We start from the raw sequence: 102894 nt of genomic DNA on the forward strand, positions 1-102894 counted from the left end.
CGTTCAAAAGGGCTGCCAGAGAAAAGGTGTCCATAGGGAAATGTAATTTCTCAAAATAAGGTCTTCGAAACTCTAAACTCAAACATCCCTGAGAGGCTTATTTAAAAGACTGATCCTGAAAAATAAACAGATTAATTTAATTTAAAAAGCCGATCCTGTGCACCTCCCCTGTCGAAAATAAACCAAACCAGACACTACTTAAAGTGGTCCAGACAGATTTCAGTCAGTAATATAGTATTGCAGTAGCAGAGGGAGTATGGTACTGCAGGAGCGGAGGGCGTATGGCACTGCGGGAGCAGAGGGAGTACGCGGTACTGCGGGAGCACAGGGAACATGGTACTGCAGTAGTACAGGGAAAAGGGCTCATCGTGACCGGAACTCAACTAGGGTTAGTACAGAAGTGATTGGGTATTTCACAGGGAGACTAAGGGAATAGGGGAGGGAATGACTGGGGGCTCTACAGTCAGAAGTGAAAAACTACAAAAAGAAGGAAGGTGGGTTGGCCCATGTGAAACCATCTGGGCTTGCTCACTGGCACGTATCAAAGTTCGGCTCCTACTGTCTCGCAGAAGCTGGGAGACAAGGGCCCTATCTTTGGGTGTTGGCAGGAATAAGCAGCAAATTCTTTAGACAGCCTAGAGCTTTTGCAGGCAGGCACTTGAAGGGAAGCTAGGGTTCTACTAGGGACGCAGCCATGAGCTGCTCGAAACTATGTTAGTGTTTGTTCAGGTCTTCACAAGCCAAGCAAGGTTGAATGAAGAAGAGGCCTCAGAGGGTTTAGAGAAAGAACCTGTCGCCCTCTAGACCCACATGCCCACCCCTCCTGAGCCGATCCCCGAAACAGAGGGACCGTTCCAGCCTTTTTATGCTCACCAAACTACTGAAGTAGGGTAAGAGAGCCGGAGAGGGCGGAAGCAGAGGTAGTCTGGCTTCTGCAGGACTGGGGGTCGGCAGGGATTTGAGGGTGGGAGAGGCAGGGCAGAGCAGCCTGAAGATGACCAGAAGGACCACTGGATTCTTACCCTTTGGAGTCCCGAAGGGTCACGCTGGCTGGCTGCCACCCCTGTGGAAGTCAGGGCCTCTCTGTCCTGCGGAGCACCAGGCACAACCGGCTCTGGCTCCTGAGGTCCTAGGAGGGATGAGATGTTGTTGAGACCTGGGGGATGGCGGTGGAGCGCCTCCTGGGGCTGTGGGAGGAGCACACTCACTCAAGAAGAGGACAAGTCCTGAGGCCTGAACCGGAAGTGGGAATGGCGCTTCCAGGTGGAGCTTTCTGTGCTCAAGGGTAGCGGTGGAGAGGGGTCTGGAGCCACACGGCGGAGGGTGCCAGCTTGCAGGGCCAAGGCAAATGAAGACTTCAACCTGAGAACAGCATAAAGGCTTCACGTGGATGACGGCGACACCCCAGAATGGTGGAGCTGTTAAATAGAAGGAACCTGGCTCCCTGACACGTGAGCCACCAAAGCAGCCCTGGACTGCAGTACTCAACCAGATGATTGTATGAGAGATCGATAAGCTTCTTGTTATCTACCGCACTGTTGTGTTGGGTCTCTACTGCAGCCGCTGAACCTATAGCCTAATGAAGGACTGAGTACGTGTACTGGTTACCCTTCACCACAACAATGCTAACTGATAAACCATCCCCAAGCTCAGCGGACTGGAACACCGATTCTCGCAGGATGGCTGGTACAGCTGTACTCAAACGCTCCACTGGCTGGGTCAGCGCCACTTCTCACTGCTGGTCTGCAGATCGGCGGGGCTCTTTTCCACCTGTGTTGGTTTTGGGCCCAGGCTGAAGAAGCTACTGGAAAGAAGCATAATAGGAGGCCAAGTAGAAACTTCATCGGGCCTCTTCAAGCCCAGGCACAGAATGGTCACTTTCCTTTCTGCCTGTTCCATGGGCCAACGCAAGTTGCATGGCCAAGCCCCAAGCCAGGGAACAGGAAAGTACACTCTGCCCACAGGGAGACCCAGCAAGACACATCCAGCCTGTGGATGCAGGGAGAGCCAATAATCCTATCTATCCCGGGATGGGACTGAGTTCTGGTTTAGAGGTTATATACAGAGGCCCTGCTCTTCTAGGTGTCCCCTGTAAATGGAGCAGATGGAAAGATAGTATCCATCAATGTGAAGGCCCCACTGCAGTTCTCTGTTAGGGCAGGAACCCTGACTAGGCAAGAATCACATCTCCTTCCTCACCCCAGTGCCTAGCACCAGACCCTGCCCGCAGTGATGACTCAGGGATCTTACTGGGTGAATTTTAGACCATTTCTTCATTCTCCATGTATGATTTCCTTATGAAATACAGACCGACCTCCTAAAGGTCAGCACATAGTGCTATGAGTTTGCCCGAGAAGCTGCAAAGGGACTGTGCTTTTGGGAGCTGAGATTTGTACCTAGATCTGTCTACACTGAATCCTCCAGAAGAAAGGGCTTCTACAGGTTTAAACAACAAAACAGGGTGGTGAGGGGCGCCAGGGTGGCTCAGTTGGTTGAGCGACCGACTCCTGGTTTCAGCTCAGATCACGATCTCAGGGTCCTGGGATCAGCCTGTGTGGGGCTCTACACTCAGCGGGTAGTCTCCTGAGGATTCTCTCTCTCCCTCTGCCCCTCCCCTGCCCAAATAAATCAATCTTTTAAAAAAAGGGGGGGTGTGAAATTTCTTTCTCTAGAGGCCTTTTGACACTAGCAATATTCTCATTGCCTGAATATCCTAAGAGGGAGGCTGTCTAAAGCCACGACCCTAGTCAGGGATCTGCATGGACGTCGGACAATTTGAAGAACAGTGAGATTCGTCATCAGAGCGCCCAAGGCTCCACGAGGCCTCCAGCCCCTCTCATCCTCACTTCTGCCAGCTCTCAGGACAAAAGCAGAACCGAACCTAGATGCTCTACCTTAATTCCTGCCTTTCCCCCACAGACTTTGCACTCCAAAGGTTAACCACTTGAAGAGAGCCAGGATTAACCCTAGAGAATGCCACCATCACCACTGAATTCCAGGCACAGGGCATGTGGGTGGAAAGTATATTTTAGGGCAGTGACTCATGGTAAGTTGCTTCCTCCAGTCCCTAAATGGGACTATTCAATGTCAAGCTATCTCAGGCTCAGGCTGATACAAGCAGAGGGACAGGAAACCTAGTGTTGTGAGCTGTTGGTCAGGATACATGTATATATGTACTGCTTGTATACCTTGCCCGAGTTCACAAGGACAATTATATCAGTTGCCGTTCTTTATGCTGCAAGTGAAAGAAATCCAACTAAAATATGCTTGAACCAAAAGGTCATACAGTAGATCAGCTCATACACCCGGGAAGCCTAAGTGCTTGAAGCTGGCTGCATCTAGGGCTCCGACAGCATCATCCTCTCCCCATCTGTCCCTCAACTGTGCTTTCCCCTGGCTTCAGGCTCGGAATGATGCACTCAAGGCTGCAAAGATGGTCATTAGTAATTCTAACGCTACACTAATGTAGAGGAACCCCCATCCTCAGAAGGCCTCCGGTTGGTCTGCTTGGATGCTGTAGCTGGGAAGAGGAGACTCTGACTGGCCAGCCATGGTCATGTGCACATGCAAGGTCAGGCCTTAAAGCAGTACTTAAGTCCGGTTACAGCACAGAGACTGAACTGAAAGTGGAGAGGGAGGTTGTCTTACTGCAAGATAAGGGGGTGAGGTGGCAAATGGAGGATCAGAGATTGAACAAACCCTTAAGCCTAAACTTTGAACAGGCTTTCACGTGTTCATAGATGCTACCGGGGTAAGTAAAACACAAATTCACTTAGGAGCAGAAGTGCCTTCATGATAATTTGGGGTCCTTATGTATTTTTCTCCCAATTTGTAGATACTAAAGGTATAACTACTCTCATGAACATGTCCAAAGAACATTCTGGTTTTAATATTCAGTAGGGATTCTTAACTGTGGATGTGCTCCAGTAGAGAGAAAGAGTGAAGAAAGCAAGAAGAGAAGGGAGCCAGGAAAAGGCCAACCTAGGAAGCAGCGAGGGAAGATTTCCAGGGTGGCAGCTGTGGGACAGGTCGAGGAGGTAGCTAGAGGGCACGGGAGGACAGAACCTGGAGAGAGGGCTAAGTGCCAGCCAGAGCACCGGAGGGGACCGGAGGAGTGATAATGCCAGGTAGAGCAACGGAAACGTTCTGGGGGTCAGAGATGGAAATGATCACAATCAGAGTACACGAGGAAGCTGGGCGGTGAACGATATTTATATAGCCACAATTCCGTAAACACTATCAGTTATCAGGAAAGAGTGACAGAACTAAAGCCCAAGAATGGACGGGCGTTACACTAACTCCTTGCCTGTGGTACTAGGAAGTCCGCAGACAGTGTCTGAATGGAAAAATCCAGAGCTAGAAGCACCAGATAGGTGGAGATAAGCACCAGAAGAGTCAGCCAGAAATAACCAGCCCCTGCGAGCTGCTTCAGGAGGGCGAGGGTGGGGATGGGGGCAAGAAACTGCTGTGGGTCATGACGTTTCCTTACCATTTCATTTTGTGCTATTTGAACTGTAAACTATGTGCGTAATAACATCTGGGTTTTTTTTAAAAAAGTCATTATTTTGTCAGAGCTTTATTTCTGTCCAGTTTTATTGAGGTATAATTGACAAATCAATACTTAAAAACCCTTTAAATCCATTTTTTAAAAGAGAGTGGGGAGAACCAGCTTCCTACAGCAGAACCCAGGAGAACATGAGCTATTCCATTTTCAAGAGAAATGGTTGCATTAGTACTAGTTTGATGATTTCAGTCAGCTGCCAAGTAAGGGTACATCTGGGGTTCAAGCAACAAAGGCTCTCAAAAAAAAGAAAACAGAAAGGCTCTCACTCCAGTGCTCAGAGAGCAGTTAAAAACAGAGATCTAGCTGGATTGGGAAGTGAAAATTAGCCCAAACTATAAATATAATATAGCCAGTCATCTTTTTTTTTTTTTTTTTTTTAAGATTTTATTCATCCAGGGGTGCCTGGGTGGCTCAGCCAGTTAAGTGTCTGCCTTCAGCTCAGGTAGTGATCCCAGGGTCCTGGGATCAAGCCCTGAATCTGGCTCCCTGCTCAGCACAGAGTCTGCTTCTCCCTCTCCCTCTGCCCCTTCTCCTGCTCGTGCTCTTTCTCTCTCTCAAATAAATAAATAAAATCTTTAAAATAAATAAATAAATAAATTGAATTGAATTTTTTTTAAAGAAGGAAAAAAAAAGACTTTATTCATCCATTTGAGAGCGAGCCAGCAAGTGAGCACGAGCTAGGGAGAGGGGCAGAGCGAGAGGGGCAAGACTCACTGCTGAGCAGGGAGCCCACTGTGGGCCCCATCTCAGGACCCTGGGATCATGACCTGAACCGAAGGCAGATGCTTAACCAACTGAGGCCCCCAGGTGCCCTATAGCTAGTCATCTTCAAGTGCTTACTGCGGGCCAGAAACTGTCCTAAGGATATCATCTAATTTAATCCTCACATCAACTGATATTTTCCCCAATTTACAGATGAGGAACTGAGGCTCAGATAGTTTTGGGAACTTACCTGAAATCACACACTCTGGCCCCTCTGCCTGAGGCTGAGGGGCCTTAGGGTGTTCTGACTGACTTCTCATTTCTAATCATCAATCAAACTTAGAAGTTTCTACCTTCAGTACCATCTCAAGGGGCCTGTGAAAACCACTGACTGTGGCAGTGGTCTTAGCCCCACACTTGCAGGCTTGTCTTGGGCCCCGCATACTATAGGGAAGTCCTAGTAAACAGTATGAGCTGGTGTTCGAACCCAGGCATTCCTGGCTCCAAAGCCCATTTGCTCTGCCTCTAAACTCTGCCAGTCCTCCAACTAGAGCTGGGTGAGAGTCCTCCCTCTACCATTTATTCGTTGTGTGGCCAAGTTACTCCACTTCTCTCTTAAGCCTATTTTCTTATCTGTGCTATGGAGATAACAATGCCAACCTACCTTCCCCGCGGTTGATAAGGACAAATCACAATTCCTACCTGGCAAACAACAGAAGCATTTGCACAAACGTTAATCCCTTATCCCTCAGCTCCTAGGTTAAGACTGAGATTCTTACATTTTCTTATGCTTTGGATCCACTGGTGGTGAGGGCAGGGCGCAGGAGAGGCAGTCAAGCCAAAATTCTTGGACCCCATCCCAGAGTGACTCTCCAGGGTAGGGGTGGGGTTCAGGAATCTACACGCTGGACCTGTCCCCAGGGAATTCAGACACCCGAAGTTCTCCTGACTTTTTGCGTAACTCTGCCTAGTGCTTGAAATCTAAGCTGACAGACCAGTGGCCTGTGAGCTGCCTTTGCAAATGTTTGAGCTCTTCCTGCACTGGCCTCCAACCGTCTATGCATCCTCCCTTTCCCCCTCACCCTGTCTGTATCTTCCCTCCCATCCTAACCCCTCCCCATCCTCTGTTCTTACTTCCTAGCTTCCTCTCCACCCCTCGCTGCACCCTCCCCTGAGCTCAGTCTGCATTCCTATCCACCAGCCATTTCTCTGACAGTCTCTTCACAGGCAATGCCCTTTCCTCTATCTACCTGGAAAGCTCAGATAAAAGTTGCCTCCTCCAGGATAACCTTCAAGCCCTCTCCTCTGGGACCATGGCATTTTGCATGTGCCTTTAATAGTGTTCAAATGACATGGTAGTGTCATGAAAAGTGAAGTGTGCACCAGAGCAAGATGAAGAGTGGAAGACGGGCCCAAAGACTTTGCAGAGGGGCCAAGAGGCCTGGGAAGTAAGAGAAGACCAGGAGATGAGGGCTCCTGAAAATGCAGACAAGAGATTACTATGTGGGGGTTCCCACAGCTTTTGTAGACAGCCACTGTGTAAAAATTCATTGAAAGAACTGAAGAATGTTCCTTGCTCCATTTGGGGGAGGGCATGCTTATGTCAAGACACTGATGCTCTTGCTGTGCTAATTATAACGAGAAACACTATCCTTTTGCCTAGGAAATGGGATTTCCCTAGTAAGTCCCTTACTTTCCACCTTGTTTAACACCCAGAGAATACTCTGCCTCTATGTCCTTATTTATAACTTCCTCCTCAATGATTAACCGTACTAAATGCACTCAGGCTCATCTAGTCTAAAACCAGGGAGAGGAGGTTCTCACTCCTGGAGAGAGAATTACTGAAGGGGCAGTCCCCACGCACTCAAGTGCCATACCTCCAACAGCTGGTTTTATAAATTGAAACAGGCACTGGGACCCGGACCTTCTCACAAAGGCCAATGAAGCCACTGACCCAGATCAGGGGAGCTTGCTTCCAAGAACTGTGCTGTTTCTAGACCAGCCCTGTGGATACTCCCTAAGTTCCCCCTGGACATGCAAGTAGGGGTACCTCTCCACCCCAGCACTCACCCCACACTCAGGCCCTAAGCTCCCATTTGACTACCCTGCAGGTGTGAAGTGTCGGAAGCACAAGACATCCCCCCTTTCACACACTTTTGACCTTTTGTTCCTCGTCCATCTGAAAGAGAAATGTCAACTCTACCAAGGAAAGCAAACAACTACCTGGCTAGATGAGAATAACCAGACCCTTGAGCTTCGCGCCTTGGGACTGATTCAGGTTACCGGAGAAGGCCCAGGGCACCTAAAAGCGTTCCCTTGGCATAAGGTATGGTCAAAACACATATGCTTTCCCCCAGAACCGCCAAGCGGGAAGCACCACCTGCACTGATGCCCTCAGAGAGGGAAAAATTAGTCCGATTTTACAAGTGGGCGCCTTCCCCGCGGAAGGCCAAGAGACAGTCTCAATGTGACACAGACAGTGCTGTGGCCAGGCGAGGTCATGAACCCAGAAGCCAGCATCTAGTCTGACACAGACACTGCTAGAGGCGGACAGTAGGACACGTTCCGCCCGACGCTGGTGGCCTCGCCTAGTGGCCTCACCTCTTCGCGCGCACACCTCGGGTCATAGAGTCGCGAGCCTCCCAGATCACTCACCTGCTCGGGGTTTGCCAATTTGGGCTTGCGGAAACGCTGGCCCCGCCCCACGGCCCCTCCCGCCCTTCGATTGGCTCCGTGGGCTGGGGGCGGGGCCGGGCGCCGAACCGACGTGATGGCGTCAGGCTCCGCGAGCGCCGTTTCCTGTTGTCAGTGGCGGAGAGGCCGCAGCGTCGGGTCGGAGGCTTAGAGGCTGCAGCGGCCAGGAGTGCCCCCCGCCCGGTCCCCGCTCCCTCTGGTGAGTTCGGGGTCGGGTACGAGGAGGGCGAGAAGGGGCGGCGGGGCCGAGACGCGAACGGGCGGTGGGCCACCAGCCCTGTCCGTGATCCCAAACTCCTGGTTGCCTTGAAACTGTCCTGCTTTAGAGCCCTTTCTCTTCCCCGTGTAAGCCCCTCACCCCACCCCACTCGGACCCGAGCCTTCAGCCCGCACAGCCACTGTCGACCCGTCCCCTCCATCTTCTCCCGCCCGGGACCCGAGCCCAGCCCTTACCCCCACCCCCTCACCACTGGTGTTGCGTAAATGCAGCCATACTCTTGACCCCACGGTAGCCCAGTTCCAACCCCCAGCGCAGCCACATCCCTCCGCCTCCCTCTAACGCATCTCATCCTCACCCCTTAACCCCTTTGGCAACACCAGTGTTCCACGCCAGCCTCCTCTGATCCCCACCATTCTGGTTTTCCTCTTTTCTGGCTCAGCTTTCTTATCCCGGTCCCCCTGCTCAGCCCCCCCAAGGTCTACTCAGCCGTAACACCCCACCTCCACCCACCCTCATTTACTACCTACCACCAAAGCAGACGCTCTGTTGAGCTCAGCCCCTCTTCTTAATAACTCTGATCTCAGCCCTATCCTAAGTCTTACATGCATCTTCTGTCCTCACAGACTCAACCCCTAACTTCCTAGCCCACCACATACTTTCTTATCACCTCCAGCCATCCTGAGGACACTTCATCCCTAAGTCTCTGCTAAACTGCCCCCAACTCTTGCTGCCCCAGTTCTTACCACCCCCACCCAATCTTATTAAAATGAGGTCTCCATGTTTTCACCCCAACTCTGTGCCGGTTCTTCCCTTGACGTGGTCCCCATTTGATCTGAGAACTTAGTGCAGTCCCCTACCAACCCCACCTGCTGCCCCTCAACAGCCAAATCAAGGTGCTTTCTCAGAGCCGGGCAGCTGCTGAGGAGCTCGATGGGTGCAGGGCCTCAGATGGTAAATAAGTGCAGAGGAGTAGAGAGCCACCCTCTGTGGTTCAGGGGTTTTTCCTGGATGTCTGGTCCCCTGTACCTGTTGTCCTCAAGGTTTGTGTTTCTAACATTCATATGACATGACATGTGTTACCTGCTGAATGGTAGGCATCATCCAAATACCTAGAAGGTGAGGGATGGCTACGCATTCAGCCTGGGACAGTGGAAACTTCTCACTTCCTTTTGGATGGTAATCTCTAGAAACTCAGAGGGTTCCCTATATGGGGTTGGCGGTGTTCACAGAACCATGTCCGTAATTTTTGTCCTGGCACTTTGAAAGGGCCCTCCCCCAGTGCTCCCCCCAGTCAGAGCTGATTGCAGATTAGTCCCAATACCGACCACAGGGAAACACAGTACCAGAGCTGATGTTACATGTTGTGAAGTGTATAGGGTCCTGGGGAGGCTGAGGCCTAGGTCGATTCAGTGGCTGTTGAATTGCTTCCCCTTTTTGTAGGTACTGGATCATTGAGTTTTGACCATTTTGAGGACCCATGAACTCAGAGAGCCAAGTTATCTCAAAGTAGCTACCCATTCTTGAGGCTCTCAGGCCCCATTGTTAACATTTATAATCTCCTGGGCTTTTTGGATGCACAGCCCGTCTTAGTTCTGGTGACCAGGCTCCAAAGGATTGGCCATTTCACAGCAATTATAAAGGGCCCCAAAGAGGACCCGTTGTCTTTGCTTGCCATTTATATTCTTCCTTCTTTGAAAGTTGAATGCCCTTCTACCTTCAGTATCCCCCTCCCCCCACTAAGGTGTGATATATCTGAAGGGTTTTCAGCCCATTGGCAGCTTGGTGTAATGGAAGGAGTTCCACAGTGGCCCTACCACTGAAAAGTTGATACCTCAACTTCTTACAGTCTGGAATGGAGATACCTGCCCTGAGCCTTTTTATTTTATTCATCTGTTCATTCAGCAAGTGTATTTTGAGCACCACTGTGTGTCATGCATTGTTCTAGGCACTAGAAATGCAATAGTGAATGAGTTGGACAAAGTTTCTGCTTTCATTCATGCAGAGTTTGGTCCTTGCTGGAATTCTAAGGGATGGGGGAGACACGGGGCACCTGGGTGGCTCAATTGGTTGAACGTCCGACTCTTGGTTTTGGCTTAGCTCATGATCTCATGGGTCTTAAGGTGGAGCCCCATGTCAGGCTCTACTCTGGCCACGGAACCTGCTTAAGATTCTCTCTCTCTCCCTCTGCCCCTCCTCCCACTCCTGCGTGTTCTCTCTCTCTTTCTCTCTCTCTCTCTCAAAAATAAATAAATCTTAAAAAAAAAAAAAAAGAATATGGGGGACTTGGGTGTTGTTGGATAGGAGGAGGGAGGGAGGAAAGAAAGATACCCCGGGTTCATAGACCACATTTCTGGCCTCACCCACTAGCCTTTAGACTGGGAATCACGAGCTAGAAGTTTCTTGCCCTCCAGCTGGTATTCAGTTGCTTCAGAGGCCCAGTTGCCTTCACCCCCATACACACACACACCCCTCCCACCCCTCACAGGACCCTTGTCCAGAACGCCAACTTTCTTCAGGTGGACGGAGGTGCTGTTTTACTCACTCAGCACTCACATGTCTGAAGGATCAGCTGCCTTTCTGAATCAGAAGATAACTTTGTCATTCGTTTCCAACTGAAAACCCTGACTCATCACCTGGTACAGCAGCTGGAGAGCTTAAACACCAGCCTGTTGTTCTGCACAGCCAGGTGCAGGATCGGATTCAGGCGGTAGAGACGAGGCTGTCACGGATGGCGGGGAAGTCTCCAAGAACAGGAGGTTGCTGTTTACTGATGAATGGAGTGTTTCGAAAGCGGTGAAGCCAGGTCATCCATTTCTTCTTTTAATGTAAGTCTCATCTGAGCCCTTCTCCTCTTTTCATTCTTCCTTAGGCTCTGGAGGAAGTGTAATTGGAAGTATATAGAAGGCCATATAACAAAGAAAATCAACCAGAATGTTTCCTTCCTGTGTGTTGGAACATTTAAGAAAGGACAGTTCTGAAACCTGGCTACCATGGAAAAGACCTGCACTCCAGGGGGACTTTGGAGTATCTACAGGGCTGGTCTAGGAACAGGACAGTTCTTGAAAGCAAGCTCCCCTGATCTGAGCCAGGGGCACCATTGGCCTTTCTGGGAAGGTCGGGGTCCCAGTGCCTGTTTCCATTTATAAAACCAGCTATTGGAGATGTGGCACCTGAGTGTGTGGGGACTTCCCCCTTCGGTATGCTACAGGTCTGATGAGCAAGATTGTTTCTTGTTGGTTTTATGCCTTCTTTGATAAAATGGAGCTTCTGAAGGCGCCTGAACAGTCTATAAGTAATAAGTTTGCCTGCAGCTCTTTGAACCAAGGACCTGAGACAGTTTGATCTGGTGAAAGGCACAGAACTTGGAATGAGGGAACCAGAGAATTCTCTTACCTGAGGCCCATTTCTACTGAGCCTCAGTTTTCTCCTCTGTGAAATACGGGATAATCAGCCTCCTCTCACAGGATTGCTTTAAAAATTAAATGAGATTAGAGAATGAGATCCTGTGCCAGGGTGAATCAATACTGAGGGCCAGAGGTAGACTTAGGATGGCTTGGAGTTTCCTAAAGGCAGACACCACTCACCTTTTCTGCTCAACTGCTCTTGTGATGTTTGAAGCTCTCTATTTGCTCTCCAGCCTGGGTCTCCTGAAGAGACACCCCTCTTTGGTTTGGTTCTTGGTGTCAGTGAAGACTATTCCGAGGATAGGAAGTGAAGCCAGTCCCTTAGGATGGTAGATTGGGGGTCTGGGCCGCCCAGGAGCCTGCTGGAGTGCTGACCTAGCAGTCAGGAGACCCAGAGCCCAGAGATCTCATAGATTGTCACGTTCCTGCCTCAGAGCTGGTTTCCTGCCTCCCTGAGGCATTAGGGAACAGATAGGCCTCGGTAGGGTGCTTCGGCTTCTTGTAAAGAAAGGTGCGCCCTTAACTTTGGCCTGACCCCAAAGTCTCATTCTATTTTGTGAATTGTCAAGTGGCTGTTCTCCTGGATTTCTCTGCACTGTTGTCATTTTGTGGCTTTTCTGATATTTTGTTTTAGGCCACAGTTTTCTCCTATCTGGCCCTGCTCTGACCTCTCAGCATCTGTTGACTTTGTTTTTTTTAGCAGACCCTGACTTCACCACAGCACCCACTTACTGATAAGCCTCCCTCCCTCCAATGAATACTCTGTTATTTTCGGTTTGTTAATTAATGAGGCCTTAAGGGACCTACTATTCAAATTGTTGTGGCCCAAGTCATAAGGCTGGCAGAGAGAAGGGCAGTTTTGGAGCTTGAGGCTTTGTCTGGAAGGACAGGCCTGAAGGGAGGCCTTAGGCCTCTGGAATTACTGAAAGGGATTGGATGCCAGGGTCTTGGAGCCAGAGAACCTGGACTTGACCTGCAGGGCTCCATAGGGTAGCCTTGAAGAAACTTTGCCTCCAGGATCAGGCACCATTTCAGGAGGGACTCTGACTGCAGCCCATCCCCTTTTCCCATATCCCTGGTGGCCGAGCATGGAGCTGGTCTGCAGGGGAGGGTCCTGAGAACTCCAGGAGGGTAGGAGCCGGGAATGTGGTAAAGGGAGAGGCAGTCAGACAGGGGCTGTGGCCAGGGGGCCAGCGTTCTTCCCGGCAATCTGTCATGCGCTGACCAGGGCTGGTGCTGTGGGGGCCATCCCCCATGCACAGCTACCTCCCTCTGTATGCCCTTCCTGAGGAAGGTTGGTTCTGGGTCCTGTTTACCCTCAGCCAGCTCCAGAGGCCAGGGCATAAATCAGAGCATCTAACGCCCTGCTGTTCTCCATGCTCCACTGTTCTCTGTTCGTCTTTCCCGCCAGGCTGACCTTGATGTTCTCTTGCGCCCCTCACCTGGGCCCCCAGCTGAAGAGCCCTCCTCCCAGACGCCCCTGCTCCCTCCCTACCCACCCCTTGGCCCTAGCTCACAATTGCCTCTTCCAGAAGGTTTGACATCATCCTAGTGGGAGGTGGTGGAGTCTGCCACTTACCAGCCCTGGAATCCTGGGAAGTTCCTTGACCTGGGTCAGCTTGTATTTCTCATCTGTTAGATCAGGATACTAAAACAGCCCTCCTAGGGTGGATAGGAGGAGTGCAAGAAGCAATATATGTAAAGAGTACAAAATCCATTCAGCATGCCTTGGTTTTATTAACTTCTTTGGGCCTTGAGTTTTTGAGAACAGAGACAGCGATGACCAGTTTTTTGGTTCCCCTCATGCTCGGCTGTGTAGTCACTAGAGATGTGTTTAGATGGGAAGGTGCTGGCGCCATCCTGGTCCATCCGAGTGGATGGGATAGGGCCAGGCCAGCCAGCAGCCCCCCTCGGGCTCAGGTTGAAGCCCTCCTACCTCACCCACCCCCCAGGAGGAAGCAAGTGCCCTGAGGGATTTAGCCTGAGGGAGTTACTGCAGCTTTCTGTGCATGCGCACTCAGGCCCTGGCAGCCTTGGCCTGTAGGTTTAGATGGCCACAAACACTAGGGTTGTAGACGCCGTTTCTCCTTAGTGCCTTCAGGCCCTGCGCTAGGCATTTTCCATATCCGTATGTCCATTAGAGAGGTCTGATACGGTGCCCCGGCATGCCTAGCTGGTTAGTGGCAAATCGGGAGTCAAACCCATTTCCCTTTAGACACATCCCTGTGCTGCTCCAGCTTAGACCCTGCGCCTGAAGGAGAAGCAGTTATGTAGTCAGAGAACCCTCCCTTTGGAAGCTGTTTCAGTTGTTCCTGTCCCTGTCAGCTGGCAGACACCGGACTGGGACAGGAGTCAGAGGGGGCAGTTGCAGGGCCTAGGCCCCGAATGTGAATCGTGAGCCCCTGCTTCCTGGTCCAGGTGGGCCCTTGGCACCTTCAGCTGCAGCATCCCCCTTGCACCCTTAGCTCCGTGTCTAAATCACCCTTGCGTGCCCTGCTTTTCAGGCCAGCATTTGGTGTGGAATTCCAAGCCCTTTCCCTGCACTGCTTGGGCTGGACCCACCCACAGCACACAGGACTCCTCACCTCCTGAGATATGAGCCCTCAGATTTGTGTTTTTTTCCCCTCGTTTCCTTCCTTAAAATCCACTCTTAGCTTTTACTTTTGTATTCAAACGCCCTTCCATTGCAGTTTGAGGAAGATGGGCTGACCTCCTGCGGCCTGCTGGGGCTGGGGGGAGAATTGGCTGGGGGTGGTGAGCTGGAACTTGGTCATCTGGCCGCGATCTGTCTCTGCAGGTGTCATGTGATTCTCCGAGGGAGCTGCTGTGTGCGTGGAAATGCTCTCAGTGGTGGAGAATGGACTGGACCCCCGGGCTGCCATCCCGGTAGGCAGCAAGGGAGGCTCAAGGGTGGGGAAGGGTGCACGGGACAGCCATTTCATTGATTTTTTTCACTTCGAAATGAACGAGGACTGTCCAGAAAGCGAGGCCTCAGGTTGAGAAACTTATAACAGAAGAAGGCTGTGAGGACATCCTGCCCCTTCTAGAACATCTGATTGGTGATAAAATGGGAATTTACAAAAGATGATGGTGATTTAATATAGGCTACCTGAAGACCAAGGATTTCTCCAAAGAAGGCATACGTATGACCCATAAGTACATGAAGAGATGCCTAACATCATTAGACACTAGGCGAATGCATTCAAAATCCCAAGAGCCTTCTTCACACCCTCTGGGATGACGTAATACTAAGTGTTGGCCTTATAGAGACATTAGAACATTGCTGGCAGGAATGTCACATGGTGCAGCCAACATGGAAAACAGTTTGGCAGTTCCTGAAAAAGTTCAACCCAGAGTTACACATGACCCAGCCGTTCCACCCCTAGGTCTGTACGCAAGAGAACTGAAGACTTACGTCCGCACAAACACTTGTGCATGAAGGTCCGTAGCAGCATTATAGCCCGAAAGTGGGAACAACCCCAACATCTATTAATCATTGAATGGGTAAATAAAATGTGGGGTGTCCACACAGTGGAATATTATTTGGCAATAGAAAGGAGTGAAGTCCCGATACATGTAACAGTGTAGACAGATCTTAGAAATATGACAAGTGAAAGAAGCCAGACACGGAAGGCTGCACCCTGTATGACCCCATGTATACAAAATGTCCAGAATTGGTCAGTCCGTCAAGACAGAAGGTAGATGAGTAGTTGCTAGGGGTTGGGGGAGAGGCGACTAGGGAGTGACATGGTGTTTCTTTCTGAGGCGGTGAACATGTCTAAAAATGAGGTAGTGGCTGTAGTTTCACAATTCTGTGAATATACCCAAACCACTGAACTGTAGACTTTGAGTGAATTTTATGCTATGTAAATTAGGTCTCATTAAAGCTGTTGTAAAAAAAAAAAAAAAAAAGAACATTTGACTTTGCAGAGAACATTAACATGAACTGTTTGGGCTAAAATAAAAATAAAACAGTAAAATATTTATCCATAATCCTGTCAGCGAACAATTCAAACCAGTTTCTCTTCATTCCCTTCTAGTCCTTTTCCAAACACTTAGGTAATTTTGACACGCTTATATTATGACTGAACAGTCCTTATATTTCCAAAGGATTCTATATGTATGTATTTTATAATTTATTTACTAAACAAACATTAACTGAGTACTTACAAGTGCCAGGCACCGTGCCAAGTGTCGAGGACACAAGGATGAATAAAAGACCTGTCCTGCCCTCCGGGTCGTCCCTGCAGTGCTGTGGTTCAGGAAGTATGCTTTCTGTTTAACGGATGAGGACACTAAGCTCAGCGAGGTTCACCGAAATGTCCGAGGGGACCCAGCTGGTGACCGGACAGCACTGACACTAACCTGGGCCTCTGAGTGCCCCGTGGAGGCTCTTTCTCAGTGTAGACCATGCTCCCGTCTTTTTGTTCGAAAGCAGCACTTGTTGCCTCTTGGTGGGACCGTAGTCACATGAATAAGGTAGCCCGCTTCCCCGCTGCCCGAGGTGGCTTCCCCGAGCTTCTGTAGCTGTAACTGTGATGGAGCCCATATTTCAAGACAAGATTTCTGGCTATCAATTCACTGAAGTTCAGTTTCTTTTGTTGTTGTTGTTGTTGTTGTTGTTTTCCTTTGAAGTTCGGTTTAAAAAATAGAACAGAACAAAAATACACAAATATCTTTGAAAAAAATATATATATATATATCAGTACCCCTGCCTGGGTGGTGTAAGTGTGTGATTTTCCTTTTCTTCTCTATGCTTTGTCTTTGTTTTCTATAATTAGCTTGTGTGAGTTTTGCTGTACAGACACACACATAGGCGCGTGCACACGTGTGGGTGCGTGTGTATGTGGCGCTAAGCCGTCACGTTGCAGGATCGTCTAATGGCTGTGTTACATCTGACGCTGTCTAGGTCATCAAGAAGAAGCTAGTGGGATCGGTGAAGGCGCTGCAGAAGCAGTACGTGTCCTCGGACACGGCGGTCACCAGCGAAGACGGAGATGCCAACGCCATGTGCAGTGCCCTGGAGGCCGTGTTTATCCACGGCCTGCACGCCAAGCACATCCGAGCCGAGGCTGGAGGGAAAAGGAAGAAAAGCGCCCACCAGAAGCCTCTTCCTCAGCCTGTCTTCTGGCCCCTTCTGAAAGCCATCACCCACAAGTGAGATTAGCTGGGCAGGTTTTGCTGTGGGGAGGAGCTTCCGAGTGGGGGCCGTGGGGCTCTCCCTCGCCAGCTGTACGGGAAAGCAACAGAGACACTGTGTTCTAGAACAGAGATGGGTGAGGTAGGGGTTGTTGTTAGACCAAGCCTCAGGAGCCCCCAGGCGGTGGCTGGGGCTGCTGCACGCCCCCGCCGGTCCCCCTTAGGAGCACCGTTACCGCACCGTGGCAAACTGAGGTGGTCGCAGCAGAGAATGTGTGGCCTGCAAAGCCTAAAATCTTCACTCTGTGGCCTTTTACAAAAGAAGTTTGCTGCCCCTGTCTTAGAATGTTTGAACATCTATGTTGCTAAATATTATACTCATTACAAGGTGTGGCTTTTTTTTAAAAAAGTGGAATCCAGATCATCTGACTGTTCACCCTGGGACGGTTGTCTCCGTGGCCCGGCCGCGGACCGCCCAGGCTGAGGCGCCAGTAGCTGGCACTGTGCCTCTAAGGGCTACTTAATGCCACCTTTGGCCCGAGGTGCCTTGTCAGTCTCTGTCTTCCCTTTCCTGCTGACTGCCGCTCCCCTATCTCAGGTTCCTACCCCACTCCTGGGTGACGGTGGCTTTCTAAGTGCCCTCCTTATCTCGTTCTGTCTTTAGCCCAGTCAGCTGAAGCTAACCAGGGCTCATTCACTGAGCCCCGCGGAGCACGGTCTGCACTGCCACAGGCGAGGCACGCGCAGGGCACCGTGGTAGTCAGAGGAGGGGAGTTTACGTCAGATCAAGGATTCAGGAACTCAGTTTGGTACATGTGGGATCTGGGCTTATCCAGAGCGGCCCACCAAGAAGGCTGCATAACTGTGGTCAAGTCACTTCCCTGTGCGAAAACCCTCAGGCTCTCCAGTGCTAGTCTGGAGTCTGATTCACTAGGTTGGGGCCCCAGAATCTGTATCCTGACCAAGTTCCCAGGTGATTCCGATGCGCAGCCAGGCGTGGGGACCACTGGCCCGCTTTGCCTCACCAGTCGGATACTCAAGACCCTGCATTACTTGACTTCACAACCCAATCCCCCACTCTTCCTCCCCGTGTTGTAACCGGAGTGCTCGCCACTTCTGGTACAGAGCTGTCGCCTTCCTACCCATGGTGCCTTTTTTCTGTCAGTCCTTTGTGCCTAGAAAGTTCTCCTTCCGTTTTCGCCTCTTGAAATCCCTCGCAGCCCAGCTCACATACTGCCTTTTCTATGGCATTTTTCTTACTGAGACCTGGAAATGATTGCCTACTCCCAGCCCAGCTCTACTGACAACAGGGTTCACCTCAGTGTGCCTGTGAAAGGTGGTTACCTGGATTGAGGGCAGGACCATGTCTTTACCCTGTATCTTCACAGCTCCAAAAACCTTGCAATTAGGGGCTCATCACATGTGTGCTGGATGAGCACATGATGTCAGGGGCCCCCAGGTAGTTGTAATGAAAATGGCAATTATCCTTCATGGCAGCAGCCTCAAAAAGTTGGGGGTTATAGCTTAATATTTCTAAATTCCCCGTAGAGCACTATTATCCACGATTTTTCAAGCCTGTATGTTTGGGCAGTCGTTATTATGGGCTCTTGCTAACCAGTGGGTGAAACAAGACCTCAGTGGTAACAAGCCTGTCCTCCCCATCCCCAGACACATCATCTCGGAATTGGAGCACCTGGTCTTTGTGAGCACGGACGTGGGCCGCTGCCGGGCCTGGCTGAGGCTGGCGCTCAACGACGGCCTGATGGAGTGCTACCTGAAGCTGCTCCTCCAGGAGCCGGCCCGCCTGTGCGAGTACTACCAGCCCACAGCCCTGCTCCGAGACGCCGAGGAGGGGGAGTTCCTCCTCAGCTTCCTGCAGGGACTGACATCCTTATCCTTCGAGCTCTCCTACAAGTCTGCCATCTTAAACGAGTGGACGCTTACCCCGCTGGCTCTCTCCGGCCTCTGCCCGCTCTCTGAGCTCGACCCCCTCACTACCTCTGGGACAGAACTACAGCGGAAAGAGTCTCTGGATTCGATTTCCCATTCCTCAGGCTCGGAGGACATCGAAGTCCAGCACTCAGGCCACAAGATCCGACGGAACAGGAAGCTCACGGCCTCCTCCCTCAGCCTGGACACGGCCAGTTCATCCCAGCTGTCTTGCAGCCTAAACTCTGATAGCTGCTTACTCCAAGAGAATGGCTCCAAGAGTCCAGACCATTCTGAGGAGCCCATGTCCTACGACTCAGACCCGGGGACAGCAAATGCTGAGGATTCAGACCCATCTCTGCAAGAGTGAGTGCTCCTCCCCCACTCTCTTCCTTCCTTCCTCCACCTCTTCCTCTTTTGAGTCTCCCTTCCTATAGCATGTGACTGCCTGTCACTGAGCACTGACCTCTGTAAGGGCATAAAGAAAAAGGGGACATCGTCTCTCTTCCTCAGGGACTGGAGTTGCTGAGACCTGCAACTGGAGGCCACATGGGGCAGTGAGGAGAATGGATTTAGGTAGGGCTCAGAGCTGGGTCAGGCTCCATCCAGTGCTGGCGCTGGGTGAACTTCAGCAGGTCACGTCATTTCTGAGGCACAGTGTAAAATACTATTGCCTCTAGAGGGAAGGAAGCTAACAGTTTGGGGTTATACTTACAACTTCCAAAAAATGCCGTGAAGCATAATGGATAAGGCTCCTCCTCTGCGACCTCCCAGAAGGCCTTGGAAGGGCACAGACCCTGAGCGATGCCTGGAGGAGATGGTAGACAAAGGGGCCAAGCAGGGTTGTGGAGGGAGAGTCTGTGGAACAGTGAGGGGAGCCTGGACAGAGCCTTCTCTTTAAAACATTTTTTTTAATTTGAGTATAGTTGATGCACAATGTTCTGTTAGTCTCAGGTGTGCAACGTAGTGATTCACCATTTCTGTGTGATGCCCTGCTCGCCACAACAGAGCCTTCTTCATCCAGGCTTTTTACCAGTAATTTTTGAATAGATAATCTGTTTTTATGGTTAGAAAAAGTCTAAAACGTATATGGTGAGAAATCTTTCACACTTCTGTCACCATAATTATTAATTCCTTACATTTTTTTCTGATGTTTCTAAATGCATTTCTAACAAATATGAATGTACAGATTTTTAAAATGCTTTTTATTTCTTATCCTTGCCCCCTTTCCCACAAAAGCTATTCTAAATACACTGTTTGACACCTTGTTTTGGAAGAGATCATATCAGAGTTTTTGTTACGGAGTGTCCTATCAGAGCTGCTTTATTTTTTTTTTATTGCATATTTTTCCATCGCTGGCTAGTTTATTTAATCAGCCCTGTATTTAATGGGCATTGGAGTTCACTATTTCTATAAATAACCTCGTGTATGTTAGTCTTTTAATTCTATGCAAGTAACTCTGTTCCGTAAATTCCCAGAAACAGAATTGCTGAGCCAAAGGATACCTTAATGTGTGATTTTCACAGATATGCCTAATTACCCTCCGTCAGGGATGTACCTTTGTCCTCTCAGCCTTGTCAGCAGAAAGTATTATCAAACTTTTGGATATTTGCTCATCTAATAGGTAGAAAATGGTAAATTTTATTAAGCACTTCAGCCAGACCCATGCTCCCCCAGCCTGTGTTTAGGACCTTCTTGTCTGCTTCTGGGTGCCCCCACCCTCTTGGTTCAGGCCTTTACAGGGTTCCCAGCCAGTGCAGGAATAACACCAGATCGGGTGCCAGTGTGGACTGGCTTGCAGTGGATCTGATTTCAAGCTCTATTCCACCACTTGCAAGTTCAGTAACGGCTGGCAAACTGCTGACTCTTTCAGGTTGTTTCTTCATCTTTAAAATGGAGACTTCCATGGGCCGCCTGGGTGGCTCAGTCATTAAGCTTCTGCCTTCGGCTCAGGTCATGATGCCAGGGTCCTGGGATCGAGTCCCGCATCGGGCTCCTTGCTCAGCGGGGAGCCTGCTTCTCCCTCTGCCTCTGCCTGCCCCTCCCCCTGTTTGTGCTCTCTCTCTCTGACAAATAAATAAATCTTAAAATGGAGACTCCTTCACAGGGCTATCTGAAATCAGATCAGATGCCTGGGAGTGAGTTGCACATGTAACAGCATCTGGTAGAGCCCTGAAGTGACTTCTGGGCACTGGGCATGTTAGATAGAACTTTCAAACATCAAACAGAGGAATTTAGATAGAACATGCTGGAAAGGAGCAATCCCCACCTTTCTGCTGGGCTGGTGGCGTGACTTAGGTTCGTTCACCTGTCTGAGCCCAGGTTCGTTCACCTGTCTGAGCCCTTCGTTCTCTCTCCCTCCCCCCACAGGCCAGCCATGTGTCTTCGTCATGTGTCTTGCTTTTATCTTTCATGAATCTTGTGATTGGAAAACTCCAGCTTCAGGTCACTGAGTCAGTGACTGTCCACCCTGTGTGGGAAGTGTTGTCCTGGCGTTACGGAAGAACTCGAGGCAAGAGGGTCAGGGCGTACAGACCAGCGCGGGGCAGTGGTGCGAGGAACCAACACACACTGGGAGCTCACAGATGCACAAACACACACCGAGCACCGTCGCGGTGAGAGCCAGGCTTGAAGGCCGTTGTTTGTGCAACCCCAGATGCCAGCCCCTCTTAGAGGGTATGTCTTAAGAGTAAAGACTTTCATTGACCTTTCAGAGTTCTCCTATTTTTATTATATTACTTCAATATTTGTAACTTAAAATTAGGCATAAATACCGTGGGCTTAAAACTCCTCCAACTGTAAAATCAAAACATTGACAAATTAAACATAAAGTACAAAACACGTAATATTCCAAATGAAATGATTAATAGCAAATTGCAGTTTGCTTTGTGAACGGAGGATTGATGCCCTGAATAGATTCTTTTGCGTTGGCTGGGTCTGAATCATAGTGATCACTGAGAAGCACGACTGCAGTCTAGTGGTTAGGAACGTGGAGTCAGGAGCCAGACCGCTGGAGTCTTCCATTAGCCGGCTTCGCGTTTATTCAGCCTATCTGACACTGATGTTCTCATCTGCAAAATGGGGATAAGAATGCGAGGGAGAATTAATAAGGTATGTAAAGTGCTCAGAGCAGTGCCAGACACAGGGTGAGTGTTCGATAGGTGGTGTCCTTGTCATTTTACTACTGGCGTCCCTGTGATGTCGGTTCTCCTACTACCTGTCTCAATACACACAGCTGCAAAACCGTGGTTGGCAGTATTTGTCAAATGTCGTTGTCATAAGGCCTTCTCTTGGGGGAAATGATTCTTCGCACATGCAGCCCTCCGCTGTGCCTTTATGAGCACCCCTGACCGCGAACGGTGCAGGTCCACATGCTCAGGAGAAGCGCGGGCTCGGAATCTCTTGGCAGGGCTGAGTTATGACGTGGTCATCCCGATCCTCCGGCCCATGCTTTTATTTATTTCACACCTACACCTCTACGTACACATATATACAGATGTATAGAATGCATCTTTTTTTCCCCAGTGTCTTCTAAATGAAAGCACAAAGTTCTAGAATTTTTGAATAGACAGTTTTTGAAAAACAGTGCCCAGTGGGGCGCCTGGGTAGCGCAGTCGTTAAGCGTCTGCCTTCACTCAGGGCGTGATCCTGGCGATCTGGGATCGAGCCCCACATCGGACTCTTCCACTGGGAGCCTGCTTCTCCCTCTCCCACTCCCCCGGCTTGTGCTCCCTCTCTCGCTGGCTGTCTCTCCGTCAAATAAATAAATAAAATCTTTAAAAAAAAAAAGAAAAGAAAAACAGTGCCCTGAGCTGGACAGAACAAAAGTGTATGGACTGCAGTGGTTTTAGTCCAATGTTGCATTTTCTTCAAAGGTTTTGAAAATTTTCTTTTGCCTTTCCTTCAAAATCTCAACTCTTAAAAAAAAAAACAAAAAAAAAAAGAACAAAAAAAAAACCCTCTAGGACTTTTTTGCACTTGACGTATATGTCTCTCTTACTCTCTTTGGGTCCTGGCGGCCAGCACTGATTCTGGTGAGGCTCTGTGAACTTGATTTCACCTTGGCCTTGGCGTTGATTTGGCAGAAGCTCTGCTTTATCACACAGGCTTCTTGCTGCTGGGTGGCATTTCTTTATTCCAATACGCAGTCTACTCTGTCATTAAAATTTGTCTAACAGATGAGGATTCATTGATCATTGATAACCATTTTGGTAATGCTAGTGAATATTTCCATAATTCTGCTCCTTTCCATACATTTTTATATTCGGGTCCATGGAGGCTAAGCAGTCTTACCAGTGATGATAAGAAGCCACAGTAACAGATTGAGGTTAATGTTTATTGAGTGCTTGCTTTGTGCTAGACACCCTACTAAGCAGTTTACCTGTGTTCTCTCACGTAGCCTTGAGCACGGTCCTAACAGGTGGGTGCTGCTACCATGCATGTTTTACAGGGAAGGGAATGAAGTCCATGAACTTTAGGAACCTACGGGGGGCCACAGCAGTGTGCCAGCCAAAGCCAGGACGCTGGAGCCCTGCTGTAAATCAGTCACCACCCCAGTTCTCAGGACTCCACGAGCAGCTGGGACCTCACAGGGACCATTTGTCAAAAATCTGCCTCCCTAGTTCATCTCAGAATGGCCCCATTCCATCACAATAGTTTGGACACACGCAGTTGGTTAGCAAATGTCCCTCCCTTGTCTGCCTGTGGAGACTACCCCTTTGTGTCCAGAACCCACGAGTGCCTCAGTGCCTGCTCGCTGCAAGCTGTACTCTTGGCTTCTCACTGGCCTGTTTTCAGAGTGAGCCTGAGAGCAAGAACCAGCATCCGCCTGCCTCCCCCCATAACTAGTCCACCAACACATTTACACCTTCTTCTGATAGGTCACCTCCTTGTTTGTTGAGCTATGATTCACCTACCATGAAAGTCACCATCTTAAAGTGTCCAATTCGGTGGGTTTTGGTATATTCACAAGGCTGTGCAACATCACTACGGTATCATTGAAGAACGCATTCATCACCCTGTAGGAAACCCCTTACCCTTTAGCTATGGATTTAGCTATTCTGGACATTGAATATAAATGGAATCGTATGTGGCTTTTTGTGACTGCTTTCCTTCACTTAGCATGTTTTCACGGCTCATGCATGTTATAGCATGGGTCATGGCTGAATAATATTCCGTTGTGCGGATATACAATTTGTTTATCTGTTCTTCAGTTAGGGGACATTTGTTTTATTCCTACTTTTTGGCTACTATGAATAATATGGCTGTGAACATTCATGTACAACTTTTCTGTGGGCATTCTTTTAATTCTCTTGGGTACCTACCCATGAGTTGAATTGCTGAGTCATATGGTAACTCTGTGTTTAACTTTTTGAGGAACTACCAAACTGTTCTCCACAGAAGCTACCATTTCACATTTCCACCAGCAGTGTGTCAGAGTTCCATTTCCTCTACATCTTTGCCAACACTTGTTATTCTCTGTCTTGTTTTATTATAGGCATCCTGGTAGGCATAAAGGTTTTTTTGGTTTTTTGGGGGTTTTTTTAATGTTTTTTTATTATGTTAGTCACCATACAGTACATCCCTGGTTTTTGATGTAAAGTTCGATGTTTCGTTCGTTGCATATAACACCCAGTGGGGCATAAAGTTTTGATTATGGTTTTGATTTTTATTCCGCTGCTGTTTAATGGTATTGAGCATCTTTTCATGTACTTGCTATCCATTTGTATACCTGTAGAGAAATGTCTCTGCAAATCTTTGCCCACTTTTCTTTTTTAAAAATTTTATTTATTTATTTGAGAGAGAGAGGGCAGAGAGCACAAGCAGGGAGATGGGAGGAGGCAGAGGGAGGGGCAGAAGCAGACTCCCCACTGAGCAGGGAGCCCCATGCGGGGATGGATCCCAGGACCTCAGGATTATGACCTGAGCTGAAGGCAGACGCCTAACTGACTGAGCCACCCCGGAGCCCCTCCTTTGCCCATTTTTCAGTGGATTATTTGTTCTAGTACTATTGAATTGTTAAGAGCTCTGTATATTCTGGATACTAGACCTTTATCAGATATATGATAATACTTGCATATAAGATATGCAGATTTTTCTGTATGTGGTCTTTTTACTTCCCTGATAGTATCCTTTTGAAGCACAAAAGCATTTAGTTTTGATGAAGTCCAACTTAACCTATTTTTTATTGGGTGTTTATCCATTGAATGTCATAAAAGAAACTATTGCCTGATCCAAAGATTTATACCTATTTCCTTCTAAGAGTTTTATAGTTTTAGCTCTTAACCTTTAGGTCTTTGATCCATTTTGAGTTCATTTTTTATATTGTGTGAGATAGGAGTGTGGCTTCATTCTCTCGCATGGGACTGTTCACTTATCCCAGCACCGTTTGTTGAAAAGACTGTTCTTCCCCCACTGCAGTGTCTTGGGTTGAAAATCAGTTGCCCATAAATGCATGGGTTGGTCACCAATGCTTGACTAGCTAGCATGTCCTGAAATGTTGTTTAGGGTTTTGACGTTGTACATAAGAGCAGCGCTCAGCCAGAAGACATCAAGTTCTGAATTCTAAAATTTCCATAAGCTGACATCAAGGGGAGTTTGACGTATCTTCTGACCCGGTCTAAGCCATTAGGGCAGATAGGGGCGATTTCTTGGGCCCAGCTGGCTTTGTTGCCACATGAACTTGCATTTGCCCATGACATCCTCTCCTGGGTTCCTAAGCAGAGGAGACAGCAGGTAGGTTTACTTCAGAAACAGAACTTGGATTCTCAGAAGCCTCAGGAGAAGGGGGTGCAGCCCCTAGCCAGTGCACATTTTAGAAGGCCCAGGAGTATGTTTTCATGTGTGTGTGCATGAATGTGTGCACAAAGGCAGTAACACTGGCTCCTTGCATTCCCTGTGCACCCCTGAGGGGCAGGAAGAGCCAGTCCCATTGGAGGAGTAAGGGGGTCCACACCCCGCGTATACCTGTGCACACACTCATGCCTGATCTCCGGGGTACACTGTTCTCTGGAGGCGGTTCCTGGGAACGGCAGGCTTCTCTGACCCCACATATAGCCTGGCTCCGAGGCGGCCCAGCCCTTGCACCTCACCCCGACCCTGCTGTCCAGTTACTGTTCTAGGAACAGAGTGGGTTCTCACTTCCCCTAAGTCCATGTCCCAGGGGGTGGGTTCGTGGTGCCTCAGCCGCTTGTGCTGTTGGGGAGCCCCGCTCTGAGGCACTGTTCCCCGGGGCTTTGCCCCCGCAGCTTGAGGAAACGGTTGCTCACCCAGCTGGCCACGTGGCTGAGCAAGCTCTCCAGGCCCGCAGTAGCCTGTTCAGAAAGCAAGAGCAAAGGGCAGCCCCTTTCCCTTCACATCAGTCCTTTCCTCCGCCTCGTGAGCTTTTGCACTGGAGATCCTGGGAGCCCGGCTCACTCGGCACCCGCTCTGCCTAGGTCCCCGCCGGGGAGAAGTTTCGTGAGGCGAGTCGGAGGAGGACTGTGCGGAGGCAGGGGAGCAGCGGATGATGCGGAGGGCGTTGTTGGTTTTGTTTCTGAAATCACAAAACAGCAGTTTTCCATTCTTACCACTGCCCCGGTAGCCTTGGGCATTCTCACGGGCAACCTGTCACACAGGTGTCTTTGTTTAAAACCTTCTAGGGTGTTGTCGGAATTCAGCAAAGCTCAGGTGAACTCTGTGCCAGCCAACGGACTGAGCGGAGAAGCGGAGATTGCCATGGGGCGGGCCTCACGCTCCCTCCCCGGCCCGGAGGCCAGCATGCCCAGCCTGTGTGATGTGCCCGCAGAGCCCCTCCCGGCCCAGGCATCCCCTGCGACTCAAGACGGGCACCGCCAGCAGGAGCCGCCCGCGCCGGCACCTGGCACCCTGGGCTTGCAGCAGTCAGGCACTGCCCACGCTGGCCCTTCGGGAAGCGCTTCGGCCCAACCGCCTGCCAGTCCTGTGCGAGAGGCGGCCAGAGCAGAGGGCCAGGGGAGCGGTCAGCAGAAGCCCCCGGAGGATGACGGAGCTGCGCGGAGCCTTGGGGTGTCCTCACCCACCAGTCCAGTGAGTGTGCACGCTTTTCAGGGGGCGGCCTTGGGGAAACGTCTCAGAGCTGGGGCAGGGTATCTCCGGCTCTTGACCCCAAGCGGTCTCTGCCTTCTCCTCATCAGCCCCTCATGTCTCTTGGCCAGTGTGAGCAAGGCACTGTGCCAGTCCCTTCCCATAGGTGTCTCTTGTCATCTCACGTCGACCCCGTGGAGATCATTCTCATCTGACTGTAGGCTCTGCTCTTAACCTCTGCTTCACCTCACTGAGCCTTGGTTTCCTCCTTAGCGCTTGTTATTTTTTTTTTTTTTAAGATTTTATTTATTTATTCGACAGAGAGAGAGACAGCCAGCGAGAGAGGGAACACAAGCAGGGGGAGTGGGAGAGGAAGAAGCAGGCTCATAGCAGAAGAGCCTGATGTGGGGCTCGATCCCAGATCGCCGGGATCACGCCCTGAGCCGAAGGCAGACGCCCAACCGCTGTGCCACCCAGGCGCCCCGCTTGTTATTTTTAAATTTGTATTTTCTAAAATATCAGGCTTTGAGAATACTCATCTTGCAACATGAACCAGACTTAGAACTAACTGTCCAATATGGCAGCCATGAGCCACATGTGGCTGCTGAATGAGCACTTAAAATGTGGCTAGTCCAAACTGAGATAAGCTGTGTAAAATAAACACTGGATTTTGAAGACTTAGTATGAAAAAAAGAATGTGAAATAGCTCAATAAATTTTTATTGATGACATGTTAAAATGAAAATATTTTTGATATATTGGGTTTAATATATTATCAAAATTAATTTCACCTGTTTCTTTTTACATTTTAAAAATGTGGCTAGTAGGACATTTAAAATGACACACGTGACTGGAATTCTATTTCCGTTAGGCAGTGCTGTTCTAATATAAGTCAGTCTACTTTGTTAATAACCCGAGGGAAGCCAGCCCTGGGAATCTTCTGGGCAGAGCCGTGGGTCAGAGGCTTGAGAACTATCGTCAAAGCTGTGGACCCAAGCTCTTTTGCCATTTCACATTTGTTCTTGTGTCATGAACAGCCCGGATCGGAAGTCGTATGCCCGTGTGCACATGGACACACAAAGCCCCAAGTTTATCCCAGCTGCTGTCTGGGGTTCATGTTGGGAGATAGTCTTGCTTTTTCAGCTCCATCCATGCGCATCTCTCATCTGGCCTATAGCTTCCAGATCCTATCCTCAGGATGGGGCCAAGGCCGTGAAATAGAATAGACACATACACACACACACACACACACACACACACACCCTTTTTTCTAACAGCTTTTTTGAGATATAACTCACATACAACATAATTCACCTAATCGAAGTGTGTAATTCCATTTTTTTCATATATTCGCAAAGTTGTGCAACTATCACTACAATCTAACTTGAAAACATTTTCATCCCCCATCAGAGAACCCCCTTGCCATTAGCTGTGACTCCCCATCCGACTCTCCTTCCCCTGGCCTCACTCCTCTCATCCCCTGGCAACGACTAATCTCCTTTGTCTATAGATTTGCTCTTCTGGATATTACATGAAAGTGGAATCATGTAATATGTAATCTTTTGTGACCGGCTTCTTCCAACTAACATATCATTTTCAGGATTCATCCCTGTTGTAGCCTGATCTGTACTTCAGCGAGTAATAATTCATTGTAGATTCCGTTGCATTAACACGTTACATTTTATTTTGTCCTTCATCAGTTGATAGACATTTGGTTTTTGCCCCATTTTTTGGCTATTACCAATAATACTGCAGAGAACATTCATGTACAAGTTTTTGGTGGATATATATTTTTAATTGTGTTGGGTGCATACCTAGCAGTAGAATTTCTGGGTCACATGGTAACTCTATATTTAACCTTTTGAGGAACTGCCAAACTGTTTTCCAAAGCAGCTACCCCATTTTATATTCCCACCAGCAGTGTTTTCCTCTACATCCTCACCAACAGATCTTATTGTCTCTGTAAAAATTGTTATTACAGCTATCCTAGGGGGTGAGGAGTAGTATCTCATTATGGTTTTGATTTGCTTTGCTTTAATGACTAATGATGTCAAGTATCATCTTTCTATGTGCCTTTTGGCCATTGTATATCTGCATTGGAGAAATGTCTACTCAAAACCTTGGCCCATTTTTAAATTGGATTTTTTTTATCTTTTTATTATTGAGTCATAATAGTTCTTTATATATTTTGGATTCTATACCCTTTTTAGATATGTAATCAGCAACTATTCTCTCCCATCCTGTGAGTTGTCTTTTCACTTTCTTGGTGGTATCATTTACAGCACAAATGTTTTCCATTTTGACATCGTCCAATTTATCTGGTTTTTTCTTTCGTCATTTGTGCTTTCGGTGTCGTATCTATGCCCATTTCCTAATTCAAGGTCACAAAGATTTGCTCTTATGTGTTCTTCTAAAACTTTTATAGTTTTAGCTCTTCTGTTTAGATCTATGATCCATTTTGAGTTGGTTTTTGTATATGGTGTAAGGATGGGGTCCAGCTTGATGCTTTTGCATATGGATAGCCAGTCGTACTAGCACCGTTTGTTAAAAAGACTATAATTTCTCCCTTTAGAAGGTTTTTGAGGAGTGATGTAAAGTGATCCTCAGTACACATCTCAGTGAATAATTATTACGTGATGTACAGTCTGTAACCACCACCCAGATTAAAATATAGACCCTTGGGTCCTGGGATCGAGCCCCTCATCAGGCTCCCTGCTCAGCGGGCACCCTGCTTCTCCCTCTCCCTCTGCCTGCCACTCACCCTGCCTGTGCTCTCTCTCTCTCTCAAATAAATAAAATCTTTTTAAAAATAACATTTTAAAAAACTAATAAATAAATAACATATAGACACTTTCCAGCCACCAGAACACTCTTTCCTGCCTTCTCCCATTGTTCCCCTGCAAAGGAAGCCTCCATCCTGACCTCTAGCCCCATAGATTCATTTTTCCTGTTGTTGAACTTCATTCATATCATTGGAATCATACAATATGTACTCTTGCTTCTTTCACTGAGCATTTGTCTGTGAGATTCACCTGTGCATTTAGCATGAGGCTGTGGTTTGTTCTTTTCCATTGTTCTGTAGTATTCCATTGTAAGACTGTATCCTAGTGCACCTATCCGTTCTCCTGCTAACAGACATTTGGGTTGTTTCCAGGTTTTGGCTATTACGACGAAAGCTGCTGTGAACAGTCTTGCACTGTCTTTCGGTGAACCTCTGTATTCATTTCTGTGGGTATATATCTAGGAATGGAATTGTCAGGTCATTGGGTAGGCATATGTTTACCTTTAGTAGATACTGCCAAGCATTTTCTAACAGGGCTTGTGCTGACTTGTACTCACACTAACAATACGCGAGCATTTTCATTGCTCTTTATCCTAGCCAGTGGTATCATCAGTCTTTTTACTTTTAGCCACTTTAAAAGGTTTGTAGTGGTATCTCACCATGGTTTTTTTTGTTTTTAAGATTTTATTTATTTGAGAGAGAGCACGTGAGCACGTGCTAGCCGGGTTGGGGGGGGCAGAGGGAGAGGGAGGGTCTTAAGCAGACTCCTCGGTGAGCGCAGAGCTGGATACCGGGCTCGATCCCAGGACCCTGAGATCGCAACCTCAGCTGAAACCTAGAGTCGGATGCTTAACCCCCTGCACCACCCAGTCGCCCCTCACTGTGGTTTTAATTTGCATTTCCCTGATGACCAAAGATTTTGATACCTTTTCGTTTCCTTATTGGCCAGTCCTCTTTTGGAAGTGTTTAAGTCATTGTTTCATTCTTAAATTGAGTTGTGTGTATTTTCCTGATTTATTTGTAGGGGCTCTTTATGTATTATGGATAGGTCTTTCATTGGAGAAAAAAATACATAGCATATATACATATAGCAAATGTCTTCTTTGAGTCTATGGCTTGCCTTTTAAATCTCTTAATGGTGTCTTTTATGGAATAGAAGTTCTTGGTTTTAATGATCTTCAATTTATCGATCTCTCTGTGGTTAATATGTTTTGTGTCTATTTTTAAAACTCTTCGTCTACCCAAAGCTGTGAGGCTCTGAAAACCCGTGTATTTTCATCTAGAGGCTTTACTGTTTTACCTTTTGCAATTAGGTTTATGATCCCTCTGGGATAAATTTTTGTGTATGGTGTGAGGTAGGAGTCAAAAGTCCTATTTTTCCATATGAATATATGATGGACCAACACCATTTATTGACTGACTTTATAAATCATGTCACTGTATAAGTGAGGGTCACATTCTTCATTTTTACTATCCTGAAGATTGCATCAGGGCCCAGAATATCACAGAATATCACAGGGTCAAGTTATGAGCAGATGACTGTCACCACACTCTGATCAGCGAAGAAGAAAGGCTCCGCAGCCCCTGGCTTGAGCTGGCAGCAGAGGGCTGTCCCTAGGGTGTATGGCTGTGTGCCCCAGCAGGGCTCCACAGAGTGGCATTTACCAAGTTGAGTTCACTCCTGTCCAGGATCTGACTTGTCTTGCATTGGCTCAGACATCCTGTCTTGCCGGGGTCTGAGAGCTAATGGGACAGGGCAGCTTGTCACCCAAACTCCTCCTCTGCTCACCAAGTGTTGACTCTGTGGCCTCCTTGCAGCTTCTGACAAAACAAGCTCCTTCCAGCCCCAGGCTTTTCCATTGGCTGTTCCATCTGCCAGGACCCTTGCCTGGCTTGCTCGTTTTCCTCGCCTTTGTCTCTGCCTTTCCTGAGCACCCTGCCTCACAAAGTACCGTCCCCAGAGACTCCCTTTCCCATTTGCCTGCTTTACTTTGTTTGTAACACTCATCACCGTGTGAAATAATATTGTCTCTCAGTTTGTCTACTTGTTTATTTTCTGACTCTGGACTTGAATATCAGCTCCATGATATGAAAGAACGTGTCTGCTCCCTTCTGTAATGTTAGCTCCGAGCACTGTACCTGGGAGAGTAGAGGCATAATTAATAGTTCTCGAACTCTCCAGAGATTCTCGAGATGCTAACTTGTAAGTTTACACTGAGAAGTTCGCCATCAAGTGCTTGGGGTGGGCAGGTTGGTCTGACCAGGGTAGGCTCTGCCTCCCTGCAGGCCTCACGGGAGTCGAGTTGCTCAGAGTCACAGGACCCACTCAGTAGATAGCCTCTGGGCCCTGCTGTGCAGCCCGCCTGCTCGCGCTGGCCCGGTGGACCGCCAGCCTTTGGACAGGGTGGTGCCCTGCCCTGTGTGTCACCTCTGTAGTTCTCTTCTTTCTGTGCTTCTGGCACTTAGTCACTGCTATTTATTTGACACTTGGGTGGCATGGGGTGGACAGTGCAGGGAGTAGAGGGTGATCACTGTCAAGTTGTATAACCATGAGAGCCACTCAGTCTTTCTTTAAAAAAAAAAAAAAAAAAACATTATTTTAAATTCACTCAACACAAAGGCTCTGCTCTGGGCCAAGCACCATGCTTGGTACAGTGATGGAACAGGATGGAAAAGGGCCCTGCTCCTTGGGGACAGACACTGGATTAGACAAGACGTTACTCATGTCATAATTACGCTGGTGACAAGTACTGGGAAGGAAAGGAGCAGGCCATGGGGGAGCTAAGGGGACTTTTATTTGTGGAGTCTGGGGGGTTGTGAATTGATTTCTCAGTTTCACTCCAGAGGAGAGTTTGAATTCTAAAACTTCATCCTAATCACTGCCCGCATGTGGTCCCCTCATCACCGCCTACGGCATGTGGTCCCCTCCCCCAGACAGGAGTACAGGCAAAATCTCTTTGCCTGATGTAATGAGGATAGACTGGACAAAAAGCGCTTTTTCTGAAAACAGTGCAGACACCTAGTGTCTCACTCCTCAGCTAGACTCCCCTCTGAGACTCAGCTGTTGTTTACAGCATCCTGTACCTTTAGTATCTCTGACTTGGGTTCCTAGCGGCAGGCGCTGCTCTGGCTTAGACCCTTGGTCGGTGGTGGTTTCCCCTATTGTTAAAGGGGCAGGGAACTGGCCAGATGTGGGGCCTTGGGTGAGCAGAAGGTAGGAAGGTAGTAGGAAAGGGGAGGGAGAAGGGCAACAGTGGTGCCCTCTGCCCTCCCCACTTCATGGAGGGGGGCTGGAGCTCCGTCCAGGCCTGTGCACAAAAGCTCCAAGGACCCAGTGTTCCCACTGTTTTGTCTCTATTGCCTAAGAGAACAAAAGATTTTCTCTGGAGTATCATTTCCTGGTGGCTGACCTGCGGCCACTGGACTGTGTCTGAACATTTCCTAGTAGTCTCCTTCGCCTCCTCGGAGAGAGAAGCCCTCACCAATGAACGTACATCACCTCACAATTCACGTTTGTCTCCTTCCTTCCAGTCCCCTTGCCCCACGCTACTTATTTCATACTAAAGACATTTGGATAGTCAAGATTTAGTCCCTCATCTGTTATAACGCTGTGCCAGACATAAAGAAAAAGGAAAAATTGCAAATGGCTTTATGGGTGCTAGGCTGGGGGTAGACAAAGAATGCCATGGGAAGCCAGAGGGGTCCCTGACCCAGCTGGGATGCGGGAGGAGTGTAGACTGGGGAATAGTAAGGAAAGCTTCCAGGAGGAGGCGATGGACGACCCCGGAGCTGAGGCTTAGGGAATAGTGGTCTCTCCCGTTGGAGCCATTAGCTGGGGCTGGGAGGCCACAAGACTTTGCAGGTATGTACACCAGGCTGTGTGAGGCTCCTCCTGTCCGTTTTCCTCAGGGAGCTCCCCTGGGTCTCTGTGGCCTAGGCAGGCTTTGTTCCGAACCCTGTGTGGTAGATGGTCCTCAGGTCGCCACCCTGATTGACACGTTGTTCTGTCATTGGCAGGAGGAAGCACCTGCTAATTCTGAGGGGTTTGGGAGGAAGCCCTGGAGGCCCAGCATTGTGAGGCCCCCACACTTCTGACTCAGAGCTCTCCACTCTTAGCTTAAGGATCCATATAGCATCAGAATGGATTAAACCAGCCAAACTGACCCTTCTAGAGCAGTCCCAGCCCTGCTCCCCTTCCTTGTCTCTGGGAGCAGGGAGGGCAATCTGATTTAGGGGTTGGAAATAACAACTTCAGGGTGAGGTTAGTGACACTTAACAAAACAGTTGGGCTGGGCCCACCCCTTGTGTGAGTCATTTCCTCTGTATAGACAGCCACTTAGGGCAGTCCAACCAGCTTCTTGCCTCTGCCCGCCCATGCTTAGGCACAGAAAGGCAGGGAGTCCTTGAAATAATGAAGAAAAAAAAAAAAAGCTAAAATCCATTCCCACAATCCCCTGACCCCAGACCCATCCCACCTCTCCCAGCCAGCGAGCAACTTCAGGCTCGGACAGCAACAGAAGGGAAGGGGCAGGGCCTGGCTGCCTGGGGCTTCAGGGGCCTGCTTAGAAGTGAGGAGCCCCAGCAGAGGTGGCCAGTGAGGACTCTGGGTCCTGCTCACCCATGCCTCCTTCATCTCAAGCCCTGTAAGCAGGGCTGAAAAATTCTACAGCCCTTCAACAACTGGTGCTGGGATAACGGGATATCCACATGCAAAAGAATAAAGGTGGACTCCTTCCTCACACCATACACACAAATTAATTGAAAATAGATTGTAGACCTAAATGTAAGAGCTAAAACTATAAAGCTTTTAGCAGAAAACATAGGAGCAAATCTTTGCAACCTTGGCTTAGACAGTGGCATCTTACATATAACACCCAAGGCAGAAACAAAAGAAAAAATAGATACATTGGACTTAAGCAGAATTTTAAAATTTCGTGCCTCAAAGGGCACCACCAAGAAAGTGAAAAGACAGCTCCCAGAATTGGAGAAATTAGTTGCAAACCATGTATATTGTATGGGCCTAGTATCCCCTGTATCCTAGAGTATATAAAGAACCGTTACAATTTGTATTTGTTTCCTAAGGCCTCTGTAATGAAGTACCATAAACTCAATAGCTCAAAACAACAGAAATGCGTTCTCTGATAGTCCTGGAAGCTAGAAGTCCCAGATCCAGATGTTGGCAGGAATCTTCTGGAGGTCCTGAGAAAGAATCTGTTCTGCGCCCTTCTCTCAGCTCGGGGTTGCCAGCAATCCTTGGTGTTCCTTGGCTCGAAGACCCATCACTCCAAGCTCTGCCTCTGTCATCATGTGGCTTTCTCGCTCTGTGTCTGTCTTCACTTGGATTCTTCTGTGTGTGTGTGTGTGTGTGTGTGTGTGTGTGTGTCTTTTCTCCTCTTATAAGAACACCGATCACATTGGATGAAGGACTCACCCTCCCCTCGCATGACCTCATCTTAACTAATTACATCTGCAACAACCCCACTTCCAAAGAAGGTCACGTCCTGAGATCCTGAGGGTTGGGGTTTTAACATATCTTTGTGGGGGACACAATTCAGCCTATACCACAAGAACAAAAAGACAAACCAATTTAAGGATGGGTAAAAGATTTGAATAGATATTTCTCCAAAGAGCAAGACCGATGTCCACAAAGCACAAGAAAGGTTGCTGTGTCATTAGACATTGGGAAGGTTGCAAACCCAAACCACAAGATGGTACTTCACACCCATCGGGATGGCTGTCAGCAGACAGACAGATGGCAAAAAAATGGTGGAGAGGATGCGGAGAAATTGGAAAACAATTTGGAAATTCCTCAGAAAGTTAGACATAATTACCATATGACCCGCCCGTTCCACTCGCAGGTATGTGCCCAAGGAAATGGAAAACATACATCCACACAAAATCTCGGACATGAATGTTCACAGCAGCATTATTCAAAACTGCCAAAAGGGGAAACAGCCCCAATGCCTGTCAGCTAGTGAACACAGAAACAGTGTGGTACGTCCGCACCTTGGGTTACCATCTAGTGATGAAGAGGAATGAAGTACTCACAGCTGCTGTAACGTGGACAGACCTTGAAAAACATGGTGCTAAGGGGAAGAAGGCAGAGTGTGTAACACACAAAGACCATGTGTTAGAAGATTCCGTTTATATGAAATGTCCAGATGGACAAATCTATGGAAACAGAAAGTAGATTATTGCTTGCCCAGAACCGGCGCAGTTGAGGGGAAATGGGGAGTGACCGCTCATGGGCACGGGCTTTCTTTCTGGAGTCGTGAAACGTTCTAAACTTAGATTGTGGTGATGGTTGCACAACTCGGTGAACACACTGAAACTGTTAAACCATACACTTGAAGTGGGTTAATTCAGTGATAGGTGAATTGTGTCTCAGTAAAGATGTTCGTAAAAAGCTTCAAAAACAACCTCTGGGGGCGCCTGGGGGGCTCAGTCGATGAAGCGTCTGCCTTCGGCTCGGGTCGTGATCTCAGGGTCCTGGGATCGAGCCCCGCATCGGGCTCCCTGCTCCGCTGGGAGTCTGCTTACCCTCTGCCCCTCACCTCCACTCATGCTTTCTCTCTCTCTCTCTCTCAAATGAATAAATTTAAAAATCTTTAAAAAAGAAAGAAACAAACCTGTCTTCACTCCTTTCCCACTAGAAAAGCAAGAGCTGGATCTCCGAGGACGACTTCTACCGGCCTCCCCAGGAGCCGCCCCCAGAGAGCCCCTCAGAACGCTCCGTGGCTTCTTCCGGAGGGACGCCAGAATCGAGGCCTGGTCTCGTCCGGCATTTTTCTCAAGGACCAAGAAAAAGCTTCTCCACGGGGGCCTTAGACAAAGCCTGTGTGCCTTCCCCAGGAGGCAGGAAGAGCAGGGCAGCCGCGGCGCCGGAGCATCAGCCCTTCCGGGTGGTGCACCGCCGGCAGATGGGTAGGCGGCCGCGGGCTTCCGGCGACCTCGCCGTGCAGGGCCGGGCCCCCAGAGACGGGGGCTGACGGCCTGCGGGGCGTGTCTTCTCACAGGCGGCACCTCCGCCCCACGTGTAATAAGGAGCACCCTTGCGGAGTAATTCAGGAAACCATTTTAGGAAAAGTACTGTATTTTCTCATAAAATCTCAACAAGATAATGCTCAAAAACCTGTTTCATATGTTGAAATATTGAAACTTTTTCCCTGAAGTCATATGATATTACAAAACCCAGGGTTCTCCCTGGAGCCCAGAGCAAACCCTGCCTCTCGAAGGCATTTCAATGTCCCTTCCCAAGGCCTTTATCTTGGATGGTTTGTCGAACACTCTGGTGGAGTGTATCAGCTCTGCTATCTGGTTAGCGTCCTCTCTGTGCTGTTTACAGTCAGGCCAACTCGATTTCCATGCCCTGTGAAATTCTAGAAGGCGGTCAGTAACCATAACCTAATTTTTCCATAACCCCCATAAGCAAAAAAGTATGCCCTGGAGTCGCTCTCTTTCTCGTTTCATTTTGTGTCTGCAGTGACCCAGCAAACAATTCTGGCCAGGTTCCTAGCTTGGAGAGTATGGGTAGAGCACTGGTCTCCGTATTGGCTTCTCTTTGCTTTTTCTTTAAGTCCACGTGGTGATTGTAACCATGCCAGAGAAGGTATGCTTCATGCCTAGGCCGTCAGGTTCCCTGAAGAGTAGGAAGACCTCACACAATTGTTTGCAGTCTCCAAGGCTAGTCCAGGCTGGAAGAGAGAACAGCGTGTCCTTTGGACCCCCGGTTGGTGGCAGACCCCTACGAAACGGGGAGAGCTGAGCAGTGTGTGGTAGTTAGGCAGGCGCTCATTTAGCAGTTAGCTATCTGTGAGGTGCCAGACTGTTCTAGGTGCTGGGGACACAGCAGGAAGCAAAACAAAGTCTCTGTCTTCACCAACTTATATCCTAGTGCACGAGGCAGGAAATAAGATGATTCACAAGTAAATGTATAGTACGGGCCAGTGATGATCATTGCGATGGAGAGCAGTAAATTGGGGAGTACCAAGGTGGGGAGCGTACTATTTCATATGGCCAAGGAAGCCGTCACAAATAAGGTGGCTTTGAGGAGATGTGAAGGGAGGGAGGGAGGAAGGCGCGAGGCGACCCTTGTGTCTCAAGCAGGGGAGCAAATGCAAAGCCCCTGCACTGGGCACGTGTCTGGGACACCGAGGAGATGGGGAAGGGGTGGTTAGAGATGAGGGCAGAGTGACGGAGGGCCTCGCAGGCCACACAAGGGGTGTTAGCTTTCGTTCTGAGCAAGATGGCAGCCATCGCAGGGTTTGGAGCAGAGGGACGTGATCTGACTTCCTTTAAATGAGGAGTCATCCTGGCTCATACGTTGAAGGACCTCAGAGAGAGAGAGCAGCCAGGAGGCTCTCACCATCAGCCAGGCCAGGGGCGACAGCCAGCTGAGCCCATGTGGTAACGGTGGAGGTGGTGAGAAGCAGGGTGTTCTGGATGTGCCAGTGGGATATGCAGGTGGGCTGGATGTGGGGTGTGGAAGAAAGGATAACTCCAAGGTTTTTAGCCGAGCAGCTGGAAGGTAACAGTGTGCCACTTCTGAGATGAGGAATGTTGGGAGAGAAGCTGGTTTGCAGTGGGAGGATCAGGAATTCATTTTCGGGCCTGTCAGCTTTGAGGTGCTTATTAGATACTAGTACACGGAGCAGGTGGAGATCTGAATCTGAGGTTCAGGGTCGGGGTCAGGCCACAGATAAAAACTGGGGCCTTATTGGCATAAAGTCCTGCAAGTGGGCAAGACCAGGTAGGAGTGGGTGTCGATGGAGGGGAGGACCCAGGACTGAGCTCTGGGGTCCTCCGGTGTTGCGATGTCAGGGAGAGAAGGAGGAGCGAGCCCAGGGGACAGAAGAGTGGCCCGTTAGGGCGGAGGAGGACCCAGAGTGTCGTCTCCGCAGCCAGGGGAAGGAGGGGTGGCTCAGCTGTATCCAGTGGTGCCGGCGGGTCTGGCCCGATGGGGACCAAGGATTAGCCTTTGGATTTGGTGACAAGGAGGGTATGGGGCTTTCTAAGTAGTTTCAGTGGAAGGAGGGGACAGAAGCCTGACTGAAATGGGAGCAGGGGAACTAGAGACAGTTTTGATACCGCCTCGGGGTTTTCTGTAAAGGGGGACGGAGGAACAGGGTGGTAATTAGAGATGTGAGTGCCATCAAGAAAGCTATTTTTAAAGAGTGCAGAAATAACAGCATGTTTGTGTGCCGGCGGGAATGATCCAGGAGGGAAGGGAGAAAGCAGTGACATGGGAAAAGGAGGGAGGGTTGTTGGAGAGACGTCCTTGTCCTTGAGTAGCTAGGGGGAGGGGTCCCCTGCGCAAACAGAGGGGTTGGCCTCAGACTGAGCCGTCAGTTCGTCAGTTCGTCCCTGGTGACAAGGGGGAGGTCAGACTGTGGGCACAGATGCCGTAGTGAGCGGTCTGTGGAGGTAATCTTTTGAGTGCTTTGTCTCAGTAAAATTCAGGAACAAGGTCAACAGCAGAGGGTGAGGATGGGATGAAGGCAACTCAGAAACTATACTCATGGCAGTCGCTGTCCACACCCACCGCAGGGCCTCAGGAGGTGGAGGGATGGCCCACCATCTAAACTGCCTCTTTCTGCCCCCAGGACTGTCCAACCCATTCCGGGGTCTCATGAAGCTGGGCACCGTGGAGCGCCGGGGGGCCATGGGCATTTGGAAGGAGTTCTTCTGCGAGCTGTCCCCTCTGGAGTTCCGCCTCTACCTGAACACCGAGGAGCGCACCTGCGTGGAGACGTGCTCGCTGCTGCGCTGCGAGTCTGTGGGGCCAGCACACAGCGATGGCCGCTTCGAGCTGGTCTTCTCCGGCAGGAAGCTGGCCCTGCGGGCCTCCTCCCAGGACGAAGCGGAGGACTGGCTGGACCGGGTGCGGGAGGCCCTGCAGAAGTGCCGGCCCCAGCAGGAGGATGAGTGGGTGAACATCCAATACCCAGAGCAGCCTGACGACCCCCCAGATGTCCCCCAGAGTGGCCTTCCCTCCCCGCCAGACCTGCTTCCCGAGCCCGAAACCCTCCAGGGCACACAGTTCTGTTGGTCCTCTGCCCAGGTTCCCGAGCCAGATGCTATCAAAGAATCCCTTCTGTACCTGTACATGGACAGGACCTGGGTGCCCTATATTTTTTCCCTCTCCTTGGAGTCCCTGAAATGCTTCCGAGTGAGAAACAACGAGAAGATGTTAAGTGACAGCCATGGAATTGAGACCATCCGAGACATCCTGCCAGACACGAGCCTTGGGGGCCCCTCCTTCTTCAAAATCATCACAGCCAAGGCCGTCCTGAAGCTGCAGGCCGGGAGCGCCGAGGAGGCCGCCCTGTGGAGGGATCTGGTGCGCAAGGTCCTGGCGTCCTACTTGGAGACGGCCGAGGAGGCCGTGACCCTGGGCGGGAGTCTGGATGAAAACTGTCAGGAGGTGCTGAAGTTCGCCACACGGGAGAACGGCTTCCTCCTGCAGTACCTGGCGGCCATCCCCACGGAGAAAGGCCTGGACTCCCAGGGCTGCTTCTGTGCAGGTGCCCACTCGCTGTCCCACCGCCCCCAGCATGTCCGCCTCCCTCTGCCTCGGGTGGGGTTCCTGATGTAGGCTCTCTGCCCTTTCCTGGCTCCCTGCGCGTGCCCCCATGCCACCCCGGCATTATGGCAGCACATAGCCCCTGCCTTTCCCCAGCAGCCACAGGGGCCAGCACCCCGGCCGGGGGTCGGCCCGCGGGGGTGGCAGCTCTGCTGGGTGCTGCTCTCTGCTCAGGGAGCTCCATCCAGGGAGCTGTGCGCTCCACCCCCTGCGTTGTCACATTATCATAGTGCTGGAGCAGGGCCGCGGCGCCCTTCCAAAGATCTCTGCATGCTTTTGCAAGTGCACGCGGTCTTTCTCAGTCACAAAAGTGGGCTCGTAGGACTCAGGGCTGTGCAATAGAACTTTCTCTGATGATAAAAATATGCGAGATCTCTGCTGTCCAGTATGGTAACTACAAGCCACGCGTGGCTCCCGAGTACTCCAGATGTAGCCAGTGTAGCTGGAGGAACTGAATTTGTCGGTTTAACATACAGGTATTTAAATTGAAAGGGGTACCTGCGGCTTGTGGCCGCTGCTGGAGACAGCACAGCTATCTCTGTTGTTCTGCAGCTTCTTTTTTTCCTGCTTCAGAATGTATTACGGATGTTATTCCAAGTCCGTACACCTGTTATATCATTACTGTCATCAGACCTGATTCTTCTGCCGGGGGGTGGGGGGGTCACTGAGCCAGCTGCTTTATTTGGGTAATTTCATTGATTCCTCACAGTACCTGTCCCGAGGTGGAGCCCGATGAGGACCTTGCCGGTCCTCGGACCTGGCTAGAGCTAGGCCCTCTCCACTCCCTTGCTTTTCGAGGCTGTGAGATAGTCCACGGATTACTTTCCTTTTTCAGTGCTTCTCCCCAATCCAGACACCCATTTCCGTCCCCTTGGGTGCTCCCAGCGAACTGTGAGGACTTTGCCCTGCCACAGAGCACCGCAGCAGGAGACATGGCTACGGGGTGTCTGAGGGCTGTCGGCTAGAGCCTGTGGGACTAGAGAGGGAAAATCCACTTCGGGCATCTGGAAGGAAGTGGTCTGCGGTTTTCTTCCTGCAGAAACATGTTCAAGTCCCTGCTCACCCCCTTCCTCCGCCAACCCCTAACACTCACACTTTGCACCTTCAGCCTGTGGGTGTTGCGGTCAGGGAGGAGGCCAGGCCCCCAAGGCCTGTGAGGAGGGTCCCCCAGTGGGTGTGAATGCTGGCGGGGGGGCAGCTCTCGCTGCGCCTGTCACCTGCCAGCCCCTGGGCCGAGACTGAATCTGGGGAGCCTGGGCTTCCTTCCTGCTTCAAGCACAGCTCCGTGGCCAAGCTCACACCCACAGCTGACATTTGGCTGTATTCATAGTGTGCAAGGCACTTTCAAAATCTCCTCTCATTTAAACTTCGTAATCGCCCCACAGAAGAGCAAGTTAACAGCTGAATTTTACAGACACCACGATGGAACCTTGCAAAAATTCAGTGAAAGTTAGGATGAGGCAGCTAGGAAGCAGAAGAGCTGGCCCTTCTCGTCTCAAGGCCAGAGGGACTCTTTCCCCTGGCCCTGTAGGAGGCAGGCATGTGCTCAGGATCGGAGCCAGGCCTTTGCTTTGCCCTGGGCATACCCCGCTCTGCTTCTCACTGCCTGCCGCTCCAGAGGGACCTCTAGCAGAGGGGCTGAAGCTGGACCCTGCCCCACTGTCCCGAGGTATCGGGCATCTCTGACTCCGAGCTGGCACCAGGCAATGTCCAGACTGCCCCTGCCTCGGCCGGCTCACCCACCCACTCCCTGTGGCCGGCTCCAGGTCCCCAGCTCCTACCCTGCTGACTGAGGCCCAGACTTGGTCGCTTCCATTTCTGGGCCCCAGTGGAAGGGTAGACCTTCAGGAGGTTGGCATGGGTGAGCAAGCAGGGGGAACATTGAACACAGGTGGCTAGGTAGAAGCGGGTGTGGGCGCTAGCAGACACCCAGCCCCAGGCCAGTGCCCAGCTGTGCCATGTCGTCATCCTGTGACTGGGCCGGTCCCCTCAGCTGTGAAATGGTAACAATGGTTAACAGGGTTCTGTGGTAAACACAAATGGGGTTGTTTCTGAGCGGTGTGCTATGAGTAAGGGTTGTTTTATCTTTGTATCCTTTTTAATCTAGCCCTTCCTTAAAGAGCAGGTCCTTGTGCTTAGTAACTTCTGCGCTGATCGCAGACTCTGGCCCCACCACTGCTCACTCTCGCACCATCCTTTTCCCCAGGCTGCTCCCGACAGATTGGCTTCTCGTTTGTACGACCCAAGCTTTGTGCCTTCTCTGGCCTCTATTACTGTGACATCTGCCACCAAGACGATGCCTCGGTGATTCCGGCCAGGATCATTCACAACTGGGACCTCACTAAGCGCCCGGTAAGCCTTGAGGCCAGCCTGTTGTGGCCACACAGGGCTGCTGAGTGACAGGTCTTCTTTGCTGCTGCTCTTCATCTGTGTGGCGGAGTTTGGCTCTAGGGAAGCCCGGGTCACTGGTTCAGGCCCCATGATGGGGGAGAGCCAACCAAGAAAAAAACGTGGTGGTCTATAGCCCCTGGGCAGAGCTCTGTCGGTGCCTGCCTTGGTCCTCAGCTGGAGGTCTGAGGATCGTTTTCTGCAGCTCCCCATGGCTACAGACTAAACTGTGTAAGGCACCAGCAACCAGATAGATAAATACATAGATACACAGATACATAGATAGAGATAGGTAGATAAGGTAGGATGATTAGGATAGACTAGATATATAGATGGACGGTGGATGGGTGGATGGATGTGGATGGGTGGGTGGGTGGATATGGGTGGATGTGGATGGATAGATGGGTGCGTGGATGTGGGTGGATGTGGATGGGTAGATGGGTGTAGATGGGTGGGTGGGTGGATGTGGGTGGGTAGATGGGTGTAGATGGGTGGGTGTAGATGGGTGGGTGGATGGGTGTAGATGGGTGGGTGGGTGGATGTGGGTGGGTGGGTGGATGTGGGTGGGTAGATGGATGTAGATGGGTGGGTGTAGATGGGTGGGTGGATGGGTGGGCTCACAACCAGTTGTACTTCCCCCTGGAGCATCAGCCTTCTCTGTGGATCTGTTTACACACATTTGTAAAGTTGGGATCATACTGGACTCACACTGCTTTATAATCTGCATTGTCCACTGAGTAGCAGTTAGTCTTCAGTGCTTTTTTATGTTCACCAAATGCTTTGGAATTAGATGTGTTCCAAGATCTTTCACTTTTCCTCTTCTCCACCTGAGCTTACCCACTTACCTAGCTGTGCTACCAGTAGCCAATATTTGACTTCAGTTTCCTCGTTGTAAAGAGGGATTAATAAATGTGTGCCCCAGGGCTGTGTGAGGACTAATGGGGACAGACCTGCCGTGTCGTAGAGCCCTGTGTTAGTGGCCTTTCTTTCTCCCGAGGCCTGTCACACCTTCGGCCCCTAATTCACTGGGTCAGGGCCTGCCTCAGGAGCACAAGCTTAGCTTTTCCCCAGAGGCACAGATTTCTGCTGAAGACAGAAGCACAAAGAAGAAGTTATTCACTTCTCTCGAGACCCAGGCCTGCTGGCCGCAGATGTGTCATCAGAGCACAGGGACTGTGACTGTCAGATTCAGTGCCACCCCATCCTCCACCTTGCTGGGGACCGGAACCCCCAGGACATTAGCTTCACTTTGGCTTTTTGGTCGGTTACCTTGTCCCCACTCCTGCCCCCCGTGGTATTTAACTAACTACATGTAGAATATTAAACCTCAGAACCACCACAAATGCAAATAATTCTTTGGCCATAAAACACACTCACTATTTACAACATGTGGACACTTGTTAAGCCATCTTCCTATTCATTGCTGTAATCCTCGTGCCACTTCCTTTTCCCATCGAGAAATGACAGTACTTTTCTTGGCATATCTGAGATCAGGAAATACCCAGTTCTCACTCTCTCAAAGACATGGCCTGGGAAAGACAGGAACATTCGAAATAGAAAGTGGCTGGCTCGTGGGTTAGGGGCCTTATTGTTCACTGTTACCACTGGCTGACCCACTTGTGCAAGGCCTGGCTGGCACTTGGCAGGATGTCAGCCCGGGACTGGGGCTCCTTTCTTGCCCGTCTCCTGCAAGCCCACAGGCCAGGAACAGTCCTGGGGCAGGAAGCTCCTGCCGGTCTGCGGCACTTGGCAGTTTTCAGCACACATTCCTGTGTGTGATTTCATCTGAGCCTCGCCCAAGGCCCGAAGCTGAGTCGTGGGAAGGGCTGGGCTGGGGGTAGAGATGAGCCATCTGAGCAGAGGCCCTGGGCCTTTGCTGCTCGGCTACCCACCGGCCGGGGGGCTGGCACTTCTGGGCTTTGGGAAATGGGGAAAGGAGTTGTCCATTGCTGGGGGAGGCAAGAGATGGCAGTGGAGCTGGATGACGGGAGGCTAGAGGCTCCCAAACCCCCAGTGCGACCATCTCCCGAGGGCCCCGTTGCATTCGCCACGCTTCAGAGGATAGCTGGGCCGCACGGGCACTCAGAGTCTGCAGGCAGCTCCCATTCCTGAGGATATGCTATGTGTTTTTAATCTAAACTCAAAATAATCCCGTAAGGGAGGTGCTTTTATTCTCCCCATTTTACAGGCAAGAAAACTGAGTCACGGAGAGGTTAAATAAGTGTCACAAGTTCACACTGCTAGGAAGTGGTAGAGCCAGGATTCAAATTCCATTCTGACTTGAAAGCCCGACTCCTAACCACTGCACAATGGCTGCTGGTGAAGAACATCTCAGCTCGTCCATCCTTCTTGTCACGGCGAGGAGGAGACTGAAGGGAGTGGGGCTTCTCGTTAGTTAGGGAGGCGGCCAAGTGTGCAGAGACCACACCTCAGTTTAGACCTGGGCTCCACTTTCTGCAGGTGGATTGGATGAGCCACTTTAGCTTCTGTGAGCCTCGATTTCTTCATCTATAAAATGGGGTTGTTGGCACCTTCCGCATTGGCTTGTCATAAGCATGAGGACAGGATGTGGCTGAGATCCTCAGCCCACCGTCTGGCACATAGTTGGTCCTCACTAAGTGGCTTTGGCACGAGGGGCAGGGCTGAGGGAGGAGCGCGCAACATCCTGTGAGTTGGGAGAGGCTGGGATTGATCGCTCACCTCCACACAGGGACTTGGGGGAGCCCTGGTTGGTGCTGCTGCCAAGAGCAGGGGGGCTCGGGAAACTTCATTAAGCTGTGTCTGATCTGTGGCTTCCTGCGGCTGGAGCCTGACTCAGACAGTCACCTGGTTCCTGAGGCGGCCCCGGGGCAGTGCCTGTTTCCGTGAGGCAGGAAAATGGGGGCTGGGCGGACAGGAAGGAGTGGGAAGGGTCTGTGGGCCCAGGGGGAGAGGGGCCGCGGCTGGTGCCGTGGAGGGGGAGTGGGTTTGGGCATGAGGTTACCTGGGTTCAGATGTTGACTTTAAGGAGCTATGGACTTAGGCCAGGTCCCTTCACCCCCAAGCCTCAGTTCTCTCATCTGTCAAATGAAGATGGTCCCCTTGGAGGGGGGGTGGCCAGGGAGTGAGTAGGTAAGACCGCGCCTGTCCCAGAGGCACTCCCCCAATGGCCATCCTGTCCCGTCCCCACTGTCTGGTGGGCTCCAGATCTGCCGGCAGGCCCTGAAGTTCCTGACGCAGATCCGGGTCCAGCCCCTCATCAACCTGCAGCTGGTGAACGCCTCGCTGTACGAGCACGTGGAGCAGATGCACGTTATCCGGAGGCGCCGGGAGCAGCTGAAGCTTCTGGGCGATTACCTGGGCCTGTGCCGAAGTGGGGCCCTGAAGGAGCTGAGCAAGAGGTGAGCATCCTGGACACACACGGACACACACTGACATGCACACAGCCGGCACCCACACAGGACGCCCTCTTGGGAGAAATGCCAGGGCTGGGCAGAAATCACCTTCCCACTCGGTTTGGGAAATGACCACATGCTTTGAGAGTGGCTTTTATTTGTCCATGGATTCATTCGTTCAACAAGTATTTACTGAGAACATTCTGAGTGCCCAGGTTTGTGGGCCACGGAGGTGGGCCAGTTAAGCAGATTGGGGAAGGGCAGAGCAGGGAGGACTTCCTGGAGGAACTGACAAATAAGGTGAGACCGAAGAATGAGCCGGAGTTTAGAAAGAAGGAGAGACTCAGGAGAGAATGATCCAGACAGAATGAAGAGTGTGCACAAGCCATGAACGAAGTCCCCATACATGGCAAGAACAGAGAACTGGGGGCGGGGGGGGGGTACCAGGAGGGAAGAGGGAAGTGTGGTAAGGAAGCTGGGAGGCAAGGGCGGTATTGCCGTAGCCCCTCCCTACCCAGCCCTCCCTCCGTGGCTGCTTTGCTGCTGTCCAGCACAGCATCCCTCCCAAAATCCTCAAAAGAGGGCAAGATCAGGGTGGGACCCTAAGGGTGCTCTTTGAGAAGCTTCTCAGCCCTGGAGCCTAGGGGCCTGCTCAGGGTTGGGAGGCGATGCTGTGCTGCAGCATGGACTTCGCATCTTTCTGGGCCCGTCATAAACACCTCCTCGTGCAGGCCACGGCCTCGGGGCTGGGCTCTCCTCCGGTCCTCAGGAGGGCAGACCCCAGGTGGAGGAGTGGGTGCCTACTGTCCTGTGGGCTTGTGGCTGGGTGTCTGGGGACTTGGAGCAGCTCAACAGCCCCTCCACATTCGCCCCTGCCCCCAGCCACTCCCCTGCACGGGTCTGGCACCGAGACCACCCCTCTGATGGGCCGCAGCTCTGAGCTCCTGGTTCGTGTTCTCCCGGGGCCGTTCCTGCATGGCTGCGTGGGGCCCGGGCAGTGCCCAGTACAGGTCCCCTGGGGCTCTCGAGGGGGCTGCTGCACAGAGCTCTCTCTGAGGCATAGGCTCCCAGAGCAGCCAGCTGGGCCCTGGTCTGCACAGGGCCTGAAAGGACAGAAAACCCTCTGGCGGCCACCACGAGGGACCCTCACAGGCTACTTCCCAGGGAGGGCTTGCCTGTCGTGATCATCATGTGCTCGTCCGCTGGGTGATCACCGGAGTGAATCTCACTTTCTGAGATTCTAGGACGCAAGGCTCCAGAGTCTGCCCTCCAGCCCCCCAACCCCCGATCAGGGTGGTGAAATCTGTCACCACCTTCTAGTCGAGGGGATCTTCTGCAGACCTGAGCAGACCAGGTGCCTGCAGGGTGGGTCCTGGGTGCTGGCCTCACTTCCCTGGCCCCACCTTGCTCAGATTGTGTGCTCTTCGGCCTTACTGACCTGTCTGGGCAGCCCTGCCTCTGTCTCCCTGACCCTGCAGTTCCCATACCTGGGCGGCAGCACTGCTGGCCTGCTGTGCAGCCTGCCAGCCTTCAAGAGAGCAAGGCCAGTGGAGGTCCCATTTTGGAAGCAGCATGGGGAAGATGAAAGAGCTCGGGAGCAGCCTCTGCCCGGCCTCAGACTTGCTGTGTGACTCAGAGAGGTTGGTTCACTTCTCTGAGCCTCAGCTTTCTTGTCTACAAAATGAGCCAGTAATCCCTGTGCTCATGCGGCCTTCTGGAGTTGTGGTGAGGGACTCGGAGTCTGGGGAAGGACACCGGCAGACAGATGGCCCTGGGTCAGCATGACTCGCACCGTGAGGGAAAGCACCTGACCCACCCTCGTCAGGGCCGGAGGGCCAAGAAAGCTCCCAGAAGAGGTGGCATCTGAGCCGAGGGTTTGCAGCATTTTCTTTTCTTCTTTTCGTTTCTTTAAAAAAAAAAAAAAAATGTTTCTTCTTTATAAAGATAGTCAATATTCAAACAGCATAAAAAAATCAAGCAGGAAGTTCTGATCACATCTCCTTTAATCCCACCACCATCAGTACTGTTAGAACATGCTTCTAGAACTCTGCCCTTACCCATGCACATAGTGAACTGGGATTTTGCAAAAGAACCAGGAGAATGGGGAAGGGAGGGCCCAGCTTTCCTGGCTCAAGGGGACCTGTGATGTGGAAGGGGACAGGAGTGTGGCTCACCAGGACCCTGGAGGGTTCGGTGCAGATGGGTCCTGGGTGTGGGGGCTAGACCTTGTGAAGGTGTTTTGATTAGATTTAGACCACTAAAGGTGTTGGGATTCATCCTGCCAGCAGTGGGGAGCCCTTTGAAGGGTTGTGAGCACAGGACTGTCAGCGTTCTCCAGGGTTTAAAAAAGGCCAGTTTAGGGGGTGCCCTCCTGGCTCAGTCAGTAGAGCATGCAACTCTTGATCTCAGGGTTGTGAGTTCGAGTCCCACGTTGGGTGTAGAGATTACTTAAACATAAAATATTTTAAAAAGAAAGTAAGCAAGTAAGAAGGTAAAAAGCCCAGTGGGGCAGCTATGGGGCCCAGGGGCTGGTGTAGTAATTAGCCCAGGGAAGTGAGCAAGCCAGGCCTGAGTCGGCCAGAGTGGAGGCCGAGGACCAGAATGGTTGAGAAGGAAGGGCAGGCCTTGAGTGTGAGCGGTGAAGTCAGGGAGGAGTCCCCTCTGCTAGTGGCAGCCCTCTGGCTGGGCCCTCTGCGAGAAAGGGGAGCCCCGGACAGGCCTGGACATGTCTCCAGGGGCCAGAGAAGCCCCAGAGCACCCTCTTGGCCCTTGGGAAGGAGCCATCCTAGAAACGCCCTGGAGGGGCAGAGGAGGCACCTGAGTTCAAAGGAGTCCCACAGCCTGGGCCTGGAACGCAGATCTGCCAGCCCTGCCGGCCCTGCCAGCGCCCTTTCCCGCCCCGTCACTGGCTGCAGGAGTGAAGGGACAGCCTCGCCTCTGTCTGCCACTCTCTTCCAGAGTGCCCTACAGATCTCTCGGGCCCCTTCCCCAGGGCACTCAGCCCCACACAGAAGAGGACAGAGAGGGGTCTACTGATTGTGGGGTGGAGAACGGAGTCCTGGAGCGGCCCTGGGGCATGGATTTCTCTCCTGATGGCAGGATGAGAAGTGGCATCTCACCCCGGGGCCAGTGCTCTGTCCCCTCCTGCTTGAACTGAGTGCTGTGGAGAAAGCACCTGCAAGGCCTCAGCGCGTGATGGGCCAGGGGACAGTGGCTCTCAGGAAGGCTCCCCATGGCCTCCATGATTGGGCAGAGGGCAGATGACAGAGACGACTTTCCATCCAGATGAGTCCCACCCTTCCTGCCATTTCAGGGACAGCCTGTGCACACACAACCCCCCCCCCCTGCATTTTCCTGGTGATAAATGGCGGCTTCCTGTTCCCAGAAAGCTGGAAGTTTACTGGGGAAACCAGCATGGTGGAACGAGCAGCCAGTCGGCAGTGTCCTCACCCCTCGTGGCACAGCGTGGCCTGCGGGCTGCTTGGTGGGGCTGGTCATCTCCGCTCCGGACTGCGTTCCCCCAGACCACGACTGAGGCCATAGGGTGGAGCATGGCCAAGCCCTCGTTCCGGATGCTCCGGGGCCTCCTTAGGCTCAAAGCATTCTCCCCAACCCCGGGACCCGCACCAGCACACATGGCAAGGACAGGCAGGTGGTGTCCCAGGGAGGTTTCTGCGGGTGTTTACTCTCCATCCCTCAGGACGGAACCCCTCGGATCTCTGCCCTTGCTGAGGCGGAAAGTAGAGACGACCTTGGTCTCTGTCTCCCCCGTGCCCCACCGCTCTGTGAAATGGGATCTGCCATACTTGGGCCCCGTCTCCGTGCCTCTCACATAGCACTGAAACCGGATGCTTCATGGCCCCTCAGCTGGGCCAGGGGCGACAGGAGGGCAGAGACCACATCCTATGTATTTCTGTCCCCAAGCACTGTCCCCGGTATGTGACGGTGGCAGTAGTGATAGCAGCTAACACCACCAGGCACTCACTGGGTGAGTGAGGGTGCAGGCCCCAGAGCCAGACTCCTGCAATCACACTCCAGCTCTGCTACTCACGAGCTGTGTGACTGCAGGCAAGTTCTTTAAACCTCTCTGGGCCTCTGTTCCCTCTTCCCAAAGGGGATTATAAGAGTACCGAGCTCACGGGACAGTGGAATGAGTTAATGGATAAAGGTCTGAGCCCAGTTCCTGGTACAAATGTTAGCTTTGGTCATCCTCCTCCTCCTCGTTATTATTTTTTAATAGACGTTTTATTTTTTATACCTTTAATTTCTTCTGCAATTGTGTCAGCTTTACTGACGTATACGTGACAAACTGTAAGGTGTTTACGGCGGACGTCGTCATGATCTGATGCGTGTACATACCCTGTGAGAGGGTTGCTCCATCTGGTTCATTCACATACCCATCCCTCCCTACTCACATACAGATTTTTGGTGAAAGCATTTAAGTTCTACTCTCTCAGCAAATTTCAGGTTTGCAATACAGTGTTGTCAACTATAGCTGATAATCACTCGTTGTTTACTGTGTGCTGGGCACTGTGCCAAATGCTTTAAATAAATTATTTAATCCGCAGAACATTTCTCAGGTGAGGAAGCTGGAGGCACAGAGAGGTTGAGTAATTTGCCCCAGGTCACCTGGAAGACCAGGTCCCCAGCCCAGGCGGCTGACAGGGCTCTTAGGGCCCGCCCTGCCAGGCATTCATACCCGGTTAGCAGCTGAAGGAATGGAAACAAACACAGGCTGGCCCAGCTCGGCGAAAGCCTTATAAAGAGCCTCTTGTGTTTGTTTGAAGGCTCAACCACAGGAATTACCTCTTGGAGTCCCCGCACAAGTACAGCGTTGCCGATCTCCAGCAGGTGAGGCTCCCGACCCCCGGACCTCTCTTAGGGGGACCTCCTTCCTGGAGAAATCAGAAAGGGGGATGCGGGAGGGGGGCTGCCGCTTTCCACCCCTTACACTGCGTGTCTCGCTGTCCCACGCTTCCCGGGCCGCCCGAGCGCCAGCCCCCAGCAAAGCCTGGGCCAGGAGCGCCCCAGCCCCTCCCCAGCCAGAGGGCAGAGGGAGGGGAGGCCCTGGGGTGAGAGCTGGGGACATTCCTTTCCTCGAGGGAGGGCACGTGGAGCTGGGTCTGTCAAGCCGGTTATCGCCCGTGACCTCTGCGTACGGGAGCTGGACAGCCGCATCGTTCGGCCTGATCCGGGGAGCTTTTCTTGCCCAAGTGGGAAGAGACTTCTTTGGGGGTGGGCGTTCTTCAGGCCGAGCGCCCAGAGCAGCCAGCAGGCCACATTTTCCTGACGCCTCAGCCTCGGCACAGCTGCCCGAAAGGCCTGGCGGCCCGCACTTGCCCTCCACAGATCGCAGACGGGGTGTACGCGGGGTTCCTCAGTGCCCTCATCGGATTTGCCTCCCAGCACGTCTACCACTGCGACCTGTGCACCCAGCGCGGCTTCATCTGCCAGATCTGCCACCATCACGACATCATCTTCCCCTTCGAGTTCGACACCACGGTCAGGTATGCGGGACACCTGGCCAGCTGCCCCACCCCTACCCCCAGCTGGCCCCAGCGTTGCTGGCGCCATGGGGCGGGAGCACAGGGAGCGCCCTGTCTGTGCCCGTGCTGTGGGCTGGTGAGGTCGTCTAGGGCAGCCAATGCACTGGGCGGTCACGGCCAGCTTTGGGCCAGCTCAGGGGACTAGACAGCCCGCCAAGGACCCTTCCCTAGACCAAGGAAGCTATCTGTCTCCCTAGAGAAGAAGTAGCTTGCTGCCTCTTTGAGCGGGGGCCTCAGTTTTGTCATCTACAAATGGGTTGAGGAGGGACTAAATGAGTGACTGCCCTGGAGTGTTGGCACAGGCCAGGCACAAAGTGGGCACCCAGTGGGTGGCACCCGCCTGGCTCTCTCCTGCCGTGATGATGGTTCTTGTCTGGTTCTCTCAATGGAAAAATTCATCTACCAAACCTCCGTTCCAGCCCAGGTGGGAGTGGAAAACTGAACAGGTGGGAGCATTAATTCGTTTTCAGTAGGTGTCTCATGGCCTAGATTCAGCCCCTGGGCTCAGTTTTTTAAACAGCAGAGTGTTTTGCACATAGGCAAGGAGTCATTCCATGAGTCTCCGGCAGCATCTGCAGAAAGTGAATTAGAACGGAGTGTCCGCGCCTGTGGTGTGGCGGAGGGCGCGCGTCGTCGCACGGTGTTACCTGGCAGTGGACAGGCAGCCTTGGGTTGTGGGGGGGAGCTCGGCCTCCCGCGGGCTCTGGTCGGGATCGCAGGCCGGCCTCCGGCCCCTCGGCCCCAGCGATGCTCGCTGCTCTCCCCCAGGTGTGGCGAGTGCAAGACCGTCTTCCACCAGAGCTGCCAGGCCGTGGTGAAAAAGGGCTGCCCCCGCTGTGCCCGCCGGCGCAAGTACCAAGAACAGAGCACGCTCACCTAAGCCAGAGTGCTGTCCCCACCCAAGACTATGGGGCGGGGACACCCCGCTCAGCTCGGCCATCCCAGCGGGGTCCGGCATCAGCCTGGATCCTCTCAAGGTGTCACAGCTGTCTCCCCTGTCAGGAGGACGAGGATGTGACCAGAGCACGAGCCTACCAGATGAGGCCCTCGATGATGTCCCCCATCCCTCTCCCACCCGTCTGCTCCAAGAGGTGGGGACACCATCAGATGTCCCCTCGTCTCAGGGGAAGCGAGGAGGGGAGCTTCGCACTAATCAGGCCCCCGCTTGCCTCACAGACGCGGCGCCTCCATCAGGGGTGTTCAAACACTGTGGACACAAGACTTGGGCACGTTCTCAACTCCACATTCCTGATTAAAAGGTCTAGTTTTTTAAGGCAGGTTTTTTTTCCCTTCATATGTCAACAGAAAATATTTTTTTATTCTTGACCCTATACAAGTCACCCAAGAAATCCAGGCATTCTCACGCTGAGCAAATGTGTGGGGACATGTGGCCCATAGGCAGGCGGGTGGTGGGGCGGGCAGGCCACCGCTGGGCCAGAGCCCGTCAGCTGACCGGGGGCCTTCCCCTCCCCCGCACCGGGCACTTGCTGCCCACAGCTCAAGTGCGACGTGCCAAAGTGCTGGGGGGCTGGCGGATGGGTCCTGATGACCGCCCTCTTCCTCTCCCTCTCCCTCTCCTCTCTCTGCCCTGCCCTCCTCACCTTTCTCCGGCTCAAGGCCCCTGGCTCCCCTATAGTGTGGGACCCTGGTCCCCATGGGAGAAGGGAGTACTCGGAACCAGCACTGTTAGCACTTTGCACCCTCCGTGGTCCAGCCCAGGGTTGTCCTCTTCCTGCCCCTCAGCCCCTTGCCCTCCTCGCCTACCGCAGATGTGCAGCCATATGGGCCGGGGGCTGCTGGAGACACGCTCTCAGGGGGACACCCCCCCTGACCCCACCGCCTGACTGACCCCTGCGGGGACAGACGTACGTTGGGCCCCCAGAGAGGGCAGTGAGCCCAGGCCAGGGGCCAGCCATGCCCCGCACTGTGGAGTGGTGACCACCGTCCTTCCATGAAGAGTGCCAGCCCTGCTGCGGAGATGTATGGGGACACGCGGGAGGAGCCACCTCGTGGAAGGATGCTTAGCCTCAGTTTACAAAGCCATGAATTCCCAAAGCTTTGCTGGACTGGCCCGAAGGGGCACTGCCAGAGACTGGAAAACGTCCCTGCAGCGTGATTGCCTTTTCAGGGGGTCTTGGGGTAGAGTGGGAGCCTGGAGTTGTTTTGAAAGTGACGTTTAGACCCTGTGGTTCGGGGGTGATTTCTCTGCTGCCTTCTCGCATCTCTCCCGGACCCACAGACCCCCAGCCCGTGCCCTGGGTCCTCTGGCCATCCGGTCTGCTCTCCGCTTGGATTGGGGGCCCCAGGTGGAGACTGCCCGTCACTGTCAAGAGATGAATCTACTCCCGCCTCTCCCTTGGGGTGATTTGGCTGCTGAGTCACCTGCCCAGCCCTGTGGAGCTGGATGAATTGTGCAATAGAACAGAGGAGGTGGTGGGCAAGGGGGAGGGGAGGGCTGCCACGCAGCTTCTCTGTCCCTGTCACGGAAGATGGTGCGCTCCAATGCCCAGCATCCCAAAGCCTCCTAAATGGGAAAGTGGATCCTTGGCCCCGTCCCGCACCCCCACGGCCAGCATTAATGCTCCCCCAGACCCAGCCGGAGCAGCACCGCAGATGCCCCGATCCCCAAGTGGCCAGGGGCTGGCCTGGGGTGGGCAGTGCTGCCCGGGGCCGGCCCTGGAGGGCTCCCTTAGGTCGGGTGGGGCCTACCCACTCCGTGGCCACGGCCCAGGGACTAGTAGCATTAGCACCGACCGTCTGCCCGGTACCAGAAAGCTGCTAATCCTCCAGATGAGTTGATTTGACCCTCTCACCTTCAGTGGAAAGCTGACATGAACCTCAGAGGTGCCCACACTATTTTTAAAATGCCATTTTATGCAATAAACTGTTTCTAGTGAGGGGCGCTGGCCCTGAGCAGCGCTTTGCGATGGGTGGAAGGTACTGCTGCAGTGTGATTTTTGAATGATTTTGCAGTAAAGACCTGATTTTTCTCACCTTTGGTCTCGCTTCTGAATCCTGATGCTGCTGGGGGGAGGGGGGGCACCTGCCATCCTGTCGTCCTCTGATGGGGCCCCGCTCTCTTAACTAGGGAGGCCTGGAGAGGGGTGGCTGGTGGTAAACATTTGCGGGGGGGGGGGGGGGGGGCTTGTGCGCCAGGCAGGGGAGGAGAGGCGACTGTGTTCTGTCTGTCCTCTGTCCACCAGGAGTCAGACGAAGGGGGTTCAGTGGAGGTTTCCTCACATACACTCGTGTGTAACAACTGAAGCTGACGCCTGACATCCCACCACAGCGGCTGCTTCCCCGTGCCTGTCAAAGCACAGAGCCCTGACGCCGGAACGTGATAAGTGTCAGCACTGTTTCCCGATGGGTTTTCCAAAGCAAGAGAGGGGGCTCGGGGCTGGAATCAGGGCTCACGGTTTCAGGGTCCACGTGGCCTTCACTTGGCTGCTACCTTCCCCCTGAAGTTCCAGGAGAAGCCCACCACTGCCCATGGTAAGGACAGAAGGAGGAAACAGACTAGTCCAGGGAAAGCAGGTCGCAGAAAAATGGGATTGAAACATTCGGCTCTGCAGTTCCTTGTCCTTGAAGACGCCTTTCAGCCCACTGGGGGGGGGGGGGCGTCTTCTGCCCATCCCCTGAGCCCCAGCTTCCCTCAAGGGGGTCCCTCCAGGGTCAGTAGGGGGTGGGCTCTGAGGAGACCAAAGGAGCTGGGTTTGAGGCCTGGGGACGGGCAGTTCAGGGCCATGTGACCTGAGTGCCCCCCTGCCTTTTTTCTCTGCCTCCATCCTCAGCAAGATGCCTCTGAGATCATTCCTTTCTCCCTTCCCCCCTCCTGCCTAAAGGAGAATGGGGGGTTTGGAGACCTCAACCCAACACCAAGAGGAGGACAGCTCATCTTATTAAAGAAATGTTAACAAGTGTGTGTGCTTACAATAGTATGATAATACTATACTGTGCCCAGTGCAACTCATTCTCATTCAATCTTGCCAACTATCCTGTGAAGTAGGCGTCACTGTCCCCAGTTTATGGGAGAGAAAATTGAAGTGCTAAGAGTCCAGTTCCAGCGGGCTGCTCTGGGCTTGCTTACCCTATGGACAGCCTGGAGGGTGGCCCCCTTCTAGAGGATCCAGGCGGCAGGGGCATGGAATCAAACAGAGTAAGGGAAATCCGGCCAGAAGTAGTCGAGGAGGCTCCCCCCACCCCCATGCCATCATCCCGGCCCTGCTGCTTCCACCTCCCAGGACACAGCCAGGTGTGGCCCGGGATCCCTGGAGGTGCAGGCGGGAGGGCGGCGTCTGTGCTCCCAGGGCACTGGCCCGGCCCAGAGGGGACAGGAAGCCAGGACACCGGGGATTGTCTCTAGAAGCCGCAGCCCTGCCTGAGCCCGGGAGGAAGTTCTGCCGGGCGCTCTCCGCTGGTGCCTCCCTCGCTGTATTGTTGAACAGGAAACCGGGCTGCGCGGGAGCTGGGCGGTGGAGGAGGGAACGCCGGACGCCGAAACCACGCGCGCCTGCCGGGACAAGTGGAGGCGAAGCCAGTGAGCGGACACCCCGAGGTGCCGAGGCCGGGCCGGCCCGGGAGGGGGGTGCTGAGCCGAGGGCGGAGGGGGGTGGGGGTACGGTGCCGCAGGTGGCGGGTCCTCTCACCCGGGGGCGCCGCGCGCGCCTGCTCCCCCTCACCCGGCGCTGGGGCGGGAGCTGCGCGGACCCGGGAGCTGGGCCGCGCGGGTCGGATCCCCCGCGTGCAGCGGAGATGCGAAGGGCTGCCCTCCGTGCGGGGACAGGAGGGGCCCGGGTCCAGGTCCCCCGCGCCGACCCAGGTGTTGACGCCGCTGTGGCTCGCGTCGCCGGGGCAGTGGACGCAAAGCACCTTCTGGCGACGGGTCAGCCCCCGAGTTCCAGGGATCCTCCCCGTTCCCCCTTATCCCTCCGCTTCTCTTCGCTCCCCCCGAGTTGGGGAAGGAGCCGGGTCCGGGGTCCCCTCCCCACGCAGCCCGAGACCCTGCACTCGGGTGGGCATCCCTGCCGTGGGAACTCCGCTCCCAGTTTTTCCAGGCCCCGCCAAGCTGCGCCCGGAAAGGGCCTGGGGAGGGCGGAGGTGGGTCCGAAGCGAGTAGTGCCTGCAATCGGCCTGGAAAGGGCTGTTAGTCGGTGATTCGGGGTGCAAATGGCTTCGCTTGGTATGGGAACGCCTGGGCGAGACCACGAACCGGAGGTCGAGCAGTCCCAGAGCAGCGCGCCCGCGGGACGTAGAGGCTCGAGGACAACAAATTCCGCGGCGGGGTGGGGCGGAGGTGGGGGGGGGGGGAGCGCAGCGGTGGGACCCTACCCACCTTGGGCTCCGCTCGCCACCCGGCAGCACCCCTTCCGTCGCAGCCCTTCCAGCTCCTGCCCCTCCCTTCTGCCTTCTCTTGCTCTGGGCCCCACTCCCAACGTCCCCACCGGCCCAGACACACTCATTCAGGCTCCTCCTCGCCCCTCCCAGCCGCGTTAGGGATTGGGGCAGCCGTCCTAAGCATCCCTCTCCCTCTTTGCTCCCCTTGCCAGCTCCTGCTCCCCGAGGTCTCCCCGGCCTAGCCCTTGGAAGCCCCGCCCAAGGAGATGGCGGGAGCCTAACCTACATCCATCCGCTGGCTCCACCCGTCCAGTCCATGGGCTCCCCGAGACCAGCCCTGCCAACGTGAGTGAGCGGCGGGGGTCCCGGCGAAAGTGAGGAGAAGGGGTATCCTCCCAGAGGTCTGATGGCTTAGCTCCGGCAGCTCACTGACTATACCTCCAGGGCCCAGTGTGCACCCCTTTCCGCACTGAGGAAAGAAGGAGCGCTCTGAGCCCCCCTGCCAGACCCTGTTCCCTTGGTTCTGGAGCCTCAGCAAGCAACCGAGCTCCCAGGGGCTGTTCCCGGGACACCATTACTAGGCAGGAGATGGGGTCAGTGCAAAGGCTGGAGGTACCAGCCCCTTAGGGAAGAAGCTTCCGATTCATCTCTTTGGTGGGGAGACACAGGCAGATTTACAGTTAGGCTCTGACCCCCAAGCCCCCCACGCCAAGAGCCAGGCTAAGAGGCGTGCAGAGGGGTGGGTTGGGTGATCGCTGCAAGAGAGCTTGGGGGAGGACACTGCATGGGTAGTCGCTGTCGCAAAGTGCATCTAAGGGCCACTCTCGTGGGGCAACGCCGAGATCACAGGGCAGGTGGGCAAGCCGCGAGGGCCGAGCCTCTCTCGGAAGCTGGAGAACAGAGGGCGGTGCGGGCCGGTCTGGGCGGGCCAGGCTCCGGGTTCACGTCCGCGGCAAAGCCGCCGGGGAAGGAAAGAGAAACCGAGAGAACCGGTTCTCCAGCCTTGGCAGTCCCGGTCCCTTATGCCAAGGCCCCTGGACTACTGGAACCAGGGACACTCCCGGGGTAGAGAGGCGCCGGGGTGGCTCCCAGAACCCCGCGCCTCAACTCTGACCCGGCGGGCCCGGGGCGCAGAAGCCTGGAGGGAAGAGGCTCTGGGGACCCGGATTTCCTGAGGGCTGGTGGCGTCTGGGCGGGGCAGGGCAGTGGGTGGAGAGAATGGGCTGTTTTTCCCACTTCACAGACCGGGAAACTGAGGCCCAGTCAACTCTTGAGGCAAATGTGGTGTCGGCTTACCGTCGGCAATCACCCCATCTCTTTGAGTCAAGGCTTCCTTGGCTGTAAAGTTGGACCAGTATTACCCACAATCTCCCCACCAAGGGATTGAATCGAGGCTCAAATCATAATCGATGCCACAGAATGCAAGTGTTGTCGTACTTCCATTAGCAAGTGTAAGAATGGGAACCTTAGAGATTATTTTATCCAAGTCCCCCGTTTTTAAGATAGGAAAACTGAGGCCCTAACGCACGCGAAGAATGCAGCATCGGGACTCGAACCCCAGTCTTTTGTCCCCCGGCTGCGGCGAACCTCCCGGCTCGGTGGCCCTGACCTCCCCGCCCCTCCTCCTTGTCGCCCACAGGGAAACGCCACGGCCGCGATGGCGGCGGACGTCGAGGGGGACGTGTACGTGCTGGTGGAGCATCCCTTCGAGTACACGGGCAAGGACGGGCGCCGCGTCGCCATCCAGCCCAACGAGCGCTACCGGCTGCTGCGCCGCAGCACCGAGCACTGGTGGCACGTCCGGCGCGAGCCCGGCGGCCGCCCCTTCTACCTGCCCGCGCAGTACGTGCGCGAGCTGCCGGCGCTCGGGGACCCCGCCGCCGCCTCGCCGCCGCCAGCGCTCCGCCAGGGCCCCGCAGTCCCCGAACCGCTGGCCTACGACTACCGCTTCGTGAGCGCGCCGGCGCCCGCGGGCCCCGAGGGCACGCCCGCCAAGCCCCGCGGCCGCGTGGGCTCCCTGTGCGGCCCCGCGCGACACGGCGCGGCGACCCAGCGCAGCAGCCTGGCGCCCGGCCTGCCCGCCTGCCTCTACACGCGGCCTGCGGCGCTCGTACGGCCCGCGCAGTCCCTGGACGACCTGGCGCGCGCCGCCGTCGCGCCGCCTGCCGGCCTCCTCGGGAGCGCGGGCAGCTTCAAGGCCTGCAGCGTGGCGGGCTCGTGGGTGTGCCCGCGACCCCTGGCGCGCAGTGACTCCGAGAACGTCTACGAGGCCATCCAGGACGTGCGCGGCCCGCCGCGGGAGGAGCGCGCGCAGCAGGTACGGGGAGCGGGGGAGCAGGGGATCGGGAAGAAGGGCGCGGGGCTGCGCGGGCGCGAGGAGACCCCCCTCCCTGGGCTTAGCGTCCGCCTCGACGCCGAGCAGCAGCGTCCGCCAACTCTGCACGTGCTCCCTCACCCCGAGCCTCACTCCCCTCAACCGCGAAACCAGAGGCGTGAAGGCTCGCAATCGACTTATCGGCAATTCCGGAATGCCAGACCTTCCTGGAGCCCAAATGTTTTTGGTGACTCAATTGGTGGCAAAGTTGAACTTGAGCCGATGTGAAGCCGTTGGTGGTCTTTATTTATTACGTTTAGTTTTCCTGCAGAAACGCAGATGGACTTGATTGGCGTGTGCTGCCCCAAGCCTGGCTGGCAGGTGTGTGCGCCATACGACCTTTCTAACAGCTGCACCATTCCGAAACGCTTCAGGGTATGGGGCCGTGGACCTGCAGGCAGCTCCATCTGCCTCGCCTTTCTCATAGAAGCTTGGGGGTCCGATGAGATAATGGATGTGAAAGTCAGGGGTCTGCTTCCCTTTTTGGCTTCTTCTAACATTTCAGTTCCCCCTTTATAAAAAAAAATTTTTTTTTTGATTTGTTTGTTTCAGGAAGAGGTCCAGTTGTAGTGAGGATGTTGTTTTCGTTTCAGAATCCAGTTTGTGTTAATTTGGGAATTGAAAATAGAGCACGTTTTAAAAACATTGGTACATCCTCAGAATCCTTCTAATGGCCCTGACCTTTGAACTTTAGGAACTTGGGGCGGGGGGAGCCGTGGAGGGAGGATGCACAGACCCCCTTTTGACATCTGCCACCAGCTGGGTAATTATGGGCAATTAACTTCCTCTCTCAGGGTCTCAATTGTCCTTTGGCCCAAAGAGGGGTGGAAAGGGTGGATGGATGGATGACTCCTAAACCTTGTGAGTCTCTGATTTCTTTCTTTGCACTTGATGTAATGTACTTGGTGTAAACGCTGATGCCCGGCACGTGCCAGGACCGAGTCTGGGATGCCCAGCTGAGGGAGGCACCGTCCCAGTCTGTGACCTCCTGGGTCTTCCCACCGCCCGATCTGGTTACAGTGCAAAGAGCTCAGGATTTGAAGCTAGAGAGACTCGAATTTGCCCCTGCTGGATCACCTGCCAGCTGCTGAGTCACCTAATTCCCCCAGCCCCAGTGTCCTCCTGCGGAAGGGATTGGTGGTGTAGGCGCTCCACCAAGGCTGGCTGGGCTCCCATTTGGTATCCTTGTCTGCGCCACCTCCGCTTTGGTTTCTGCACGGAGCAGCCCTCCCCCTTGTGGCCATGGCTGGGAACAGCATTCCGCGGTGAGACCGGGGACCCGGACTCCGCCCAGAGGGAACGGGGGCGGGGCAGTGGGGGTTCTGGTGCCCGGCGTCCCAGAAGGCCAATTGGCCAGCTTCTCTGGGGCACATGGCTGGATGCCAGCTCTGCTTACCCCGGCGTGCCTCCGTTTCCCAGGCAGGCTGTCGGAGGCGCATTCCGAGGCCTCTCCACATTCTCTGTCCTGCTTGCCCCTCCTTCTTTCGGAGCAGTTGGAGCGGTGTGATGGGGGTGGGGCACACAGGTGATGGTGGGGATGTGCTTGCGCGGGGGAACTGGAACGTCTGCCGGAGACCTGAGCATTGGGAGAGACGCTCAGCCTGGTCCCGCTTCTGGCCCTAATTCACTGTGGGACCTCAAGGAGAGGCTTAGTACCCCTGGTCCTGTTTCCTTCTTGTGCGATGGGTATAATCTCACACTCCCTGTGACCCCGCTTTAGTCCAGGGTCAGCTGTGGGTCTCCCTGACACCCCATCCCGACACTCCAGGGGTAGGGAGTTGGTTCTCTCCTGGGAAGGAAACCCCATTCTGCTCTTAGTTGTTCAAGGCAGCATTTAGAGAAGGAATTTCCTGAAAGGTGAGCCTACCTGTTTTCTTCTTGGAGGAGGCGGGAGAGGCAGCTCCTACCTTTCCCCTCATTAACTAAGCAGGAACTGGCCTCCCCCCTGCCAAGCACCTGGTGAGCCACAGCCCCCCAGCCCTGGAGAGCTACCCTCTGGGTCAGGAGCCTGGCAAGAGGGGACGGAAGCCTCAGTCCAGCATGGCGCAGGCCATCTGGGATAGAGTGACACCCAGTGCGCTGTAGCACCTCGGCACGGGTGCGGGTGTGGGAACTGGCACCCTTGGGGCCTTGCAGCCCTGCCCCCACCCTGCGCTGCCAGGGCGCTGTGGGGAGTGGGTGGTGCCTGGCCAGGCAGGGCTGCATGGGCTCTCACCAGGGATGTGGACTCCATTCCGCAGCTGCTGGAAGACTCAGCAGAGAAGGGAGTGGGGTTCAGAGAAGACCCCCGTGGCTGGGACTTTGAGAAGGGCAGAGGACCTTCGTGGTCTCCCAGGCACGCAGTGATGACACGAGATTTAGGAAGTCGGGGCTGAGGGATCTGGGGGCCCATGGGCGGAGGAGGGTGGGAGAGAAGTCAGGATGAGTCCCAGTCTCCCAGTTGCACACTGCAGACGGAGGTCGGTTTACTCGGCGGTGACAGATCCAGGCCGCAGTCGGAAGCTGAGCCTGCTGCCCAGGAGAAGGCCCTCCGCATGTGGTGGTGCGGATGGGGCTGCGGAGAGCGTGTGGATGTGGGGACAGGAGCCCCTGACACGGCCCTGGGCCCACCACCTTTGGGAGGGAGGGTAGAGAAGCCTGAGAGGAAGGAACCGTCAGGGAACAAGGAGGAAAGAAGAGTGCTGGTCTAGACACTGAGAAGCGGCCAGAAGAAAAGAGAAGTTAGATAAAGGTCATTAAACATTTATCGGAAATGGTGACCACAAGGTCAGCAGCCACGTCATCAGGAGCTGGTCAAGGGGTTCCCGAAGACAGAAGGCAGAGTCAGAGGGATGAAGTGAGGACACAGGCTGCGTGTAGACAGCTCCAAAGCCTGGCAGGGAAGGGAGAGACGCTGTGTGGCCAGAGGCAAGTGCAGGTCAAGAGGCGAGGCTCCCCAAATCTAAGTGAACGGTCCGGAGCCAGAAGAGCGGGACAGCGAGGCCGGTGAGAAGTGGATGTGAGACGGGGTGCCGGGAGAAAGGCTGAGCGCCCCGGCAGAGGCGGAGGGACCCGCTTCCTCTGAGGCAAGGGGCGGCACGTGAGGACGGAGGGTCACGGTCATCGAGGAGGGTGGACCGGTGGCCGAGGGGAGAGGGTGGCATGGAGGTAGGGTCATCGGCAGAGGCAGGGACACCCCCCCCCCAGAAGAGAGAAGCCGCTACCCCGTGTGGCGCTTTACAGCCTCGCCATTCGCCCTCCACTCACCTAGCACGTACTGAGCCCCTCGCGTGTCCTGGTCAGAGTCCTGGAGCCTGGGAACACAGAGCGTGTTACACTTGACATGATCCTGTCCCAAAGGGGCTAATCGTAGGCTCTCACCCAGAAGCTCACGCCCCCAGCAGCTCAGAAGGCAGGCCTGGGCGCCCGCCTTTGCAGAGGCTCGGAGGGGCTGAGCGGCTGGCTGAGGTCCCCCAGGCAGGAGGTGGCTGGGTCCAAGTCACTTGCATGCCTCCTGACCCCCAGCCCCACCCCGGTCGTCAGGTGCAGGCTCAGCTGGGTGGCCTGCAGGCTTGGCCAACCTGTTCCCCTCAGCAGGGACAGTACAAGCCGGAGGCAAACAAGTATGCCCTTTCTGAGTGTCCTGTATGTGCCCAGCCTGGGCACGGGCCATGGGGAAGGACGCATGAATTCCAAACCCTCATCTTCCGCCCCGCCACCGAGGCCGAGTAGGAGAATACGCTGTCCCAGGAGAGGGCAGAAGCGCACTGTGGGAGGGGAGAGAGGGAGGTGGCGTTTGTCAGCTGGAGCACCCCCACCACCTCTGAGGAGGGGCTTTGGGAGCCTGGAAGCCCGGTCAGGAGGGGCCTCTGAGACTCCTCCCCTGTGGCGGGTGGGGGGAGGGGGACCCGCTGACTCGGGGATTTCAGGGTGCGGTCACCCTCCCCGCCCCAGGGCCTCTGAGGTGGAAAGGCCCAGGCCAGCCCTCTGGACTGGAGCCCGCCTCTGCTGCCCAGGCATTGGCCACCAGGAGGAAAGAGGTACAGCCCCGGGCCCTGCGGCTGCCTGTGCAGCCGGGCCAGGAGGCCCCGCACCTGAGTAGGCGGCCCAGATTAGAAGGAGCCCCAGGGCCCCGGTTCCCTGTCCTCTGCCGAGAACTGTGAGTGATCCCACAACTCCGATGGGGCACAGGGGGGCGGGCCGTGGCGGTCTTCCCACTCTCTCCTCTCCTTCCCGGACCTCCGCCTGCTCTTTTCCTGTACCCATGCTAACGCCACCTGCCAGGTGCCCCACCCTCCTCTCTGGAACCCAGGCCTGGCTCCTAGGGACAGACTCCAAGAGTAGCCCCAGGCAGCTGTGATGGGACAAAGGAACTGGCCTTGGACAGACCCACCTGGATCCCCCTTTGGGACCAGCCAGGCGGGCCTCTGGAAAGGGGGGAGCTAGTAAGAGCAGGGGAGCTGAGGCTGAGGGGAGGGTCCAGTGAGTCCCCTTGTCTGTATTCCCTCCTCCCAGCAACCATCTTTCTCCCCACCCCCTCCCACACCCAGGGAGGTCCTGGAGTGGCCCAGCTGGTTTCTTCACACCTGGCCTGACCTTTCCTTCCCCGTACTCATCTGCAGCCCCAGACTGACCCTGGAGCCCCACTGCCCAGCCTGTGGCCTGACCCATGAACGAGTTTCTTGGGTAACCCCCTCCCATCCTCGGCCCACATTCCTGGCCACTAGTGGTCCTCCCCACCCACTGCTCCCCAGGCAGAAAGGTGCAAGCTCCCGGGCCGTGGAAGCTCCCGTGGCTCCGTGGGGTCCCCTGGGTGATCTCCCCTGAGTGTGAGCCTTATTATTCACCTCTCGGTCTCTGGTTCCCCTTAACCTGCCCCCCCCCCCCCCCGGGCCTCCTGAGACCGGTCTACCTGCCTCCCCACTTCCTTCCTGAGCCCCAGCAGCCGGCTTCTCTCTCGATCTATTTTCTCTGCCTTTCCTGGAACTGTCTGTGTCCAGTAGTGGGGAGGGCCAGGCACTTGGCAATGAATGCCAACCCCGAAGACTAGTCAGTGCCCGGCCCTTGGCACGGGAAAGCCCATCATCACGACTGCGGTCCGTTGATCAGAACGTGGTCAGGGTTCCAGACCTAAGTGGCACGGGACAGTGGATGCTGGTTGGCGCTGAGGGAGGGGGGCTGCAGGGACTGGGTCCAAGGGACATAGGGGTCCTTGCTAGCGTTCAGGAGGCTCTCTTGCCAAACTGAGGAAGAGCTGCGGTGTTGAGGGGACTTCCAGAGTGGTTGCTGAGGTGCAGCGAGGCCCGCAGGACCCTCCTGTCCAGCCCAGGCTCTGGGCTCCTATGGGTGCCACCCTGCATCCTCTCCTTCCCCGGGTCCAGCGTGAGGCATCAGGGGAGCAGGGCAGGGGTCCCTGTCAAGGCTTCCATGTGTGTCCCGGGGGCTGGGTCAACTTGGCCCGAGAGAGGAAGCCAGAGGAGCCAAGATAAGGTGCCAGAAGGGGCCCGCCTCCAGCTCCCCCCAGCCACCTTCCTGCCTCGGCCATGCAACCGGAGTGCCCTGGAATCCTCTGAATTTGTAAATTACCCTTCCCCCCATAAAAATAGTTTCATGCCATTGCACATATTTGGCTAATGGGGGGAAATCTCAATCTAATGACTCTTAGCATTTTGGTTCCTCTCCATCCATCCAGCTTCGCTCTATGTGGCAGAGTTATACAGACGGGGGGCATCCTGGGGCGTGGACAAGGGCACTGGGATTTTTCACTCACCGTGTCATTGATTCAGTACGTGGCAGGTGCTCGACTGGGCACTGGGAGGCAATGAAACACAAGGTGTGGTCCCTGCCCTCAGGCCGTTGACTGTCGGGGAAGCGAGCTGGGCAGGCAAACCCACGGTTCCGTGGGGTGGGAGGTAGCTGGCAGGTGCTGCTGGGGCTCGCTGGAGGGGCCCTGGCCAGAATCCCGCTGGCCAGAGAGCGGCCAAGGAAGGGGGACAACAGGTGAATCCAAAAGGTTTCTACCAGTCAGCCTCCTCCGTGAAACCCTCGAGACCTGGTGCTTTGTCAGGGGCAGACTTTTTTTTTTCCTCATCAACAGTAGTTTGGTCTTTTCAAGTTTTCCATTCATTCTTGTTCATTTTGGCCATTGTGGGTTTTTTACTAGAAAAGCATTCATTTTTTTCCCTAGATTTGCAAAACCTCCACTTTAAAATTTTTTTAATAGATTTCTATGTGGGGGCGCCTGGGTGGCACAGCGGTTAAGCGTCTGCCTTCGGCTCAGGGCGTGATCCCGGCGTTATGGGATCGAGCCCCACATCAGGCTCCTCTGCTGGGAGCCTGCTTCTCCCTCTCCCACTCCCCCTGCTTGTGTTCCCTCTCTCACTGGCTGTCTCTATCTCTGTTGAATAAATAAATAAAAATCTTTAAAAAAAAAAATAGATTTCTATGTGACTGAGGAAACAATCTTTCTAGGTTTTTCATAGCCATGGGAAAATGGCATATTTTCTATTTCAGGGACATCAGGTCCCGTATAGATCAACCCAAGCTGATCAGTTCTATTATTGAAACCTGCGTTTCCTTTGTAGACCTCTTTTGGGTTTTGTCTTTTACTCCAGTTCCGATAGAGGTTTATTAAATCTCCCACTCAAATTTTCTCAATGAAGTTCTTCTCGTACTTTTGGTAGGTTTCCCTTTTTACGTCTAGCGAGAACGCTGTCGGGAGCACACAGAGTTTGGCTGCTGGCATCACAGAACGTGCCTTTGTATCATTACCTGGGGTCCCTCTTTATCCCGCGGGGTGCTTTCAACCCGACACTCCACCCTTCCATTACGAACCTAGCCACTCTTTCTATTTGATTCGATTTTGATTTTTGCACTCACTGGCGTCTCTCAGTATCCTTTTAGTTTCAACGTTATCACGTTTTTAAGCGTCTCTCATATGTATCTCCTACCACTGAATTTTGAAACCCAAGCTGACTCTGTCTTCTGATGGGATAATGCACTCTTTTCTGATTTTGTTTAATAACGGTACAGCGTACTTGATTTTGTTCCTAATGGTTTACTTTACATTTATTGGTTTTCCTGTGGTTTGCTTTTCCCCTTCTATCACGCTGCGACTGATTCTCTTCTTCTCCGCCTGTCACCCCGTTGTCCTGCAACACACACTGCATTTCATTCATGGCTTCTGCTTGTCCCTGCGGTTTCTAATCAGGCATGCCCTTGGATGTGCAGAGGTGGGGATCTCTTTCTCGGCACTCCCCACCCCTCGCCCGGAACTCACAGAACCCCGTCAGTCTCTAGATAGCCTTGGGTCTTTTTTTTTTCAGCTTAGAGAAATCTGTTTGTTGCATGATTATTGTGTCTTTGACTTTTTCTTTCATTTGCACATTAGCTCTCTTGCCTGGCTTCTCCAGTTTTGCAGCTTTGCCCTTTATTGCTTATATCTCTGTGTGCGTTTGTTCTGAGATATTTCTCCTGCTTTATCTTCCAGGCCATAACTTTGAGTCTGGAGAGTGACTATCCATTCTCATCTTCAATAAATAGCGCAATGATATAGTTTAAGTTTTAAAGTAGTCTTTTCTTTTTTCTTTTGTACTTTACTTGAATCTCCTTGAATTCTTTTTTATTGTTGTTCAAATTGTCACTGTGTTTTCCAGCCCCTCTATCTTGCTTGTAGCAAGAGTTTTTTAATTAGGTGATGTGGGGCGCCTGGGTGGCTCAGTCAGTTAAGCATCTGCCTTCGGCTTGGGTTGTGATCTCAGGGTCCTGGAATCGAGTCCCGCATTGAGCTCCTTGCCCAGTGAGGAGCCTGCTTCTCCCTCTGCCTGCTTCTCCCCCTACTTGTGCACACACGCTCTCTCTCTGACAAATACATAAATGAAATCTATTAAAAAATAATTAGATAATGTACTTTCATGGTTTTTAAAAATCAAAGCAACGTTAAAAAGTAGATAGTAAAAATTCCCACGCATACCCCTGCTTCTGGGCCCTGTTCTCCATCAGCTCAAAAGTCACCACTTTCATTCTTTCTCTGTTCTTCCAGAGTTTCTTTATACAAATACAAACTTGTCTGAAGACACATTTGATTACTTGATTTTCGGTCTCTCTTGCAGAAAGGTGGTGCGCAGTACACGCAATCCTAGATCTTGCTTATTTTTTGCCTTTTTGATTTAACAACGTATCTTGGAGATTGTGCATAGAGGGTATCAGTCGCCTTCCTTGTAGCTACATGGGTTTTCATTGTAAGGATGTATCAAAAATTCTTCAACCAGTCTGCTGCTGACGGGCCCTTGGACTGTTTTGCTCTTCCGAACAGTGCTCTAATAATCTTTCACGCACGTGCAGGAAAATCAAGGATAAACCCCAGAAGTAGGATCGCTGGGTGGAAAGGTAAATGATGGGTATTAACCGTTAGATTTTGCCAGATTGCTGTCCCTGTCCGCGGGGCTTACACCCATTTACATTCCCACCAACACAGATGTGGGTGTCTGACTTCCCACAGCCTCGCCATCCAAGTGTCGACAAGATGTTGTGTTCTGCCAGTCCGGTAGTAAAATTTATGCTAAGCTAGCTTGAATTTGCATCTCTCTTTTCAGTGAGAGTGAGCATCTTTTCATAGATTTAAGGGCTGCTCGTTTTCCTTTGTCTCTGAACAGTCTATTCATAGCTTGTGCTCATTTTTCTATTGAGTTATTGGTCTTTTACTTCTCGGTTTTTAGAAGGTTTCGCCATTCGAGGGAAAATAGCCTTCTATCTCCTGCGTGAGTTGTAGTCTCCCCAAGTTTGTCTCCTGACTTCACTAATGTGATGTCTTGGCCACACAAATCACTTAAGACACTTGTATGTGGTCAAGTGTAGAAATCACTTATTTTATGGCTTTTAGATTTTAAGTCTCTGTTACCAAGGTCTTTTTTAAATCTAGAATTTTGCTCATGTTTTCCTCTTTGAGTATTTTTCTGGGTTTCACATTTTATGTCTAAATCTTTGCTCCTTTGGGAGTCATATATCTGAGTGGACAGAGTAAGATGTAGACCCACCTTTAATTATTTTTTTCTGGATGGCCATCCAGCTGTCCTGTCACCTTTGACGACAAGCTTCTCTTCTCACCATGATTTGTGAGTAGCGTGTCCGGACCCTGCTGTATTCAGGTCTGACAGCCCCCACTTGTTTGTTCTGTTTGCTCCAACTCTCTCCAGCCACTGGCTTGTCAGAGGAGTGGGGTTTATGTGTCTTTGCTCACTGGGACCAGGACTGAGCTGTTGGCGTACCCCCACTTGATGGGGCCCTAGAGCAGAGGAAGGGTGGTCTCTACCAGTGGGCCTGTGGGGCTGGCTGAGCAGGCCCCTGCGAAATTCTCCCTGCTCCCTGTCTCCTCGGCATTCCCAGCCTTACAGTCAGAGAGTGCTTAGCCCACCTGTTTGGCTCCCTGTCAGCTGCTAGGGGTCACCCTGCCTTCCCTATAGGGTCCTGTGGTGGGCCTGGTCTGCCCCGGGGGTCTCCTGGGTTCTGTCTCGGGCACTGCACCCCTGTCAGCCAGCCCTGTCCACCAGCTGGCATGGCCCCTTCATAGAGGGTAGCAGTGGGGAGAAGAGGAGAAGCAGTACATGTTTAAGCTGCCCTATTTCCAGAATTCCTAGCGCCGGAGCCTCATCGTAAAGGGAGAGGAATTACTACCGGGGGTAGGGGAGAGCTGGAAGGGCCAGTCTTTCTGGATAAGAAACAATGAACGCCTCATAGAGTAGTAACAGAGAATGCAGAATAGTAAGAAAGTTTAAGGGAGGTTCTTTTCCCGCTTTTTATTATGAAGATTTTCAAACATGCAAAGAAGCAAAAACAATATTAAAATGAATATAATTATACCTATTACTTAGATTTAACAGTTACTGCTTACCACGTTTGTTCTTTTTTTTTTTTTTTTTTGGCCAAGAAATAATAAATTCCAGACTTTATCATATCTCATCCCTAAAAAAATTCAGCATTGTCTTAAAATGTCTTAAAATGTCTTAAAAATGTTTTTCTCCATAATCACAATACCATAACCATTATTATATCTAATAAAATTCACATTAGTTCCTTAATGTCATCTCAGACCCAGGCCATAGTCAAATGTCCCTCATTGTCCTAAAACAAATCTCTCCCAGCCAGTTTGTTTGAACCAGGATCAACTCGAGAACCATGCATTCCATCTGACTGTCTGTTCAGTCTCTCTCGATGGTCCCCTCCCTCTCCTCCTGCCCTGACAGAGACCAGACCGGTTGCCCCGTAGGACGCCTACTCTGGATTTGACTGGGTGCTTCCTTGTGGTGGTGTTCCCATATTCCCCTAATGCCTGTGTTACCTGCGGACTGGCAGGTCTGAAAGGCTGAGGCAGGTCGGGTCACTGGGCTCGGTGACTCTAGGTCTCTGTTTGATTGATGCCAAGGTGGGGAGGAGGAGGAGGGGGAGGAAGGTGAATTGGTTTGGGATATGCAGCCTTGGAGGCCTACCAAGGACACCCAGGGCGGCAGTCGGGTGTGCGCTCCTGGAGATGGCCTGGCGGGTTGTGAACCTCACAGAGCGGGCTGGGCGCCCCCAGCACAGCAGAGTGAGAAGCATAGGTGAGACCAAGCGTCAAGGAGATAGGCCGGCGACGAGGAGTGTGGGCCCAAAGCCCAGCGGGCACCGGAGGATAAGAAGCATGATGGTTGTAAGGACTAAGGACCAGGGGGGAGTCACACCCGACAAGGACCACAGTCGTCATCGGGGAGTCGTAGGACCTCCGAGCAGTGGGCTGGATGTCAGGGTGTGTGGACCACAGGGTGGTGCGTACATGCCCGCCTTCGGGAAGTGGGCTCTGAAAAGGAGGCAGGCAGAGCTGGGTCAGGGCTGCACTTTCTCTTTCTAAGGTGGAGAGACCTCGGGGCGCCTAGGGGGCTCAGTCGGTGAAGCGTCTGCCTTCGGCTCAGGTCATGATCCTGGGTCCTGGGATGGAGCCCCGCGTCAGGCTCCCTGCTCAGCAGGGAGCCTGCTTCTCCCTCTCCCTCTGCCTGCCGCTCCCCCTGCTTGTGCTCTCTCTCTCCCTCGCGCTCTCTCTCTCTGTCAAATAAATAAATAAAAATCTTCAAAAAAAATTAAAATAAGATGGCGAAACCCTGAGTTTGTTGAAATGCCAAAGGGCCAAAGGCAGTCAAGTGGGAGGGGCTAGAGATTTGAGGAGTAAGTGAGAGGTAATGGGAACCTCCAGGGCCCAGATTGAGGAGGTCACCTTGGACGGGGGAAGCCGGTCCCTCCTCTGGGGGAGTGAGGAGGAATGGCGGGTGCAGCTGCAGCTACATTTGAAGGGATGGGCCCCTGTCGCATTTTCCTCCCTGGGCGGGCTCACGATCCCAGCCTACGCTGGCCAGCAGTTTCCTTGACAGACCGTTTCTGATTCGTCCCGGCCCAGCAGCGGGAGCCCTTCTGGGTGTCTGCCAGCCTTATCCAGAGCAGAGGGCATGTGAGTAGCAAAGGGGTTCCGCCCCACACCCCACCTGCCCTGGAGGAGCAGGCCAAGCACGCAGTCCCATGAGGTCACCAAGAGGCTCGGGGCAGAGTCCAGAGCCAGGGGCACTCAATCGAAACTCAGAAGCAGAAAAGCAGAAGTGCAGCCCTCCCTTCTTCCCCACGCCCCCCTGGTGCAGGGTGTAGGAACTCAGGGCCCGGCTGGACACTTTCACAGAAGCCAGCCCTGTGAGGGGGGAGGGGATGACAGCCCATTCTGTGGATAAAGAAACAGAGGCCCAGAGAGTCAAGGGGTTGCCCAGAGAGAAGCCAAGGCACAGTCTGCACCGAGAAGCCATGTCTCTGAATCCCGCTTCGTCCTTTTTCCCTTTTAATCCAATGATGAGGCTTCTACTCCAAACCCCAAGAAGAACCTCACCTCGGGCTATGGTCTTGGGACTCGCGGGCCACAGGGCAAGCAGTAAGATGACACTGAGCCTTACCTTAGTACAACATGTCTGAGCCCAAACCAGTTACACCAGACTCTCGGGGAGCAGCTCCAGGCACGGTTCCCCACCATTCTGAGGCTGGGGGACCCTGCAGGGTGACCCCCAGCTTCCCCACTGGTGGACTCATCGCTCAGGGCGAGGGGTGGTGGACCCAGTGAGGCCCGGACTCTGTCCTGGAGAGGGCGTGCTCCGGGGAGGGAAGGGTGCCAGTGCTTAAGCTCCCTGAGGCAAAGATCACAATTTATTCTCCACTCTCCCTCCACCTAGCTCGGCTGGCATGGAGTCAGCAAAGGAGGTCCCGGCCCCTCCGCTGCCCCCTCAGCCCGTCTCTGGGCTCCAGTCACTGGTTTGTAGGCGTTTCTTTGCCTCTGGCCCCTGAGAGCTGATAGGATTTTCTGGTTGCACCTGCTTGTGAAGGTTCGAGGGAGGAGGGGTGAGGACAGAGGACCGGAGAGGCGGCAGATGTGCAGCTGGCTTGTTCTGTCCCCTCCTCCACCATATGCCTCTGGAGGCCAGGAGGCCAGGCGAGGCGTGGGGGTGTGGTTGGTGGAGGAGGACCCCAGTGGGGGAGCGGCTGTGGTCACACCTCCTCTCGCCCGGAAGGGGAGGCCTAGGCTGGAGGCCTGAGGAGTCAACCTGTGGCTCAGGCCAGAGCTGTGTGGATTTTGCTCCGTCCCCGGGTGTGGGGCCAGAGCCCTCCGGGAGCCCCTCTGGGCGTGCGGGCCAGGCTTCTTCCTGGGGGAAAGCAGCATGGGGGCTGCCTTTTCTGTGGTCCCGGTTTCCCGTACTGTCACACTTGGTTCCCGCCACAGGGAGACCTTGCTTCCTAACTCTACAGCAGGGCAGTGCTAAGGGCTAGGCTCCCACACCTGCCTCCTCTCTCCTTCCCTGCCCCGCTCCTCCCTGCTGCCCACTCAGGGTTTCCAGCTGCCCTGGAATCTACAGAGGCTCTTCCCATCTCCTGGCTGGCTCCATCTCTCTTGGCAACATGGCCCATGTCCCTCAGGGCGGGGGCAGTGGAATGTGTCATGTGTGTGACAAGTGGGAGGACTCCAGGCCTCTCTGCCCCTGGTGCTCCGGGCTTCTGCGGCCCACAAGGGAGGGCAGGGTGCTCGAGGCCAGGGTAGGGCAAGTCCCTGGCTTGCGCGGGATGTGGTCTGCCCCAATGTCCCGCGCTCCCAATCTACACCATGCCGGGCTCTCGTTGGGTGTCCCTGTCCTGAGGCCACAGTGGGCCACTGAGAGAAGGAGTGGCCTGGGGGTCATGGGCAGGGGAGAAAGTAGGGCCAGGGCTGGGGACAAGAGGGTTACCGAAACAGAAGAGCAGGAGACGAGGGGTCTGGGATCCGGGGGGAAGATGGGGGTCGGAGCCTGAAGCAGGAGCTGGGCAGCCTTTGTGGGAGAGCCGTGGGCGGTGGGTGGGTGGGTGGCAGGGTGCTGCCTGGCCTTTGGAGCTGGGGAGGAAGCACCTCTGAGGGTGTTAGGAAGACAAGGTGGTCCCCAAGGGCTTGCGGGGGGCAGCAGCGTCTCACCCAGGACACACTGTGCCCGTTGTGCATGGCTGAGGTTTGAACAACCACCTGACAAGAGGGTGAAGAGAAGGGAGGCCGGGGGAGGCTCTCGGTGGTAGGGTCATGGAGGAGCTAGTTCCTATCCCTTCCCTGGGTCCTGGGAGAGTGGGGCATGTAAGTGGACATGCAGGCGGGGGTGCGTGCACGCATCTTGGTGACCGAGGCCGGAGGAGGCAGGCTCAGGCTGTCAGGCGAGTAGATCGTGGTGTGGTCAAAATCCCTCCCGTCCTCCGTGTGGCTGGAGGGCTCCAGACGCCAGCTCCCTCCGATACCACAGCCGCCCAGGCCCCTTCCTCTTTGAGGCATTCCCCCCTGCAATGCACACACCAGCTTCCTCTTCCCCATCACATCCTCCCCGGGCTTTGGGGGAATCGAGAGCCACTCCAGGTCCTGTCTAGGCGAGCCCAGGCTCCGGCACCCAGCTGTCCCCTCCGCCTGCTCCTAGCTGTGCGGCCTCCCCCTCCCCCACCCAGGGTTCCGGTGCGGCCCTGCTCCCTGGCTGTGTCTGGGCCCGGAACTCAGGACTTGCTGGCGATCAGAGCATTGAGCAGGAAGGCCAGTGCTTCCCAGGACATGTAAAAATACCCCGGACCTGAGACACCCCCACTTCACCCCACCCCACCCTCTATCAGGCAGCACTTCCGCAGCCCCGACAGGAAATGGGCTGGAGGTTCAGCCTCCCGCCATCTCGAAGCAACTTCTTGTTCCCCTGTTGCCCTGTGCCAGCCCCGGGGTTGTGCCCCTTGGCTCCACCCCTGAAACCTTCCCAGGGCTCCGTCCCAGCAGCTCCGAGGGCACGGCATGGTGGACATGATTGCCAAGCTGACCAAGAGGCGGAGTCGGGCCCTGCGGGTACAGGTAGGGGACCCTGGCATTTGGGGGAGAGCTCGGCCTCTGATGGGGATGGCTGAGGGCCTCTGCGACAAGCCCCCCCCCCCCCCCCCCGTGGGCCTCCATCCTCTGGCCCTCTCAGGAGCTGGGTGAGCTGCGGTCTGGAGCAGGACATCTCCCAGACTTGGAGGACTCCTCCCTTCTTTCCTCTTTCCTTTTCCAAGGCCTTGCCTATCTGAGATGGGCTGCAGAGGGACTCTGAGAGATGCTGACCAGCTTGGGGGAAGGGAGGCGGGCCAGCCACCTGTTCATGGGCAAGGGGAGGGAACTGGAGACGAGGGGAGTGCTCGGGGCCCGGACAGCTGGGTGTGGTGAGAGCCAGAGCCCCTCTTGGCTCTGTCCTCTGGCCTGAGGTGGGAGACCACTTCCCGTTTCCTACTAATGTCCCCCGTGTCGCTGTTGTGATTGGGGTCTGGGCCTCCAGAGCTGCTGGTGCCCTCATCAGGGCCCTGTTGGTGGGCTGTGACAGGGTGTTGCCTGGGCCTTCAGGAGTTGGCCGGGGGTGGCAGGCCCTGCTCTAACCTGGGCAAGCTTGCCCTTGAAGGCCAGAGGGCATGGAGGTGGGGCTTCCAGTCTGATCCTGGCTCTGTCAGGAGAGGAAAGCGCCTCTATCTTAGCACTGTGGGGGTGCTACAGAGGGTTCTAGAGTTTGAAGGGACCTCAGGCCTGCTGAGGTCCAGCTCCCTCCACAGCGCTGCAGCATCGCTAACGGGGGGCTGCTCACCTCCCGTGAACACTCCTGACCGCCTCCTAAAGCGGCCTGTGTCTCTGGGGCAGCCCCAATCCTTAGAAAGCGCTTCCTTCCAGGGGGCCCTGCCCGGCCCCCTTTGGCCTCCGGTCTGCAGTCTAGAGCCCCACAGTGTGGTCCTACATCTTCTCTTCCTGGTGACAGCCCCACCATGCCGGGGGGCCTAAACATCCACCTCCCAGGTCTGCTCTGCACCCGCTAGGGGTGTTCGAGCAAGATCCCCCTCAGGCTGACCAGCCTGGGACTCCCCGTGGACTCCCAGCCAAGACCAGCGGCCTGCAGGTGGAAATCCCCGCTCCAAACAGTCTGGCTCCTTCCTTAGCTCATCTCCCCGCCATCGGACCTTCCAGCCCCCGTCGCAGGAATGGGAAGGCCACTGCCTCAGTTGGGTTGGGCTGGGGTGGGCAGGAGGTGTGTCGTCTGCCCCCTGCCTCCATCCCATCCTCCCAAGTAGTCTCCCGGCTCCCGCGCTGGACGGTCATTCCCAGGAAGCCCTTGTTCAAAGCTAATCCAGTCTCTCCTGTAGCGTCAGGTGTGTGTGTTGCCTGTTTGCTGCTGAAGTGTGGCCTGGCGTTGGCCTGTGCACTCAGCCGAGAAGTCCCTTTGGTGGACCGGCTGCATGCTTCAGGGCGTTGGGCCACCTGCTAGAGGGCAGGGTCAGTCACATCACCCTGGGTCCTGCTCTCAAAAAACCCCTGCGTTTGGGGTCAGAGGAGGTAGGCGGAGGGGCGGACGATGAACGGGCCAGCAGGGCAGGAGGCTGCCGGGCCTCGCAGAGGGATGAACAGAGTGACCGCGGGTAGACGTCTCTCCGGAGGGAGACGGCCTCTCCCAGGAGGCTTGGAGCCGAGCAGCACTGCAGACGAGCCGGAGCGGGGTGGGCAGGTATTGAGAGCAGGGAGCTGCAGGCCGAGGGACCCCGCTGGAGCAGAGGCCCAGACAGGAAGGCGGCTTGTGTTTGGGGTGGGTGGGTCCGCGGGCCGGTGTGGGCGGAATCCGGGATGCTCAGGGGGCGCCGCAGCAGGCAGAGAGAAAGGAGAAGTGGGGTGGAGGGTCCTGTCTCAGCCACACAAGAGCTTGTGCGGGGAGGGAGAGGAGCGAGGAACGGGTGTACCCAGCTCTTCCTGCTCCCTCCATGGCTGGGACATACCCCCCTACCTCCCGCCCCCGTGTTCTAAAACCCACTGCTTGTCTGAGGGTTTTTCTCCTTGCCAGCAGGAATTTTCATGGACGTGGGTGCGTTTCACTCATCACCCTGCTTGGCTCTCTCCCCCTGCTCCCCGACCATTTAAACAGGCTGCCCACTAGGGATTTGGGGCCCTTTGTTCACCGCTGCATTCCCAGTGCCTAGAGCAGTGCCCGCACCGGACGGGCGAATCTTTGCGGGACACATGGATGTGTTTTTGGGCACCTACCTAAGGCCCGGGGAGAGGCCACCTTGACAGGACTTGCTTCCCCTCTTGGAGGGCTTACGGCTCAGTGAGGGCATCACAGCAACAGAGGAACTTCTGTGATTAAAAAAGGCGGGGGGGGAGTTTATTATACAAAATTTTGAGAAAAGTTTAAAGAAAAAAATAAATAAAAACAAACACAATCCCTACAATTACGCTGCCCAGAGATAACCTCTGTTAGCATTTTGGAGGGTTTCTAAAAACACATAATTGGAACTATATGCTGTTCGCCGTGTTGAAATCTGCGTTTCCTTCGTAGCATTATAGATTCTTAGAAACAGTACTAATCTGGGGCGCCTGGGTGGCTCAGTCGGTTAAGCATCCGCCTTCGGCTCAGGTCATGATCCTGGGGTCCCAGGATCCGGATGGAGCCCTGCATCGGGCTCCCTGCACAGCGGGGCGTCTGCTTCTCCCTCTCCCCCTCACCGGGCTAGTATTCTCTCTCACTCCTTTGCTCTCTCTCTCAAATAAATAAATAAAATCTTAAAAAAAAAAAAGAAAAAGGAAAGAAACTGTATTAATCTTCTGGTGCTATTCTGCTGCCTGGGGTTTGACAGTGTAGTTATCCACCCTCGGGCAGGCTGAGGGTGCTAGGCTGCGGTGGGCACACTAGCGGAATCTCAGGAGGGGTGTTGAACCTGACACCTGAGCTGAGTCTTAAAGGAGGAACTGGAGTTGGCCAGGCGAGAAAGGGGTGGGGATGGGCCGAGGCAGGCTGTGAAGGGCTGAGGCCCATAGAAGACTCAGCCGTTGGGATGGGGCCTCCAGCAACTCCGTGCTGCTAGAGCTTAAAGTTCAAAGCAAGGGGCCAGGAACGGCAGGAAATAAGGTGGAAGACTGTCAGGTGACAGACATCTCGTGCCCTGTTGAAGGCATAGACTTTGCCCCGCAGGCGGCAGGGAGCAGTGGGGTGTTGAGCGTGGCCAGACGTATGTTCTGTGTGACGGAACCCGCCAGCCCACCTCGCTTTCCTTTGGAGGGCAGGAGGGATTCATCTTTCCTTGCTGCTCCTTCCTTCCTCCCATCTGGCTCTCCTCTCTCCTGCCCTTCTCTGCAGTTCATTCTGAGTCCTGCAAAGCCCACATTCAGGAAGTTTCAGTCCCAGAACCGGAGGCAGTAACTGATTCCAGCCCCAGAGCTCTCAGAGCCAGGAAGGAAGGGGGTGGGAAATTGTAGAGTGCCCTGGGGCCCTGCCCCCGTGTGACCTGAATGGGGGAGGAAAAGGAATGGGGCCCAGGCCATTTCTCTAGTCCTGCCCAGCCTCTGACTGGACCCCTGGAGTGCAGAGTGAGTGCACAGCTGGGACAACTGAGTTATCGATATTTTATTATTGCTAATAAATAATTAATGTAACCGCCCTACGCATCTGGGACATTTCATACTTTGCAATCCACTTTCAAGAATATTTCCTCATTCTCTCTTCACTACAATTTCCGGAGCGGGCAGGGCAGACGTTGTGCAGCCGGCGGAACTGAAGCAGGGGGTACTCCAACTTGCCAAAGGTCACCCAGATGGCAAGTGGCCGAGTCGGGACTGTGTGACCCCGGAGCTGCCCCGAAGGTCATGTCTCCTTCCTCCTCCCACAGGTGGACGACCCCCCGGAGCCCGTGTACGAGAACGTAGAGAGGCAGCCTTCGGTCACTTCGCCGGGCGCCCCCGCGGCCCCCCGCCCCCCGGCGTGGGAGACGCACACGGACGCGGGCAGCGGGCGCCCCTACTACTACAACCCAGACACGGGCGTGACCACCTGGGAGTCGCCCTTCGACGCTGCCGAGGGCGCCGCCAGCCCGGCCACCTCTCCGGCCTCGGTGGGCAGCCGCGAGAGCCTCGAGACCGACTGGGGCCAGTACTGGGATGAGGAGAGCCGCAGGGTGTTCTTCTACAACCCGCTGACGGGCGAGGCCGTCTGGGAGGACGAGACCGAGGACGAGCCTGAGGACGAGCTGGAGATGCAGCCGAGCCTGAGCCCGCTCAGCCCCAGGGACCAGAGGGTGAGGGGGCGTGACCTGGCCCGGGTGGGCGGGGTAGCTCCGAGGCCTCAGACCCCGCCTCCTGCTCCCCGCAGCCCCCGGGAAGGAGGGAGAGGGGCGGGGCCTGGCCCGGGTGGGCGGGGTGGTTCTGAGGCCTCAGACACCGCCTCCTGCTTCCCGCAGCCCCCGGGAAGGCGGGAGAGGGGCGTGGCCTCGCCTGGGTGGGCGGAGTAGCTCCGAGGCCTCAGACCCCGCCTCCTGCTCCCCACAACCCCCGGAATGCTCGTGGGGGGCGTGGCCTGGTCTAAAAGGGCAGGGCCAAGGTGCGTACTGGCTCTGAGACCCTCTGACTCAGCCTTCTGCTCCCTGCAGCCCCCTACCCCTGAGATGGATTACCCGGAGTCGCTGACCAGTTACCCGGAGGAGGACTATTCCCCCGTGGGCTCTTTCAGTGAGCCTCGGTCCACCTCTCCCTTGGCCACGCCCCCCGGCTGGTCTTGCCAAGTGAGCCCCGACGGGCAGACGCTCTACACCAACCACTTCACCCAAGAGCAGGTACGGGCAGCGGGCAGATGTGCCCAGACAGCCCCCCGGTCATTCCTCCAACTCTTCCTCACTAGGAGCTCACCTTAACACCATAAACTGCGGCTCCTGGGTGGTCTCCCAGACACGCGGTCGCCCGCAGCTGACCCTCCAAACTGCCTGGGGCTATACTGGGTTCTGGTCAGAGGGAAACGTGGTCTGCCCTCCCGTGAGGCGAGCTGGGAGCCCTGACCCTCCCTCTCCCCACAGTGGGTGAGGTTGGAGGACCAACATGGGAAGCCCTACTTCTACAACCCAGATGACGCCTCGGTCCAGTGGGAGCTGCCCCAGGTAACCAACCGGCAAAGGGAGAGTCTTGGGGAGAGGGGGAGGGATTATATATGACAGTGTCTTTCTCCTCAGGTTCCTGTCCCTGCCCCTCGAAGCATCCACAAATCCAGCCAGGACAGTGAGACCCCAGCCCAGGCCAGCCCTCCTGAGGAGAAGGTAAGGGAAGGAGCATGTAGGCCCTGGCAGGACCCCCACCGAAGAAACAGGGGCTTCCTGAAGGTTGTGAGGACTGGGCCGGGCATATCCCCCCGCACTAGCCGGGCTGAATGAACCTGGGTCTGGGTCATCCCCAGCCCAGGGTTGGGTGAGGTTGGGAGCTGGGAGGAGATCTCTCCTGCCGGGGTGAAAGCAGGTACCCCACCAGCACCTGCAGCAAAGAGGGTTAGTGGTGACTCAGGCCCAGCAGTGGAGGAGACTAGCCTCTGCCCCCTGTGGCCCACCCGGGTAACTGCCTCCTCTTTCCCGGTGTCTTTCTCAGATCAAGACTCTGGACAAGGCCGGTGTGCTCCATCGCACCAAGACGGTGGACAAGGGGAAGCGGCTCCGGTGAGAGCCGGGCTGCGCGCAGACCAGGGCGGGGTGGGCCTTAACGATGACATTTACTGAGCACATCCTGAATGCCAGGCTCTTGTTAATCCTCATAGCAACTTTCTAAGAGGTCCCGTGAGAGATAGGAACTTGCCCAGGGTCCCTTGGCTACCAAGTGGGTGGAAGGGGGCCTCAGCCCAGGGCCAAATGCAAGCCTGGTCACCTGCCACTTCCCCACCCCCACCTAGGAAGAAGCACTGGAGTGCCTCCTGGACGGTGCTGGAGGGTGGCGTCCTGACATTCTTCAAGGACTCCAAGGCCTCAGCTGCAGGCGGCCTGGTGAGGCCCAGGTTCCCAGGACAGGGACCCCCCCCACTTCCATCTGCTCCTGACTCCTGTGGCTCTTTACCTGATCTGACTTGTTAAAGGCTAGGTCTGTGACAGTGGAACATGGGTGCCATGGGAGCTGGGCCTTGGCAGGGGGTGATGACAGCAAATTCAGCCCATGACAAGCACTTCCAGCCACCCTGGACATGGGGAGCAGTCCTTGAGGGTGGCCACTCCAGCCTGGCTGGCAAGCAGACTAGGGACTGGGCACGCCTGCTCCTGGGGATGAGGGGTGTGCTCCGTTCTTCTTTCCTCTCCTGGGTGGGCAGGCAGCAGAGGCCAGGCTATCCCAGGACCTCCAGGCTCCAGGAACCCTTGGCCCCCCCTTCCCCATCCTATCCCTGGAGCCAAGGGAGCCTGGTGGATTGGAGCCAGGAGCTGTGGCAGGCCTGTCTGAGCTGAGGGCTCTCTGCAACTGTGCTCCCCCCAACCCTTCTCCCCTCTCCCACAGAGGCAGCCTCCCAAGCTCTCCACGCCTGAGTACACAGTGGACCTAAGGGGGGCCTCTCTCTCCTGGGCCCCCAAGGACAAGTCAAGCAGGAAGAATGTGCTGGAGGTGAGTGCTGCGGCTTGGGAGGAGAGGGGCCTGACTGATGGCTTGAGACCCTCAGTAGGCAAGCCCCAAGAAGGGGGACCTGGGGAGAGTGGGACTGGAATTCTCAGGGCTCAAAGCCAAAGTTGCGTCCACCTTGGGGATCCATCCACAGTGCTTCTGACATCACGGATTCTGCGGTTCCCTCTCCAGGAACTGAGCTTACTTGCCCTTGGCCCTGGAGGGGGTGAGGAGTAAGGGGGTCTCTGGGGGACAAAACCCATGCCTGGAAGGGCAGCCCTCATCCCGGAACACAGGAGACTCCCTGTCCCCGGCTACTCACTTTGACAGGTTGGAAACCCGCTCTGGCCGGTCAGAGCCCGGCTTCTAGCTGAACTGGGTCCTCAGTGAATAAACTGGGTCCCCAGGTGGCGTCCAGGCAAGGACCCTCACAGTGCCACACCCCCCACTGTCCACATGTCCTCTTGCTTTTAAACTACCTTTACCCTCACCTCAGTCCCCAGAAGTTCTGAGGAAGCTCACAACAGAAAAACGCACGGGGAGCTGGTAAAATCCACCGAAAAGCCAGGGCCAGGCACACATTAGCGCAAGGGGTCCATGCGGAGAGGCATCAGGGGGCAGACGATGTGCAGGCGCTGTCTTGTTGCTGAGAATAATTAGCTCGGGCCTCCTGGTAGCCAAAGTGAAAAGAGAAGGGAGATCAGTTACGTGGTTCTTCTTATGGGGGTGTGGGGGGAGAGGGGGACTTTCCCAAATTTTGAGTGAAATCAAAGCTTTTTCCTAACCCTTAGCTCCGGCAGCCATTTGTGGCGTACAGCGCCGGTCTAGGTTAGTAAGAGACCCTGGGAGCTGCTTCAGCTAACACGATAAAAGCCAAAAGCGTCACTGCATAATTCAGCTCAGAAAAAGCAATTCTGCCAGGTGCTTGAGAGTGTAGTTTTCTGAAGATTCACCAAGCTTCTTTCGGTTCTAGAACCAGCATCTCCACAGAGCAGGGCTGGAAAACCAGTTTGATCTCCTGAGCTACTCTGGGGCCTTTCTCCAGGCTCAGCAGGGTCGAGCGCGGTGATCAGTTAGCCACGTCTGTCACGGGTGTCAGACTGAGGAAGGACATCACTTTCGCTAGGCAGGTTCCCTCCTGACCTAGGGGGACATCCTTCAGCCAGTGCTCTATAAATGTCAGCTCTCCATCTTGCCTTTGGAGAACACCGCTGAGTAAACGCTTCCGAGTTGTCTTTTCTGGCAAGAACCGGAAGGCAGATGGCACTCTGGGAAGCTACTCAAGCTGTTGGAAAGGCCCACAGTCTTGGATGGAAATGGAGGCACCGCCTGCTTCCTGGCTGGCGGGCGGCCATCCTTCCTTCACTCAGGGGGTGGCCTGTAGGCAGGCACTTCTAGGATTTTTCTCAAGAGGCAGCCCCACATTCTAGATCGTGGCCAGGCTAGTTGGGCCTGGCAGATTTTCACAGCGGGTCTTCCTAGTCACTCCAGAGCCACAGAAAACTTCAGCGATAGTCCCCCCAAAACAGCTGGTTTGGGGCAACTCCGCTTGCCTGTGCATCCAGCAGGATGAACGTCTTGGGAGACATATTGCTGGGTAACTATATAGCTTTTCCTTCTGTATGAAACTTTCAGATAGGAACGGATTATGCTTTGAGAGGGCCTCAGTTTGCCCATCTTACTGCTTTTAATCAGACGGAATGCCTTGGCCTGGGGTGAGCCTTTGCTCTATTGTGCTCTCCGTCCGGGAGACAAGGACAGATCATTTCCACCATTTCTGTGCCTCCCCTCCCAGCATCCCCTACCACTGAGGCCTGGCCCCAGGGCAGACCCAAGGAGCCAGAGATGACTGAGTGACTTGTGTCTCTCCAGCTGCGGAGCCGAGACGGCTCAGAGTACCTGATCCAGCATGACTCCGAGGCCATCATCAGCACCTGGTACAAGGCCATTGGCGAGGGCATCCAGGAGCTGGTAAGCAGGCTGGTGGGGATGGGGTGGCCAGCGGAGGAGCTGTGCCCGCCGTGGGTGGGGCATCAGGGGGTGAGTGCCCCTCCCTGCAGACGCAGGCCTCCCGTGGCTGCAGAGCTGATGGGCTGCAGAAGAAATAGTCTTTCTTAAGCATGCAAATCTAGCCCGGGGGATTGGCCCTGCAGGAGATCTCTCCAGGTCAGGGGGTGGGGGCACATCCTCGAGGAGTGTTCCATTTCAAGGGAGGCAGGAAGAAAAGGAAATATCTGAGAAAGAGCCTCAGGCTGGAATGACAGGCTAAAACCAGAATGTAAAGTTTTAAAGGATTGGATTGAAGAGTCTACTGTTGTTTAGCTTCAAAATATTCATTGCACAACTAGAAATGGAACGGGCCCCCTCTGACAGCTCTTCACCTGGAAACAACCTGGGGCTTTTTGACCCTCAGTTCCCTAGGAGCCGACACTGAGTACAGAGCTTGGCTGTATTACTAGAGGTAGGGAGCCCGATCTAGGGCGGTGATGCTGGGGCAATGGTTGGCAGTGCTGAGGCCTCAGCTGGACTGTAAGTTCAGAACTAGGAGCCTCATATTGAGGAATGCTGACCTCGTGGAGTGTGCGCAGAGGAGCTAGGAAAATATGGGCAAGGGGGGCCAGGATAAGAAAGAGTGGGAGAGAGCAGGATGACCGTCCCCAGCACCTGAAGGGCTCCATGCCGCCAAGGGAGGTGAACGTTCTGAGGCTCCCCGGCGGAGGTCAGAGGAGTGAACTGGAGAAGGGGAGCGTGAACTTTGCCTGGGAATCATCAGGCGGCCGGGAGGGCACTCCGGGCCCCTCACCCCGTCCCGGAAGGCCCACCGGCTGGCCCGCGTGATTCCAGTCCGCAGACCTGCCCCCGGAGGAGGAAAGCGAGAGCAGCAGCGCGGACTTTGGGTCCAGCGAGCGCCTGGGGAGCTGGCGGGAGGACGAGGCGCGGCCCGGTGCAGGTGCGCAGGGTGGGGCGGAGGTGGGTGCGGGGTGGTGGGCATCTCCTGGGGGCAGGAGTGGGGGGACAGTGACGACCCCGCTGGGGCCACCGAGTGACTCCACCCCGCTTTCCTGGGCTCAGGCGCAGCCACCGCGGAGAGCGACCTGAGCAGGGTCCGCCACAGGCTCCGCAAGTTTCTGCTGAAGCGGCCCACGCTGCAGTCGCTGCGGGAGAAGGGCTACATCAGAGGTACCGCAGGGAGCCGGGGCGCGGCGCGGGGGGTGGGGGCGGCCGGGCGGCGCTGACGAGCCTCTCCCCCAGACCAGGTGTTCGGCTGCGCGCTGGCCGCGCTGTGTGAGCGCGAGAGGAGCTCCGTGCCGCGCTTCGTGCAGCAATGCATCCGCGCCGTCGAGGCCCGGGGTACGCGCGGCGCCTCGAGGCCTGCCTCCCGGACCCCCGGACAGGGACCCCTGGGTGGGCAGTGGGGTGGGGGCGGGGGCCGGGAGAACGGGAACCCCCGAGTGGGAATCCGAGCAGGAGCTTTAGACCCGTCCCACGAAGCCCGAGGTCAGCGCCTCCCCCTGCCGCAGGGCTGGACATCGACGGCCTGTACCGCATCAGTGGAAACTTGGCCACCATCCAGAAGCTGCGCTATAAGGTGGACCACGGTGAGGCCCGGCTCCCGTCCCTAACCCCAGGACCTTAGGGCACCAAGGGGTGCTGATCGCCTCTTCCGACCTCCTTCCCCCCCCTCCCGCCTTCCCGCAGATGAGCGCCTGGACCTGGACGACGGGCGCTGGGAGGACGTCCACGTGATCACCGGAGCCCTGAAGCTCTTCTTTCGAGAGCTGCCGGAGCCCCTCTTCCCCTTCTCGCACTTCCGCCAGTTCATCGCTGCCATCAGTGAGCGCCTGGGGGAGGCGGGGCGGATGGGGCTGGGATGGCCCGGCCTGGCGCCGGCACCCCCTCGGCCGGACCCCCCACCGCCCACCGGGACTCAGCCCCTCGTTCCCCTCGCCGAGCCGACCCTCCCGTCCCTTCCCCAGAGCTACAGGACCAGGCCCAGCGCAGCCGCTGTGTGCGGGACCTGGTGCGCTCGCTGCCCGCCCCCAACCACGACACGCTGCGGCTGCTCTTCCAGCACCTGTGCCGGTGAGCCGGCGAGCCGCGCGGGGGTGGGGAGGCGGGTGCTGGTGGGCCCCCCGCGCCCCCTCCAGCTCTGGGCCCTGATTCCCCCCTCGCCACTCCCCGGCCGCAGGGTGATCGAGCACGGCGATCAGAACCGCATGTCGGTGCAGAGCGTGGCTATAGTGTTCGGGCCCACGCTGCTGCGGCCCGAGACCGAGGAAACCAGCATGCCCATGACCATGGTGTTCCAGAACCAGGTGGTAGAGCTCATCCTGCAGCGATGCTCAGACATCTTCCCTCCGCACTGACCGCGGGCCCCTACCCCCACCCCCGCGGCTGGCGCTGCGGACCCGGGACTGGGGGCGGCGACAGTGGTCCTGCCTTGGAAGCTGGACGGTTGGAGGCCGCTTGGCTGGACTCATCCAGGAGACCCTGCGCCTCCCACCCGCCCACAGGCCGAAGTGAAATCTGCACCCCTTCGTGCAGTATGGTGACCCCTGGTGGGCAGTTTGCAAAATGTGATTCCCCGGTCCCCCTCCCCGCCTGTCCTGTTTGGGGCTTACTTGGGTTCTGTTCTTTATTACAGCGACACCTACTGTGTGTGCGTGAGAATGCGCCGGGGTGAGAGTTTGTTTTCCGGGCTTGGCGCTGGGAGGAGTTAGGGTGTGGGGCTTCACCTGGTGGGGCCTTCAAGGATAGCCTGAGGGGCCCCAGCCCGGCGTCCGTCGGGAAGCAGCCCCAGCAGCGCCCCTGCGGCCCTGCCCTTGCCTCGGGCCAAACTCCTGCCTGACACTCAGTGGCTGGTGGGCCCTTTCCAACCGCTTTCCTGATCCCAGCCTCTGCCCTCCCTGATCCACTGGTGGTGTGTGCACGGGTTCTTCATACCCGCTCGGTGTGTACCCTGCACTGGCCGCCTGACCCGCACCGTTTCCACACACAATCCCGTTTGACGAATGAAGAGAGGGAGGCAGCAAAGTGACCTGTTCAGGGTCCCGTGGGCGGTCTGACTGCCCAGCTCAGGCCCCTCTCACAGCGCAGCCCTTTCAGCTACCCCTCCCTCCACGCCCCCTGCACACCCCACCATGGGCTCATGGGCAAAGCAAAAGAAACTAAAGCAGGTGGGTTCTGTCTGGGCCTGGGGAGATCCTGGAGGCAAACAGGACACCTACCGCAGCTGTTCTCTGCAGGAAGGGGAAATGGCACCGGCAGAGCCCCCAGCCCCTCTCGGCGCCTGCCTTTCTGGCTGCCTGCCTGGTGCCCGCCTTGTCCTAAGGAGCTAGGAGAGGCCTGCAGGGCTGGGGGAAGGCGGCTACAAGCTCTGAAGGAAGCATGAACCCTGCGGCCAGCAAAGCCCTTTCCCTCCTCACACACAAACCACCTCAGTTTCTGGGCCTCGGCCCCCTGCCCCACCTACCGTTAGTCTGTTCAACAAACAATAATAGCTAATATTTATTGACATTCGCACCTGCCAGGCATTTCACTTGGATCAGCTCGTTTGTCTCTCACAGCCAATATTTACGATCCGCTCTTCTGTGCCGGGCACGGTGCTCTGGGGCAGGGCTGCTGCGCATGCCCCCTCTCGGTGGGGCTTGTGGCCGGCCGCTGACCCAAGCCCACCCCCAACGCCAGCAGGGCCGGGACAAGAGCACAAATGGAGGCCTCACACCACATGGAAATACTGTAAAGTTAAACAAATCGAGTTATAACTGTTAAATAAAATATGTTCTATTCTCCTACTTCGACAAACATACGTTCATAATGACCTAGAAGATGAGGTTCCAGTCTGTGACACTTCTGAATTCCATGCCCAGGTGTGTTGGCCTGAGAAGAGCTGGCTCTGCCATCAGCCTTCCCCCTGTATCTGCCCTCAGAGCCATCCTGCCCCCAGGGGAGGTCCGCGTGCACACATGTGGACAGGCCGGTCCACTAGCACAATCTGCCATCTGCCCCCTGCCCATGGCCACCCCACATGGCCCATTCCCTGAAGGATGGGCAGGAACTTCTGGGGTCTTGCATATCAGGAGCATGGTCCAGAGGGAAGGGCCTGGGCTCCAAGGGGCCCCACAAGTTCCTCAACCTATGAGGAGAGGCACAGACAGAGAAGGTCAAGAGTAGAGCCTTCTAAAGTGGGACCCGCAGCAGGGCAAGGATTCCCCCCAGGTCTGAGGACAGAGCGGGACAGATGTTAAACAACTGATTACTTGGTTCCAATCCTGTGTACAAAAGTAAGAAAAAGTGCAGGGTGCTCTGAAAGTGTGTTGCCCGGGTGTCACTGTCCCTCAGGAACCTGAGATGCTTCTGTGGAAGCCCCATCTGGGCCCAGCACTAAAGAATGAAGAGGAGTTGACAAGGCGAGGAATTAAGGGAAGGGTGTCCAGTCAGAGGGAAGAGCATGTGCAAAGGCCCTGTGGCGGGAAGGCTCGTGGAGAGAACAGAATCTGAAAAGAGCCCATACCACCCGTGAGCATGGGTGTGAGGTGAGGTGGGAGAGGCTGGCAGAGGACAGAGTGTGCCGGGCCTTGTGGGCCACAATGGAACAGTGGCCTGTGGCAGGACAGCAGGCAGGAGAGTCCTTGGGCAGGGAGGTCTTGGGAAGTGTCAGCTCCCCCATCTGACCCTCACCCTGCCCCGGACTTCTGACACTGCCAAGGCCTTGGTGAGCAAACAAGGTAGCAGCAGGCCAAGAAGTCCCAGAATCATCACGGTTTGTCACCAGAAAAAGCTGCAGAAATCACCACTGCCAGTGAGGAAAGTCCTAGAGAGACAATGTCATAACTCACCAGAGGTCACATGGCAGAGCCTGCCCAGAGCTTCATTTGCCGTCTCAGGGCCACCAGCCGTGCGGGCTTAGCCGTGAGTCCTCAACACCGAGCCCAGAGCTCGGGGAGCACTGCAGGTGCTCCCTGAGTATGTTGGGAATGAACTGGATTTTGTGTGGAGACACAAAGATACATAGAAACAGTATCTGGCCTCTTGAAGCTGGTTGGGGGACAGACCTAAAGATAAGTGCCACAGTGGATAAGGGCTGTCACAGAGGGCCCTCTCCCCAAGCCTGCCCCCTCCCAGCAGATGCCCCAGACCCTCCTACAGCCTGGCGTCTGCCCCTGCAGCTGCCCCAAAAGTCACCAGTGCCCGCCTGTTGCCCAGTCTGGCGGAAATGCCCGATCCTCGTGCAAGGGGACACGTGAACTGCCTGTCGTCCCCCGTAAAGCACGCTGTTCCTTGGCCTGCAGCATCACAGGTCTTTGCCCACCCGGTAAACACTGATGCCCGCTGGGTTGTTGCCTCAGCCCAGGGCCCTCTCCCCTCCACCCTCCCTAAGGGCCCTCATCCATTCCACCCTGGGGACTCAGTCACCAGGCCTGCACATGGGTCACCCAAATCTCTCTCCAGCCAGGACCACGCTCTCCTGGGTTCCAGGTGCAAATGGCCAGCTTCTTACAGGACACCCCTGCATGGATGGCTGCCGGACACCCCGAGAGCGGCTTGCCACAACGAAACTCAGAGACCAGCCCTTCTCCCTGTTTTGAGGCCCCTCCGTTGACCTGAGTCTCCTCCCCCCTCCCCCAGAGCCAGTCAGCCACCACCTCCTTATCTTCTGCCTCCTAACTCTTCCCCGGGTCTGTCTCCCGTCGTCCCCCTCAGTCTCTCACCTTGGTGGCCCAGTGGCCGCCAAATGGGCTCCTCTCCTCCCGGTTTCATCCTCCACCCAGCAGCCGTCTGACCATGTCACTTCAGCATGTGGCCTCCAAGGCCATTCCCGGCCGGTCTCCCACCTCTTTGCACACGAGCTGTGCCCCTGCCTGTAGCTCCAGCCAGGCTGTCCCAGCCTCAGTGCCAAGGGCTGCCAGTCACCCTGCCTTCCTCCCTTTCACAGGCCTCCTCCTCCCTCCCCTCCTCCTCCCCCTCCTCCCTTTCACAGGCCTCCTCCTCCTCCCCCTCCTCCTCTCCCTTCTCCCTCCCCTCCTCCTCCTGCCTCCTCCTACCCCACTCCTCGCAGCTCTCCCCCCAGCTCTCAGCACACTGGCCTCCCTGCACTGACTGCTCTCCCACTCCGGCCTCTCCCCCACTAGGCTGCGGCCAGCATGTCTTCACCGCTCTCTTTATGTGTGGAGGCACCGCATTTCTCTCTTCATTCATTCATTGATGACCATTGGGTGGCTTCTACTTTTCGGCTGTTTGAATAATGCTGCTGTGGCTATTCATGTACGAGGTTTCTGTGGACACACGGTCTCAGCTTGGGCCGCCACCACAAAATGCCACAGGCTGGGTGGCCAAACAACAGAAACGATTTCTCGCGGTCCTGGGGCTGGAAGTGAGCGGTCAGGCCTCCGGCGTGGCGGGCTCTGGGGAAGGCCGCCTTCCTGGCTCGCAGACGGCTGTCTTCTTGCTGTCTGCTCACACAGCAGACAAAGACAGAGCTCATGTCTGCCTCTTCTTCTTCTTCTTTTTTTTTAAGATTTATTTATTAGAGAGAGAGAGAGAGAAAGTGAGCACGAGCAGGGGGGAGGGGCAGAGGGCAAGGGCCAATCTCCAGCACACTCCCCGCCGAGCAGGGAGCCCATCGAGGGCCTCGATCCCACGACCCTGCAATCATGACCTGAGCCGAAACCCACTGCGCCGCCTAGACACCCCTCTTCCTCTTCTTATAAGACACGAATCCCGTCATGGGGGCCGCACCCTCATAGACCGGACCTCCCAGAATCATCGTATTGGGGGTCAGGGCTTCAACATATGAATCTGGGGGGACACAAACATTCAGTCCGTCCATGTATGTTTTAATCCCCTTGGGCACATACCTGGGAGTGGAACTGCTGGGTCGGATGGTCACTCTGGGCCGAACTTGGTGAGGAACCGCCAAACCATAGTGTCCCACGGTGGCCGCACCATTTTCCATTCTCACAGGCAACGTGAGAGGGTTTCCGTTCTCTCCCACTTTCTGCAACAACTGTTTCAGGGACTCATTCTCCTCAAACCTCTGGCCCTCCCTGCCTCCTCCCCTCCCTCTCCCTCCTCCTTTCCCTCTCCTGCTTCCTCTCCCTCTCTCTCTCCAGAGGACCTCACTTCGACCTCACAAAAATAATGGAAACGCTTCACATCCCACCAGCAAAGCTCACGGCTCCCTCACCACACCCTCCCTTGCCTCCCTGCCCCTGATACCGCAGAGCTGACTTCTCTCCAGGACACAGCTAACCCCCTCCCTTTTCCAGAAAGTATCCACCACCATGGCCCTTTGCTCTCCTCCCTGAACTGCTGTCTCAAGTGGCGAACTGCCGAGGAAGTGGCGAGAAGCATGTAGGAGTTTCACTGGGCAGTGTCCTCAGGACCACACCTGCGGTGGGGCTTGGGGGACGAAGGCCGCAGGATGGGGCTGGGGGGAAACTTAGCCGCGACGCAGGCCCATCCCAGGCCTCCACCGACACCACCCCCCCCAGCAGCTCTGGAGCTGGACAGCCTCAGTGCCTCAGCACTGCCCACATTGTGGCGAGGGGGGCAGTCACTGGATGAGGCCTGCCTTGGCAGGGTGGGGCAGGGCCCATGAATTTGGGCAAAGAGACTTTCTTCAGCCCAAGGCATGTCCTAGAGAGCGGCTCAGAGGGGATCTGTCGACTGCCAACCCCCCCACCCCTGCGGAAAGAAGTGTACCCACTACAATGTCCAGCGAGCTCCTTCCTCTCTCCATTCCTGGACCCCCACACACCATCAGACTCCTGAATTTCCCCCTAAACTCACCAATGATCCCACACCGATACCTGCTGGACACACCGTTGTCCCCTCGGGAGCACCCTGCCTCTGCTGGCCACCCCCTCCTCTTCCTCCTGCTTTGCACACCGCCACGTTCTCCGGGTGGTCCTCCCACCCCAGCCACAGCATCTCATTCTCTCTGCGCAGCTGGAAAGGTCAGTGTCCTTGGGCCCTGCCCCTCCTCTCCCTCCGTGCTCCCTCCAGAGCGATACTGCCCACACCCAGGGCATCGGTGACTCACTCTCCATAGCACCAGGCCGGACTGCTCCTAGAAGCTTCAGACCCGTGTCTCCCTGGCAACTTGACACCCACCCGTGACAGTCCTCAGACTGGATGCATGATCTTCCCCAAACCTAGCCCTCCCCCAGGTTTTACCTGTCCCAGGAAATGGCTGCCTTAACCTCCAAGCTAGGCAAGTCAGAAGCCTAGGAGTATGGCCTTCTCCCTCCCTCTCCCCCTCTCTCCACCCGCCACGCCTGGTCTATGTCCACGTCCTGTCAGTTCTGCCCCTCACACCCACCCACTCCTCTCCAACGGTGGCCCACCTCGTCTCAGAGGCTCACGTCTCTTGCCTGGATCACTGCAGTGCCTTCCAGCCCCTCCCCTCCCCACACCCTCTTTCCCCCACCCCACCCACACTCATTTAAAAATCCGAACCTAGGGGCACTTGGGTGAAGCATCTGCCTTTGGCTCAGGTCACGATCCCAGGGCTCCCTGCTCAGGGGGGAGCCTGCTTCTCTCTCCTCCCTCTCTCCCCCTGCTCGTGCTGTCTCTCTGCCAAATAAATAAATAAAATCTTGAAAACAATTAAAAAATAAAAAATAAAAATACAAACCTAATTAATTAATTAAAAAATTAAAAATACAGACCCAATTCTATCATCGCCCGGCTCAAAAGGCGTTCTGCTCATCCTAGGAAAAGACCGCGTGTGTTAACACAGCCTCCAGGGCTCTGCCTGGCTTGTCCCCGCACGCTCTTCAGCTCCGCTCTGTGGACCAGCATAGCCTAGTGGTTCAGAGCATGCGCTCTGCAGTCAGACTGTCTGGATTCGAATCGAAGCTCCACAACACCCCTGCTAGGTGCTTCTGAGCAACTGACCCTTTCCTCTGTGTCCCTGTCGTCTCATCTGGAAAACGGGGATCCCGAGAGCCGTAGCAACGTCAGAGCGTTAATTGTGAAGATTCCAGGAGATACTACACTTGAGGTGCTGGGAACAGAGTGTCCCCGAATAAACACTCAGTAGACACTTTCTGGGCCTGTCCTTTACTTGCTTCCTTGCTTTTCCGGTGTCTACACTGCAACTACACGAACCGGTCTGGTTGCAGCTACACCGGGTGCCCCTGAGTAAACGAGCAGATGCATGAGAAGGCCCGGGATGCTTTTTCTTCTTCTCATAAACGTTTTATTTTGAAAGGATTCTTGACGGACAAGAAGTTGCGCAAATAGTACCAAGAGGTGCCACGTGCCCATGCCCCGCAACCCCCCCCCCACCGTGGCAGCGCGCACAACCGTGGGGCACCGCGGAAACCAGCAAAGTGATTAGTGCCGCAGGATTAACGAGACTTCCTCGACTTCGCCATCTCTTACCTGCACTCCTTTTTTTTTTTGTGGTATGTCTTTGTGTATAATCCCATGACAATTTATCACACGCATAGATTCATATAACCAGCACCACAATCAAGACAATTGTTCCATCACCTTAAAAGATCTCCCTCGTGCTGCCCCTTCACACGTACAGCCTCCCTCCCCTTCCCTAATGCCTGGCAGCCTTGTCGGCTCTCCATCTCTATAATTATGCCGTTTCCAGAACGTTATATAGATGGAATCATAAATTATGCAGCCTTTTGAGATTGGCTTTTGGGGCGTGGTGTCGTGCCTATGAGATCCATTCGAGTTCTCCAGAGGATCGGCAGTTCACTGCTTGTTAGAGCAAAGTAGTTTTGCACAGATAGATCTTTAAAGAGGTTCTCCCAGCTGCGGGTGGAAGGAAGATGGAGGGAGGAAGACCAGTTAGGAAGCTGCTGGGGTCCAGGTCAATATCACAAGTCAGGCTTCTGTCCCTGCGGGCCTCCTGCCTCTGGAACTGTCCCTAGATATGCCCAGGTCCCCATGGGTCAGGGTCGGCAGCCGGGACTAGGGATTGGGGTTGTTGGAGAGCATCTGACAATAGGGGGCGCCAGAGGTCTTTTGTCCAAGGGGAGATTCTCCACGGTGACCGCCAGGGAGGGTTCCAGGGCACTTTGGGCTGCTGGGCGCGCTAATCCAGAGAACGCTGGGGTCTTGCCCCCCTGCAGACCCCAGCCCCAAGTTTCAGGGCAGCCCTGAGTTCCAAGTTTCCGGGATGAGGCTGATGAGGTGTAGTGGAGGAGCTGGTGGGGAGAGGCCTGGGCCGGAGGGAGTGGGCAGTTCCGGTGCGGAGGGAGAAGCTCTGGCCCTCCACCAGCCCAGCTGGGGCTCCCCACCAGAGGGTGGCTCTGAGCTCAGGCTGCTGGGCTGGGCCCTGGCAGCTCTGTCCCATCCACCTTTCCCCACCCAGGACAATTGCTCTCTTCTCAGACAAGTCTCCCAGAACATGTGCTAACCCCTCTGTCCCCTATTCTATCCCTCTTGCACCCCGCCCTGCCAGCTGCCTCTGGCCATTCGCTGGCCCCACAAGAGCAAGCCGATCAAGCGCGTTGGGCTGTATAGAGCCCGCCTTTGTGAAATGAGGAGTGGGCAATTACCGTGTGTGGCACCTGCTAACCCTGGGAGCCGGGAAGAGAAGCAGCCTTCCCGGGGAATCCAGCCCCTGTCTGGCCGCAGAACAGTGCTGAGCTGCGGGCACTACCCTCCAAACTGGCACTGGCCCGTTGCCTTCTGAATTCAACCCACTTTTCATGATCTTAACCCCGTCCTAGGGTCCTCGTCCTCTGGCGTGCTCCACCCCTTGTGTGCTCGCCGCTGCCCCGGGGGGCCAGAATGCCCCTCAGCCTCCCACCTGCACGCCCTTGCTCAAGGCGTTCCCGCTGCGTCAACGGCCCTGCACCCATTCTCTAGCTCCACGTCCACTCCTCCAGGAAGTCTTCCCGGTGCCTAATACCCAGTAGGTTGCAAAAGTATGAATTCCCAGCCTCTGTGCGCCGAAAATATACGTCACGTGTACTTCCACGACAGAATCTTCCGTGCGCAGACTTGCCTGATAAATCGTCCTTTACACATCTGTGTCCCCCTGAGACTTCTCTTTCATCTCTGATTCCTGTGAGCCTGGCATCGGAAGGAGCCAAGTAAAGTCTGATTGAATAAATGAGTGAACGCATCAGTGGACAGATGTTTGAAACCCTCTTCTTGTGACCTGCTTCCAGCCTTTTCCCCCTCTGATTACTCCTGGGAGTTCTCTCTCCCTGCTGCCTCTAACTGCTGGCATTCCACCCTCCCCTCTGCCACTCTGTTCCCCTCGCTAGCAAGCTCACCTACACATGCCCCAAGTTCACCTTGCAGCCCAAAGCCCCGAGCCCCTCGCATACCTTGCTTGTCCTCAGCTGTCTTCCCCTCTGTCTTTCCCACGAACAGTGAGCTCCATCCGAACAGGAACCTTGTCTGACTGATGGCTCTGACCTCCGACAACTGCGTATGCTCAGTAAATATTTGTGGCATGAATGAATGGGCAACTTTCTCTCTGAGGTCCTGGAACCTTTCAAATTCAACATATTTCAGATTGGTTTCATCCCCTCCTCCCTCCCGACAATTAGCTTCTCCAGTCTTTGATAACTCTCTTCTCCCAAGCCTTCGACTTAGAAATCCGAGTCACGCACACATCTTTTCCTCTCTTAACACATCATGGACCACTGTGTTCCCCAGGTTCTACCTCCCGGCTTTCCAGTCCTCATACCCACCCTAGTCCCTGGTACTTACACCCGGACCCCTCAACTGCTCCTAACTTGGGTTCCTCACCTCTACTTTTATCTGCACTGCCACCTGAACGATTTTTCTAAAACATCCATCTCATTATGGCAACCCTTACTGAAGATCCTGATGGCATTCCCATCCCCTACAGTTGCGTTTCCCAAAGCTTGATCTCACACAGTGGGTGGCAGATGACATAATTACAGGAGGTTCAAGGACAAAGGGTACTCGAGGGTGATAATTAATATGGAGTTGCAAAATGGGAAAGTTATTTCTTGACTAATTCTTTCTGGCCTTGGTGTCTTTAACACTTCTTTTTCTTTTTTTTTAAGATTTTATTTATCTGACAGAGATAGAGACAGCCAGCGAGAGAGGGAACACAAGAGGGGACTGGGAGAGGAAGAAGCAGGCTCACAGCAGAAGAGCCTGATGTGGGGCTCGATCCCATGACACCGGGATCACGCCCTGAGCCGAAGGCAGACGCTTAACCGCTGTGCCACCCAGGCGCCCCTAACACTTCTTCTTGACTTGCTAATCATTTACCAGGGATCAGGACTCTGGCCATGCTGGCAGCAGACGTGGTCTTGTTTTTATTTTACGTATCTTATAGTCACCTACTATCTTTGACGTGTGGTGCTGGTTTTTTAGTTATGCTAATAATGGTCCATAAAGTAATTTATTTGGGAAAAGATATTGCAAACCACATAGCCATCAAAGGGCTAACATCCAGAACATATAAAGAACTCTTATCAAAAAGAAAAATTGGGGGGCCTGGGTGGTTCAGTCGGTTAAGCATCTGATTCTTGATTTCAGCTCAGGTCATGATGTCAGGGTTGTGAGATCGAGCCCCACGTTGGACTCTGCGGCACCGAGCGTGGAGCCTGCTCAAGATTTTCTCTCTTCCTCTCCCTCTGCCCTCCCCCCTCCCTCTCAAAAAAAAAAAAAAGAAGAAAAAAGAAAAATCAATAGAAATTAAAAATCTAATAGAAAAATGAGCAAAGACTTATATACTTCATAAAAAGAGGATATATAAGTGGCCAAGAAACAGATGAACGAGCTCAACTACATTAGTCACGAGAGAAATGTGAATTAAAACTACAATCTGATATCCCCGTACACCCACTAGGACTCACATGAAAAGGCTCCCAGTATCAGATGTTGGCAAGGATGTGGAACGATTGGAACTCTGATTCACTGGTAGTAGGCTGTAAACTGTAACTACTTTGGGACGCTGGCCAGGTCCACTGAAGCGGACACCCATACTCCTCTCTGACCCAGGAGCTCAGCCCCCCAGGGTATAATCCCAACAGAAATGAGCGTATGTGTTCACCAAGAGTCACGTACTAGAATGTTCATAGCAGCTCTATTCTTAACAGCCCCCACTTGAAAACAATCTATATGTCAGCCGTAGAATGAATTAACACATTCTGGTACGTGCATATAACAGAACGCTGGATAGAAGTGAGAATGAATAAATTAAACTCTACAAATGTTGAGCCAAACACACAAAAAGGAACAGTCTTGATGGTTCCATTTATGTGACGTTCAAAAGCAAACAAAACTAATCTCTGCTGTTACAACTGGAAGAGTGATTGCCCGTGGGGTTCTGCCTGGAAGGAGGCACGAGGCTGGCTGCTGGGGGGCTCGGAATATTCCGGTTTTGACCTGGGTGAAAAACCACTGTTTTTCACATGAGTGAAAATTAATTGATCTGTGTACTCCTTCGTATATACGTTATACATCAAGAAAAATCACTTAACTTCTTAAAAAGTAAAACATTTAGAGGCAAGCATTAAGGAAATGAAAGTCTGAGACATGACCGGTCCTCTTGGAGGTGGCGTGCAAATGGCAGGTGTTCTGGAGGCTCTGCCTTCTAGAATCAAGTCCCGATGGCCTCCCCTGGCTGCTCAGGTCCCACATCGTGTTATGGGGAGACTCGGTCGGGTGGCTAGGAGCACGGGGTTGGGGGTCTGATGAAGGTGAGCTTGAACCTAAGCTCTGCCACTGGCTGTGGGACTTGAGACAAGTTCTGTAAACTTCATAAGCACCAGCTCCTTCCTCTACAAAAATCACCGTAGAGGGCGATGGGCTTGATCCGTGGAATGAAGTAGTTCAGCACTGGGCACACGAGGGGGACTTGATAACTGGGGCCACATCCAGCTGCCTGCTGCTCCCTGAACAAGCCGGGCCATTTCACACCCAGCATCTGTGCATGCTCTTCCCTCTCCTGGCATGCCCTTCCACCTGGTGATCGTACCACCCGTCCTTCGATGCCCAGCTTAAGCACCTCCTCCTGGGGGATGCTCCCCCCACCAGGAGATTCACCCTGCCCCCTCTTCACCATCCCACCCCCGAGCACATGTAGTGTATACGGTTTGCTATTCCTGGCAACTGCTTATACACGAGGGTGGAGAGACATACTTGCTGCATGAAAAAAATGAATAGTTCTCGAAATGGTTCTAATTTCTTTGCAGGTTCCTTTTGCGTGCTCATGAGAATATCAGCCACCTAGCCCTGCGTTAGGGACCTCAACCACCTCTATGGAGAACTGGCACCACGAGATGTGTTGTGGGTGAGTGGTTATCACCGTGACGTCAGCCTCAAAGGTTAGGGATGTCCCCAAGTCATCCCAGTTCCCTTTACCACCCTATATGGATAGGTCACCCATGACAGTGCCTCCAAAGGCTACTTAACCTCTTGGTGGCCTAACACGTTCCCCCAGCCAGGCACTTGCCGTGTGAAACTGAGAAACTTAGTTTTAAACTATTACAAGTCGTCAGCTGGGCAGCAGGAAAAGTGGGACAACCTGGTCAGATGTGACTTCACATGTGACCGAGTCTGTGGCTTCCTTGGTGGTTTAGTAAATCAGGACATAGCCCTTAGCAAGACAAGGGCTACAGGACTCCATTCGAAACCTGTCCAGCCGTCCAAGATGTGGCACCAACCCACACGCCACTTCACCCCACCGTCCTGCACCCCACGCTCTCCCCAAACACGCAGCCCTTCACACGGCATTGAGGCTCTGCCCATCACGGTCCTCGGCAGGGAACCCTGCGCCTCCCCTTGTCAGCTCGTGGACTGCAACCCCAAAGGCACAGTTACCACCAAGACCCATGCTCATCAGGATAATAGGTGGAAAAGACAAGAATCCAGGTCCTCCGGTCTTCTGAGTGGAGACAGATCCCCAAGGAAATTCACAGCACGTGGTAGAGAGTGTAGGGGGGAGGGGCACAGGGATCTGAGGGTGGTCAGAGAAGAGGCCCCAGATTTGGGGAGGAGAATTAGAGAAGGCTTCCTGGAAGGAGGTTAATATTTTCATTGCTGATCAGTCCACAGGACGCACGGAGGCAGGGACCTCACGCTTGTCCTCAGCTCTTCCCAAGGCCTTAATGTCGGTGAAAGGATCGGGTAATCACTGAGCCACATTGTGAGGGATCAGTGGACGTTGGCCCTTCTGGAGGCATTCTAGGAGGGAGGGACTTTGTGACCCGAGGACTGGAGGCAGGAGTGGCAGGACATGGGAGGGAACGCGATACAGCTGGGGTTGGGCCGTTGAGGGACTAGGAAGGGGTGAGGTAGGCAGGGCAGGCAGGGCAGCAGAGCCTTCCCCCTGCTTCTTCAATGAGACCCCCATCCCCAGCACTTTGTCTACATTTCTCTCACACCCTAAATCCTGCCCCATGCCATATGAGTTCATTCATCAGCAATTATTGAGCACCGACTGCATGCCGAGTGTGGTGTCACAGCAAAACACCTCCCATCTGCACCATGGGCCAGTTTCCAGAGTGGTTTCCCACCCCCTATCACGGCTCATCGTCACAGCAACCCTGGAGAAAAGAACCCTCCACCAGTCATTCCTTCCTGCGTTCATTTCTACATTAAACGAGTACATACTGAGCACTTAGTATGCACCAGGTGCAGGAAGGTAAAGCAAGCAGGACCCACAAAGCCCCCCTCTCCAGGGGGTATGGAAAAATAAACTCAAACAAACTCACAAGGTGGCCTTAGATTATGATACATTCCGTACAAGAGAGGACAGGGAGTGACACGGAGTGCCTGGTGGGGCCGCACTGGCTGTGGTCCAGGAAAGCCCTCCAAGGAGGTGACATCTGGGAAGTCACCAGCCATGAGCCTGGCAGGCTGTGAGCACAGCACGTGCAAAGGTGCTGGGGTGGGACAGTGCCTGGGGCATTGGAGAAGCAGAGGAAGGTACTCAGGATAGCGGAAGAACTGGAATGTTCAATGGGGGTTAAGTGGGGAGTGGAAGTGAGGGAGGTAGAAGAGGAAGCCGGCAGCCGGGTTATGAAAAGGGCTTGTAGACATCTGGATTCATTCTGCAGCGAGATGTGAATGCACGGAAGGGTTTAAGGAGGGGAGCTGATGCGTTCTGACTGAGGTTTTAACAAGACCACAGGGCCGAGCTGGAGGCAGCAAAGGTGGGATCTGGCTTAAGATTTACCTGGGAGGCCAGACTCTCAGAACCAACCGGGAGGAGCCTTGGGCTCCCTCCCAAACCTGTTTCTGCCCATCTTTCCCATCTCAGGAAACGGGCCCGCCACACACCATATTGCTCTAGCCAGAAATCTCTAAGTCCTCCCTGTAGCCTTTCTCTACCCCACCGACACCCAACCTGTTATGTCCGTGTTCCCACCAGGAAAACGGAGCAGTTTCCAGGCCAAGGGCCCATCTGACCTGTGGGATTGTCTCAGCAACTTCCCGCTTCTCTGGTGCAGGTGGGGAGAGAGGGGAGAACTGGCTTCCGCCACCATGAGGCTCTGCCAGGCAAAAATGACCAAGGGAGCAGGGAACAAGAGTCGGGTTTGTGCCACCAGAATAATCAGAATGGTAGACTACGGAGCTCAAGGCCAGTGAGTGAATGGGAGGGTCACGGGGGGGGGGGGGAGCCCACGTGAGAGAAGGTGAGCTGGAAGGATGAGAGGTGTGGTCAGGGTGGAAATCCGGGGATGGTCCTGTGAGCCATGAGGATGAGGTCGAGCAGGCAGCTGGGCAGAGTGGAGAAAGTGATGTCCGGAGGCGAGGAGGCCAGGGTGATGACGGGGTGTCGCATGAGTGCTGGAGTCACTGAGAACAAGGCCGGGGTGGAAGGCAGGCAGTGAGCACCCCCAGAATGCAGGGGAGTAGCCAGGAGGCAGTGGCCGCCGGTCCTGGCAGACCGGGGCCTGGCAGACGAGCTGGTTGGCGTGTACTCAAAGGAACCAGGGGGTTGAGGGAGGACGGAAGAGAAGGAATGGTTTGTAAGAGGCAGAGGGTAAACCGGAAGGATGGCCACCTCCACCTCCCAGCCCTGAGGGACCTCCCCTTGGGGGCTGCTGGGACATCTCCCCCAGGGCCAGGAGGTGGCGGGGGGTTACCCTAGAACCCCAACACCCCCAGAAAGGGCTGCAAAGGGGTTGAGAGAGAGGCCTGGACAGGGAGGTGGGCCAGGCTGACATCCGGCCGACTTCCCAACTAGCAGAGGAAGAAGAACAAGCCAGCTGGGCAGCAAGGTGAGGGGGAGAGAAGGATGTGGAAACCTTGCGATGTGGTGGCAGAGGGCACTGTGGACGGAGGGAGGGTCCCCAGGAGGGCCAGAAGTTAACTAGCTTTTAGCAGGAGTTAAAGCTAGCTTTTCTAGAACTGCAGAGCCATCTCCCCACTCGGTGGGGAAGGGGCCCCTCCCAGCGAGGCCCAAGGCCGCACAGACCCAGGTGCAAGAACCTGAAGGGCCCGGGGAGGGCAGGCCCCCTGTCTCCCCACCCCTGCTCCTTTGCAGATAATCTCCGTGGGCACCAGAGAGGCACTGCCTAACGGCACAGAAACGCTCTTCAACCACGAGGAGGTTGGTGGGGGGCCTGGGGCCCCAGATTAGTCACCAGGCCTCCCACAGTCTCCCGCCGTGTTTGCTGTGGAGAGAGCAGGTGCCTCCCAGGGGGCCATGGCTACCTCATCCGTATGTGCAGGGGGGACCTGGTTAGCACTATGTCACCTTCCTCTTGACACGCTCCCATGGGGGAGCTGCTGGGGGAGGAAACCAAGAAGAAACTGGCCCTGTGATCCAGCATCTCGTTGTCACAGAACAGTAATCCTTACAGTGTCACGGAGGGAAGCGCTGGTGTTTCGGGTCCAAGTCTGAAGAGTGGGCAGGTCTGAGGCAACGGCAGGGGAGGAAGCTCTGACCACCTCAATCCCCTCACTGTCCATTGCCCTGCACTCATCGGGCAGGAGGCAGGCGCTGAGGCCCGGTCCTCAAACCCTGGGATTTCCCAGACTGGGAAGTGATCAGTGCCAGAGCTGGGGCTGGGGAACCCATGGAGGGGGCCTCATCTGCTTGGAGGGTCAGAAGCCCAAATATGCTCATGGCTCGGGAACCTTCCTGGAGCCTGGGCCAAGGGCCAGCAGGAAGCCTGGGTTTGTCTTCCCGATCAGAGGAGACTCAACCTGCGGCAGCCAGTAATGCTAACCATACCCACAGTCCCCACTCGAGCTGTAGCAAGACGCTAGGCGTGAGCACTCGTCAACCCCCTCAAGTCACCACCAACAGCCGGGTGGATAGGCCCCGTCTCGGCCCCACTTCACCGAGGAGCAAGCCGCGCCCGGGCGACCGCTGGTCTGGCCTCCGGGTCACAGACACACCATGTGTCCATTTACTCACCTAGTGAGTGTTTATTGAGCACCTACTATGTGCTAGGCTGTTGTACGTACTAGAGGCGCAGCAGAACTCAGCACGGGTAAACTCCCACGACTCCTGTCTTCGCTGAGTTTATCCTCCACTGGGGGCGAGCTGAGGAATAAAGAAATAAAGGAAACGTAGATTAGAAACGGGGTGTGCTTTAACAGGCCAGACCGTTGGTCCCTTCTCACCCAGTGACCATGAGAGCCCTCTGCCCGGGGTTGGAGCCCACAGGAAGGGAGGCTGCTGGCTCAAGGCGGGGGGCAGCCCCCAGAGCCAAGATCTCTCACTGTTCTGAGCTCAGATGTGGGGGGCTCTGGCCCTCTGAGCCCATCGCTCTTTGAAGACCCTGATAACATTGAGCTTTGGGGTCTGCAAACCACATAGGGTCAGTCAAGGTTCCACTCCTCAGTGGGCCCTGACTGAGAAGCTCCCAGCCTCCTGGCAGGCACACCCGCCCCCCCGGCCCATACTTCTCTAAGTGCAGCTGCCCTTGCTGTCTACAGCTGATGCTTGCTGGCAGCACAGACCTTGGCTGGACTGTTGGCCAGACACCTCCACGTGGTCTTCCTTACGATATGGTAGACTTTGTACCATTTACATGGCGGCTCAGGGCTCCAAAGATGAATGTCCCTGGAGAACCCGAAGGAAGCGTCTGTAAGACGCAGCCTGGGAAGCCATATCACAACACTTCCGCCGCACCCTAGCGTCCCCATACTCTCTGGCAGCTTGGCTCAGCTTCAAGGAGAGAAGACATAGAGCCCGTTTCTCAGCGAGCCCAGTGCCGAAGAATTCGTGGGCATGTTTTAGAATCGTCACACGAGCCAGGGGGGGCAGCACCAGGTGAACCCGGGGCGCCTGATGGCAGAGTCTATGCATTAGGCCACAGGGCTTCCCATGATCCCCCACGACCAAGAAAGAGAGGGAAAGGTCTTCACTAAGGCAGTGGATGTAGACATGGAGAGGGGACAAAGAGGACACTAAGGGGGTGAAAATTCTGTCCTGTCCCTCATGGACATCCCAGCCTGGACGCTCAGAGGATTGGGGACCCCTGGGCTGGATGGGTGGTTCTGGGTGGTGGCGGTGGGGGAGGGGACTGAATCAGTACCCAGCCCCGGGGAGAAGGGAGGAGGACGGCCCTGCCCTCGGTGAGCCTGGACAGGTCAAGCTCCTCAGGGTTTTGGAGAGCGATGGGTGAGAGAGCGTTAAGGATGTCAGATGCCTGCCTCGAGCGGAGCCACCATAGTGAAATTTGGGAAGTGAAACTTTTTCAAGGCCAAATTTCTCATTTGTTGTTTGAGGTTGGCTTTCAGTGGCCTCCCTGCTCAGAGCGGCAGACAGAGGCCCGGGGCCTGAACTGCCCAGAAACTTGCTTGGGGGATGGGGGGGCGTGGGCTCCCAGGTGACCCCTCCTTGGGGATTCCCAGTGGGGAGAAGGGTGGTGAACTCATGGGGCCTTCTCCTTTAACACCACGGGGGCTGCGGCCGGGAGGGGGCAGGGCAGGGACTCTGGCCTGGGAGTCAGCCTGGGTTTTGGTGGCAGCTCCACCAGGAAAGATCTGTGTGACCTTCAGAAGGCACTTCCCTCTCCAGGGCTCAGTTTCCTCATCGACCAAATGTCAAGTCAGTTGATCTTTCCAGGCGCTCCCCTCCCCTGACATCACCCGCCGACAGCCCTCTGCAGAGCCACCGCCAACCCCTTCTCTTCACCCCACCCAGAGCCTGCCAACCGGACAAACACACAGGCCGTGTTCCGAAGGATTAGGTCTCCGATTCAGCCCAGATCCACCTGGGTCTCAGGCAGAGTGTCTCCCCAGCTGGACCCCTCCCACCTCACCTCATTCCCGGGGAAGGATGGGGAGTGCGCGGATGGCTTGGGGGCGGGGGGTCAGCACCACTGTGGGAACCCCGAGCACACTGACTCTCCTTCCCAAGGCTCAGGAGCGTCTCTCCAAGCATCTCTCCTTGCCCCTCAGCACGGCGTCCAGCCACCCACCAGGCAGGAAACTGAGGGCAGGAGTGGGAGGGAGGAGATGGAAAAGTCCCAGGCTTGAGCGCCCACCCAGCCTGTCCTTACCACTAGGACATCTCCTAGGGGCTTGTCACAATGCTTATTAATCATGTAGGGTAATTCATTAATATTCAACCTTCTTGCCAGACTGGAAGCTCTAGGAGGGTAGGGACTAGTTCTGACTCACTGCTCTATCCCCAAAGCCGGGGACTGCGAGCTGCATATAGGAGATGCCCAAGAAATAATTGTTAAGTGAATGAATGAATGAATGAATGAATGAATACTTGTAAAGTGCTTTTAATCTCCTGGGGAAAGATTAGGCACATACAAATACTACGATAAAAAACTTTTCATCTCATTCAACATTTATTATTACTATACCAGCTAACCCCGGGCGCCTGGGTGGCTCAGTCGGTTAAGCAGCTGACTCTCAGTTTCAGCTCAGACCACGATCTCAGGGTCCTGGGAATTGAGCCCTGAATTGGGCTCTGTGCTCAGAGCAGAGTCTGCTTTAGATTCTCTCTCTCCCTCTCCTT

At 54.7% G+C, this 102894-nt stretch overlaps 2 protein-coding genes across 12 annotated transcripts; both read left to right on the top strand.

Moving 5' to 3' along the window:
- Positions 1 to 8006: 8006 nt before the first annotated feature.
- On the top strand, positions 8007 to 54359 carry PLEKHM1 (pleckstrin homology and RUN domain containing M1). 8 transcript variants are annotated; one of them, XM_026512586.4, is made up of 13 exons: positions 8007 to 8159; positions 10666 to 11005; positions 14382 to 14470; positions 16494 to 16741; positions 18392 to 19018; positions 26293 to 26698; positions 36130 to 36400; positions 39079 to 39999; positions 42265 to 42410; positions 45633 to 45826; positions 50608 to 50671; positions 51170 to 51327; positions 52135 to 54359. In XM_026512586.4, exons 3-13 carry the CDS (start codon positions 14423 to 14425, stop codon positions 52244 to 52246), a joined length of 3195 nt encoding a protein of 1064 aa, XP_026368371.2. In that variant the 5' UTR covers positions 8007 to 8159; positions 10666 to 11005; positions 14382 to 14422; the 3' UTR covers positions 52247 to 54359. The 8 variants fall into 8 exon arrangements, with proteins under 8 accessions (XP_026368371.2, XP_026368372.2, XP_057173967.1 ...); XM_026512587.4 differs by having other exon boundaries at positions 10863 to 11005; XM_026512589.4 differs by having other exon boundaries at positions 8026 to 8159; positions 10867 to 11005.
- Positions 54360 to 54554: 195 nt separating this feature from the next.
- On the top strand, positions 54555 to 85786 carry ARHGAP27 (Rho GTPase activating protein 27). Of its 4 annotated transcripts, none has more exons than XM_026512591.4 (18): positions 54555 to 55921; positions 56913 to 57045; positions 58340 to 59017; positions 77267 to 77671; positions 78023 to 78205; positions 78443 to 78523; positions 78596 to 78679; positions 79002 to 79069; positions 79300 to 79390; positions 79890 to 79994; positions 81864 to 81962; positions 82836 to 82941; positions 83064 to 83171; positions 83244 to 83342; positions 83513 to 83590; positions 83691 to 83825; positions 83969 to 84074; positions 84181 to 85786. In XM_026512591.4, the coding sequence occupies exons 3-18, from the start codon at positions 58358 to 58360 to the stop codon at positions 84356 to 84358; spliced, it is 2586 nt and encodes an 861-aa protein (XP_026368376.1). In that variant the 5' UTR covers positions 54555 to 55921; positions 56913 to 57045; positions 58340 to 58357; the 3' UTR covers positions 84359 to 85786. The 4 variants fall into 4 exon arrangements, with proteins under 4 accessions (XP_026368376.1, XP_057174126.1, XP_057174127.1 ...); XM_057318143.1 differs by having other exon boundaries at positions 54555 to 55903; XM_057318144.1 differs by lacking the exon at positions 56913 to 57045.
- The last annotated feature ends 17108 nt before the right edge of the window (positions 85787 to 102894 follow it).

The sequence above is a fragment of the Ursus arctos genome, unplaced genomic scaffold, assembly GCF_023065955.2.
Source record: "Ursus arctos isolate Adak ecotype North America unplaced genomic scaffold, UrsArc2.0 scaffold_24, whole genome shotgun sequence".
NCBI lineage: Eukaryota > Metazoa > Chordata > Mammalia > Carnivora > Ursidae > Ursus > Ursus arctos.

Excerpts from the sequence above, each read along its gene's own strand:
- PLEKHM1 (XM_057317984.1), top strand. The coding sequence starts at position 14,423 with ATGCTCTCAGTGGTGGAGAATGGACTGGACCCCCGGGCTGCCATCCCG. Across the intron at positions 16,742-18,391 it reads CTGAAAGCCATCACCCACAA|ACACATCATCTCGGAATTGG; the intron begins GTGAGATTAGCT and ends CCCCATCCCCAG. Across the intron at positions 42,411-45,632 it reads GGGACCTCACTAAGCGCCCG|ATCTGCCGGCAGGCCCTGAA; the intron begins GTAAGCCTTGAG and ends GGTGGGCTCCAG.
- ARHGAP27 (XM_026512591.4), top strand. The coding sequence starts at position 58,358 with ATGGCGGCGGACGTCGAGGGGGACGTGTACGTGCTGGTGGAGCATCCC. Across the intron at positions 79,070-79,299 it reads GACAAGGGGAAGCGGCTCCG|GAAGAAGCACTGGAGTGCCT; the intron begins GTGAGAGCCGGG and ends ACCCCCACCTAG. Across the intron at positions 83,591-83,690 it reads GCGCTATAAGGTGGACCACG|ATGAGCGCCTGGACCTGGAC; the intron begins GTGAGGCCCGGC and ends GCCTTCCCGCAG.